The sequence below is a fragment of the Lacerta agilis genome, chromosome 17 (genome assembly GCF_009819535.1).
Source record: "Lacerta agilis isolate rLacAgi1 chromosome 17, rLacAgi1.pri, whole genome shotgun sequence".
NCBI lineage: Eukaryota > Metazoa > Chordata > Lepidosauria > Squamata > Lacertidae > Lacerta > Lacerta agilis.
Window position 1 is genome coordinate 14,729,572 of NC_046328.1, and position 102,609 is coordinate 14,832,180.

General features: G+C 45.2%; 3 protein-coding genes and 1 non-coding gene across 8 annotated transcripts; 3 read left to right on the forward strand and 1 right to left on the reverse strand.

Moving 5' to 3' along the window:
- Window positions 1-3,169: 3,169 nt before the first annotated feature.
- On the forward strand, window positions 3,170-41,577 carry PISD (phosphatidylserine decarboxylase). 5 transcript variants are annotated; one of them, XM_033174426.1, is made up of 8 exons: window positions 3,170-3,280; window positions 9,833-9,930; window positions 14,687-14,862; window positions 37,538-37,774; window positions 38,103-38,241; window positions 38,479-38,616; window positions 39,186-39,346; window positions 40,360-41,577. In XM_033174426.1, the coding sequence occupies exons 1-8, from the start codon at window positions 3,225-3,227 to the stop codon at window positions 40,582-40,584; spliced, it is 1,230 nt and encodes a 409-aa protein (XP_033030317.1). In that variant the 5' UTR covers window positions 3,170-3,224; the 3' UTR covers window positions 40,585-41,577. The 5 variants fall into 5 exon arrangements, with proteins under 5 accessions (XP_033030317.1, XP_033030314.1, XP_033030315.1 ...); XM_033174423.1 differs by lacking the exons at window positions 3,170-3,280; window positions 9,833-9,930 and adding exons at window positions 29,263-29,688; window positions 32,236-32,401 and having other exon boundaries at window positions 14,746-14,862; XM_033174424.1 differs by lacking the exons at window positions 3,170-3,280; window positions 9,833-9,930; window positions 14,687-14,862 and adding exons at window positions 22,141-22,158; window positions 29,263-29,688; window positions 32,236-32,401.
- Window positions 41,578-42,534: 957 nt separating this feature from the next.
- SFI1 (SFI1 centrin binding protein) lies at window positions 42,535-77,170 on the reverse strand. The gene is made up of 34 exons (XM_033136113.1): window positions 76,906-77,170; window positions 73,570-73,641; window positions 70,684-70,836; window positions 70,071-70,142; window positions 69,037-69,147; window positions 67,662-67,756; window positions 65,866-65,983; window positions 64,334-64,436; window positions 63,696-63,852; window positions 61,915-62,076; window positions 61,305-61,375; window positions 60,647-60,739; window positions 59,804-59,901; window positions 57,540-57,606; window positions 56,693-56,823; window positions 56,512-56,593; window positions 55,689-55,867; window positions 54,581-54,656; window positions 53,564-53,659; window positions 52,874-52,950; window positions 52,615-52,717; window positions 52,347-52,443; window positions 51,303-51,463; window positions 51,073-51,147; window positions 50,640-50,714; window positions 49,791-49,967; window positions 48,656-48,918; window positions 47,824-47,919; window positions 46,867-47,217; window positions 46,656-46,695; window positions 46,212-46,350; window positions 45,739-45,871; window positions 44,354-44,456; window positions 42,535-43,042 (listed from the first exon to the last, which is right to left on the reverse strand). The coding sequence occupies exons 2-34, from the start codon at window positions 73,590-73,592 to the stop codon at window positions 42,935-42,937; spliced, it is 3,885 nt and encodes a 1,294-aa protein (XP_032992004.1). The 5' UTR covers window positions 73,593-73,641; window positions 76,906-77,170; the 3' UTR covers window positions 42,535-42,934.
- A 538-nt stretch (window positions 77,171-77,708) lies between these two features.
- EIF4ENIF1 (eukaryotic translation initiation factor 4E nuclear import factor 1) lies at window positions 77,709-101,297 on the forward strand. The gene is given in 23 exon segments (XM_033174164.1): window positions 77,709-77,808; window positions 79,700-79,810; window positions 81,343-81,416; window positions 81,523-81,650; window positions 82,021-82,316; window positions 82,823-83,024; window positions 84,043-84,185; window positions 84,188-84,220; window positions 88,537-88,672; window positions 88,938-89,047; window positions 89,049-89,118; window positions 91,515-91,741; window positions 92,409-92,480; window positions 93,135-93,327; window positions 93,688-93,767; window positions 94,779-94,918; window positions 95,656-95,755; window positions 96,074-96,125; window positions 96,128-96,199; window positions 97,689-98,002; window positions 98,004-98,034; window positions 98,698-98,859; window positions 99,744-101,297. Coding segments are annotated over 22 exon segments (2,946 nt in total). The 5' UTR covers window positions 77,709-77,808; window positions 79,700-79,726; the 3' UTR covers window positions 99,971-101,297.
- Window positions 94,035-94,145, forward strand: LOC117039343. The gene has a single exon (XR_004425761.1). It is a non-coding gene; the product is annotated as a U6 spliceosomal RNA (small nuclear RNA).
- Window positions 101,298-102,609: the final 1,312 nt, after the last annotated feature.

Genomic DNA, 102,609 nt, shown 5'->3' on the forward strand with positions numbered 1-102,609 from the left:
CTGGCAATCTGTCATAGATAGCACTGTGTTGGGCTTTTAAAACCTCATATCACACTCAACAGAAGCAATTGAAGCTTAAATCTCCTTTTGAGCATTCTGAGGATTTTCAAGTGTCTGGAATGGATTTTGAAAAGAGAGAGATAGAATGTGATCTACCCACCTACACACCCTCAGTCCCTCAGTTTTTTTTATAAAGGTTCAGAGCCCTTCACCTGCATTCTCCAGATACATACATACATAACTTTATACGTATGCCACATTCCCACAGCTTGACACATGAAAAAATACGTAACTACAACATAACAAAAGTAGATATAAACAATAAATAAAACATTAAAAATATACCATGAAACTGAACAATTTCCACATAAATCATGTTGTTGTTCAGTCGTTCAGTCATGTCTGACTCTTCGTGACCCCATGGACCAGAGCACGCCAGGCACCCCTATCCTCCACTGCCTTCTGCAGTTTGGCCAAACTCATGCCAGTCACTTCGAGAACACTGTCCAACCATCTCATCCTCTGTTGTCCCCTTCTCCTTGTGCCCTCCATCTTTCCCAACATCAGGATCTTTTCCAGGGAGTCTTCTCTTCTCATGAGGTGGCCAAAGTACTGGAGCCTCAACTTCAGGATCTGCCCTTCCAGTGAGCACCTGGAGAAGGAACTGGCAAGCCACTCCAGTATCCCTGTCAAGAAAACTCCATGGACAAAGACAACAGGCACATAAATCATGAGAATATATTAAATAAAAATACAATAAACAAACAGCACCAACCCCCTCCCAACCAAAAACCTAAACCATGCCCCAGCCCAAGAGTCTGTTTAACAGCCTCAGCTTTTGTAGTTGGAGTCAGTCAGGGCCCTGCCTGCCTAAGCCAGTTGCACACAGGGATCCTCACAATAACCCCCCCCCCCCCGTTCTGGATTGCTGGTGGCTCACCTGAGTTGATAGCACAGATGAGATCTGAACTAAGTAATTAATAAATCAAAATTAAGGCAAAACCTTTATTATTGTTAATATTGTGATGTTTTTACTGTTAGCTTCCCTGAGAGTGTGTGACAGAAAGACTGCTGGTGTGGTGTAGTATAGTGGTTAGAACTTTTGCCACCTTGGTGCTTTGTAGATGTTTTAGAATACAACTCTCATCAGCCCCAGGGACATCACTGGGTTGCTATGTTGACTGGTTCAAAACATCTGGAGGATACCAGATTGGGAGATTTACAATGCAATCCTATATGCATGTATACACACAAGTCCTGCTTTCCAAACACTCATTATACAAAAAATCACTGATCCAAACATGAGGAATTTGTACCCAAACAAAAATACACAACAGAGATTCAGATATCCAAACAGCCAGACCTGCATGCATTACTGAAAACAAATAAGCAGCTTACATTTTTGTGTTTTGTTGTTCCACTGCAGCAGATTCGCATGGTGGGAGGGAGGGAGGGAGGGATGGGGAGAAATCGGACAAATAAGAGAGCATTTGTTTGCCTTTTGCAAAGTTTCAGAGGGTTTTCCTGGTTTCGCCCAACATTTTGGAATCAATGGAAAGTGTTGACATGTTATGCAAACACTTGCCTGACTTCCCAAGAATGCATTGTGTTTGTATAGTGAGACCTGTCTGTATTCAGAAGTGAGCCCCATTGAGTTTATTGTGACTTACTCCCAGGTAACTGTGTACATACCGCTCAACTGATCCCTGGATGTCCCATTTTTGAGTGCAGCCCCCCAAAAAACACATTTTGGAGGGCTGTGCTCCTGTGCAAGTCACCTGACTCGTGTCAAAGCAAGGCCCCGAAAGACACATGCCCCTTTTCCCCCTCTGTGGCTTGTTGGAGGGTATGCAGTGTGTAGACCAGGGGTCAGCAAACTTTTTCAGCAGCGGGTCGGTCCACTGTCCCTCAGACCTTGTGGGGGGCTGGACTATATTTTGAAAAAAAATATGAACAAATTCCTATGCCCCACAAATAACCCAGAGATGCGTTTTAAATAAAAGCACACATTCTACTCATGTAAAAACACGCTGATTCCCGGACCGCCCGCAGGCCGGATTTAGAAGGCAATTGGGCCGCATCCGGCCCCTGGGCCTTAGTTTGGGGACCCCTGGTGTAGACAACTGAACCACGAAGAGGGTTGGACTATGACCAGGGTGGCCCACATTGAAGCCATGCTTGGCCAGAAGTTGACTGTGCCTGAGCTACTCATTGCCTCTCACCATTTCTACTTTACAGGCTTCCGAGGATAAAGGGAGGGTGGAGATGAACCATTTATGCTGACCTGAGCTCCTTGAAGTAAAGCTTTGTTTAAATAAAGTTTAAGAAATGTAAATAAGGCGAGATGTATAAACTCAACAGAATGATCTCCCTAGTGAGGCCTGCCTGCTGCTGGCATTAACACCTGCCACATCCACACACAGCTTCCTCCTCAAAAAATCCTGAGAAATTGAGTTTACCCTCACAGAACTACAATTACCAGCACCCTGAACAAACAAGAGCTCCCAGGATTACTTGGGGGGAAGCCACTACTTTAAATGTATGGTGTGGATCACAGTACAGTAGTGAACCCTTTCTGTGCCATGTCATGATGCATCTCGCCTCCTTGCCATTTGAGTGAATATGGATTATCGTTGCTATTCTCTGTAGGGGTGTGTGGGCTTTTTTTTGTTTTGGTTAAACTTGATGGTTGCTTTTATTTATTTATATTACGAATTATCCTTCCACACAGTAGTTCCCCGTAACTTATGCAGAATGAAGACGAATAAACCGAATATAACTTTCCAACAAAGCAAACGCATCAGTTAACAGCTGCCTGATGCCAGTCGCTCCAGAACTTGAAAAACTATCCGGCATTGATTTATTGATGACTGTTTGCAAATGTGTACGTGAGTCGTCTTGGAGGCGTTTTGCGGCATTATTATTATTATGCTTGTTCCTGCGTGAGATAGAAAACGCAAGGGGCTCCCAGGCTTCCCTCAAGCCCCGCTGAGGCGAGGCGGCGGAAGCACGGCGACCTAACCCAGCGCTTCAGAGAACCGGCGGCTCCTCCTCCTCCTCAGGCCCGAGGCCCGCCTCGCTCGCTCGTGCTTTCCAGCTGCGCCCGCCCAGTCGCTCCCTCCCTCCCTCCCTCAGCCCCGGCGGCGCGGCAAACGAGCAGAGAGCAGCCGCGCGGCGGGTTCACTTCTCCCTCCACCGAACGAAAGCGCAGCAGCAGGGCCAAGATGGCGGCGTCGGCGGCAGGGGCTCTGAGGGTGGCGTGCGCCAGGGCGAGCGGCAGGTACGGCGCGGCAGTCCTAGCGGCGGCGGCGAGGCGTGAGGGAGGGAGGCGGGATGGTTTCGGAGGAAGGGGCTGGCCCTCGAGGGTGAGGGAGGTGGGGGGAGACAGGCAGACATGGCGGGGCGTGAGGCGCAGGGGGCGCAGTGCGTTCTCCGCGCCTGGCCGTGCAGGTGTCGAGTGGCCCTCCTCGGAGGACCCCTGAGGGGGGGTCCTCGGCCCCTCACCTCAGTCCTACTCGTACTGGAGTTAATGGGGGCATCCCATTTTAGCGGGGTCTTCTCCGAGTGGAACTTGCAGTTGCCTTTTTATGTCTCCCTCCAGGGGAATTTGTGTGCACAAGGATGGCAAAGCCGTGTGCAGGCACTTGTCGCCGTCAAATTTATGACCCAGCGGATCTCGGGGGAGAATTAAAACAATTTAAAATTTAAAACAAGTCTAAACGTGAAACAAACCAATGTGCCATTAACGATATTCAGCGTTGCGCCCTACTCGGAGTAGTAGAGCCGCTGAAATTCATAGGCATGGACTTTTGAGTATGATTAAAGGCTAGATAACACTCCTCAGGCCGGGTACACACCACTTGCTTATTCTTATTAATTAACTGATATACGGCCTGATGGTAAAAAAAAAACCACAACCCCCCCAATACATGTATATACTCCCCAAATCCTGGGAACTGTAGGTTGATAAGCGTGCTGGGAATTGGAGTTCTGTGAGGGGTAAACGACCAGGTCCCAGGTTTCTTGCGTCGTGCGAGGGCCTGGGATGAGCTTAAAAGGTGCTTTTAAATGTATAGTGTGTGCACAGCCTCACTATAAAATTTTAATTCTAAGTTGATCTGTGGTACCCTGCTGTGTGAAGGTGGGAGATCACACTTCGGGAAAAGGATTGTGAACAGCAACAGCAAAGCCTTATGAAAGTGCCCAAAGTTTAAAGTTTGGCATTTGCTTTCTCCTGTGGTGAGGGAAATGCACTCTGCTTGTGCTCAGAGGCTTGCTCTAGTCTTAACTGCCTGTATTGCTGCTGTAGTCCTTGTCTTCTCTTATTTGTTTCTAGTGCCATCCATGGTGCTTTCCCAAAATGTGAGAGAAGGGGAGGGGGGTGTCTCTGCCCTGAAGCGCTTACAATGTACTAGTAGAAAACAGAGGGATATGGGAAGCAGGGAACAGAGGAAAATGGAGGCAAGGGAGAGCTGCTCCACTTAGATATTCAAGGCTTTGTTACAGGGACCTTGTGTTCCCCTTCTAAGGTTGACCTCTGGTGTTAAAACACACTGTGCCACAGGCTGGTACTGAGCCCTGGTGCAAAGGAAGCCCTAGCCAAGTGCTCTGCCCCCCTTGCAGTGTGTGCCTGTTGGACCCTAGCTCACTCTGGAGGATTTGGGGGAAATGGCCCCTCCACATTATTATCATTATTGACTTTATTTAGCCACCCATCCACATGGTCTCTCTGGGTGGCTCAGAGAAGCAAAAAATAAAATAGTGTTAAAAACAAAATGTGGGAATTAAAAAACAATGACAGATATGATAAAATAATGCAACACAAAACTTTTCTTCTAGTAGGAAATAAAACTAGAACTCAATAACTCCCTGTGTCAAAATCACCTGGCACTGAGTTTGCATTGGGTAACCATTTAAAAATGTTGCATCAGGAGAAACAGATGCTCTTGAGCAGCTTTTGTAAGGACCTGTTTTGTATTCCTAACCAACTGTACCTGTTTGACTCGCATCAAGAATTTTTACCCATCCTGTTTTAGCTCTGGGCTTTGCATGTTATGCCAGTGCAAACTGATTTTTAAAAGCCCTTAAACTCTGTAATTTACCACTGCAATCCTTAACATGCTGATCCCATCCCTATGTATATTTCACTTTGAGGGCAGCTCCACTGAGTTGAATGGGACTTATTCTGAAGTGGATATAGGACTTCAGCCTCCAGGTGTGTTCATAAGAGTGTTAACTCAGAACTAAGTCCCACTAAATTAAATGGGGATATTGGATTTAACATGGTTAGAATTACACTGTAATAAGAATGAAATTTTGGTGGCAATCCTAGGCTCCTATTCTTGATAGTAAGCCATGTTCAACTCAGTGGGCTTTATTTTTTTGGCAAACACACACAAAATATGAACAAAAAGGGAAAGGATGGCCTTTCTGGTGTTCTTCACAAACTCCTTTAAGCTGGCGAACAGAGTTGTAGTTCTCATTGCCTTGCATGTGCTCCCTCATTCGAGTCATGGAGGACAGAAGAGAATAGCTGGAGTGCATCATTTCCATTTATAGTGCGGAGATTGAACTCTAAATAACCTTACCATTGCTACCATATATACACACAATCAATTAACAGGGAATATATATGTTTGGGCTCTTGAATGTTTCCCTGTCATCCTAGCTGTAGGTCATTGGGAGCACTGAGGGGATAGATATTCTTTGCTCATCTTTCCATCTCCATAAAATCTCAGGAAACTGGGAGCAGAGGTGACTGGGTTCTCTGTCTCCTCTCCAACCTCCATGAACTTCCTCAGGATACTGAATTAGTTACTCCCTCTTCATTTCAACCTTCAGGTAGAACTTACAAGAAAGAGGATCTTGAGCAACATGTGCACATGAGAGAAAGCCAACTGTGCCATGCTTGTACCTAAAGCAGGATTAACACAATGCTAAACCATGGTTTAGCCCTGCATTGATGAGCCTGATGCTCTCTTTCTGCACAGCTGGAAGGAGGAGTTTGGAAGCTTTTTGCTTTTGGTTCTCCACAGTTTGTAATTTTGTCAGAACAGGCAAACTGTGATTAACATAAGTTATGGTTAGTTTAAAACAAGCCATGTTCAAACCATGGTTTCAGAAGGTGCAGCGGCGGCGGCGGCGGCGGGGAGCATTAGTGCATTAATAATTACAGCCATAAAATCCATTTCAGCCTAAATCAAATGACTGTCCTATTTGCATATCATTTTAATTCAACTTGCATACAAAAGTTAAGAATGCTAAATAAATGATATTAAATATTAAAATAATAGCAATAATGATATATTATCATCTATATTATATTTTTCAGAATAATAATAATTTTTATTATTTATACCCTGCCACTCTGGCTTCCAACAAAATATAAAAAATAGAATAAAGCTCATATGACAAAAAATTCAGTGCACATTACTTATTCCACTATCTTTTAGGACAAAGAAAAACAAAAAGGAAAAGGGGGGAAATATACTGAAAACCCTCAAAGAGCTTAAAAGATAAAATACATTAAAGGGTCTAGGAGAACAGGGCAGTCTTTGCCTGGTGCCAAAAGAGTAATGTGACACACTAGGCAAGCCTCTCTAGGCAGAGCACCACAGGTGCAGGTGAGGGTGAGGAGGAAGGTGTTAACACCCAAGGGGCCCTGGCCCTTGTCACCAGTTTATTCTATAAACTCTGGGCTGTCTTGAGTACAGTGTCAGTAGAAAGGTGGGGTATAAATTATAACTAAATGCACAGCTAAGTCATTGCGCTTCATTTGGCACTAAGGACCTGCAATATGAACTGGCTCCTTGGCAGGTGAAGGCAGCCAACACCAGCAAGTCTGGAACATTCTGATCTCCCTCTGTGGAGGTTTTATATGCAGGCCCAACTAGCTATTGGGAAGAGGAAGAGCTCCTATTCAGAGCTTTTCAGTAGTGCTTCAGAGACACCTCTCATTAACAGCTGAAATATATGCAGCTGTTGAAATCCATTGAACTCATGATGGAAGCTTTTGCCTTATATAAATAATAATAATAATAATAATAATAATAATAATAATAATAATAATAATAATATTATTATTATTATTTATTTATACCCCGCCCATCTGGCTGGGTTTCCCCAGCCACTCTGGGCGGCTTTCAACCGAGTATTAAAAACAATACATCATCAAGCATTAAAAACTTCCCTAAACCTTGTGTATGTGGACTTCCAGCAGTTTGACTTTACCCCCAAAAGGCACACTCCTCCATTGTCTCCTGAGACAGATGGATGGATGCCAGCAACAACAAGATGAGAAACAGTTTTAATCAGTCAGTGTAGAGAGCTGTGCTTGGTGCTAAGAGATCTGGGCTCATATCATGGTTCAGCTTTGGACTTTACTGAGTGGTCTTGGGCATTCACAATTTGTAATTGTATTAGTGGCATAGTTTTCAGTGCAGATGAACAAATATCAGGATTCTAAAATGTGACCATGAAGTAGAACCAAAGACTTAGTACCCAGTGACCCCCATTAAATTTTTGTGAGCCAAAGTAAGCAATCTGGGATATGCCTCAAACTCTGGCAGGGTGTGTGTGTGTCACAAATAGGAAGGGTTTGGTTTAGCCCTATCTTAATGGGTCACTGAGGGCATCTTCCCCACCCTAATCACACATACTGTATGTTGTTGTTGTTCAGTCGTTCAGTCGTGTCCAACTCTTCGTGACCCCATGGACCAGAGCACACCAGGCACGCCTATCTTTCACTGCCTCCCGCAGTTTGGCCAAACTCAGTCTAGTCGCTTTGAGAACACTGTCCAACCATCTCATCCTCTGTCGTCCCCTTCTCCTTGTGCCCTCCATCTTTCCCAACATCAGGGTCTTTTCCAGGGAGTCTTCTCTTCTCATGAGGTGGCCAAAGTACTGGAGCCTCAACTTCAGGATCTGTCCTTCCAGTGACCACTCAGGGCTGATTTCTTTTAAGGATGGATAAGTTTGATCTTTTTGCAGTCCATGGGACTCTCAGGAGTCTCCTCTAGCACCATAATTCAAAAGCATGAATTCTTCGGCGATCAGTCTTCTTTATAGTCCAGCTCTCACTTCCATACATTACTACTGGGAAAACCATAGCTTTAACTATATGGACCTTTGTCGGCAAGGTGATGTCTCTGCTTTTTAAGATGCTGTCTAGGTTTGTCATTGCTTTCCTCCCAAGAAGCAGGCGTCTTTTAATTTTGTGACTGCTGTCACCACCTGCAGTGATCATGGAGCCCAAGAAAGTAAAATCTCTCACTGCCTCCATTTCTTCCCCTTCTATTTGCCAGGAGGTGATGGGACCAGTGGCCATGATCTTAGTTTTTTTGATGAGCTTCAGACCATATTTTGTGTGCTCCTCTTTCACCCTCATTAAAAGGTTCTTTAATTCCTCCTCACTTTTCTGCCATCAAGGTTGTGTCATCAGCATATCTGAGGTAGTTGATATTTCTTCCGGCAATCTTAATTCCGGTTTGGGATTCATCCAGTCCAGCCTTATACATACATACTGTATAGTGAATAGTAAATCACTGCACACATTTGTGTACATTTGCAGATTGCCACATGTCTCTGCAGAGATGCATTTCTTCACACAGTGCATCATTAACTGGAATTTGCTGCCACAAGATGGCCACCACATTGGATGGCTTTCAGTGGAAATTAGCCTTATTTTTCACACATTTGTCTATTGACGGATATATACTATATCCAGTGTCAGAAGCAATACGTCTCTGTATCCCAGTTTCTGGGAATTCCAAGTGGGAAGAGTGCTTTAGCCCCTGAGTTCTGCTTGTGGGCTTTTTATTGGTGCATCTGGTTGATCATTGTGAAAACAGGATGCTGGACTACTAGATGGACTTTTCGTCTGATCCAACAGTGCTCCTCCAGTGTTCCTTCTCATCCATAGCAATGTGGTAGTGGAGGATTTCAATGGTGTACCTCTTCTCCTCTCCCCCATGCATTCCCTCATCTGGTATGATGAGAAACATTTTGCTATTCATCATAAAAAAAAAACAAAAAACAGTTCCTGAGTTTCACCTACCTGTCACAACCAAGGAACTGTACCTGGAGCAAGTCTGTAATGACAAGGCTTGATTCTCAACGACTCTTATCCAGTGTTGTGTGACATAGAAAACTTGAAATTAAATTCCATAGGGAGCAAATCTTAATTCATATACTTTAATAAGGAGTAGGCTTAGGCCATTGGCTTGAATTTGCTTTAGTGTGATAGTTTCCAGCTTGTAAGGTCTCATGTTCTCTGATGTGATTACACTGCAGAACCTCTCAGGGTTAACAAGAGGATGTTCACTTGACCACAGTAATGTACTTTCCTCCTCACTACTCTAGATTTCCCATACACATCAAGGTTGATGGGTTTAAAATGCCCATGAACTCTGCTGCTGGCCTCAAGATAGAAGAGGTTGTAAAGGTCAGGGCTTCAGGTGCTGCGTCCTGTATTTCTTTACTGCTAAATTTGTCCTCAGCAAAAGCAGATTTTGGAAAGCCTGCAGAAACAGGAAGAAGTGGGCTAAAAATAATGCAGTGCAGCCCTGAACCTGCCAGCCAAGAAAGATGAAATGAGCTCTCTAAAATACACATTATGTGATTTATTTATTTTAATTCTAAAAAGAATTATTACTCTCCCATCTTCTGGAGTAGGTAAGGTAGAGCAGGAGTAGGTAAATATTACACAGTAATCCAGAGGAAGATAATGATTTGTAGCTCGGTTTATGAATATGTGTATTTAATGTAGATTTTTTATATAGATATGCATGCATAATTATTTGTATTTTCCTGTTTTTATACCCATCACCACCAGTACCCTTTTCCACAGCAGCATTGTAAGACATGATAATCAGTCTATGAAGAAGATGTTGGTACTTTGGAAGCAACCACTTTCCCCATTCCTCCTTACTGGTAAGAATCCTCATATTTTTTCATCTTATTATTTCTCTTACCATTTCAAACTATGATTACAAATTATGGTTTGGAAGCACAGTATTAAAGGTAGTTGGTTTGTTCAGGAAGTGGAAGAGAGAAGCTTTTTGCAAGAGAGGGTTAGGGAGGGTATGGAAGGCTGGTTTCAATACATGGAACAGGACATAACCCTGTTTTGTGATATTTGATACTTATGCAATTTTGCTTTGTTTGAGTCTGTGACACTACATAATAAAGAATTTGTAAACTGCATGTGATGATGATTGTGACATGTCATGTATTGCAACTGCTCTTTGATGTTAAATTTCTGATACCCATCCTTGGGAAATTTTAGGGCTGCGACTATTAGATGAAAATTAAATCTGTTGGTCTTGTAGTTCTTGCTGAATCAAACATGTGAAGGTACTCATCATGTATACACAGTGTGAGTATTCTGGTGGTGATGTAGGCTAGAACTGTTAATTGCGTTTTAATCTTTGAAATTAATTTTGTTTGGTTGTGGCCAATTGGTGCCTTTTTACTTTCTACCCCTGCCCCTGGCCTGCAGACTCCAGTGACCCCTGAAAATCTGCTCTATAGAATTGGGAGACCATCCAGAATAGGGTGGTTTTGTTCTGCCTTGAGCACAGAGGTGTCCTGTCACAAGCAAGATGGGCAGATTTGCCAGTTTTAATCAAATGGATTTGGGAAAGGAGTTGCACAGACCATGAACCACCACAGAGAAGGCCCCGTTTCCTAGTGGGGACACCCAGAGCCAGGCCACTAAAGAAGATCTGAATAATGTCCAGGCAGATTTATATAGGAGGTGTGTAAACAAAGTAATATAGCTGAAAGAAGTGCAAAAGCCTTGGCTTCCTGAACACTTGAAACCATTTTCAGAAATTTAATTAACTACTGTAATTAATTAACTAGTTAATTTTATATGCGACTCTTCATCCAAAGATCACAGGCTGGTTTACAGCATTAAAATACAAAATGAAAATACATAGTACATAACTTAATTACAATAGCAAAAACTATTAATCCCCCACCCACAGAAAAATGTACAGTATACATTCTTTGATTAATACATTCTAATCCAGAAGAAACCGATGCAACTAATGTGGCATATTCTCTCTATTTGTGTCAGTCTCAGGGGTCCCAAAAGAAGGAAGAAAGCTCAGAATAACATAGTCATGGTTATCTTGTTCTCAGTGGCAAGAAGGGAAGGTTGGTGGCTTGCTGATTTACATAAGCGCTAGCCAATCAGTTTTGTGCAAATGCAATTGTTACTGCAAGTTGGAAAAACATGTTTCCTTTCCACTGAATCTGGTCCATGTGTTTAAAATGCAGTGCTTTCACAGCAGGCTCACTGCTGAAACTATTTTTACATTGTTTTAACCAGCCATAGGACCTTATGGTGAAGAAACCTCGTCAGTAAAAAGCATGTGCCTGTATGCAAATGTGTGCCAGTTTGCATCCTAGCTCAAGGTTCTTTTGCTCCCACAAATGATTCCCAGAAGACTTCATTCTAGTACATGCTCCTGTCCAGCAGGTGGCAGTAGGGAAGTGTAAGATGCTTCTTGTGCTATGATAAGAAACACAGATTAATACTGTAATATCAATGCTTGCATAGAGATAGAAAAGGATTAGAATGATATGAGGTTTCTTCCCCCCTTCCTTGTTTTCTTTTATCTTTTGGCTCTCCAATTTGCACTGTTAACTGAGTGGAAGCACCAGGTGTCTCTGTGCAGGACCATAGAGTGCAAGAAGTGCCTGCTGTGTGCAGCAGAGCCCTGGCTTTATGTGTATTCTGCCTTTCACAGATTTGGGTTGTTGTCAGTCCTGGCTTCTTTTTGTCTGTAGCTGTTTGCGGTCTCTTTGAATTTGCAGCTTCCAGACTGCTGTAATGTTGGGAAACAGCCACTTCCCATTATGCCAATTACCAAAGAAACACAATCATGCACTTTAATAACATTTCAGAAATGGTAACAAAGGGAAAAACATTTGAAATATTTTGATGCCAGAATGTAAGAGGTACAAAGGTCAGGAGCACATTTGGTAGTCATTTCCCCATCATATTTTGCCAGCTGTTATTACCGTATATACGTGAGTATAAGCCGACTTTTTCAGCCCATTTTTTGGGCTGAAAAAGCCGCCCTCGGCTTATACTCAAGTGATGCGGGCGGCTGCAAAGGGACAAGCGGCAAGAAAGGGATCCTTTCTTGCTGCTTGTCTCCCCTGCCCTGCCGATCCCCCAACTGTGCCTGCTCTCTGATCCCTCCTCCTGTGCCTGCTCTGCGCGAGGATCGCCTCCTCCTCCTCCTCCTCCCGTCCCTTCTCCCCGAAGGGGAACAGAGGTAGCGACGGGGCAGCGGGAGCAGGAGGAGGACAAGTATTGAGCAGGCGCGCGAGCCGGCTCAGCCCCAGAGAGCCTGTTGCTTTTGCCCCCATCCCAGCTCAGTCCGCCATAGAAACTGCCCACCCTGAAACTACCCACCCCTGAAACCTTCCCAGAAACTTCCCCCCTTAATTCCTCCCTGAATATGCCCCCTCCCCCTGAGCCCTCCCTGTAAAGAGACCTTTCTTTCCAAGCCTTCCCTCTTAACCCCTGCCCATCCCAGCTCTGCCCACTGTAGAAACTGCGCTGAGACTCTATGATCCTGTGCCTGCTCTACCCCTGCCCATCCCAGCTCTGCCCACTGTAGAAACTGCGCTGAGACTCTATGATCCTGTGCCTGCTCTACCCCTGCCCATCTCAGCTCTGCCCACTGTAGAAACTGCGCTGAGACTCTATGATCCTGTGCCTGCTCTACCCCTGCCCATCCCAGCTCTGCCCACTGTAGAAACTGCGCTGAGACTCTATGATCCTGTGCCTGCTCTACCCCTGCCCATCCCAGCTCTGCCCACTGTAGAAACTGCGCTGAGACTCTATGATCCTGTGCCTGCTCTACCCCTGCCCATCCCAGCTCTGCCCACTGTAGAAACTGCGCTGAGACTCTATGATCCTGTGCCTGCTCTGCGGAAGGCATCGGGGAGGGAAAAGTGGGGAGAAAGTGCTCCTCGATGTTTTTCCTCTCCGATGCCTTGCACAGAGCAGTCACTGCTCTGTGCGAGGATCGAGGATCACCTCCTCCTCCTCCTCCCGTCCCTTCTCCCCAAGGGGAACAGAGGTAGCGACAGGGGCAGCGGGAGCAGGAGGAGGACGAGCAGGCGTGCGAGCCGGCTCAGCCCCAGAGAGCCTGTTGCTTTTGCCCCCATCCCATCCCAGCTCAGTCCACCATAGAAACTGCCCACCCTGAAACTATCAACCCCTGAAACCTTACAAGAATCTGCTCCCTTAATTCCTCCCTGAATATGCCCCCTCCCCCTGAGCCCTCCCTGTAAAGAGACCCTTTCTTTCCAAGCCTTCCCTCTTAACCCCTTCCCCCATCCCAGCTCTGCCCACCCTAGAAACTACCCACCCTGAAACTTTCCCAGAATATGCCCCCTTGCCTCTCATGCCCTCCATAAATATGCCCCACCCACCCTGAAACCTTCCCAGAATCTGCCCCCTTCCCCTTTAATCCATTCCAGAATCTCCCCCCTTAATTCCTCCCTGAATATGCCCCCTCCCCCTGAGCCCTCCCTGTAAAGAGACCCTTTCTTTCCAAGCCTTCCCTCTTAACCCCTGCCCATCCCAGCTCTGCCCACTCTAGAAACTGCCCACCCTGAAACTTTCCCAGAATATGCCCCCTTGCCTCTCATGCCCTCCCTAAATATGCCCCACCCACCCTGAAACCTTCCCAGAATCTGCCCCCTTCCCCCTTAATCCATTCCAGAATATTCCCCTTGCCCCCTGAAATGTACCCACAATATGCCCCCTTACCCCCTGAGCCCTCCCTGTAAGAGACCCTTTCTTTCCAAGCCTTTTATTGGTATTTATTTTTATTTTTGAAATTTACCAGTAGCTGCTGCATTTCCCACCCTCGGCTTATACTTAAGTCAATAAGTTTTCCCAGTTTTTTGTGGTCAAATTAGGTGCCTCGGCTTATATTTGCGTCGGCTTATACTCACGTATATACGGTAAGCAAAAAGATGAACGTGGCAGTAGCCCTCCGTTGAAAATCTCCAGCTTCCAAGATAGTTTTCACAGGCAGTGCAACATCCCCAGAAGGGATGAATGAATGCCCATTTTGGTTTCTCTGTTTCTCATTTTATCATTCTTAAGTTAACAGCTCAGGTCCAGGATGCCCCAGGGATCACTTGGTCCCTTATATCTCTGCCCAGTCACTGAGTTCTTTGGAGGAGTTACAGTGCTTTCAATATTGTGGGCCCAATTTTATGGAACTACCTTCCAGTTGAGGTCAGACATGCCCCCTCCCTGTTGAACTTCCAGTAGGCTTTTTAACTGAATTCTGATTTTATAATTTTAACTGATTTTTATTTTCATTGTATTATGTACACTGCTTAGAGTTGATTTAGTGAATCAGTATATAAATTGTCAAAGTAAAATAATTGTTTTACTTGAATTTGGGCTCTCTTCCATAGTGCTCTATGTCTGAGAACTGAAGCTGTGAGTTGGGAATTGATATGTCTAGGAAGTGACCATTGATGGTTTGAAAGAACCCCCAGCCAATCTTTGTAACAATGGTGATGTTTCTCTCTGGGCTGGCTTGGAGATGCCAGGTTCACTGTACAACCTCTGCCTCTGTTACACCGCAGTGTCAATACCTGCCTGCCTGATTTCCTAAAGTACGATTTCCTTTTGTTACAGGTCAGCGGAAACTCTACACTGCACCGGTGAGGAGTGTACTGCGGTTACGCCCACTGCACCTTTTGGTGGCTACAGGCGGAGGTTATGCGGGGTACAAGCAATATGAGAATTATAAGGAGAATCAGCTCAGAAAGTTGGGTGTAGAGCCACCCCCCAAAATCGCAAGTGATTGGGAGGTAAGTTTTTATGCCATGTTCTTAAACGTCTCACCATTCCTTGTTAAAAACAACATGAACTTGCTGAATGTACTGTAAAATGAAACGAATGGTGTGGTGCAGTGGCTCTAAAGTTTTGTGTCTTGGGTGTGAGAAACCCAAGTTGAATTCCCTGCTCAGCTCTGCAGCTTGCTGAATGGCTTTGAACAAGTCATAGAGTGCCAGTCCAGGGCTGCTATGAGGTGTAACCATCATTCTGAGTTTCTTTGAGGAAGGGGAGAACACCAGTATGCATTCATAAGTATTCAGCCTTTTTCTTTTCTTTCTTCTTCTTCTTTTTTTTTTTTTTGGACCCACCTATCACCTTTTATCTTGCTCCCTGGGGGCGTCATGACTAGTGGCATTTTGGTTTAGTTGCCTGTTGTAATAGTGATGATAGCAATGAATTTTTTCTAGAAAAAGAGGTGCTGGAACTCACTCACTTCCCTTGTTCTCTTAAAATTGCAATGGTTTCCAGTTGAGAGGTGGTGGAAATGAGTTCTGGTGAGTTCAGGCTTTTAAAAAAAAATCCTGTGTGATAGTAATAAGGAGGGAGGGCCATATTGCTCCATGGTAGAGCACCAGCTCTGAATGCAGAAGGTCCTAGGTTCAATTCCCTGCTTCTCCGAGTAGGGCCAAGAAAGACAGCAGTCCGAAACCCTGGAGAGCCACTTATAGTCAGGGCCTTTTCTGGACCACAAAAGGAGAGGGGTCTTTGATGAGTGCAAAGGGGGTTCTCTGTGTGGGTCTCTTACCTGGATGAGTGGTAATGCAGTCACTGGTGGTTGTAGTACCTGCAACATGGAGCTTTCCTTCACCAGGGCTCTAGGGTGGCCAATTAAATGGGTGAACTTTGGATGGCTTGATTCCATTAGGAACTAGATAGGGAGGAGTGCAAGTGCATAGTCTTTAGTTCTGATGCTGCTCTGTGTCTGTGTGTATTCAGCCGGTGTCTCTGCAGATTTTGAATACAAGGTCTGAGCTGTGCCAACCCTCTTGTCCCTGCTGGTCTGACTTCTGTGTCCTGTAATTGACTCCTTGAGCAGAACAGCTTGTTCTGTTGGTGCTGAGGAATGTTTCTGGGACTGTTTTCTATTTCTCTCTGTGTTTCTGCAAGTGGTCTCCACAGTGTGTAAATGTGGTATGCCCCTTTTGCTTTACAAACTGCTGGCACCCAACCTGTACACTTTTGCATCTGCCCATTATCTCGCTCTTGTGGGGCGGGTGGGGGATGAACACAGGTCATAGTTAATGCTCCTTTTGTTGATGTTAACATTTCTGTATAGCTTCCTCCTGCCCTGTAAATCAAGTGTCCCACCTCAGTGCCTCAAATCAAGTGCTAAGATGTTGGAATGCAGTGTTTACTGACAAGTCTGCGGTTTGGCTGGCCCCTAATTGCACCCCTGAATTGAATGGTTTGCCAAATGAAAAGTAGAACGGGGGGGGGGGGCTGTCTTGCTGCAAACGGTTTGTTACAACAATGGGAGGCTCAAAAAAATATAAAAGCTTGATTGTTCAAAGTGGAGTCTATTTTTGCTGACTCCCCCCCCCCCCCAATTGCAGGTTTTTTTGTATCCTTGGTCACAAATGACTGAGCTTTTCCCACTTCTGTATGGTTCATGAGTTGTGTAGCTGGCCATCACCAGGACAGGAATGGATTGCTGGGGGGGAGAAAGGGGCTCACTCCTTGATTCAGGCTCCAGTACACCGGGCTGTGTTGGTAGGAGGGTGTTACTTTTTAAATTGCACTTGAGCTTGTTGCAAAGCGGCAAGGGTGCACAGAGTGAGAGTGTATAAAAGAGGCAAATTTCACAGAGAAGCAGTATTGGTCATAGCAGGAAGAAATCAAGGACTGCCATGGCATGCTCATCCAGTTGTTGGAGCCTCCATTGCTGGTCTGGATCAAAACTGCTTTGTGAAATCAACATAAATTTATGGAAAAGTATGTCATAGAATCATAGAATTTGTGGAGTTGGAAGGGATTCCAAGGGTCATCTGGTCCAAACCTCTGCAATGTAGAAAACACAATTAAGATTCTCTGACAGATGGCCATTTGATTCCCAGCAGGTGTCAGCATTAAGTTGTTAAGCACCAACCTTGCTTTAAAACAGGTTTCCTCAAACTCGGCCCTCCAGATGTTTTTGGCCTACAACTCCCATGATCCCTAGCTAGCAGGACCAGTGGTCAGGGATGATGGGAATTGTGTTCTCAAAACATCTGGAGGGCCAAGTTTGAGGAAGCCTGCTTTAAAGATAGTTATGGAGTACAGCCTATGCCCTTCCAAATGTTGCTGCTGGGGCCACTGGGAGTTGCGGAGTCCAGCAACACCTGGAGAAGGGCCACTAGTTCCCCATTCTTGCTTTGACATAGAGCTCTGCTTCCAGCTTTTCCAAAGTTGGATCGCACTGTGAATATGAGAGGGGGATTTACTTCCATTTAATTAAATGAATGCAGATGGCTCAGGTTGCATTGGGTAGACATGTTATCATGTGGTCAGGAGGCTGAGAATCCAAAAAGCATTTCCTGAATGTGTTCACGGGCTGTCTCCAAAGGGGTTAGAGGTCTTTAGGGAGAAGAAGCCTTTCCTCCAAAGAGCTCAGCAATCTTGCCACATCGATTTACACAAGAAAGCCTTGACTAAAGAATGTGCTTGTGTACACTTGGCCGGATGAGAGCAGCTTTTTGCCTTGAGCTGCAGCATGTTCATTTTATATTTTCCTTTAGTGTGTGAAAAAGCTCCCCGCTTTTTTGTTAATGAACAGACTCTTGGCCATTCTAGTGGGCTGCTTTGTGCCTTTGCATTTCAGAATGGCTGTTTCTTTTTGGTGCAAACCTGGGGATTCTGCATAAAAAAAATTCTGCCCCCTCCAGTTGTTTGTTAGCTGCCTTGAGTACCATTTTTTGGAAAGGTAGAACGCAAATTGAGCAACAACAGCAAAAGTAACTTCTCTTACCATTCATTTAATGAAGAGAATTTACAGTGGTACCTTGGTTTAAGAACAGTTTAGTTTATGAACAACTTGGATTAAGAACGCTGCAAACCCGGAAGTAGATGTTTTGGTTTGTGAACTTTGCCTTGGAAGCAGAACATGTTCCACTTCCTGTTGAGTGTGTTCTATTTGTAAATTGAGTCCCCTGCTGCTATGGGAAAGCACACCTTGGTTTAAGAACACTTTGAAGGACGGAGTTCTGGAACAGATTAAGTTTGTAAACCAAGGTACCACTGTATATCCCACTGACTTAGTGGCAAACAATTAAAAACACTAGAAATGTTAGCAACAAATTCATATAAAAGCAGCACAAAACAGCAGTGGGATAACCTTAGCAGCAAGGTATAATGATGAGTAAAATCGAAAGATGGGCAAATGCAAAGACATCTCAGTTTGCCTCAGACCAGCTTCCATGTATAAGTGAACCCCTGTAACTTTGTCTTTCCTGTGTGCATAGGGTGAAATTCTCTGCATGCATGCACTGATCACCATAGGCTCAGATACAGCTACTGAGAGAGGGTTAATTTGCTGAGCTTTTTGTTGTTTTCTCTGCTCCCCACTATTTTATTTTCATTTAAATGTAAACACCAAATACTATTGCACAATTGGGCTCAGAATAGATAATGGGAATGCTGTCCACAACCCAGGTAGAAAAGGTGCTGCCAAGATCCAAGAGAACTCTGTGAACTTTGGAGGAGCCCCAGTTCACAGTGACATCTGACACTGAGCACGCGGCGTGTAACCTGGCCTGTTCATGCAGCTTAGCCGTTCCTAGCTCTGGAGAGGGAACCTTAGTGTGATGGGCCGTACTGTGGCACCTGACCAGCCCTAAGAAACACGAAGCCCCAGTGATGCTTCACTGACATAGGCTTTCCTGGCGGAGGGGAGTGGCGTGCATTGATGAGTGATCCACTCTGATGACATGGCACGCTCTGCTGAAAGGGTACAAATTGCATCTGTGGACTCTGTTGCAATATGATATCTCCTGCTGCTGGAGATCCTGACTCAGAAAATAATCAATGGAAAACCCCAAGCGGGGACTCCTTTCCTGAGCCTAAGTTTGCTGCCGGTACAGAATGAACTGTAATGTGGGTCAGTCTGGCTGCATTGCCAGTACGTATAGTTAAAATGCATGAAAAGTAGCCTCAGCAAGCAGCCTCCTCCATCTGCAGTGTGAATTTAATGGACAGGGTTGTTGTAAGTGTGTTTTGAACACTTGGAAATGCAATCACAAATGTTATTAGTTTTGTTGCCTCGTAGCCCAAAATTTCCAGATGGTGTACATAAAAATAATTTAAAAAGAATAAAAAGTACAGTAAAACAATAGTATAGATAGATCGCTAGATGCAGTGATGTGAGACAGAAAATGTTCCAAAACAATTTCCCCCCCAATGCTTCATTTTTCTGTGGAAAAATAACAGCTATTTGATGTTAGCAACTTTGAGTGGGAGAAAAGCCAGAGATAAATGTATAAATAAGGAAATGGTTGTTCAGGAAACCACATAGCGTTAAATGAAAAAAAAATTACTTCTTTTAAATTCTGCCTGTAGTTATTCCACAGAAGCCATGTGTCTTTGACTCTGTACATTCTAAGTCATTTTTGAGCAAATAAGCAGGTTGAGAGAGAAGAAGAAACCCAAAGGTTTAAAATCTAGGGTCATCTCCTCAGAGATACAGAAGTTAAGCTGTGCTAAAATTATTGGGAAGAATTGTTGTGGTTATTATCCTTTTATTTTCATTTATGAATCACTTCTCATGAGGCATCTCAAAGTGATTTAGTATATAATATGAACATATATAAAACAGTTACACGTATACAACAGTTTGAAACAGTTGCATATATAAAAGCAAATTACACACACATAAACATGTTTGCAACAACAGCACATACACCAAATCAGTTCAGATCCCATGCATGTATTGTACCAGTCCTTTGCCACATGCATGCTGGTATCTGTGATTTTCAGAACCTTGCAACACTGAGGACTAGAAACACTCACTGCTTTTATAATCCACTTTGGAATGAACAAAACTTGTACATCAGTACAGTATTTAGAATGCATGCTGCTTTTCCAAGGCAGCTCACCTAAAGAAAAAATAGTATAAAATCACAAGCTCAAATAAAACATAAAGTAGTTAACCAGCACTAGTTAATGTCCCTCTGCATAAATAAGCTTTACATTCTGTTGAGAAAGTTGTGAGGGAAGAGGAACCTAGAATCCTCAGAAAAGCTCATACACTAAAGACACTGCTCTGTACAGCTGATGACATCACTTGGCATAGCAAAGGGTCTTGGAGCAAGCAAGGGGTCGAACCACTTGGTGCCTTATTGGCAAACATATAATATTCCCAACCCTGTGACACATGGCTTCTGTGGAATAACTACAGGCAGAATTCCCAACCCTCAGTCCTCCAGGGGGTGGAGGACCTACAAGGTAGAATTGGTGGTTGTGGGGGGAGTGCCCTCAAGATCACTTCTTGAATCAAAACCTGGCTGGAGAAGACATTATATCATCTCTCACCATCTGATTCTCCCTGCAAATCATGAAGACAGTACTGACCTAGATGGACCAACTGGTCTGACTCAGTAAAAGGCAGCTTCCTTTGATGGAGAAAGGCTGTAGGTCTATGGCAGAGCCTTGGCTTTGCATGCAGAAGTTATCAGGCACAATCCATGGCAACATTTCCAGGTAGGGCTGGGAATAGCCTGTCTGAAACCCTGGAGAGCTACTAAGGTAGAGGGACCCAATGATATGTCTCTGTGTAAATAGAACTTCCTGTGATCCTTACGAAGAGCAGCATATGGAAAAGAGACATTTCTACAAAGAAAATTTATTGGGGAATGCTACAAAACATTTAGCTATGCCAACATTTTTTCAAATACAGTTTTCCAAAAAGCAGATTGCTAGTACAATAGGAAGCAGGCAGAACAATACAAAGTTGCTAAACAAATGCAGTGGAAACCCCTTCCTGGAAAAGGTGCAGTCGCTGCTATGCTACCATCTGGCTTCTTCTGGTTACTGGGCAGAGGCTTGCACAATCTGCCCACCCCTGAAGGACTGTTTGTGCTTATCAGGAGAGGAAGAGTATATTTGGTGCCTGGCATCAGCAAGTGCTTATGGTTGTGGCTGGCTGATAATTCTGACTGCAAACTTGTGAGTTACTGGTTCAAATATGTTTCCTGGAAGTATGTGGGGATAAGTGGAGGAATGTGTGTTAAGATCTGGGAAGTGTGGTTATTGTTCCTTTTGTCTGGAAGCTGGAGAAGTGCCCCAGTCAACTAAGCTTGGAAACAGTGAGAAAGGGGATTTAGTGGACAGAAGGAGGGGCTTGCCCTCCCCCTCCCTTCCCACAGTGGTTTATAAAAGGAGCTGGAGTAACAACAGTCTGCAGTTGGAGCAGTTGCAGTAACAACAGTCTTCAGTGACAGTACAGCGGAGCCAGGATTTGAGGGAGGCGGTCACCACCCCAGCCTACAGCGCCCAACCCTTTTCCCTTGCAAAGGTGCTTGAGAGCCATCTGAAGATCGGGTAGCTAAATATATTCACATGGTCTATAGACCCTTTTGATTTCTACTGTTTCTCCTCTGTAGAGTCTTTTCATGTGAATAAAATTTTAATTACAGTACTGAGGTAGAAAGATGAGGTAGTTTTGAGTTTCCCCTCTTTAATGGGGTTTCTTTTATGATGGGGTTGTAGCCTTGAAAAGCATCCAAAATAGTTCAGGATAAATTATTGCACTATTCAGAAAGTCCACACAAAAGTGTGATGCTCTTTAATCCACTGTGTGTAGAAAGTACATTGGACTTCCTATAAACCGGTTCAGTGCTTTTCCCAAAGTCGCTCTTTCAGACCAAGAGGGCTTCCTTTTTCAAACTTCCTTTTTCAAGCCTCAGCCTGAAATATTTTGGGTTTGTGAGAGTCCTAATGACTCACCAGCAGCTTCCCATCCCCCTGCTGGTCTCTGTACAGGCTGGGCAGAGCCTGTGAGCAACTGGTGGGAGTCAGAGTGCCTTTGTTATCATGAGATTTATTGCCCCTCCTTCCTCACTCTTAGGCTTTCTGCCTTGCTGCCGCCTCTTAAAGAAGCATGAGGCATATCTGGCCTTTGGGGGGTATCTGTGTTTTATGACAGAGATGGAACAACCTTAAGAGTTCTCATCCCGCAAGTCCAAGTAACTGAAACTTCAGTTGAAACAGGCAGTTTCCACTTTCTGTTGATCTCTTAATGAAAGTACCATACTGAGCCGGTATTCTGAGCCTGCACTCCATGAGAGGATGAGTAAAGGGTATTTTATCCGTTATTGCAAAATTTCAGATTCCGTGTTGAGATGTATATAATTTATCTCTTACTTGTTACAAGCTTCCTCACTGTCTAAATATGAGATAATGATGGTGGTGGTAGTGATTATTATTATTATTAATTGAAATTATATACCACCCTATACCCAGAGGTCTCAGGGCGGTTTTTGCCCTTTTGTGTGTTTTTTAGAAAGAAGTGGGGGTTGTTATTCAGAATTTTTTTTTTGTCTGTCCTAAGTCTACAGCAGTGAGCCTTTACATCTAGTGTGGAAGAGTTTCTACCAACAACAGCTATTTGGGCAAGGTTGCTTTATTTTTGAACCAGGACATCAGCTTCCTGGCAGTCTTGCACGCAAAGATGTGAGTTGCGGAAAGCTTTTTCTTCCTGTGAATATGCTTAAGAATTTAACTGCTTGTTAAATATTTAGTTGACATAATGTAAACTGCTTTCTACAATACACATGCACATTCTCCTGCTGTTACAATAATAATATTAATAGATAGTGCCCCTGTTTATTATAATTGCATCTGCTTAATGTGATTTTAATAAATGGGGTGAGGACTTTGTGAAGGGGTGCTGATGACGCCAGTGAAAGTTATTTCCTAATGTTATTTCTACGGTTTTCACAACTGTATTTTTCGTCTATAAGACGCCCCCCTTTTGGGGGGAACTCCGATTTAAGAAAATGGGGGAAGATCTATCCGTGTATAAGACACCCTCAAATTTTGGACATTATTTTTTAGGAAAAAAACCTAGTCTTATACATGGAAAAGTACTTCCCATTTGAGAAATAAAAACATCATCAGAATAATTGCAGAACTTTAAGTAGCATTTCATTTGCCCTGACTGTGGCATTCCTCTTAAGCAGCCTTTGCCACCCTGGTGCCTTTCAGATGTTGTTGGACTGCAGCCCCAGCAGCAGACAGATAATTCTTTCCCATAACCTGACCCTTCTATAGCTGGAGAGATTGAACCTTGGACTTCCTGTGTGCAAAGCACCTGTTCTGCCACTGACCTATAGTAGTGGTAGAGTACACAGTTCTTTCAGCACTTGTAAACAGTCTCAAATTTTTACAAAGAGTTAATAAAAACAAGAAGTTTGCCTTCAATTGAATGTATACATAATTGCATTGCCATTCTCTGCTACATGGTGAAGGCTGTCTGGAAAATCATGTGACTTCTTTCAATTTGTGTCAGACTCATGATTTATGTTTCCGTTGTTAGGTCAGATTTAGCATGTGCTGTCTCGATAACTGAATGCTGCTTTCTTTGCAGTAGTTCCCTGTACACAGCAAAGTAACATGTCAATTCTTTCTGACATGTAAGCTTTCTGTGTGCAAGGATATTGTTGTTGTTATTATTGTTATTAATAGAGGAGAATTCTGCCACGTGAGTCTCCATCTGCAGCCTGAAGTGTTACATCCAAGAAACACATTCATTAGTCTGCTGTTTATAAATAGGTCTTAGTTGAAGATTGCCAGATCTGCTTGTTTGAGCAATCAGAATCTAAGTTGGTTATAATTCTGCATATCACCTTCTAAATATACATCATTTTTAATGACTAAAGTGTTAATCAAAAGTGAGGAAAAAATAAGACTGTCTACTCTAGCCAGGAGCTTTTACCACAGTTTTGTTTGTATGTGGACTAAAGGTTGGTCATTCTCTTGGGTTTACAGAGGTGTGGTGAGTGTCGTGGAACTGGAATATTTGAGTGAATTTAAAGCCAGGGGTGAAGGAGAAATTCACTTCAGTTTACATTTAAAGGCAAATTTACCAGATTCACACTTTCTGAAATGATATGCAAACACACACAGGGCCTTCCTTTAAAAATTGCACCAGCCTGAATGAATTGCAGTGAAGTTCCCCAGCCAAGTAATTTTTTTTTTAAAGCATACAGTCGTACCTTGGATCTCGAATGCCTTGCAACTCGAACATTTTGGCTCCCAAATGCCACGAACACGGAAGTGAGTGTTCGGGTTTGCGAATGTTTTTTGGAAGCCGAACGTCCTACGCGGCTTCCACGGCTTCCGATTGAGTGCAGGAAGCTCCTGCAGCCAATCGGAAGCCATGCCTTGGTTGTCGAACATTTTCAGAAGTTGAATGGACTTCTGGAACAGATTCTGTTCAACAACCAAGGTACAACTGTATATATGCATAAAGTGTGCATGAAAATGCATATGCAGTATTTGTGAAAACAGCATACAAAAATACATTATATTAGGGGAAATTGCTTTGCAAAAATATGTATATTAGTCAAAATTGAAAGGGTGCTTATTAGGATAAATTTGCCCTAAAATACTGATTAATTTTCATGAGGATTTTTTTTTTAAATTCACAAATTTCCACAGAAACTAAGATTGGAAAAACATGACACCAAGACCCAATACTGACATAGCTATTCTCCATTTAAAACAGTCAGACCCAAGAAAGTGTTCTGATGAGATGGAATGTTGCGGTGTTTCTCTCTGTTGCCCTCTTAGACTGCAATTTTGGGGGGTCAGGTGGATACAAGTACAGTTGTATCTTGGATCCCGAATGCCCTGGAACTGGAGTGTTTTAGCTCCCAAACGCCACAAACCCGAAAGTGATTGTTCTGGTTTGCAAACGTTCTTTTGGAACCCGAATGTCCGACGGGACTTCTGCGGCTTCTGATTGGCTGCAGGAGTCGAACGGACTTCCAGAATGGATTCCGTTTGACTTCCAAGGTATGACTGTAACTTGGCAAACTCTATCCTTTTTCCCAGGTGGCAGCAAAGTTCACAAAGTACGGTACAACCTGATGTTGCAAGTGCGATGCTTAAAATCTGGCTGCAGGACTTTTGTGCTTTTTTTGGCTCCTGAAGTACTTGAGACCAGAGCTCCTTTTAGAGCCACTTGGTATTAGTGCAAGGCCAGGAGGTGCATCAAGATGAAGCTGGAACATCCAGTTGAAAATGTCAGAAGAATTTTCAGTGTTAATAAGAAAACAAAAATATGGACTCTACATTTAATTCTTTAAAAAAGCAATAAAATAAATGTAGCCGTGCAAAACAAAACTTTGCCTTAAGGGCATAATGATGGTTTTTCTTCAGGGATTTGCAAGCTGGTGCTCTCGCCTTGAGAGGGGAGAGTTTCTCTTTTTGAGCATAGCTTTAAGGGGTGAACTGTGCACTTCCTTCTCTCTTGGCCACTTCCTCTGGGGAACTTTCTACTCTATGAAGCCTGCATGTCTCTCTCTTTCTCTTGTGAATCAGGTAGCCATTTTTTTTGCTTTTCTGTTTTTCTTTACTGAAGAAATGGACCCTGCAGCTGCAGGGGTTATGAACAGACAGCACTTGCTTGACCAGGGGTGGGGGGCAGGTAAGGGCTTTGAATGGGTGGCCAGCCCTGCTTAGATGATATTCTTCACTTGCATTCTGAAGCCATGGCTGTCTCTTCTCTTCAAGCAGCATTTGGCAGTGATTTCAGCATTCCACCTCCAAATCAAGGATGCCCAGTATTTGCTCACCCATGGATGAAATGTTTTTTTCAAGGGCCTTAGAAATCAAATAGGGCGGGGGATAATGACCCCTGGGAATGGCAGGTAGTCTCCTACTGGGAGCTCACTGTTGGCTCCTGCTCAGCTGATGCCATGACCTTCGACGGTTGTTTACTTGTGATCTGCATCTACCATTCTTCATAAACAGGTCCATTGGGATGCATCCAGACCAAGTTAGGCCCCATTCAAACCAATGGGTAAAGGTGCTTGATGACTTAATGGTTCTCAGGACTTTAGAAGGTTTTCTCCTACAGTGTTGCTCATATTTTAGTTGGATGGCTAGGACTTGGCCTTATTGATGAGGTGTTGGGAAAGCATTTTACAGTATGTATTTTGTGGTGTTTTTACATTTATTTGTTTTAAATAGCTTTTATGTATTGTATTATATATTGTTAATCTGCTTTGAGACCTTCTCTTTTGTATAAAGTGACTGATGAATGTAATTATTATAAATAATAATAATCCCTAGTCTCATTGATTTCAATGGGAACAAAGTTCAGCTAACTTACTCTGGATCCAGGCCATTGAACTGCATTCTTTGCTTCTCATCCTTGGCTGTTCTCATGACCAATATAAACCTGTTTCTACATACATACTCGAGTTAAGTTAAAAATTCAGTGGAAGGAGTGACTGGCTAGAAAACGCAGGGATACCATAATCATGAAAAAGAGTATTTTATTTAAGACACTGCCCTAGATTGACAGATCAATTCTGCAGAGCAACGTGGAGCTCAGAAGAGAAACCCAGCAGTAAATGCCTGCTTCAGTAAGACCTCTCAGGAAGCAAGGCAGTTGAGTGCAATCCCCAGTTCTGCTTTGCTTCAAAACAGAGGCAGGCCTTCCTAGAGATAGTTGCCTTAAGTGGTAGGTTTTGGGTGTTGCTAAGGGTAGCAGCAGATTGGAAAACAGGTAGGTCTGACCCCTAGAGTGCAACTTAGCAGGAAATACCCCTGTATAAGCCAAATGGAAATGAGCAGGACCTCTGCATTTTAAGGCCAAAGTGAAGGAACCTCCTGTTGGATGTTTGGCTGTAATGCTTTCCAGGAGCCTGGAGTCCTCTAGATGTTTGGGGCTAAAACTTCCATCTGTCCCAGCCAACAAAGCCATATTTTCTACTCCAGCACAACCTTGCTGGCTGGGGCTGCCGGAAGTTGTAGTTTAAAACATCTGGAAGGCATTGAGTTGGGGAAGGCTGTGGTTTCCAGTGTGGCAGAAGAGATGGGGGTTATGGAACGGTCCATAGACTGCCCCACTGATGAGGGGAAAACACTTGGAAATGTCTTCTTAATAGCACAAATTGGAATATGCTGCTTGTAATGATTGCAATCTGCCCTGGCCTTTTCTGCATGGAAGGCAAATACGGAGGACACCTCTGAAGGCAGCATGAAAAACGGTTGCTGAACAAATTCCCGGTGTGGGAGACTCAGGAGAGCAGACTCAGCCTGTCTGGAATGTGAGGGGGAGGGGAGAAAGTCATCCTGCCACCATTATTCAAGCCACTCTTTTGTCCAGTTGGGCTCCCCCCCCAGCACTTTAAGCATTGGCTGTGCTTCTTGGGAGCTTGGTGAAAGAAGTATTGCTTGGCTTAACAGAGAGCCATGGCAACCTGAGCAGGCAGATGACAGAAATTCCCAGAGTATTGGCAAGGAACATTCTTCTGCACCACCCTAGGCATTGAGCCTGAGCAGGCATGGCTGGCTCCCGGAGACTGCAGCCCAGCGGCCTCAAAAGCTACCCCCAGGTCAGCTGCAGTGGCTGCTGGCTAAGGAAGCCTATCACCCCTTGCCAGGCCCGTTGCTACAGCTGTTGCCCCAGACAGAGCAGTGCCAGCAGTTGGATGGCACAAGGCTGTGTGGTCATTGTGTCCTAGGAGTGCCTGGGTGCATTTGCTAGGTGAAAGGAGGCTGGAGAGCTGAGCTGGGGGTGGAACCCTTAGAAGTGCACTCCACCCTGTTTTTTATTTGCAAATATAACGGAAAGAAAGAAGAGGTTAATTGATAGACAGAGATATATTAAACAAACCATTGCCATTTGACCCAGGAAAGCGCTGCTGTATTTGGCAGTTTTGCTGATTTTGAAATGCTGCCTTTGGGTTCCTACTTTGTGGTTGTGCTGCTGGGTCCTTTGCCTGCTTGGATCTCTTTCTTTCTTTGAGCCTTAGCAGGCAGAAGGAGATCATGTTCTAGAGCAGCCTGGTGCCCTTCAAATGTTTTGGACAGCAACTCCCATCAGCCCCACCCAGCACAGCCATTCAAGGATGCTGGGGCTGATGGAACTTGTATTCTAAAACATGTGAAGGGCACCAAATCAGCAAAGGCTGCTCTGGAAACTGGCAGGGTGCAAGGAGGGGGTGGGATACATGTGCATAGAAATATATTCATAATTAATTTAGAATGCAGTCACCACTGTCACTATCTATAAATTTGAAGCAATGGCAAAGGCTGAGAATGGAAAACCAGAAAAAACCCAGTAAGAAATGAATGCTCTTGTGTAACTCACATTCACAACAGTGAGGCTTGTGCAGGAGGAACTGGTGCCATTAGTTTTGTCCGGCAATGATGGCCTTCAAATGTGGTGCTAACTGGTATTGATGTGGAAATAAGCTTCCTGGAAATCATGGGCAGCGTTCAAGTGTACATGTTGGATGAATTTAAGAAATAGGGAATATCTGTGTGGCCATTAGCTAAATAAGGACTTGCTTCTCTATACCAACTTCCTGTCCAAAATAAGCAAATATTTCTGCATTTTGGCTGTGTTGGGGGAGCAGTAACGAAGTTAATAGTTTTCTTGCTAAACATTGTTTCTTGACTAAACAACTCTACATTGCTTGGCTGTTACTTTGAGAGTGAAGTCCAATATAAGCAGGTTTATTCTGGTCTGTGCCTCTGGCCCTCTTAACTTCCATGGTTGGTCTGTCCTCCTCTTACTGCCCAGGTTTACTCTATAATATGACCTGAGTAGTCATAGGCTTGAATCTGCTTAAAGATTTTGCCTCTGCCTATTTCTTGGGGAAGAGATGGCCGATTCCTGTGGCCTCCATCTGTTCCTAGCTGTGCAGAATGCGATAGAGGGCCTCCTGCAGGCTCAGTGGGGGGCATTCCTCTTGACTGCGATTGGAGGCTCCCTCCCTGCTTGGAGTGGTGTGTGCTTTGGCTGGGCAATGTGGGCAGGAGATGTTTCTCTGGCAACATGAGTGCTGCATGCAGACCTGACTGAACAGCAGCCCACAACTGAGGGAGATTGAGTTGCTGCACTGCAGAGTCATAGCTGGGATTGCCTCCCCCTTCCCTTCCCTTCCCTTCCCCTCCCCTTCCCCTCCCCCCTCCCCGCCTGCTCGCTTGCATTCAGCCTGGCTATAGGGAGAGATGTGCAGGGCTGGTGGGCTGCACTTCTGACAATAGTGCATCAGTCCTCGCAGGCAGCTCCAGATTCGTTGGCGCTGGAGCCCGGCTCCAATGGCAGCCCCTGGCTAAAGCAGAGCCTCATAGCGCAGGGCTGGCATGTGGGAAGGGCTTGCTTTTGTCTCTGCAGGAGGATGTCGGACTGTGACACAATGCTTGTTTGTTTGCAATAGCTGAGACCGTCCTAAGAGGGCAAGAGGCAGGGGCAGATCGAAGGAGGGAAGACCAGCAGCCTGCAGCGGCGGCAGGGGAAATTGAGAGCCGTGACATCGCACCTTTCCCTCTTGTGCCCAGAAGTGAGTGAGGGAAAGAGAGGCAGAAGAGAGGAGGAAGGAAGAGAAAGATTGAGAGAAAGAGGACGATGTGTCAGTCAAGCGCCCTGCAGGGACCAGAGCTGCATTCAGGGAAATGGTGAGATGCTGCAAAGCTTTATCTAACCCTCCTCGTTCATGCTGCAACCTCCACAAAGTTAGAATTCATGTCCGGAGGCTGAGCTCAGGGAATGGTGGCAGCAGCGGCAGCTGTGCTGGGGAGCAGCACCCGCAGCTGGAAAATCCGGGCCCAGGTGGGGGCACCCCAAATAGGAGAGCCCGTTTCAGGTACTGTCTAGCATATGTTTTGCTTTGTCAGAAGGTGCTGGAAGGAAGGGGGAGGGGGAAAGGAAGGGGAGGGAGGGAGGGAGGGTGAAAGAGAGGCAGCTGCCTGCAAAGCCTTTGTTTGGCCCAATTTACTCCCAAGCTCTTTATGCGCTTGATTGACAGTCAAAGTGGGTGTTGCACTGGAGTTGGGCATCCTTTCCCCCTTCCAGGCCTTTTTGAGGAGTGGGGCAAGAGTGAAATGGAGCAGCTGGGTGTGTGTGGAAAAGAAGGGCCATGTGGGGGCAAGCAAGGATGCTTTACAGCTAGCTGCGGCTCTGCGGGGATTGGCCCATGATTGTCTGCAGTGAAAGGGGGGAGATGGAGGAAGAAGAAGGAGGCAAGAGAGAGGCATATTTTTCTTTGAGCTCTTTGGAAATCCCCTCTGTGGGTCCAGCCAATGAGAAGAGGCGGAGCAGCATCCATGAGGCCCCATTACAGCCCCCCCCCCCCGGCCCTGCTTCCCTTTGAATATTGGTAAACTTTACCCTCCTTTGGCCCTAAGGAAACTTGGCTGCCCCTTATGTGTGGGGAATTGCTTGAGCCTTCATTGACCTCGTCAGGACCCCAATGCACTCCTATTCCCCACTTTTCACTCTAGGTCCAGATCCTGACCAGAGTGTGTGCTTGGGAGCGTCCCAGAGGCTCTCTTGCTGCTTCCTCCTTAGAGGAAAGTAAAAGGGATGGGTTCTTTTCTCCCTGATATGGGTGGACTGTGTGTGGGCAAGTAACAGGCCTACTAAGCAAGTGATCACTTTTAGGCTCAAAGGAGATTAAAGTGCCAGTGGCTGCAGCCAAGCGGAGGTTTATTCAGTTGTTGTTCCAAAAATGCAGATAATTTAAAACAGAAAAGCAGAGAATTACCTGTCCAGAAAGAATAATCAAAACAGAACTGGTCTCTCCCAGTCGTATCTTTTTTTGCTTTTGTCCAGTGGGAAGTTCCTCTGGCCTCAGTCCCATGGCAAGAGGTGTAGAACCCCTTGATTTTATGAAGGACCAGGGAACTGTTATAAGGGGGGGGGAATAAGGGGATTGGCTTTTGCTGCCGAACTCCCCAAGGGACCAAGCCCCCTAAGTCCATGATCAGTGAGAGATCAATTGATGGGGACAAGATCCATAGAAAGCAAGGCAGATCTTTATTTTTCTGTTGCAACAGAGTTCCCTCCCCTCCTTGCAAGGAGGTAGGAGAGACCCAGAACAATGGTGTACAAGCCCCTATAAAGACTTTTGAAATTGCCCACCCTGTAACCCAAGACCATCCCCCAAAACATCATACATACATCACAGAAGGAGGCGGTCCCCAGCAGAAATTTAAGAGTGTTGCTTCTCTCCAGTCTGCCAGGATACCTGATAATGCCTTACTTGATTGCATTTTCTGGGTAGCCTGGCCATTCCTTTGAGATGATAAACACTTTAGTTCCTGAATCTCTTACACATATTGATAGTTAACAGATACTTGCCAGACTGTATTTGCAGGGAGGTGTAAGCCCCTACAGTCCAAAGACAATTGGAAAGCTTTTCCCATTTCCTTCCTCCTTGCAGAGAAATATTAGAGGTCAATTTGGGAGAGTCAAAATGGCTTCAGGATTGCTCTCCTGTACTATTTCCGACACGTAGTTTATATACTTATGTGTTTGCCTTCTACATTTATGAACATTTATTCTATAATTGAGACCTTAGAATTCTTATAACCACCCTGGAAGTGGAGTGAACTTTTGGTGCTTAGTAGCAGGTGTGTTCTGCTTTAGGCGAGACCTTTTGGTCTCCCTGGATAGCTCAGGATGTAACATTTTCCTGGTTTCAGGCAGCCCTGCTGCTGTAGGATCCTATACCTGGCTCTTTGCAGGACCTGCTACTGACTGGTAACTTCTAGCATTAGCAGCTCCTGTTGTAGCCCTTCACTAGGATTTGCCTGACAAAGTTTCCTCGGGACCCAAAAAGAAAGGCAGGAAGTGCCCTCTGTGTTCTTTTGTACACAGTAGTAATTTGGGTACAATTACTTGAAGGCCCACAGAAGTACGGGTTCTCAAATAGCAGGGAACAAGGCTGGGGCCATGTTGGAGTCATCCTACAGCAGTGTCAGTGGGAAGGTAGCAGACCTTCCATTACAGCTCTTTTGCTGCAGACAATTTCCATGTCCACACTGAGTTATATTATAGAGAGTATTTTGTCTTTTCCAAATGTGTCCTTTCTTTCTTTCTAGTGGATTATGGGTGAAGCCTTTTATTGAGTGGTTCTAAAAAGTACAATGTGGCTTAGGCAGGTCAGCCTAAAGACAGCCTTGCTTCCCTTCTGAAACAACTGCTGAGTTAGCAAGTACACTCTCACACTCGTTCCTGGCCTTTTATTTTTGGGAAAGAGCAAGAGTGGGTGGATGGGCAGGTGGTAGGTAGAGATGTTCCCATGTCCAGAGAGGCGCTTCTGATTGACCAGGTGCTTGACTTTTGAGAGTCATCAGTGCCTGAGCTCAAGTTGGCTGACTGTTTTGTGTGTGTGTGTGTGATCCTACAGGTTGCAATTTCCCCAGCTGGCCCTGAGGCGGAGGTTGGGCCAGCTGAGCTGTATGTCTAGGCCCGCTCTGAAACTCCGTTCTTGGCCTCTGACTATTCTCTATTACCTTCTGCCTTTTGGTGCTCTTAAACCCTTGACCAGAGTGAGATGGAGGCCTATGAGCAGGGTAAGTGATTGCAGGTTTGTACTGCGCTTTCTGATGCCTTATTTGGAGGAGGAGGGTGGCTGTTAGCAGGGAGAAAAGGCTGAAGTAGAGCTGGCGTATGGAGCCCTTCCCCTGCCACCCCTTTCTCAATCACATCACTAGCATCTTACTTCTGTGCTTGGAGAGCATTTCCTTCTAGTGGATAATTTCATCTGCTAGCCTCGTGTGGAAGTTATGTGTGGAGTCAGCTCCTAGAGAGAGAATGAGAGGGAAATGCTGGGTAAGCCAAGGTGCATTTATTATGATGTGAAGATGGATGTTTGCTTACGCCATCCATGGCTGCTGAGAGGGCAGGGACCCTCACTGGGCACTGTGATATTTTGGGAGATTGAGGCTGCACATGTTGCAGGAATGCTTTGTTGCATCCCTTCATGCAAACATGTCCATGCCAGACCGCTGTGGGTGTGCAATATGTGAAAGGACACTGTCAACGTGTATAGTATAGGAGTTTTTAAAACAAGACATTTGTGCCTTAGTCATGCTGGTATTACAAGCATATTGTGCCATTATTTTGAATATAGTTGTGCAGTGCCAGGAAACTGCTGGGCAGGAGTCTACCTTCACAGCCATTTCATTCCCCCCCCCCTTTTTAAATGGGAATAGTGTTGCTGAGAAGAAGAATTAGCTGAAAAATCATTAGCGTGGTCTTCAGAGTGGCTATTGCTCACTTGCTTTTCGGTCCAACTACTCTTATTTTAAAGCTGACTTTCCTCCTTCATCTTAAGTCCATTTCAGGCAGCCACAAGAGAATCTTATGAGCAGGCAGTCATGGCTATAAACCTCACATCCTTTTTTCTCCAGGGAGCTCAGGGTGGTGTATATGGAGGTTCTCTGATTTTATCGTCACAACCAGTGCTTTTTTTCTTACAAAATGTTTAGGGGTACAGTACTCTTATTTTGACTCAAGAAAATCACCATTTTATAGTTCAAATTGGGAAAATACAGTACATGGACAAAAGTACAAAGATTCGCAAAAAAAATTAGGGGTATGCATACCCCTGCGTACCCCCCAGAAAAAAAGCACTGGTCACAACTACCCTGTAAAGTAGGCTAGGCAGGCAGAAGGATTATTTTCTTTCTCCTCTACTGCACAATATTGAATTCTATTAAAGTGATTTTGGCCACTCAACAGTTGCCTCCAACAGCCTTCCCTTCAGAGTGTCTGTTTTCCCTCTATGCATGCAGCACTCTACATTTGAACACCCACCTTCCAAACTGAAGTGGGCCTGTTGCATGCTTCTGAAACAGAACTGTGAATAAAAAGGAGTGGTGGCAGGGAGATGCCTAAAAGAACAGAATCTGCTGACAAGGAGCTGCTGGCTAATGCATAGCCCACCAGCAGTTTTTAATGGGATGCTGTATGTTGCAGTGCGTGGTTTCCCCAAATGTGTAGCTTTTCATTTTTTCCAAATGGTAGAGCAGAAGCTCACCTGAGAAGAACAGGGTGTATGTGTGTAGCAAACTAGTGGCCCTGAGTTAGTCTGGGTCCTTCTAGGCCTGAGGAACTTACCTGGTAAATATCAGAGAACACATGATGAATCAAAATGGATGCCAATAATGGAAAAAGTTCAGCTGATTGAAATGTTTGGTGAATCACAGTGGCAATTAATGTGAGATCTTGGGAGATGATATGGACCTGATGTAAGGTTAAAGAAAGCTTCATTCCTAATAAGATAGTAAAAGGAGCAGTAGCACAAGTGAGTTGTTTTCAAGAGTATGTTGGAATGTGTCAAAGTGACCCCAGTAAAGGCTTGCCAAAAAAATAAAGGGAACATAAGAACATAGCAAACAGCCTATGTTTTGTCTTCACTGATTGGCAGTGGCTCTCCTGGGTTCAAAGCTGAGGACATTCCTAGCCCTACCTGGAGATGCTGCCATTGAGGCTTGAACCTGAGGGCTTCATGATGCAATGCAAGTGCTCTACTACTGAGCTACTGTACTACAGAGCTACAGGTCCCAGTTACACTTTCCCCTACTCAGATTACGGGCACCCATAATCTATTACTTAGGTAGGGTCGCCAACCTAACTGATGAAATTGACATAAAAGCTGGTGTTGCCAATCAGTAAGCTAGGAGGATTCTCCCTCCTGCACTTGCTCAGACCACAAGACTCGTTGGCCCCTGACAACTTTATTCCGAAATACTGTAGGGAACTTGGAAATCATTTTAAAGAATAGTTGCGCTGGAGAAAGTAAGGCTAGGAAATAATAAGTCTTGGATTCTTATTCAAATTACTCTGATTGCTTAGTCAAGGCAAATATAATGCTCTTCTTAATCCATATTATTTTCTAACTGCTATATTGCTATACTAGATTTCTAGTCTTTCTTTGAAGGTCATAATATTATCTTCTGTATGAAGAATAATATTATTTTCTGAATGAAGGATTGTGGATCAGCAAACCAGTTTGTTTGTATCAGTTGCCATCTTGAGTATGTGGTCTTTATCACCAGCTATACTTTGCCCTCTGGCTAACCCACCGGGTTGCTGAAGTGCACATTTGAAACCCAGATGACACCAGCACATTAACACCAAGTGCTTCAGATGGGTTGCACACCCTTTTGATCATAAGGGAGCTTGAAAAATTCCGGAGATATAAAAAGTAGCTTTCTTTCCGCTTCCTGGCTCAGTTTTCAGGGTGTTCTGATGAGTGAAATAAAGTGGCATTTCTTTTAAGGAGAAAGATAAATATTTTCCTATTTTTATGAGGAGCCTCATAATTAGAAATGTTGAAAATTGCTGAACTCATTCTGTCCCCAGTGAAAGGACATGAGTTGTCCTGTATTATCCAGAGTATACAAGCTGCAGTGGCAACAGGCTGGTGTGTCTGTGTGCCATGATCACAGCGCAGTTCCAAGCATTTTCCCTCTGAACTCAGCTGAGCAAATACAACCCTAGACACCTCCCCCACCCGTCCTGTAGGCATTGTTCCTCGCCTGACATGGCTGTGCCAATAGCTAGCCATGTAGGAAACTGCAGATTCAGGAGAATAGGTCTGTGGAAGTGGCTGCTGGGGCACCCTGCTCTTCCTTCCTAAGCCAGAAAGCCATTGAATGGCTTTGCCCAGTGATGATGGCAGCCAGGATGCACCTGTGCACCAGCCAGACCTTTTCATCATACCAGCAGTCTCTGTACTTATCCTAAAGTAATGACCCCTGACCTGAAATATTGGTGCCTAATTATAGACTGTCCTTATATCCACAGGAACTCATACTAGAAGGGCTGGAGTGATCAACCAATGCATTACCTTCTGGGGGTTTTGACTACAGCTCCCATCATCCCTGACCAATGGCCATGCTGACTGGGGTGGATGGGAGTTGTAGTTCAAAATATCGGAAGGGCAGTCAGACCATTGGTCTATCTAGCTCAGTATGAAAGCGTGGTCTTTATCAAGGGGGATAAAGGTAGCTTGGCAAGATTTGCTATTGAAAGATCCATTCTGGCTAGTTTTGTGGTGCTCTGCTTTTTTTCTTTTCTTTTCAGTAAGCAATTTACAGACAGTGGTATGGCTCTTCTAGTCTCTGCCATGTTGAGAGATTTTCTTTTCCCTGCTCTGCATCCCTCAAGAGGAATGCCAGGGGTTTCAGGATTAACCAAGGGGGGATTTGAAGGAATTAGCTACAGCAATTTCCTCAAGCCTTGCTGCCTACAGATAATCCTGCAGTATTTTAACCTGTTCCCACCCTGTTCTGACCTAGATCTTATCCCTGCTTTACAGTTAGCCCCCCCCCCACACAGAATACAAAGCAACCTCCTTCACCTCCTTGCCAGTCACAGCAATTAATCAGGAATATAGCTAAGATGTGTTCCAGTTGCACAGAAGCAGCAGAATGCAGGATTCTCGCATCAAGGTCTGGGTGCTGGTGCAAATGGAACCATGGCCTCCTTGTTCTAGGGGCAAGTCCCACCCCCTGCATCATATCCAGGGTAGCTGCTTGTGCTGCCACAAAGTCCTCACTAGCCAAAAGAGTTATTTAGGGGTAGAAGGGGTACTGGGCCACCACTAGCCCCTTCTACCCTTCCTTGAGAATGTGTATGAGCTCCATGGGTTTGTTTTTCCAGTACAGCAGTCAGGGAACTGTTACTTTGGGGAAGGGCTGCAGTTCAGTGGCAGAGCGTTTGCCTTGCATGGAGAAGGTCCCAGCTTCAGTCTAGAGCAGCATCTCCAGGTTGGACTGGGAGAGATGTCTGAGGTTGAATCCCCAGAGAGCTGTTGCTGCTGGTCAGCGTGGACAGTACTGAGCTAGATGGACTAAGGGCCTGACTGTGTTAGGCAGCTACTGCTGTTCCTATATACTTTTGCCAAGACACGACATCCTCAGAGATGTGAAATTGCTCATGGTGCCCCCCAGCGGATGGGCATCCTGAAGCCACATGAGGCTCTTTCAAAAGTTGTTAGCCGCTGCTGAGTTTCCCCTCCTCCCAACCTTACTGCCTAATCCAGGGGAGAGAACCAGTCATCTATTTGAGGTGCATATGCTATGAGGATATGCTCAACATAGCTCAGTTGGTAGGGCATGAGATTCTTAATCTCAGGGTTGTGGGTTCAAGCACCACACTGGGTGAAATATTCCTGCATTGCAGGGAGTTGGGACTATCATGGTTTCTCCAGCACTTTTTGGACTATACCTCCCATGATCCCATGCTAGCTGGACCAGTGGTCAGCGATGATGGGAATTGTAGTCCAAAAGCTGCTGGAGCCCCAAGTTTGGGAAACCTTGGACTGGATGATCCTTGTAGTCCCTTCCAATTCTGTGATTCTATGAATGGAGCTTTCATGGTTAGACCAAAATGTGGAAGCTGCCATGATCATTATTTGGGTGTTTGTTTGTTTGTTTTGTGTGTGTGTGTGTGTGTGTGTGTGTGTGTAAGAACCCCATGTTAATTAGCCTTTAATTGCCAGCTTTTTTACATCCAGCCTTTCCACCTCTGTAGATCAGTAGAGGGTGCATGGGAAATTACATTCTCCTCCCAACATACTCCCTCACCAGCAGTCTCTGATCTCTTGCATTAAAATTAGCCAAGGGCAGGTTTTCAGTTGTTTTTTTCAGGTGAGCATGTGTCATGAAGTAGCTCCCATCTTTCTCCTCTGTTTTTAGGTTTCCCTGTACAAATCTGTGCCAACGCGACTCCTTTCCCGAGCCTGGGGGCGCCTGAACAGTGTTGAGCTGCCCACCTGGCTCCGGAAGCCGATCCTCAGCCTATACATCTGGACGTTTGGTGTCAACATGAAGGAGGCAGCTGTGGAAGACCTTCACCACTACAGAAACCTTAGTGAGTTCTTCAGGCGTAAGCTAAAGCCCCAAGCCCGACCCGTCTGCGGCATCCACAGTATGGTAAGTGGCAGAGATGTGAGGGGCAGTGGTGTTGAGTTTATGGAGAAGCAGTAGCCTCACTGCTGATGGACACCATCGAGGCTCTCTCCCACCCAACCTTTAGATGAGTTTCTTTGCCAAGTTAACTGCATCAGACCCGATTCACTGGAGCTGGTGAATATGGGCTGTTTGAAAAGGCCTCTTTCAGGTGTTTTGATGCTTAATTCTGATGGCTGCTGTGGTTTTTATGCCAATATTTTGATTTATGCTAATTTTTTTTTAAAATTAAGTGTTTAGAGAAGTGGCAGATGCTAACACAAGAATTTTTGGTGCTGTTTGCTCCCTGTAGATCAGTCCATCCGATGGCAAGATTCTCAGCTTTGGACAAGTGAAGAACTGTGAAGTGGAGCAAGTAAAAGGCATCACTTACTCACTGGAGTCCTTCCTGGGTCCACGTGCTGATAAAGAGAACTGTAAAAGCAAGCCAGGTAAGTGCACACAGCCACACTTTGGAGGTCAACATCATTCCACTGGACTTGGCATATGTAGAGGACCAACCACTGCATGCCATGTAATAGCTGCATTGGGCCCTGACTGGGCAGTCATTGAGCCACCCCTTCCTCTTCCTCCTTGCAGCTGCTTCTGTCTCACCTACAGCTGCCTACGTTCCTGTTTTGTACATTGTGTTGAAGCCTCAAAAGCCATTTTACTCTTTATTCCTCTAGCCTCCTCATTCCAAAAGCGGCTGGTAACAAAGGACTGCAATGAGCTCTATCACTGTGTGATTTACCTGGCGCCTGGAGATTACCACTGCTTCCACTCACCGACCGACTGGAAAGTGTCTCACCGGCGTCACTTCCCAGGTAGGCCAGGTTTCCAGAGATACACAAGCAGTGAAAGGTTTCTGCTAAACACTGCATTTTAATAAATATTTGTCGGTCAAGTCATGTCCCTTCCAACTCTGTGATTCTATGTAAAATCCAGTGGTTCCTGAACCAAGAGTCATTTGATGCTGGTCATCATCCTTCCTTTGAGAAGCACCATGATTTACCAGGAAGTGTTCCCATCTCTAAGTGCTTCTCAAATTATTATTTCTGCAGGATTTTAAGTGGAAAAATGGTTGTGATCACGCTTGTACAATGAGTGATTGGATTCCCTCCCTCCCTTACTGCCCTTACAAAAGTACACCAATGTTTGTTGCTCCTGGGTGTCTAACTTAATTTTAAAACTACCAGGTAATAAATGGCCATACCTTACAATTTGGGGCTTCTCCAGCCCAAAGCCTCACCTGTGTCTTAATGCAGGAAGACTGTCTTACAGAGCTGAAAGCTTCTTCATTCAAGCTGTTTCTAAGAATTTGCTTTCATCCTCAAAACAGTGGCTAGGGAAATAAAAAGGTGCCTCTGCCCATTTTTCTCCTTGCTTCCCATAGGCTCCCTGATGTCTGTGAATCCAGGGGTTGCTCGCTGGATCAAAGAACTCTTCTGCCATAATGAACGCGTTGTACTCAGTGGCTACTGGAAGCATGGTTTTTTCTCTCTGACTGCAGTAGGAGCCCAAAATGTGGGATCAATCCGCATCTATTTTGATCAGGTGAGTCGAGCCTTTCAAACACTTGAGAGGGAGGAGTCATTGTCCCATGTGCCCTCACCATTTAGAATGCAAGTGGAACGGTGACACTTGAACTGTGCTGAGCTGCCCATTGCTGTCCCACCTTCGCAGTTTCCAAAGTAACTCAGGACCCCAGACCTTTTCTGGATAAGGGCCTGCTCTAGACATTACGCAGGAGGGGCCAGAGCTCAATGGTAGGAATGAAAAGGTTCCAGGTTCAATCCTTGGAAGCATCTCTGGCCAAAAAAAAAAAGGACCAGGTGGTAGCAAGTGATGGGAAGGGGCAACCCAATTCCCTGTTGGAGGGAGCTCCCCCCCCTCCCAGGAGCTGCTGCTGCCAGTCAGAGGAAGTGGACAAATAGCCTGAACCTGGTAAAAGGCTGCTTAATATTTTCAGGGGGGGCATGTTGATGGTAGGATCACTTGCCCAGCCTGTGAGCAATCACTTGGGACATATTAAATGACTGTAATAATCCCAGCTCCTGAGGAACTGTAGAACTATAAAACCATTTCTTGTTGTTAATTCCCCAGCGAGTGAGTGCCCCTACCTCCTTTTGCATAGCTGAATTGATTTTCTTTGTTCTGCTCCCAAGTTTCCAACTTGGTTATGGAACTGAGTGCAACTTCAGTCCTGCAAGGCAGCAGGTGGGAGTGGGTGTTCTTGAACATCCTGCGAACAATTCATAGGTTCCTGGAAAGAGGCTAGTGTGGTTTTGGCGGCAACTGTGTCACTGTGAATACATGCAAATTGGGCCTTGAGCGAGGTTTTAAGTAGCCTCTTGCCTCATTGCCCATGGTGAACAAGAACCTTCTTATGGTGACCAGGCAGGCAGGCACCACAAAAATGCCTCCCTCCCTGCGCTTCATCCACAAATGTCTAAAGTAGCCAGTGGTTGAGTAACAAAACGTTACAGGCTTCTTTGCAAGGCACAGAGGCAAATGACTTCCCTCCTGGAGTCCTTATGTAACACCTCTTTTCTTCTCTCCATGTGCAGGATCTGCGTACAAATAGCCCCAGCTACAGCAAAGGCTCATACAATGACTTCAGCTTCGTAAACAACAACAATCATGAGGGCATCCCCATGAGGAAGGGAGAACATTTAGGAGAGTTTAATCTAGGCTCAACCATCGTCCTGATCTTTGAGGCACCGAAGGACTTTAATTTTTATCTGAAGCCTGGCCAGAAAATCCGCTTTGGAGAGGCCTTAGGATCTCTCTAGAGACTCCACTGCCAGGGGGGCTTTTTATATGCAACAGGGACTCAATTCGTAAAAGGAAAAGTTTCTCTAAGGTGGGAGTATTGCTCAGCAGGACCTGAGTGAGGAAACTAAAGCCCCCTTGTTCTTAGAACGAGGGGTGCCAGCAGTGCATTCCCACCATGAGAGCTGCAGACATATCAGGGATTGTGGCCTTTAAGAATGTTGACCAGGGTGGCTTTTCTGCTTCTTCCCTGTGCCTGCAGAAATAGACATTTCTCCCTAAGATGCCATTTTCAGCCTGCTTTTGCACCAAATGATGAAGTCTTGGTTGAAATGCTGCAGGTAGAGGGAGGAAGTAGAGCAGAGATTCCTGCTTTCAAGGGATACTGTCAGATTGACCCATGCTCCATATTTTCTAATTATGTCTCTCACCCAGCCGTATTCTCAATTTATGTTTCACACCAGACTGAACAGTCCAATGCCAAAACCAGGAGACTCAGCAGAGTGGAATATAGAAACATTAAAGAGTTCATCTGGGTGTGCCATTGTTTTAGAAACCTCTCTTATAAATCTGGTACTATCCCTTTAAAGCAGAAGTCTGCACTGTATTTTTAAACCTCAAACACTGTGTCCACATTCCACATTTGACTTGATCTTGTTTTTGTTTTTAGGAAGCCTGTTTTATTTGTAGCTCGAGCTCACTCTAACCCGGCCATTCTGTATTGCTATTCGGGCCTTAATCTTTTTTTGTTTTGTATGGGAAATATCTAGTCTCTTGTTAAGCTGGGGACGTGAAAGAAACCCAATTAATTTTTTTCCTCTGCAAAGGCAGTGGGAAGTCTCTTGCTGTGGGCAGCAGTGAAAGCCTCTTTCCTCTCCCTGCGCAGCTACTGCCAACTTGCCAGAACCCGAGGACTGGGGGAGAAGATCCTGTCAGCCCAGGTCTTCCTAAAAAGCAAAAGGAGTAATCCTCCTTTTCTCATGTGTGTTAACCATTTTTCCCACTCTTTGCTGGACTTGCAAAATACTTAAAAGCCAAATTTGCCATAGCCAGCTTGAGAGTTCCATTCTGAACCTTCATCCCACACATCTAAGGCGGTTCAGTGGCAAAATATTAAGCACTGCTGCGTAGACCAATAATAAGGGGAATCTTAAAACTTACTATGCCTTTTTTTCCTGGGAGGGGATTCATAGAAATTGGTGCCAAAGGGGGGGGGGCAGTTGATTGGTTTATTTATGATGTCTGTGTTTTGTTCTTGACCTCAAGAAACCAAGTTGTGAACATGGCTGAGGCTCACGAGTGTTGAGCTCATTTGGCTTTAAAACTGCATCCCTCCTCCTAAGTCTCCTCCTTATGCTTTCCTTGCTTTAGTCTTACCTTGTACATACACACAACCACAAGAGAGAAGCTGCCCCTTTTAACGAGTACAGCCATAAGAAGCGAAGCCAAGGCACGTTAGAAAAAGGAGCAAGTCTTCGAGGCGTGTGCCATTTGAGGCATGGATTTTTCCAATGATAGTGGCTCCCATCACTGATGCTGATGAAGGGCAGATAAGTGGCCTTGGTGATGATGGCTGGTCATCCATCCTTCCTATCTTTGCACAGTGTGAAGGTGGGTTTTCTAACCAGCTAACTGGCCTGTTTAACCATAGGATAGAATGATGGGTCACAGCTCCTCTATTAGTGCATCATCAGAAAAGGCAAAACTACCGAAAGGGGGTAAACTTTGCTCCATCCATTGCTCTTTCAATTGCTTCCACTTGGCTGCTTTGCCAGTTCCTCTTTGAGCTTTAATTTCTTGTTACTCTGCTTGCGGAGCGGTACTGAAGGTTCTGCTGCTTATTGAGGACAAGGAAATTCTGCTGGATGAACTTCCCGGTCTAGGGGAGGAGATTGTGGTGGGGGCTTGAGGCTGCTGAGAGCCAGAGGAGGTCACATTGATCCTAAGCAAAATGGGAGTGGGTTTCTTAGTGACGCTGTGAATTTCTCCTGCACGGAGAATCCATTTAATTTTTCAACTGTATCAGTAGCACAGTATTTTTGTATGTCAAAATGTACAACTTAAGGACATTAACTCATTAATTGCAAACGTTTTAAAATAAAAACGAATGACTTACCGTGGCTGACTTTTTAAAAGAAAGCATTTGACTGCTGTAGAGAGACATGCTAACTACCTGCAGTACAATCCTGTGCATGTCAATGTTACTTACTCCCAGGTAAATCTGTTATATTGGATTGCAGCCTCCACCAGTGTTTGTTCAGCTAACAGGGTGGAGGCTCCTCTGCCACCCCCCACCCACCTCCCGCATAGCAAAGGGACAACGTCCAGCCATCCCACTGCATATCATGCAAACAAGTGAGTCCAAGATGCTTAAGTGCTAAGAGCCGCTCGAATATCCTGGACACGTGTGACGTAGGACTCCATTAGCTGTCGCTCTTCTCCCAGTATGTGCTTGAGGGAACTGATCTTCACTTTCAGCTGCAAAGAAACGAGCACAAAAAGAGGTGGTTTGGAGAGGCAGCCTGGCTCAGGCCCCAGCTAGTGTGAGAGACAGCCATCTGTGCTCTCGAGAAATTATTCCTAGCCTCCCTCATCCAAAAATCTTGCTTTGAGCTACAACACACAAAACATGCACAAACTGCTAGGGTAGCTCTAGCTCCCAGACCAATCCCAAATGGAGTAGGTCTATGCAATTCTTCTCAAAAGTGGTTTGGGTGGTGGAAACTTCCAACTAACAGAAACTTAACTTACTCACAAGCAGATAGGCCATTTCAAAGCGCTAAGCTGATGCATCTTGATTTATAAGTAAATTTATATTTCCCCTTTTTGTCTGCCACATGCAACCACGTACCGTAAGTAAGAAACAATGTCACTGGGGAGCTTTGCTACAGCAGGGATGCCAACTTGAATAAAATATGGGGGAGGGCATGTGAGCCACACCCCGCTTAATCAATCAAGATGCAGTGCGCGCACACCATTTGAATGGCAATGCCCATCAACTTTGGGGGGTCCAGCCCCCTCACATATTTTATGGAGGGTACCAAAGGGACCTCAGCTCATGGGAGTTTGCTCTAATACTACAGGCCCACCTCCTCCAGATTCTCCAGAGCATGCTGAGCTACCAAGTAGTTTATTTAATCAATACCCTCTAGTTACTGTTACAGGTAGGTAGCCGTGTTGGTCTGCCATAGTCGAAACAAAATAAAAAATTCCTTCCAGTAGCACCTTAGAGACCAACTAAGTTTGGTTTTGGTATGAGCTTTCGTGTGCATGCACACTTCTTCAGATACACTGAAACAGAACTCACCAGACCCTTATATATAGTGAGAGGGTGGGGAGGGGTATTACTCAGAAGAGTGGTAGGAATGGGTCACTGGCTGATAGGTGAGGTAAACCTCTAGTTACTAACCAGCATAGTAATGCCTATTACAAGAAACTAGCATCAGATACTGGGATACGTTCTTTTAAAAGTGCAACCAGCAAAACTTTATGAGAAGCAAATCCTGAAATAGGAAAATTGGGTATTTTGTGGCAATGGGGTGGGCCCCAGAGCAATGCAGAACAGAGAAGACATGGAGGCTCCCTCCAGTCTCACTATAAACACTTTCTTGCTCCAGATTTTCACACCATCTCAGTCCTAGAGCTGAGAGAATAATGGCAGAAATGGTGACAGCAGCAGGGGAATAAAGGTTTTACTCTTCTTTACAATGCCCTTTGGGTAATGTGTGGACTTCTCTGCAGCCATTTAATTTTGCTTCAGTGGCCGCAGGGAGAACTTCTTGTTTGTACCTGATCCAACTCTTCTTGTACTTGACGCACAGCCACCTGTTCTTCATCCCCTGGTCTCATCTCCAGCCACTTAAGCAGAATGCGCTGTTGCCGCTGGCAGGACCTGGAATAAAAAGCCAGAATGTCACCCTGTTCTGGCCAAATGAAAGCAAGGCCGGGGATCCAATCCCCACCACTTTCCTCTATTAGGACCAATGCAACCATCTGCACCTACAGGATTTGCAATGGTTTAAGTGAGCCCTGTGCAAATGTTTCCTCCTCTATAAACCTGTCAGGTTGGTTAACCCAGCCCATCCACTCCAGTTGCTTTGCCTTCACAATAATGCCCTCTGTCATTATCTGCAGTAGGACTGCCTTGAACAAATCCTGCCTGATCCCAGTATCTGTCTACAGAACTACTTAATTACAGAGCACTATTGATGTTTCCTTACTGTGGTTTACTGGGGAAATTGGACCATAAGAACTATTACACTAAGATTACCAGATTTTTTTCAATGAATCTGGGGACACTTTTCAACTTCAATTGATTTTGTATGGGGGCTGATTTGTAAATCTGGGGACTGTCCCCGGGAAACGGGGATGTCTGGTAACCTTATATTACACAGATGGCAAAGAATCTTTTTCCGTCCTTGTGGCCAACCTTCCAGACTTTGCATGCCAGCAATAGGTGGGGACAAAAGGAGTGGGCTGAGCCAAAGTGTACAGGGCCAGGGCTAGTTCACATAAATCTCTCACCCACACATACACTCTTGCTCCCCTCCCCTGCAGTTAGGTTTGTGGGGGAAAGCATTTCAGGAGCAACAGGAATCCTTAAGCACTATGATACCACTTTAAACAGTCATGACTTCCCCAAAATAATTCTGGAAGCTGAAGTTTATTAGGGGTGCCGAGATTGCTAGGAGCCCCTCTTCCTTTCCCAGGGCTACAATTCCCAGAGTTCCCTGGGAAGAGGGATGGATTATTAAAAGACTTTGGGAAGCGTAGCTCTGGGAGGGGAATAAGGGTCTCCTAGAAACTCTTACCAAATCACAGCTCCCAGAATTCCTTGGGGGAAGCTAGCATCATAACGCTTTAAATGTACAGGGTAATTGCGGCCTTGGTTAGGGCATTTTTCACCTTCCCTTTCCTGAATTTGTTAGTGTGCGAAGGGAGCCAGCCCTTGGCTATGCCTACAACTTGCTCTGAAGTCATCAACAGTTAAGAGAGGCATGGAAGAGTATGCTGGAAGGGAATTGTGTCCCTCCCTGCACCCACCAACACAGCACACTACAGCAGTGGCCCCTTCCAGCTAGGATTTCCTGAACTGATCTCTCCTTCCCAGAAGAAACACAGAAGCCCAAACACGCATTGCAAAGTGGGAGAAGTAGTGGTGTTTGGCTACGTACTTCAGCTCCTGCTGATTGTGGTGGTAGAGTTGCATTTTCTTTCCAATAACCTGGAGCTCAGTTCCCAGCTGTTTGTGAACTGCCAGTGCCTCCTTAGTAAAACCCTCTGTTGCCTTTTCTGGTTCTTTGGTTCCTCCTAAAATGAAAAGGAAGACAGTGTGGGTTTTGGAATCCCTCCGAGCAGTTTCTGCTTCCTTCTCTGTAGCCGCCATATTAACTGTGGGTCATCTGGGAGGGATCACATCTCACAAGACACATGCCCCCTTACTCTTGTTGCAGAAGCAGCAAAAATGGGAGGGCACACATTTACACCCAGGTAGGAGGACAAACCTCCTGGAAAGCCACTGCACCCCTGGCCTCAAAACAAGCAGCCCACTTCCTTTAGGAAACAAAATGTCTCCCTGAAGGCAAAAAGAGCCTTTTGCTATTTGGGAGTGAGAAAAATGGGTCACTCATAGGACCATCATCATTACCTGCCCTTCTGCAAGTGGGATGGGGAGGAGGGCTCTCTCTCCTTGCAAAATCTTCAGGCAGGAGGAAATCTGCCCTTGGGTCTGCCAGCACTTTTTCCTTCCCAGTGGTTGGTCCTGGAGGGCTTGTGGAAGGCTCGACCTGAAAGGCAGGAAAACAAGAATGTTATTTAACCCTGTCCAGACACCACTCAGAGCTGTGCTTATGGATTTGGTGTTAAACAAACTACAAGGTACCCTAAGCCCTTTGGATGGAATGTTCTTATGATAAAAGGAACCCCACCGTAGAAACTGATATAGGGATAAGCTCTGTGCTACAGAACTGGGCTAGCAGAGAGACAAACACTTCTGAATCTGGGAACCTTCCAGAGTAATCAAAATCAGCAATCTGCCATGCTAGATGGGGTTTGGATGAAGCAGAAGTGGTGTCCCTCTGTCTAGCCTTGCTGGCAAGTAGTGCTGCAATGTGGTCAACCCAAAACAGGCCCTTTTGAGGGTGAAGAGGGGGTCAGGCCAGGATCCACTGAGCAAGCCCTGCTGCTGAATTTTTTTTCCTTCCACCCTGGTTGGTGCAATTAGCTAGACTGTGGATGTGGCTGATTGCACCACTCCATCAAGTCTGCCACTGCCAGCCAAGGGTTAGGATTGCAGTCTTAACTGGGAATTTGACTCAGGCAGATCAAGTGAGTGTAAGGCCACGGCACTACCACTGCATGAAGCAGCAAACAAGGTGTGAAAACTCACCATTCCTGGCCTCTCTCTTCTCCGTGTCATGAAGGAGGAAGGTGGCAACAGCTCCGGGTTTGGCTTTGGGAGGGCTGTGCTATCTGGCCAAGGGGGCGTGCACAGCACTGGAGCAGCCTGAGGAAGTGGGGGTGCTGAGAAGGGGCAACCGCTGAAGTGGGGTGGAGAAGGGACACTGCTTTGGGCAGATGACAAAAGGGCCGTAGACAGAGCAGGAGGGTGGCTTGGAGTCATTTTCTGCAAAGCCCCAGCAAGGCTTTCTAGTCTAGCAGAGGAAGACAAAGATCAGATTTGTTAGTTGTAGAAGAATCTGAAGCACACCAAGGAAGAATCTGGAAAAATCCCTCTTCCTGTTCCCTTCCAAGCTGCCAGAATCCACCTTTCTAGCTCAGGCACATTTTAAGCTTGCTCTACAAAGTAAAGTGGACTAAGTCCACCCACCCACCCACCCATCTCACCCCCAGCCCTTTCCTTTTTTGAACCAAGCAGAAGTTTTCCAAGAATTGGGAGGCACCCACAAGATTCCATGAGGAATTGTGGCCGTGTAGCTTTATGACTTGCATCAGAGCTTGTTGCAGAAGTCTTATTTTGTGAGTTTGGTACTCTGTTACACTCAGAATTCTCTATGCAATCAAATAAGAAGCATTGCTCCTTATTTCATCAACAGGATGGTTGATGGGCACACAAGTTTATACTAGTTTGAACATCCATTAAGTACCAAGATGGGGTGAGAATGTCATCCTGGATCTTCCCTTTCATTAGAGGTCTTGGGTAAAAGTGACCCTGAACTTGGCTGGTGGGAGTAGCCCCTATGTAGTCTTTGTTGTATTTATTAATTTGTTATGTTGGAAAGTTGAACATTCTTCCCTACCCATTCAAGTCAGGACCAGGCAGCTCTGCTCTCTCCAGAGATTGCAGCAGAAAGTCAGGTTTACGTGGCTGTAACCTGCCTTGGCGGGCCGCCTGCCTGTGGGGAGGATAGGAGGGAGGGTTAGAGGCCTTCTTAATCATAAAGTCCCTTTTTAGAATTAGAGAACACTGAGGTACATACATACCTTTTACACACTGATAATTATGCACAGGAGTGCCTACAAGCATGTTCTCAGCACTAATACTTCATTAAGAAAAGCAGGTTGACAGATGGATTTACTCAAGCAACTGTACCTATCACTTACAGCCTTACAAGTTTAAACAAAACCAAAGAGCCGGCACAGTTACTCTGAGGCTCGCTATTGAGAACTGAGTAATGATTCTAGTACTTCATGCCACTCAATAATCCTAAGGGACACAAGCCTTCTTTGCCTGCCCTTTGGCAAGTAATAAAGATTGGTTAGACTAGTCAATTTCAAGAGGATTTTTATTTTTATTATTATTACAACAGCAAATGACTGTGAGGGAGATGGGCAAACAGAGCCTTAGGGATAGCAGATGGCCCAGGAGAATCCCCAATGTTTCATTAAAAGTTTCCTGTGCATGACACCTTCCCTGCATAGAACAGAGAGAGAGAATAAGATCTGGAGAAGAGCGTCTAACCATCTGCTGCTGAGTGCCTTTTGCACTTTCCCCACTCTTTAAAATTAAAAGAAGCCTTCCTCTGTGCATATGCAGTGGCTTTCAAAATGGAGGCCACCGTGCAATTAATTCAGTTTGGTGGCTCAAGGGGAAGTGAGAGCAAGGAGGTTGCAGCTTTGCCTCTTACTCACAGCTCAGTCAGGATGGAATCTCCAGAAGCCTGGAAAATGTGGGCCTGGTGGTCACTCTGTGCAGGCCTCGGCATGGAACGAAGGCTCGTTCTCCCTCCAAGATCTCTGCTGGCTCTTGAGATTGCAGCAGGCACTGGCACTTGGAATGTCACTCGCTTCTTGAGAGGGCCCCCCGGAATGGACAGGCTGGGTTTCTGGCAGAGGGCCTTTAGTTTCCAGAGCATGGCGCACCGGTAGACAGCCTGGTGACGGTGGCAGGCAATCTGTGAGCACAAGGAAGAAGCACATGGCAGACTGGTGGGAAGGTGGTGCTGCAAAATTGAGGGCTGCGTGTGCCCTTCAGTCTGCTGCAAGGAGGGGCTGGGCAGGGGAAATGGAGAGTAGGAACTTGTTAATTTCTGTACTTCTTGGGGACCCTTCACCAAGCTGCTGTCCTTCCAGATGTTTTGGACTACAAATCTCATCAGTCCCAGCTCACAGAGCCATATAATGCTGGGGCTGATGAAAGTTATAGTCCAGAGTAACTGGAGGGCACCAGGCTGGGGAGCAGCAGTCTCTCCCAAATGCTTCAATCCAACATAGCATGTCAAAAGAGATTAAGAACAGAGCCAAAGGAAGAGCGGGGTAAGGTCTGAGCCAGGCACACCTGTGATGATGTCGCTCTCTGGCTCTGTAGTGCCCCCTAGAGGGAGAAGCAGGGCAGTGAACCTGACAGGACCTGCTTTGCCTATACTTGTCCCAGGAGTACCTGTGAGAGGGAGACGTGTGCTTCTATCTGTTGCTGTGGGGTGGAACCCCATAAGGGATCTGTGCTTCCTGCTTATGTAACAGAGAGGACAAGCCAGCACAGGCAACAAATATTTTCAGAAAACCCCCTATTCTGGAGATTAAAATTTGTTTAAAATTGTTTTTCACATTGTATTTTAAATTATTGTGACATGTCCCAAGACCATGGGGTGAACAGCTGGTAATAGAGCAAATAATTGTTAGTCATCATTGTGGATCTAACATGCAAAAAAGAAACCACTGTGTATGAAGCAGGTATCAACCTGTTGCGAAATAAAATGGGTAATGATGGTAAAGTTGTACAGATGTGAAATGAGAGGGAGCCACAAGAGGGGTCCCGTTCTTTTACCTTCACCTGATGCTGGGCCTGCAAGTGCCCTCGGAATTCCTTCATGCCAGCCGTGTACCTCAGGATGCGGGTCACACCCTCCCGCAGCAAATCAGCCCGGTAAATCTCCACAGCCCTTTCGATCCGACCTTTCTTGCGCTGCTGCTCCAGGACAAATCCCAGCCAAGCATCAAACACCTGCAGGCAAGACACATAGGTGACAGCGGCCGCACAGCCTCTCGTATTCATCAGCGACAAAGGAACCAGTAAAAATTCCCTTCAGAAAAAGCAAACAGGTTCAAGGAACTCAAATACACTTGCCAGTGCTGTTTTTTTTAAAGCTCTCAGAATTTCAAGTATAGATCCAAAACTGTCAGCAGTGTGGGAGGTGGTGCAAAAACATCCACAAGTGAGAGATTGATCTTCCCTATATTCTTGAAAACATTTTTTATCTCTGACATATGTAATGGAAATACATATATTAGCTGCAACTGCTGCGCTCCCTCTCAAGATATGATGCCCTAGGCTGAAGCAGCTCCTCAGCCCTGCCCAGAGGTGGAAGGCCCTTCCATGCAGTGCTGCTAGTAATAGAGATGGCACTGCCCTCCACGGCTGCTGGGAGATGCACAGCTGTAGCTGGAAACAGAGTATCCTGTGTCTCCACACTCCTCCTCCTCTTTCCTTGGTAATATGCACTTAACCAAAATACAGAAAGCCCCCTCCCACTCATGGAACGAGCTGTGTGATTCTTTAGATCCTGGCTTTGTAATCCAGCAAAGCGAGAGAGAAGGCATTCTGCTTTCAAGCAGAGCTGCTCCCTCCCAACAGGACCATGTGAATGCACCTCTTCTCTTGCCTGCCAAGACTGACCTTGCCCTGCAGGGACATGGACCAATGCCAAAGCGCCCGCATCGTCTCCTGCTGCTCCCTCTGCCTGTGAGCCAACTGTTGGGAAAGAAAGAAACAAAAGAAAGAAAGAAAGAAAGAAAGACCAAGTGGGCCAGGTTAAGGAGGGAGGGGGAAATCCCAACCCCAGCATAGATAGAAGCCATGAAGTTCTACTGCGTTTTCAGCATTAACTGAAAAATTATTCCCCTTTGTCCCCTTTCATCTCCTCTGCACCTAGGGCAAGGGTTAGGGGAGATGCTTTAGTTGAACTCTTTTTCTTTTCCCTCACACAATATGGTTTCCCATAATGCCACATGATGGTCACTAGTCAGCAGCCTCACTAATCCATCCCAGCCTTCAGATGGACCCACTGCAGTCAGAGGCTGGAAGGGGGAAAGGATGTGTCTGACCTCACCTGTGTCTTCCAGGTTGAGAAGCAGGTAGAAGAAAGCCTCCGGGCCATCAGCTGATCTCCTTGTCTCTGCAGAAGCTGCAGGGGGGAAAGAGGCACAAGGGTTGCTGCTCTGAGGCACAGAGCTTGGCCCTTTCCTATGAAAGTTATCTGGCTGTCCTAGAAAGCCTTCCACACATGTCTGGTTTACTGCTTCCTACCCTCCAGAGATGGAAATCTGCAAATTTCCTCACCATCTTCCTTATACACTGGAGGTGATACTGCTTCCACCTGGCCATGCACTTGCTAAGCAGCTGTCTCCCATGGTGCTGAGCTGCCAAGACAAACTGCCCTCTCTGCTTAGAGGACTGAACGTAGGACTCCTTCCAGCGAAGAAACATCGCCTGCAGCCTCACTGTTCAAACAGGAAGATCAAAAATTGTGAGCGAGAAGAAGCCCAGCCCTCCTCCCATCCTATTTCTCAGAGCAGCCTTCCCCAACCTGGTGCTCTCCAAGGTATTTTGCCCCACAACTCCCATCTACTCTAACCAGCATTGGGCATATGGTGCTGGGAGTGATGGAAGTTCCAGCACCAAAATATCCAGAAGGTACCAGGTTGGAGGGAGGCTGCTCACTAATAAACAGCACAGCACAGCAAAAAGTAACATTGAGGTTGGAAACCTGGAGAACTGCGCAATTCTGTATTGGAACCCATGTACATAAAAGCTTTGTGGACTTACATTTTACATAGAAGGTTTTTAGCTTAACCTTCACTTAATTTTTTCGGGGTGATTTACAACCATCATATATATTGTACAACCCAGAACTGCACAAAACCACACCCACACACTCTGTCCTTCCCTGGAGGATGGCTTTGAAGCTGCTATGCATCCTGCATCCACTGATGAATGGGAAGAATCACCCATCACAGGCCTTCCTCCTCCTCCACTACATGAGGGTGTGGGTATATGGCTGCCATACAAAGAGGCCCAATCCAGTGACCCAGTGCAGGAGGAGGCAGAAGGCTAGTACAGTGGTACCTCGGGTTATAAACACTTTGGGTTACGAACTCCGTTAACCTGGAAGTAGTACCTTGGGTTAAGAACTTTACCCCAGGATGAGAACAGAAATTGCGCACCGGCAGCAGGAGGCCCCATTAGCAAAAGCGCGCCTCAGGTTAAGAACGATTCAGGGTTAAGAATGGACCTCCAGAACAAATTAAGTTTTTAACCCAAGGTACCCCTGTATTGAGATCACGTGCCATTCAAGCAAGCCATACTGCCAATTGCTACACTCACCTGCATGCAAATGCTTCCTGGCCTCCATCACAGCTGCTGCCTCCTGCTGACGATGGTACGCACACAAGGAGGCTGCATCCCTCCATCTGAGCACAACCTAGGCAGAGAAAACAGGGGCAGCAGCATTAAGGACTCCTAATACTGTGTTGTCTTTTTACTTCCTCAACTGGAGGCTCAAGGGCATCATGTCAGGCCTGAGTCACCCCAACAAGCCCAGGGACAAGGGACCTTTACTGGGAGTTTAGCTTTCCTTCCTGATGGAAGTTACCTTTGAGAGAAATGCTCTTCGGTGATGCTCTTCTGCCAGAGTAGCCTTCTCAGCTTCATGCTTGGAATCTGCAGCATTTTCCTTCCAGGTGCACAGTGCCTGCCTGAGGGCCAACAGAGATGGGGGAAAGCTCTAACAAAGAGCAAATCCTTTCCCTCTGTGAAGCCCAGGATGGGGAAAAGGCAGAGGGCTGAGGGAGAGGGTTCCTCCAAGACTGTCAGACCAGGGTGAGCATCGCCACAGATTTAAGAAGGCTTACCGTAGCAGCCGCTGATTATGCTCCTCCTCCTTTTTGGCTACTTGGGACAGAATGTGCTGGATGTGACTCTGGTAAGCCTGCAAGAGAATAATGTGAAATCATTGTTCCTAATTTTGAGATTTTACCAAAGCAGGTGCCCCAATCAGAGGTATTTACTGTCAGTCCAGGTTCCCCTTTAAGGAAATTAGAGGACTTCTTTGCTGCTGCTAAGGAATGTTTGCTTGGAAGAAACAGGAAATTTCTGCTTCTCTTGGCTCCCCCCACCCAGAGGCAGAGAGCTAAAGTGCCACATTGTCTGATACCCTCTTTGCTGAGGAGGATTCTGGCTGATGTGGACCACAAGGCAGCTTCACTGGTAAGCTGCTCCTCTTCACAGCTCAGTCTCTCTCAGGAAGGAAGGAAGGAAGGAAGGAAGGAAGGAAAGCATTCCTGATGTAAAGGGCTAACACATTTTCTGAGCACTCCCATAACTTGTCCTTGCAGTGCAGAGCCCCTACCTCAAGACAAGCATTGCAAAGCCTTCTGCACATGCCACCAATATGACACAAAAAGGAAAGGTATCCCACATCAATAGGCAAAGGCAACACTGGATTCCATCCCAGCTCAGCCAAACTTGGTGGTTCTTTGGGGCTGCTGTCCTTGGGCCCAGCCAAGCCACCTGGGGTGTCACAAGTAAGAGCTTAGCCATACCTTCCAGGCTGACAAGGCCCTGTGCAGCACAGCCTGCTGGTGGTGCACATCGGCTCTCACCAGCTTTGTCCACTTCTCAGAGCGGTGCCTCAAGAACTGCAAGGGAAAAGGGGAGCGGAACGTCACTGTGTGGGACAAAGTGAAAAAAGGAAAGTGCAGCTTCCTCGGCAGGGTGGGATAGCAACCAAGCAGAGTGTTACAGCTGTTCAGATGAGTTAGATCAGCCTTCTCCAAACTGCTACCCTCCAGATGAGCCTCCCATGAGCCTCCCATGGCACTTGGAAGCGTGTTCCTTTCAGAAAAAAAGAATCAGCTAAAGGTTGGACTAGGAGACACCTCCTACTTCCTTGAGAGAATCATCTTTCTCCTGCCTCCTACAGTGAATGGCTGCAACAACAGTCAAACCATTTTATTAAAATCAGCAGCAACAATTTACACTCTGCCTTCAATTGCTGTAATTCTCTCATGGTCTCAAGTTCTTCACATTTGGAATCTAACAGTGGTCACAGGATTTGGTACCCCAGTAATATTGGATTTCACAATGTTGTTGTTTTAAAGACAACCCTTCTAGCACTTGTAGAGAAAAGCCTGAAACTGTGTGGGCAATGACTACGGGCATCTTCAAAGCCAAAATGTCAGCAAGGTAGTTTGTCAGCATTTGGAGGAGAGGCTGACAATTGTCTCCTCCACCTTCCCCACTAGCTATTCCACAGCCTCCCTGTCTCTCCCTCATCTCTGTGCTCTTCCCTTCTTTTGTTCCTTTTATCCTTACCAACATTTTCAAACTTCTTTGAGAATGTGTGACAGAGTTATGCCACACCAGAGGACAGATGCAGATCTTCCCAATTTATGTTACTTCATTTCATAATGTTGGCTTATTGGGGGAAGAATTTCAAGGTACGCAGAACACACCACATATATCCACACACACACACACACACACCTGCCTACAAGGCTAGGAATGTGAGTCACAACAGGTAGAGGACCAATGTGAAATCCATCAGGTATATCTCTCACCTGTCGCCACTTGCTCCAAGACCATCGCAGGAGCTTGACAGAGTGGAACCTTGAAGCTCTGGCCTCCTTCATCCTCCTAAAGGGAAACACAGCAGACCCTCTCTTCAGGATAGACGTGGGCCTTCTGTGCTACTGTCTTAGGTGGTGAGCCTCAAAGCAGAGCCTGCCATTTTATCTCACGTAAAGTACTTTCTTTCCCAAAGCGGTATTATAAATGGTAATGCTGCTTCAGTGGTATCTCGGTTCTCGAACGTAATCTGTTCTGGAAGACCGTTTGACTTCTGAAACGTTAAAAAACTGAGGGGCAAAGGGCTGGCTGCAAGTTCAATTGGAAAAATTGGAAAACATGCAGCAGAAGCTGTTTGACTTCCGAGGCATGTTCAAAAATGGAAGCAGTTACTTCTGGGTTTTCGGCATTCAAAAACCGAACATTCGGCTTCTGAGACACTTGAAAACCAAGGTACCACTGTATCACTATTCCTGAACTACTTGGCCTGAAGGATGTCTGCTTGGGAATTGCCTGTGTGCCTTGTCCAAGACATGGCCAAAGGAGGGAGCCGCAGCAGAACCAGCAAGTAAGCTTCTGGAACAACAAGAGTCTGAAACAGGTCATATGGGGACTGAGCCCTACAAGTGGATCTGGATCAGGCTTGCTTTCCAATCTGTTGCTTCCCTTTCCTTCCATAGAGGCAATAGCAAGCTAAGGGGAAGCGGCAGGAATTCAGGTTGCAAAGGTTTGGTGGGCTTGATGCAGACCGCAGGTTGAAGGGACAAGGATGTAGGTCTTTTTTGCAGGAACATGGCCACTGCCAGTCAGGTAAAGTCAGCCTAAAGCAGTTATAGCTGCAGGACCTGCTGATATCAGTGGCTACTAACCCTGATGGCTGTGCTCTTACCTCCACTGTTGGAGGCAAGATGCTTCTGAATACCAGGTGCTGGGAATGAAAGATGGGGAAAGTTTCTGTTGCACTTGGGCCCTGCTTGTGGGCTTCCCACTAGGACACATTGCTGGCCATTGGAAGAACAGGATGCTGGGCAAGATGAGCTACTGGCATGATCCAGCAGCCAGGCTCATACTATGCTATTATTGATTCTTCTGTTATCTTACCCTTCCTTTATTTCCTGAACGTTCTCCTTCCAAAGACAGAAAGCAGTCTGCCGGATTTGGTGGCTGTGATGCTCTTTGGCTAAGGACAGTCCTTCATGCTCTTCCAGCTGAACCACAGTTCTCCTGCGCCAGAAGCACCAGGACTGGGACAGCAGCCGTCGCTCAGAGTGCAGAACAGCCTACATAGGGAGAGGGCGCATTTTGAAGCCAGCTCATGCTGTGCGTGCCACATGCCAGGCTTCCTGAAAAGGTAGGTAATTCTTTTGCTAGCAACCTGTCCCCAATGATGGCCACCCAGTTGAGCTCAGGAACCCAAATAAATCTCATACATCAACATCGTCACTCAAATATGAGAGGGGGAGCCAGGAAGGAGAGCTGGAATGAATGGCAGCACAAGTGCCACCAGAGGCAGCTGTGGGTGCAAAAAATACCCTGCTTCCTTCTACTTCCTCTTTCCAAGTGGCCTAATCATGACTTTGAGACCCAGAACGTATTTGGAATTATAGGATTCCTCTCTGGTGCATAAGGAGTAAGAGAGCAATGTGTCTGAAGGCCAGGGCAAGTGCCTCCAAGTAAGCAAAGGTGCCTTAAGGGTGAGGCACTGGTAGACATGTGTTTAAAGATTTACGACTTGGCACAGGCATCTCAGGTACAATAAGCAGGTACAACAAGCAAGGACATTTCAGAATCTTTATCCATCTCACCCCTTGCCAAGGTAAGCATCCACCTGCCTCCTGTCTGAAACCCCTGATATTGTATATTCAAGAACAGCAGCATAGAAATTGTCTACTATCCTGAAACAAAAATAAATTTCTAGATTTACCATTTCCTCTGCCATGTGGTTCTCTTGGTGCTCATGTTTTCTCAGCTGCCACCTTTCAAACCATCGCCTTGTGCATATTTCTCTGGAAAGCAGGGAGAAGAGCACTAGATTTTCACGAGGCACTCAATGCATGCCAAAAGCTGTTCCCCAACATTCTCTGTTTATTGACCCTCCATCGTACCTGTGGAAACACACGGCGATTCCCTTCATCTTTCTCCACCAGCACTGATGATCCCTGAATCGCTTCCAGGCCTCAAAAGTGGCAGGCAAGATCACACCTTCGTAGTGCCTATTGGCTCTGGCATATTGCAGCTGAAGACATATGGCAAAAGCAAAAGCGGCAAAAGCCTCACTCGGAGAAACCAGGAGGGCTTAAGCATCTCAAAGACACATGTACACACACGTGATACAAAGCGACTAGAGTGGCAAGCAGCTACCCATAGAGCAGCTTTCACTTAAAAGTAAGGAACAACTCTCTCCCTTATAGAGCAGTGTTCTTCAACCTTGGCTTCCCAGAAGTATAGCCAATGGTTACAGGTGATGGAAGTTGTAGTCCAGAATCATCTGGGAGCCTAAGGTTGAAAAATGCTGGCTTGGAGGGCCTACCAGTAAGCAGAGAGAGTTTAGCAGGGTCTTGATGAAAGAGCCCACACCACAATGGAACTGCATGAAGCAGAACTTTAATTTGCCCTAGCGACCTTTCTGTTGCTAGGCTGCAGTTCCCATCACCTCTGCCCAATGTTCATGGTGGCTGGGGCTGATGGGAGCTGGCTGGGGAAGGCGGCCTTATAAGACATCAGTCTTTGACTGGTGATACACAACCATGTAGGCCAGCATCAAGTACCATGTGTTTTTTGAAAAGAAAAGAAAATGAGAATGAGAATGATGGAGAGAGACAATTAAAGAGTGGGACTGATACACAATGAGAAAAGGATAAATATGGAGAAGGGAAAGTGTATCACTTAAAAGCAGATCCCACTTGGAAAATTCAGAGCCTAAATAGTCTGAAGATGACTATGCCCCCTTACCTTTCTGTGCCTTTTCCAGTTGGCATGGCATGACCAGGTCTTAAGACACCTGTGCAGCAGCACAGTCCTGAAATGAAAAGTATGCAGTTCTGTCAATAGTTGCCCCTAACGTAGTGGACAGTTCCCTTCAGCTCAGGACCAAGGACAGCTCCCTACAGACACAGAATGAGTGCATAAAAAACACAGGGGTTAACCTGCCACTCATGCTACCCAGTAGAGGTCTCCATGGTTTGGGGGCAATGAGGATGCAACAGTCAGGATTCATTTGTGCTGCTTCATGTGGACTTCAGCCAGCAAAAGCACAAAAGAAAGCAGATGGAGTAAGGCCATCAATGATTTGCTCTTTGTATCATTACAAGCAGTTCTGCCAGTGTCAACTGTACCTCTTGTCACCATCAACAAGTGACAAAGCCACCTATGCCAACACGAGCAATTATTAAGTAGTAAAATTCTGCCAAAGGGAACCAACATTGGGTACCCCTTCCCTGCCCTGTTCCCATGACCCAGAGAGTAACACTTGATCTGCTGCTTGGAAACTGATTAAGTGGTATATGAATAACAGTAGTAACAAAACAAAACAAAAAATCCTTCCAGTAGCACCTTAGAGACCAATTAAGTTTGTTCTTGGTATGAGCTTTCGTGTGCATGCACACTTCTTCAGATACACTGAAACAGAACTCACCAGACCCTTATATATAGTGTGAGAGTGGGGAGGGGTATTACTCAGAAGGGTGGTGGGAATGGGTGATTGGCTGACAGGTGTGGAAAACCTGTTGATGACTGTTAACGACTGCAATTGGTCTTACAGGAAAAGGCAAGGGGTGAGATGGATAAAGATAGTGTTGTCATGTAGAATGAGATAAGAATCCAATGTCTTTGTTCAGACCAGGTCTCTCCATGGTTTTAAGTTTGGTAATGAGTTGCAATTCAGCAACTTCTCTTTCCAGTCTATTTTTGAAATTCCTTTGTAGTAAGACAGCTACTTTGAAATCTTGTATAGAATGTCCTGGGAGACTGAAGTGTTCTCCTATTGGTTTCTCTGTCTTGTGATTCCTGATATCAGATTTATGTCCATTTATCCTTTGGCGTAGGGTTTGGCCTGTTTGTCCAATATAGAGAGCTGAAGGGCACTGTTGGCATTTGATGGCATACACAATGTTAGAAGATGAGCAATTAAATAGTCCTGAGATGGTATGTTTGATGTTGTTGGGGCCAGTAATGGTGTTGTCCGGGTGTATGTGGCAGCAAAGTTGGCATCTGGGTTTATTGCAGGCCCTGGTACCAGTGTCCATGTTAAGTCCTGTTGTTGTATTATTGTGGGTGAGGAGTTGTTTAAGATTGGGTGGCTGTATGTAGGCGATGAAAGGTCTTCCTCCCAGAGCTTGAGAAAGTGAACTGTCATTGTCTAGGAATAGACTGGAAAGAGAAGTTGCTGAATTGCAACTCATTACCAAACTTAAAACCATGGAGAGACCTGGTCTGAACAAAGACATTGGATTCTTATCTCATTATACATGACAAAGCTATCTTTATCCATCTCACCCCTTGCCTTTTCCTGTAAGACCAATTGCAGTTGTTAACAGTCGTCAACAGGTTTTCCACACCTATCAGCCAATCACCCATTCCTACGACCCTTCTGAGTAATACCCCTCCCCACTCTCTCACTATATATAAGGGTCTGGTGACTTCTGTTTCAGTGTATCTGAAGAAGTGTGCATGCACACGAAAGCTCATACCAAAACCAAACTTAGTTGGTCTCTAAGGTGCTACTGGAAGGAATTTTTTTTATTTTGTTTTGACTATGGCAGACCAACACGGCTACCTACCCGTAACTAGTAGTAACAACAACAACAACAACAATAATTACTATCCTGTTTCAAAAGCTAGGCAAGGCTATGTCTGGCTAGTGCTTAAACAGGGGGATTCCCAGGAGCTCAGTCAACACCACTGTGAGCTCTGAGATGGAAAGATGTAATAGTAATAGATGTAAGATTAAAAGGAAACAAAGAAAGAACAAGCAGAATGAGCTCATTCCTAATAACATGGGCCGGAACAGCCTTCCCCCAACCTCGGGCCCGCCAGCTGTTTTGGACAATTCCCATCAGCCCTGGGCAGCATGGCTGCAGGATGCTGGGGTTGATGTGTGTTATTGTCCAAAACCTCTGGAGGAAACCAACTTGGGAACTAGAAGGTTCAAGATATGGGAGCATTCCAGACTTCAAAAAGAATTCAGCTACCAGGTTTTAGCTCTGTTACTGCCTCACCTGTAGTGAGAATGAGCTGACAGTGTCAGGGAGTGGTATTGCTCTTCTTCCTTCTGTTCCAAACGAGACTTCCATCCATTCCAGAACCTGAGCAAGAGCTAAAAGAAAATCAGAAGAGACAGAGTGTGAAGCACCCTAAAGCCTGGTTCCCTTAAACACAGATATGCCAACTGAGAGGGTCTTTTTGAAATAAAAACATCAACAGAGCAGCAAAGGGATGTTTGCTTTCAATGGCAACTGATCAATGTGACAGACAATCCTTTTTCTTCCTCTTTATTATTATTTTAGGTAAATGTCATAATATGTGATCATATAAGTTCAAAAAAGTAAGATACAACTATTATATAAATACCAATAAATTGGATTTAAATATACTTCCGAATGCTGTATATAAATAGACAGGCCACAAATTATTTGGACAACAGCACACATGTAGGTCAACCTATTTATAGTCGACACATGATACCTAATTTTTTGCTACCTGGAAGATTGGTTGCTCTGACACATAACGGTAACTTCCATATCCCTAACTTTTACTTCCCTATCCCTAACATCACCATAAATTCTGAGTCCAGCCCAGTCAGAGTCAGGGTACTCCTGTTGGTCTGTACAGGTACACAAAGAAGATCCTTTCATGATGTTGACACAGTGGTCCATATGTAACTAACTGTTCCTAACTTTACACACAAATACAGACAGAGTTTTCTGTAGCTTGCTACACTGCTTCTACCACAGGAACAACTCAGGAACACAAGATGCTGGTTTTCTTGCCAATGTGACCCAGAAGGCACATTAAATGTTCTGGTATAGTGTAGATGAAGCAGGGAACACAGTCAAACTCACCATGACTTGGTGCTGCTGATGAGCCAAGTTTATCCTCATTTGCTTGACAGAAGCTTCTGTAACATTCTTACGCAAGGCACTCAGCCCACAGTGCTGTGAAAAGCAAAACAGCAAGAAGCATGTTGGAGAAGCAACTCCTACTACAAAGGCAAAGGTGTGTCTTCAACAGCCCATCTTATGATATGGGGTAACTGGCAGCCTCTGACAACAGATTTTGGTATTAAGTGGGATACTGTCTAAGCATAAACCACCAGGATATTCCCTACACAAGCCACATAGAGAGGAACAGTACAAGAGCACTGGCCATGGAGCTGTAGTGCAGGGGTGGGAAACCTTGGCCCTCCAGACATTGCTGAACTTCAGCTCACATCAGTCCCAGCAATCATGGCCAATGACCAGGGATGATTGGAGTTGTAGTTCAGCAACAAATGGAGGATCAAACCTGCTGTAGTGTGTTCATCTCCAGCTCCATCCTTCCTAAAATTATGCAGCAGGAAGCCAAGATTGGCTGTGGCCTCAAGCTGCTTGTATACACACAGTGCTTGCTTGCCACTGTGGAAAGTGGCCCCATAGGAGAATGGAGTAACCGACTTTTCCTGTTCAGGGGTCATTCCAGAGGCGAGGCTTCCTCCCACCAGAGATATGACAAACCTCTTACCAGCAGGTGACATCTATAGTGGCGTTCAGCAAGTTCATAGTGCTTTGCTTTTTGGGCACACAACGTCACATCTGTTATTTAGGTTAAGAAAAAAAGTTTGCTTAACCAGCTAGAATAGATCAACCTTTCAGTAGTTTATTACTGACCTGGATAAAAGTTATGGGGAAGAATCTACATCCTGTGCCTGTGAATTCCACCAAGTTAATCTGCGTTATCCTAACATTCTTCCCTTTGCTTTAAATATACTTTCCAAATGTGTGCCCACTCCTCCTTCCTTTGATTGTTAGGCAAAAGAGAAAATAAGCACCCGGTGATCAACTTCTCTGAATACTTTCATGGGTTTTTTTTTTACACACGTCTTCTTAAAGACTGTGACATAGTGGTCCAACTCTGAGCCATGAGGGCTCACAACATCAAACAGCAGGGCCTTCCCCAGTCTTTGCTCCAGTGCTGCAGACCTGGAACAAACCTATCGGAATACAGAGCCGTTCTTAATGTTCAAAAGGAGTCATTAAAAAAAGAAGAAGTATAATTTTACACATGCACCTCAACTCTTACTACCCATGTCCCCCCAAACCACTGGAAAGAACCACGAGGAGAATATGGATACACTGCTTCCACCGTGTCAAAACTCTTCGCAAGGCGACCCTCGCAGCCAGCTGAACAAGTCGCTCCTGGTGAGCATGCAGTTGCTGTTTGTGTTCCCAAGTCAGACGCCACATTGAGAAGCTCTGAAAGAGGACCCGGGTGCGGTTGTGCTGCAAGGCCAGCTCTGGAACGAAAGAAGCGCAAAATGTCCTATCTATGCTAGGATCAGGGTCATGGGGTGGTGTGTAAGCACTGGGTGTTCAAGCGATACGACATTTTGGCATGAAATAGGAGCTGGAAACTAAAGTAATCTATGGTGCCTGCTTGCGGGCTTCCCACTGGGGCATCTGGCTGGATACTATAAGGATGCTGGACTAGATGGGCATTTGGCCTAATTCAGATCATTGTATTTTGCATGAAAAGCAAATTAGCAATTGCACAGCAGCAGCTGTTCAAGCTTGTAAAGAAAGGTGGAGTGAGGAGAAGTTCTGCCCCGCCCCGCCCCCACTGTGGGTGCTGAAGGGGCTGAGCTAGGGGGGCAATGTAGCAGGCCATTCTAGAGCTCTTGTCCCAGGGTGGCAGCTGGAACACCAGGACTGCAATTCCTGCAAAGCTGGGGGCTAGACTAGATGACACTTGGATACTTTCCAACTCTATAATTCTATGTTTCTGTAATTCTTTAGGAGCACACACACATAATGTGCTGATTACAGGTAGGTAGCCGTGTTGGTCTGCCATAGTCAAAACAAAATAAAAAATAAAAAAATTCCTTCCGGTAGCACCTTAGAGACCAACTAAGTTTGTTCTTGGTATGAGCTTTCGTGTGCATACACACTTTTTCAGATACACTGAAACAGAAGTCACCAGACCCCCTTGCTTTTTCCTGTAAGACCAATTGCAGTCGTTAACAGTCGTCAACAGGTTTTCCACACCTATCAGCCAGTCACCCAATCCCACCACCCTTCTGAGTAATTCCCCTCCCCACTCTCACACTATATATAAGGGTCTGGTGACTTCTGTTTCAGTTTATCTTAAGAAGTGTGCATGCACACGAAAGCTCATACCAAGAACAAACTTGGTTGGTTTCTAAGGTGCTACTGGAAGGATTTTTTTTATTTTGTTTTGATAATGTGCTGAATCACTAATGTTTACTCTACAATTCGGTGTTCTGTGACAGGAGTAAGAGAGTGGAATTATGCTTCTAAGATTATTTTAGAATTGAATTAGGCACAAGAATACAAGGGCAGAAGGAATGAGCTCCACCTGTAGTACCTCTAATTTCACAGCCTTTCCAGAAATCCATGCTGAATTCTACTAAAGTCATCTTCCAGCAATTAAGGAAATGGGATCTCCCCTAAAACCCACCTCTCAGTGGAGCTGCTCCCACTAAATTAACAGCTTTTCTTGAAAACTCAAACTAGAGAGGTTTTTTTGGCTCACATATGTATTTAGCTCTCAAAGGCACCCAGACATGGTTTTCTACTACGCTCCACCCTTATCAAACAAAGCAATAAAGTAATCACATTTGAAATATTGTGCTATACCCTTTTGTACAGGCTTTTACTGGTCTACTGGATTTCTTGGCAGTGGAGATTTTCAGCAGTTCTGGACCAGGCCATCCTATACTGGCAGTACAATCACAGATTCCTGTCTTTGAGTAACAGAAGATGCCTAAGCCCACTTGGAGACAGCCAACACCCCAAGGGAAAAACAAAAACTTCTCTCTTAGAAGAAATGCATCATTCTATGCTGCTGGAAGAGAAATCAACTCTATTTTGTCCCAAAGCATTGTGCGCAACTCACTGTCCTGGTGCTCCTTCTCCCTTCGGAGTTGCACATAGACATGCCAAGATTTCATGGCCCTCCACATCTCCCTGTGCTGCTCATGCATCACTGCCCTGGCCTCCTCCTTTCTCTCATCTTGGATGCACGTATAGCGCTCCTTCCATTTGAGCCAGGCCTGACAACAAGGATGAACAGGAAGAATAAGGCTCCGAAAACAAGGCAGTGAAAGAAGAGGCAAGGCAGATCTTATCTGCAAACGATTCACAGAAATTCCACCCATCATTACAAACAGCAGCAATTAAATAATAATAATTTTATTAGCTAATGGATGAAATTCAGCTGTGTGCTAATTACACTTGCACTAGCAAGAATGGCTTGTACAAGAGAAGTTGAAGGGAGCCAGCACGGTTCACATGGATAGTTGTGCCACAGTTTGCTGTAGCTCCCATACTTCTTGTTTCACAACCAGTTCCACAACAAAACCTCTGCTAGCACAACTTTTGAACTGGATTTCATATTGTGCTTTATTATGCTACTACAACAGCCCTTGCACTGGTTGTCAGAGAACACTGAATCTGGGCCTTTGGCCGGTGTTAGTGTGTGCACACACCACAAAGGCACACAGGGTTTAAAGGGTTGATATTTCCAGCACTCACACGAAACTGTAAGCCTTGGGCCCAATGCTGTAGAGCCTGACCATCCATTTCACAAGCAACTTGATTCTGGGACCATCTCTTTCTCCACAACCTCCATGCAAGACTGTTGAAAATAAAAAGGTTAGGACACATTTTAGACTTTTAACTCTGATGAAAACAAAGAGTTTTATGAATGTATGTGCTGGAGAACAATAGAGCCCCATCTGCTTCTTAGAGCAGCTTTTGTTAACATGATGCTCTCTCAACACCTTTGACTAAAACTCCCATCAGCCCCAGCCACCACAGTCATGTGATGCTAGGTCTGATGGGAGTTGTAATTCAAAACAGTTGAAGGGCACCAGGTTGGTAAAGGCTGCCATAGAGATACCCAATGTTTCTGGTCCCTTTTTGATCCACATGACATAAAAACTTACCATGCCAACCAACTAACTGAATAGCATTCTTTACGTATTACAGTAGTTTTCAAAAACTGTCTTCTTGGAGGTGCGGGAGTTATTGTTTCCTTGGAAATCTATTTATTTATCATTAACATGTATCATCAGCTCTTGTGGCACTAAGTGCTGGTGGCAACATAGAACATGAAAAACATTCCTTTTTATTTTTAAAAAAACCCAACAATTAAAAGCAGGAGCACAAACCAGTGTGGTATAGTGGTTAGAGCATTATACTAGGACCTGGGAGACCAAGGTTCAAATTCCCACCCATGCATGAAGCTCACTGGGTGGTGACCTTGCGCTAGTCACTTCCTCAACTTAACCTACCTCACAAGGTTGTTGTGGGGATTAAATAAGAGAAAACAGTGTATGCCACTTCGAGAAAAAATGTGGGATGTAAATGCAGTAAATAAATAATACGTCTCTGCCAGCCGTCAGATATTGAGGGATCAAATCAAGAGGGGTGCAGATATCTCTTGTGTCCATGTGGAGTAGCCCAGACTAACAACCAGGTTGACTGAGTCTGCACTGAAGTGTGGAATTGAAAGCCAACGAGGTATAATGTTTAGAGTGTCAGACTAAGACCACCATGAGCTCCATGGAGAAAAAGGTGAGATATTGAGATATTAATTAATTGTTTCAGGATTGGAATTTGTAGAAAGATGGAGCTGGGATAATAATAATAATAAATTTTATTTATACCCTCCCCTCCCCAGCCAAGACTGGGCTCAGGGCGGCTAACACCAGGTATAAAAACAATTGATTAAAATACAACTTAAAAACAAGATTAAAATACAACATTAAAGTGCAGCCTCATTTCAATAGAAACTCAAATTAACAAAAATGTTTCGGGAAGAAAGCGTCAAATCTTCACCAAGGCCAACTATCCAGACTGGTCCTACATGGGCCAGAAAAAAGCCAGGGAAGTCCCCAAATAGGAGTTCCATCACAGGAGGGAAAAGGAAAGAAGGGGAGGGATCAAGTTGATTCCAAGCCAAAGGCCAGGCGGAACAACTCTGTCTTACAGGCCCTGCGGAAAGAAATCAGATCCCGCCATGTGCACCATTAACCTTTGTTTGAACCTGAACCAGTTCTCACCGCAAGGCACTATTTCCCCTGAACTTGAAGGCCTCCAAGTGCATTTGGCGCTTCATCCGGCGCAATTCCACATAGCTCAGCCAGCGCTGCCACGTCCAAAGTGTTTTCATTTTTGCCGCTGTGAAAAATGTGAAGCCATGGTTTTAATGGGAGGCACAAGTATTTTAAAGATTCCATATTTTTGTTCAATACACTGAACTTCCCAATCCTTCCTGGCCCATATGGAAAAAGCCTGGCTCCAGTAGAGAGGTATGGCTGGTCAATAGACTGACGGCAGACTGTTTTCAGACACAAAAGGAACTTCCTATCTCATTAGGAGGACTGCAAGGGGAGACCCTAGCAACAAGCAGCTGCAAATAGGGCTACACTGAGGAAAGAGGGAGGATTGGCACCTTAAATGCTTCATAGTTCTGGAACTCACATGAATAGGACTCTGAAGGCCAAATGCAATGTAGCAAGTCCATGATGGGATCTTCAGATTGATTATTTTACTTATTAGCATTTCTAAACCACTCAATACTTAAAAATCTCTTAGCAGTATACAAACATAGCATAAAACTATAAAAAGCAGCATATAAGAAAACAGTAGAACAATCCTTGTTCAATTTCAGGTACTTGAAAAAGACATTTCTATTTCAGCAGGCATTTTGAAAAAGTTTTTTGTTTTTATACTTAAATTTCATTTATCTTATCTGTCATATGCTTTTAATTTCTATGTACCCAGCTTTGAGAATTAAAAGGTCTAGAAATAGCACAAACAAACAAACAAGAAATAATATGGTTCCACCAGGGCCATCACTATCCACTAATAGATGGGCCATCATCATCCACTAATAGATGATGATGCCTCACATATAGTTTTTAAGCTTTAAAACAGCTGCTGGAAGTGTTGCTCCACTTTTGATCAGAGCAGCAACACTGGGGGTAGGGAGAGTAACGCTTTGTCCTACCCTCCACTTTCCTTATCTGAAAACCAGAAGGGTATTTTTTTCTCCAGTGGGAAAAAAATACATAGGTGCTTGCCTCTCTATACTGGGAGAAACAGCAAAGCATGGGGAGGGTGGGAAAGGAAGCTGAAAAGAGTGAGCAATGAGTAAAGATAAGCCAATGCAGTTGCACAATCTTTGGTTCAACTGAGGATACAGAGTACAGGGCTAAAGCTTCTTGAAAAAGACAATTGTTAAGGAAAAGATGTGTGGCGCCGCTTAGGTGTCATTAAATTAGCAATGCAACTTGCTAGCTAAGCAAAATGTCTGCTAAATTACTGGTGCTAATGTAATGTTTATTTAGTAGATATATCAACATAGTTTGCACTGTTGTGCTGTAAGATTCAGGATCTCAGTAGAAATTCATGGATTTTACAGGAAGCAAGGTTTTCAGAGAACTATCCAATAATGTGTTGGCTGCAACAAAACTCTAAATGCAAAATACATGTTGCTGTTCAGAAATACTGCAGAGCAGATGGAGAACATCTTGAGCTTTTGCAAAGGCTTCCTTTGATAGTTGGGATTAATTTAACACACAGTAAAATATGCAGAGAAAAGGCTCAATGCTGGGTTCAAGCAGGCTGCCATCTGCACTGGAACAGCATGGACACAGCAATCCAGGCTCTTCTACTACTGCAGGGCTGAGGAAACTGTGGTCCTCCAGATGTTCCTTGACTCCATCTCCCAAACAGCCCCAGCCAACCTGGCCAAAGTTCAAGGGTGGTGAGAGTTGTAGCCTGACAACAACTGGAGGGATACAAGTTCCCTACTCCATTCTGTATGCTTCCACAACAGATTCTATTCTCTCACCGTGTGAATCTGCAACACAGTAAGTCACCTTCTTCTCTCGCTGCAGGAGTACGTAGGACTTCCAGGCCCGAAAGATCAGGTTGTACAGGAAATACCTGGCCAAAAAAAGTGAATAATACTTTGCAAGGGTCAGAACCCAGCCTACCCATTTGCTATACTGTACAGATGATTCATTCCAAACTACTATTGAGGAATGCTTTCGCACTGTAATTTTTTGCAACACAGGAAGTATTCATTTATTTACACAGGTGGCAAAAACAGGCTGGGAAACAATCACTTGCTGGTTTGCCTAAGGCAAGTAAGAATCCCCTCCAAGTGGAGAAGTTTGTTCCTTTTTTGTTTAAAAATGACTGTACGGTTTATGTGTAGGCAGGCGGCCTAGTAAAAACTTTTGTGGGCTAGTAATTATTACTGTTGTGCTTGTTATTTTTTCATTTATTAATTGCTTCCCACAAGCTTCCCCAAAGCAATTTGCAATATAGTAACAAATATAAAACAGTTAAATATATATTAAAAAGTTCTAAAATCAATTATAAATATAAAAGCAACAGGAGCACATATACACAATCAATTAAAATGCAGGACAGATACCAGTTGGGATAAAGAAGCATATTTCGTAGGTGCCAAAAAGACAATAGAGAGGGTTTCTGTTTGATAGTAGCTTATGTGAATTTATTTGCAAAGCAATTATCCACCAAAATATGTTGATGAGTCCATGTTGTATTTGGATGGGTACCCAAAGCCTAGGAATTGGCAAAGCTACATATAGTGCAGTTCCAGAGAAGAATATTGGTGGCCAAGTGAACTGGCCATGAAACACCGGAATGGAAAAAAACAGCAGGGAATTTCCAGTGCAGGCAGCCTATGAGAAAGTGGTTTGGATGATCAGGGAAAATAAATATAAATGTACAGAACTGCAGGACAATTACCTTCAGCTGTACATATCAAGGAAGAAGAAAAGTAGGGATGCAATGCATCCCTGACCCCCTTCTTTGTCCTGTTTGTAATGATCAAACTGAGGGTGATTTGGGCTCTAAACTATGGTTAGCGGGAGCCACGGATTGGACTAATGCAGGCATAGGCAACCTTCGGCTCTCCAGATGTTTTGGACTACAATTCCCACCATCCCTGACCACTGGTCTTGTTAGCTGGGGATCATGGGAGTTGTAGGCTAAAACATCTGGAGAGCCGAAGGTTGCCTATGCCTGGACTAATGTGTCTTCCTAGTAAGAACATAGAAAGAAATGCATGCACTTAGGAAAACTGAACTGAACTGTAGAAACTCAAACATGCCTGGCTGCTTGCTGGCTAGGATAGCACAGCTTGCTTTTTGACACATTACAAAATGTAGTATTAGAAAGTACATTTAACAGACCTGTAATGGCAGTCAGCCCGGATGGTGAGCTTCCATTCTTTCCAAATAGCCCACCATTCTTCCTTCCACCCTCCAAAGGTTTTCCGCAGTATCTTCTGATCATAATAGCGCCTAGAAATGGAAAGAATACAACACATATAAGACAATGGCAACATACACACAATATTAAATCAATTATTGTAAACCTCCGCCCTTTGTCTGTTCAGTCATCATTTTTTTTCACTTCCAGTCCAGAGATTGGACTGCTCTAGTCCTGCTGAAATCAACAACATTTAAGCATGCTGAACTGTGAGCTAAAACATGCCCTTCATCTGTGAACAAGTGTTCCTAGAGACAATTATAGTTGCAATAATTCTTATGAGTGATTTTCTTCATTTTGTACCAGCAATAAAAGCTCAGAGAAGTACAGTCTCTACCAAAATATCACAGCACAGCAGGTGACACTGCTAACAATGAAAGGCTGTGGATTTCAACATTCTGGCAGGGGCGGAGGAAGGGGGGGTGATGGGAGCGCACCGCCCCCATTGGCGCGATCCCGGTGGGGTTCCATCACGGCTGCCCCCCCCGCCCGTGCTGGGCACCACGCCCCCATGGGCGGCGCACTCCACCCCCAGAACGCGCGCCACACCCCCAGTATGCGTGCCCCACCCCTTTGGGTGGCACGCCCAACCCCGAGACGCATGCCAGCCCCACCCCCGCCTACTCCCCGCCCCCAGTGCCGGAGAATGAAGCTCCGCCACTGCATTCTGGTGCTCCAGTAATTAAGAGGAGACTGTGATGGTTCAGACACAACAATAAAGCATGGTTTGCAAGTTGCCCCCAAATCAGGATATGAAACTACAGGCTGAAGCAGATTTGGCCAAACTGTAGTTTCAAGTTCCATGTAAAATAACACTCTTGCCTGGGACACTGCTCTACAGTGTTTTAGCAAAATAATCACTTTTTACACATGCACAAGCCATAAGTCCACTTGTGTAGACCAGTTTCACAGAAAAATACTTATCATTTTTAAGCAAAGAACTAGCTTTGCTTACCTGGCGCTAGAAGGGAGGACCCTTCCAAATGCCTTCTTCATCCACAAGTAAAGGAATTTCCTAGCCAGGTGTCTGAAAAACATATCTCTCAGTGCTTTTTAGCATATATTTATTATATATAAACTTTCAGCCAAAGATGAACAGAAACTTCACACATAAATGCTAACTCCTCCATTTAAGTCCACCACTAAAAAACACCTTTTACATGACATTTTTATCTCACCCTTCCTCAAAAGTGAGGTTAAAAACTTTCCTTGTTAACAAACTTGTGAATCTGCTGCTGCTTAACGTATCAATTAGGAGTACAGATCTTTGTGTTTTTGTTGCTGTTCATAGTTTGGTAAATCTGTGTTTTAATTATCTGATTACTGTTGCTTTTTTACATTTGCTTTTTATGTGTAACCTGTTTTGAGCAGCTACTTTGTGGAAGGGAAAAGTGGAGGAGGGGGAATCTTTTAAATGAAAATCACTTCCCCTGCTTGATTCGACTGATGAAGCCGAATCAACATTTTAAAATGAATACAATAAAAATATACCTACTGGACATGGCTACCTTTCATATTAGGTTAATAAGCCCTACAAATAAGATATAAAACATAAACATGTCTATTACCTGATACGGAGTTCTTTTAATCTCCCACCTCGGTTCCAAGTGTATGTCACACAGTACAAGATCCTGCGATTCCCAATCAGACGCGGAGAAGCGAACTGGCCACCTGAACCTCCTTTATGACTAGGCTGTTTCTGTGTTTTTATAAACTTTGAACTTAAAATAAATAAAATAAAAAGATAAGCACTTTTTGCCACTAACCTTGCAAGTGCCTAGGTAACAAGACTTTCACAAAGCACAGAAGCAGGATCCAGTGAACACTCTTCCCCTGGGCCCCAGTTCATTCAGAATGATGCTGCAATTGCACTCAGGTCCTGCTTGCTTATGGGTTTCTCATAAAGGCCCATTTCCCACACTGCACATATTAGACCTCTTGATGTGACGTATCTGTAGAAGGCCCTTTCCTACAGAGTGCAGTGACTAATAAAGAACATAAGTAGAGCCCTGAAGCTGGATCAGCCAAAGGTCCATTTAGTCTAGCATCCTTTTCTCACAGTGGCCAACCAGATGCCCATTATGGGAAATCCACTAGCAGGACCTCAGAACAACAGCACCAGATATATAATGGATAAGGTATCATAGTCACCAGCTGTGTGAGGCTTTGTATACCAATACCTACACTTTGAACTTAGCCCAGTTTCTAATTGGCAGCCAGTGCAAGCCTTTCAGGAATGGTGTAACTTGAAGAAGAAGAGTTTGGATTTGATATTCCGCTTTATCACTACCCGAAGGAGTCTCAAAGCGGCTAACATTCTCCTTTCCCTTCCTCCCCCACAACAAACACTCTGTGAGGTGAGTGGGGCTGAGAGACTTCAAAGAAGTGTGACTAGCCCAAGGTCATCCAGCAGCTGCATGTGGAGGAGCGGAGACGCGAACCTGGTTCACCAGATTATGAGTCTACCACTCTTAACCACTACACCACACTGGCTCTCACACTTGATGACAACAGTCAATTCTGTGAGCAACCACATTCTTGAACAAGCCTGTCTGAATTTCTGGTTCTGGGGAACATCAAGGGCTTTGGTGCAAGAAAGAACACGCTAAGACAGGGGAAACTATAAAAGTAATTGTCTGCAGCCTCCATTTGACTTAGTATGAAAGGGCATATGTAACCTAATACATATAGAAAATACTGTTGCTGTTTCTAAAGCTAGAGAGACTAGGAGATAGGCCAGGGCTGGACATTTGACTGGCCAAAAAATAAAATAAAAATGATCAATTGGATGGTCAAACATTGTCAAATAATATCCAAATATTTTTAAAATAACAGCGTTATTAGAACAACAAAACCACACCATACTTTATTTATCAATATGTCTGAAACATCTGCTAAAATTGTTACAAATAACAGTGGTTGTATATTGATCAACTGATGATATATGATAGGTCAATTCCTGTGTGCCAGTCCCAAGAACGCAATGATGTGGGTTTTCCAGAATTCCCCCCCCCCATACAATTTCTTTTTTTAAAAAATCCAATGCATATTACACTATTTGAAAAAAATTCTGATGCCTAGACAGTGTTCTAATTTAGAATGTTTCTTGTACTGTACTTTTATTTAGTAAACAAAGCTAAGTGTTGGAACTACTCAGCTTCCTTAATATTATACTTGCAACTGGCATCTATTCATGGTTACTAATGAATTTATAAAACAGAACATTTTTCATGGAGAAAGCAAGCACTGGAAAAATGTCCATGGAGAATTTTCTACCCTACTTCACTACAAGATTATAGGGTTTTCCCTCCAGAGTAAAAAATGATGTGGAAGAAGGATGTCTGATTGTGGCCTGCAGACTCACCCTCCTTAATGCAGGTTTTGCAGCATTCTGTACTGTTTCAAAACCCACAAAACCTGTTAGTCCAGAAGTGACAGTGGGACACAGTGAGTGCATGCAACCTGTGGGAGGTGATGTTTCTTTCAACTCCAGCTTCTCTACAACCTAGGTTTATCAAACAACTCTTTTATCAATCACTTAAGACAAGCTCAGACTTCATTACTCTTCCAGAACTAAAAATAAACCTACAAAATCAATCTGCAAAGAAATTAGTCGTACCTCTTGTTACGAATGCTTCAGGATGCGTACAACATGGGTTACGAACGCGCTGAACCTGGAAATAGTGGAATGTGTTACTTCCAGGTTCGGTGGTTCACGCATGCACAGACGCGTCAAATGACGTCATGCGCAGAAGTGCCAAAGCACGTCGTGTACATGTGCAGATGCGGCGCTTCAGGTTACGTCACGGGTTATGAACGGGGCTCTGGAATGGATCCCGTTCGTAACCAGAGGTACCACTGTATTGAAGAATTAATGGTCAAGAAAAGAGAAGCTAAGCCTCACAGCATTCAGTGGAAAGGAACAACTCTGGTGTTGTTAAACAATATATTCTAGACCATCTGGCAAAAAAATATTTTGGTGGTTGAATGAAAACTCTCCTCCAGCAAAGGGAGGTCTGAGAATGCACCACATTTCTCTGTAAATTTACCAGAGATAATGTACTGGGCAGAAAGAAGGCTGCTTCTTGTTGAAGTTCAGCCATGATGTTCAGGGGCCAGCTTCAGGACAGTCACTGTCTCTCAGCCTAACTGACCTCACAGGATTGCTGTGAGGATAAAAGGGGAAGGGGGAGAACTGTATACACCACTTTCAGTTCCTTAGAGGAAAGCTAATAAAGTGAGGGGGAAGTCTGACATCCAGGAATCTGTAGCACAGACAGAAGTAATTTGATAAAGCTACTGTGTGCTTCTTGTGTAATACTACAGCTGCTATTTCCACTGCAGTGGTAGCAATCCTTGTTCACAAACTGTTGCCCCCACCAGAGACTATTTAAGCACTAGCAACAACATAGCTGAGTTTTTGGTACAGGCTCTTCTGCTCAGGTGTTTCTTACCTGACTTTGGCCTTCTTTTCCATCACGTTAACAGTCTTGTTTCCTCTACTGTCCAGTCCAGACCAGTGTTTTCTGGTAAGAAAAATTGTTTGTCAAAACATAAGGATTATTTTCTTAAAAATCAGTAAGCATACATGGAAAGTGGCCCTGTACAGAGTCAGACAATTGGTCCATCTAGCTCAATATTGCATACACTGACTGGCAGCAGCTCTCCCAGATTTCAGTCAGAGGACATTCTCAATTCTACCTGGAGCAACTAGCATGCAGAGACACAGAACCTCTTACACTGAAGGTAGTACATAAAAAGAGCCTAGCTGCTGAATCAGGCCATCTAGTCCAGCATCCTACAAGATGCCCCAATAGGAAAGCCACAAGTAGAACATGAACACAACAACACTCTTCCCACTTGTGATTCCCAGCAGCTGGTACCGGTATTCAGAGGCATGCCACCTTCAACATTGGAAGGGGGGCATAGGCATCATGGCTAATTGCCATCAATAGCCTTATCCTCTATGAATTTGTCCAATCCTCTTTTAAAGCCAAGTTGGTGGTCATCACTGCCACCTGAGGGAGGGAGTTCCATTGTTTAACTATGTGCTGCATGAAGGACTTTCTTTTCTGTGTCCCGAGTCTTCCAGAATTCAGTTTCATTGGATCTGCATTCTAGTGCCGTAAGAGAGGGAGAAAAACTTTTTTTCTATCTTCTCTATCCCATGCATACTTTTATATACACTTCTATCATGTTGCCTCGTACTCAACTTTTATCTAAACTAAATAATTTCTGAATGCAGCAACCATTCTTCATAGGGGAGTGGCTCCATCTTCTTGGAACATTTTCTGTACCTTTTCCAACTCTATTGTTTTTGAGGTGAAGCGACCCCAAGTGTGGTAGCATCAGACTTGCATAAGGGTCTTTAGATGCTGGCATTTTTATTTTCTTCTCCTTTCCAAATCTCTCCAGCCCAAGGGCCTGAACTCCTCAATTGTAGTCCTGGGCTGCTCAGAAGACGACCCCCCCACACATCCTCTCCCTCACTGAGGTGGTCCAAGGGAAAGCAGAGGATAATCCTATCTGAGGGGATCCATTGGATAGCAGAATACCTGGTCAGGGTAGCCTGATCTAGAGCCTCCCTTTTGCCACAGCCTACTGCCCCAGAAGCCAACTTTCGGTTTGCAGAGATGTTTTCATTCTCTTGCCTACAAAAAAACGAGCGTTAAAAAAGACATTTCCTGAATCTACTATCTGAAAAGGGCAGAGCCTCTTTCTCCCCTTTTTTCCTCCTCCTGCTACACGTGTAGCAGGCATATCCACGACACTTCTCGCTATGCCGTGTCGGGCAGTCACTGGGAGGGAAGCATCACCGAGAAGGGGCTCCCGCCTCCCCTCAGGAAAAAGCGCGGGAAGGCGGCCCGCGGCCTCCTAAGCTAACGTCTTTCCCCAAGGCGGCGGCGGCCGAAGCCTTCCGCCTTGGCTGAGGCACGGCACACGCCCAGTGGTCGCCAATGGCGGGCCGGCGGCAGGACAGCTGCCTAGTTACACTTGGGAGGGTCCTCTCACTGACTTGGAATAACTAGCTTCCAGGGGTGTGCGGGGAAGACGGGAGCACAAGGAAGCCTGGAGCCGCACTCAGTAGCTCTTCATAGACCCTCAAAACGAACAAACAGACCGACTGAACGACCAACTAACCACCCACCCACAGTGCAAGTTGACGGGTAGCCGAGGCAGGGGTTCTCTAAACATTGCGAGACTTTAACTCCCAGCATCCCTTGCCATTGGCACTGCCCGCTGAGGATGATGGGAGTTGGAGTCCCGCCACACCTGGCTAGCTGAGCTTCCCCTGCCTTTTTGTCCTCCACTTCACGGCGCGCATGGAATGAAAAGTGGAGGGGGCGGGAATGCACAGCCACCCAGCATTTGGTAAACCACGTTTTTCTTTGAGGAGCAGACCACCTAGCTACTTTCAACGGGGCGCGCGCAGTTTAACAGACCCGACTCCCAAGTACTGTAATCCTGTTCAGCGTTATCGACTTAAGAGTAAGCTTCATTGGACGCACTAGGGCTTCTTACTTCTGAGTAAGCGTGCATCGGATTGCATTGTCCTCTGGTTCCATAGGATAATTAATATGGGCTGGCATTCTCATTTCTCCCACAAATATGCAGGGGAGGGGGGACTCCGGTGATTTATCGCTCATCCAGTCATCTTAGGACCTTACAACGAGGAACAAACCTTGCAGCCCTAAGCACATTCCTTCCCAGAAAATGTGAATTGCAAGGAGAGGTACTTTAAAAGCGGAGTATCTTACGTTTAATGAACAAGAGCCCCCTTTATTTAAATTGCGCTTACATAAATATACAGGGACGCAGGTGGCACTGTGGGTTAAACCACAGAGCCTAGGGCTTGCTGATCAGAAGGTCGGCGGTTTGAATCCCGCCACGGGGTGAGCTCCCGTTGCTTGGTCCCTGCTCCTGCCAACCTAGCAGTTCGAAAGCACGTCAAAGTGCAAGTAGATAAATAGGTACTGCTCTGGCGGGAAGGTAAATTGCGTTTCTGTGTGCTGCTCTGTTTTGCCAGAAGCGGCTTAGTTATGCTGGCCACATGACCCAGAAGCTGTACACCCGCTACCGCGGCGAGATGAGCGCAGCAACCCCAGAGTCGTCCACGACTGGACCTAATGGTCACGGGTTACTTTACCTTTAAATATACAGGTGGTGGTGGTGGTGGTGATTGTCAACAGTGGGGCGGAGAAAAGGTTTGTCATATTTGAACATGGTGGTTCTACGGACGTTTACTCAATAGTAAGTCTCATTGTGTCCAATGGCAGAGAGGTTTAGCACCCCGTAAATGTGTTTACGGGTCACGAAGAGTCGGACACGACTGAACGACTGAACAACAACAACAACAACAACAAATGTGTTTAGGATTGCAGCCCAAATGATGCAAGAAACAATTAATTGCTCCTTAACACACTTTAAGCCTTTAAGCACACAGCCAGAGCGGTTAAAAGGCGAGTGTTGCATTCTTATAGACGAAATAAAAGTTTTTATCCGTGTTTCTGAAGCCATAACTAAACCGCATTAACTGATCTTCGTTTGTGTCATTACAAGACGCGTTAAAAATTAACGAGAATCAACTGATCGTGCCGCGGTACAATTCAGGATCTCATGACCTGCCTTATGTCATACATCGGGGCTAAATGATTTAATTGAAGCTAATTCATCATTGCTTTGGGATAGCTAAGTATCCCCCCACCACACACAAGGCATCTCATAGTTTAGAGTGCAATCCTAACTATGCCTACTGAGGAGTAAATCCCACCGAATTTAATGGGTCTTACCAGGTAAATGGGGTTAGGCTTTGCAGCTTAGAGGTACGCGGACGGGAACCATCGCAGTCCTACTCTCCACCGCTCTGCGCGTCTGAGACTGCAATGCTATTGCACACAATTACTTGGAAGCGAGTCCCTTTTTACTTTCAACGGGGCTTAACTTCTGAAAAAGCACGGACAAGACCACCCTGCAACGCTGCACAGGCTCAATCTCTTGGGCTGCAACCCTATGCGCACTAAAGGGAGTAAAGCCCTACCTACGCAGTGAAGAGAGCAACCCAACGCACAGGTGTCATTCAGCGTCTCCTGAGCGGGGGAGTCCCCGCTGCAGGCAACGATCGATAGAAGACGAGGCTGCCCTGCCGAAACGCCTGAAGGACCCTGCCATACCTCTTACCACACTACTCTATCGCCACCTGCTTATTGTGTGCGGGTTTATTTATACAACTATAAATCTCGCCAGAGCTGAGAAATGGGAATTCGAATTTGGAAGTCGCCTGTGAAGTTCCTATACTATGTTTTGTATGTGTGTCTCCCCCCCCCCACCCCCGTTTTGGGCAGGCAATCGCCACCGGCACGCTTTCTGCGGGCCTGCCCGCCGGCATACACTGCGCGTGCGCGAGCCGGAGGAAAGGTGGAAGCGAGAGCTCGGCGAGTAGAGAGTGTGGCGCATGCGCCTTGGCTATTAAAGGGGGAGGGGTGGGCAACGAAGGCCCCGGTTACGGCGGCTGAAGAGAGGAGAGAGAGGCGGGGCTGAGCTTGAGGAGAGGACGGGCCGTGTGCACAGAGGAGGAGGAAGGACGGGAGAAGCGGCGGCGGGGTCTGAGGGAGCGGCGGCGGTCGCCCCCGTCGTCGTCCTCGTCCCTGGCCGGGCTGAGAGGGGGCGGGAAGGCCAGACACCCAGCGAGGGAGGTGAGAAGCTGCCCACGGCCTGGGCCCCCGGTGGGGGTTCCGCTGAGTCACCTGCTAGGCGTGGGGCAGGGGGGCGCCTCTCCTCGGGGCGGCGGGGGCCGAGCAGCCACATTCTCCCTTCCCGCTTCCGCCGGCGCTGTGTGCGGCCTCCCCGGAAAACCGTGCCCCCTTTGCCTGGGCGGGGCGTCTCCGTACTACCACTGCGCCTGCGACGCGTGTAGGCCGGCCTCAACAACAGCCTTGCCAGGTAGTCCGCCGCTGCTACAACCCGCCCGCCCCCCTTCTCTTGGACAGTCAGCGAGGGAGACTGGCTGAGAGCAGAGGAGAAGCGGAGGGCTTCCCGCTTCTGCTCCACCACCCCACTTCCACGGCTTGCAGCTTCTTGTCTCGGCCAGACATTGGTTATCCAAGGGACGAAAGTGAGGAGGGGCGGGGCGGTGTCGGAGGTGATACTGCCCCCAAGGGAGGGGTGGAAGGAAGGAAGGGGTCGCCGCGTGAGGACAGGCGGGGCGGTGGTACCCCCGCCTAGGATTGTAGCTTCCCACGTTATGAGTTAGGATTGGAGGCGGGTTAAGTGTACTTGTGTGCGCGCGCGTGTTTAATATCCACATTTGTCATCTTCTGCCAAATATTATTCCTACCTGTTGAGCACCTTGGCAACCTCCATTGCAGTTTGGCCGGAATGGCTTGTGTCGCTCCTTGTACCGCCTCTTCCAACCAGCCTGGCCGTTGGCCCCACTGGCTTGGGGGCTGATGGGATTTGGAGTCCAACAGCATGAAGGGAAGTGGTGGAGGACTTGCCTTCCATGCAGAAGGTCCCAGGTTCAGTCCTCCCAGTAGGAAGGCCTTAGGTGGACGGTAATTGATTGATTGATTGATTGATTGGGCTGGAATGCCCCTTACCTGAAATCTAGAGCACCATTGTTGCTGGTCACTGTAGATAATATTGAACTATTGAACCAGTGGTCTGACTCAGTATAAGGCAGCTTCCTGTTTAACATTCCTTTATTTGGAACTTTGAGGACTAGAATCTTTATGTTCAGGGGAAAGGCCGTGGCTTAATGATTAGAGCCCCTGCTTTTGATGTAGAAGTTCCCAGGTTTAAGGCTTGACAGCATCCTATTTAGCACCTGGAGACCACCATGCTGGGGAAGTCTTGACTAGTAAAACTCTCTAAGGTCTCAGGCTGTGGGAGGGTCCATTACCTGCTATGCCTGTAGTCCTTTTTTTCTTCTTGAACTAGAGATGCTGAACATTGAACCAGGGACCTTCTGCACTCAGCACATGGGAGCTATGGCCCCTCCCACAAGAGCTTGTTGTGCCCCCTTTGAAGGACTTATTGCCGAATATGGTCTGTCTCCACCCCCAGCTATCTGGAAGTACTGATGTGGCATTCTCCATGTTCTTCTGACCTGTGATAAGGATGCCTGTCTCCTTGAACACAGGGTCTCTCTTATAAACATAGCTATGATTAACTTCAGGGGTCTTGCTGGGAAACTTGCTCAGGGAGGCATCATGGTATCCTGGAATGTCAATATTCTGGTCCTTGACTCTCCTAAAGCAGAAAAGTGAGGCTGCCAATGTTGCTTTATCTCCTTCAGACTCATAGGTTGTTGAAAGAAGCACTACTATTATACGTTGCTGGCCAACAATATGTATGTAAAAATACTATTTAAAGCAGTAACTCTTGACCTGGAGACTTTTGCTTTGAAGGAGTAAAACCAGCAAACAGTTTTGAAAAATCCAAACTACATGCTACCATCAAATGTCCAGGTGCCTGTAATGTGCTCAGAATTGCAAAAGTTGTCATAAGTGCATATGGCAAGGAATGCTTGTAGTGAAACTACGTTGCATGGTTTTGTACATTCTATTTTTTGTGTGTGTTTAACAGGCGCATGTTCAAGGCCTCCAAGCAACTATGGATAAAAAGGGGGGGATGACAGAAGTAGTGAACGGTGATACATTGATTGGTGCAATGAAATTCCCTCATCGCTACACAAAAGTAAGCTTTTATGCTTCTTGTATAAGTGTCAAATTTCTTCTGAAGTGATAGTAGAATCAAGCTGTTAATAGTTGCCATCAGTATGCAAAAACTGCAAAAACTTCTAATTTTCCTGTAAATGAGCATACAGATATAGAACCGTCAGTGAGATTTTTCTTCTTTGGATTTAATTCCTAAACCTTGTTTTTGCAGTAAAGCTAACTGGAACTCATTTAAGGGACAGGTGTGCTTAACAGCCTTCTAGAGAGCTCCAACTTCTCACCACACTAAACAAGCTGGTCTAGTTTACTTAAACATAAAGATTTGCAACACCACCCTTGTAATTTTTGCCACTGAAGTGACTGATAGCAAATTTATTTTACCAAATGGACAATATTAATCTGAAATTCTATTTTGTTTCAGAACATAGGTTGTAGATGTAATTAGGGTTTAAGATCTAATTTAATTTCAAGTCACCTGGTCAAAATGCTTATTGCTGGTTCTCAGATGTTTTACTCCCTTTTTTGAGATTCTTGAGGTTTTAAATGTTGGAGGTTTAGTTTGTTTTAAAATTCATGTATAGGGGATTCACCACTAATGTGAGGGTTCTGGTCCGGTCCACTGCATTCATCACCAGGATATGTGCAAATGGGGAATTCCTCATTCTGCCCCACCTCCTTTTGGCATGCATGTCAGTGGAGAGATTCCTGCATTCACCTACATGGTGAAAAGCAGGATATATATATATATTTAAAATAAATCCTATTTAGTTTTGCACTTTTGCTATGCCAAGTATTTCAGTAGAAGGCCCATGCTTCTAGGCAGGACCACATTATAAAAATGAGCAGTATAAAATAACATTGAAAGCCTTCAGCAAAAATGTACTTCAAAGATGTATAGCTGCTACATATAGTAAATGGACCATTGTGTGATTTCCTGAAAGTAATCTCAGCAGGACAGTTGTCAGTCTGCAGTAACTGCCACCAGACAGCACATTACTGATGTCTCTTGCATGGAACAATCTCCCATGTACAAGGACTTCTTTCAGAAAGCACTTGAGATTCTTATTTACGGGGAATCTTAAATTCTTTCAGCTTCTAAATCCTTTAAACTTCAGCAGAAGGTATAATCCTCCCAAATCTTGGGTAGGCAAACTAAGCCCCGGGTGTCGGATTGGGCCCAGTCGCCTTCTAAATCTGGCCCACGGACGGTACAGGAATCAGCCTATTTTTACATGAGTAGAATGTGTTCTTTTATTTAAAATGCATCTCTGGATTATTTGTGGGGTATAGGAATTCGTTCACCCCCCCCCCAAAAAAAAAATAGTCCGGCCCCTCACAAGGTCTGAGGGCCAGTGGACCGGCCCCCTGCTGAAAAAGTTTGCTGACCCCTGTCCCAAACAGACACTCCTTCAGCTGTTTTCTAAATACTCCTTTTGAGTCAAAACAGATACCAGACAAGCCTTCCTGCTATGTTGCATGAAATCTGGTGTACAATAAATTGTCATGTGGAAATTTGAGAATACCATCATTTTTTCCCTTCCCTTTCTCCAGGAAGAGCTCCTGGACATTAAAGAGCGTCCCCATTCTAAACGGAGGCCATCATGTCTTTCAGAAAAATATGACAGGTATTTCTATTAATCATTAGTCAACTTAAGACTTTCATTGGTTGCAGAAATGTTAAATATATAGGCAGTCAAACATGAGTGATGTGCTTCTTTTGCAACGTTGCAGTGATGGAGTTTGGGATCCTGAAAAATGGCATGCGTCACTATATCCAAATTCTGGAAGGACTTCACCAGTGGAAGGACTTAAAAAGGACTCGGATTCAGATCGGAGTTCACTCATGAGAAGGATAGTGGGTGAGCACTTCACAAAAGCACATAAATCACAAAACTGAAATATAGAGATATCTGTGTGGCTTTGACTATTTCATGGAGCTCAGTATGTGCTTCAGAAAACAGGATAAAACAAGGAAGGAGAATGCAATAAAGTTACTTAAAATTGTAGTGAGGACTGTTTTAGGACAGATTTGAGTAGTGAATTAAACTGCATATAACATAGAATTGTAGGGTTGGACAGGACCCCAAGGGTCCTCTAGTTCAGCTCCTTGCAATCACAGAAAATAAGTAGAATGATTTTGCCATGCTTGTGAATATAGCTTGTAGCACCTACTTTCTTTAACACATAAACACATTCCTGACATGTAACTAAAATCTCTTCAACCTGTAGATCCCAGAGAACGGGTAAAAGAAGATGACTTGGATGTGGTGCTGAGTCCACAGCGGCGAAGCTTTGGAGGGGGCTGCCACGTGACTGCAGCTGTAGGCTCACGAAGAGCAGGAAGCCCACTGGAGAAAGAAAATGACTGTGTCCGTGTCATTGGCGGCCGTAGAATTGGCAGTGGGAGAATAATCTCTGCCCGAAACTTTGATAAAGACCACCGAGGTGGTGAGAAGGACTCACGGGACTCAAGAGATGCAAGGGACAGAGACCGCGACAGGGAGTACAAAGACAAGCGCTTCAGGGTTAGTCCTTAAAACCACACAGGAAGGTATACCTGTGCCTGCTTCATGTTTTTGATAGACTTTCTTGACCACTTGTATAAGCCGCACCAGGGCATCCCAGAGCAAGTTCAGAAAACAACACAGCACTTTCCTGTTATACAGTAAAGTATAAATGCCTTTGCTGTAGGTCTGATAATGGCAGAAACGCCTGCAGCCTGTGGATTGTGTTGAATTGGAAGGCTATTTGGCGGCAAAGAGCGATGGAGAGGAATGTTGCTTTAGAAGTAAAGGGCTGTATCCAGTATTGGTCCTTCTTGGATCAATTGGGCCCATTGGGTGGTAAACTTTGAAATTAATAGACATGGCAAAGCTAGGCCCATTAATTTCAATAGGTCGATGCTGAGTAGGACTTGGTTGGATTCAACACACAAAAAATTAAAAGCTGGATCCCGCTATAGGGATGATTATTATGATTGGCTAGAGAGTACATGTTGAATGTTTTCCATGTCTCTCCCCGTAAACTTTAGAGAGAATATGGGGACAGCAAGCGTGTCTTTGGAGAACGCCGAAGGAATGACTCCTATACTGAGGAGGAGCCGGAATGGTTCTCTGCTGGCCCCACAAGTCAATCGGAAACCATCGAACTTACGGGCTTTGATGATAAAATACTAGAGGAAGAACATAAAGGGCGGAAGCGAACAAGACGGCGTACAACTTCTCTGAAGGAAGGTATTAACATAGAAACTTGGTGTATTGGATAACTGGAGGAAAACTCTATGGCCCAGAAAGAGAGGGGGGTATTTTGTGCATTGAAGTGTCTGCTTCTATCCTTTTCTGTCATTGGCCATTAACTGAACTTTTCTTACTTCATGGTCAGTCTTCTGGCTTGTAGATAGATGCAGGTATAAGATGCATCTTTACTTGAGTTCTTTAGAGCGGTTATAGGGTCTAGGTGTGTGTGACTAGAATATTATTTGCTTAAATGAGTGTAAGCCTCAGATGCCTGTTTAGACCAAGATGTGGGAGGAAAAAATTAGATAAGTAATGCTGGGTGATAGTGAGCAAGGTAACTAGTGTGATGCTAGCAGGTGATGCATGTGGTACGTAGCTGTCATATTGGGGATTGAAGGCCTTAATCTGAGGTCCTTTTGCAGCCTTCCTGAAGGACAGTATCTCATGCACTCTTAATTTGGCATCTGGATAAGATGTTGGAAAGCAATCCTAACTACATTGCTGGGAGTGAGCTCCATTGAATTCAGTGGGACATACTTCTGTGTAGGCATAGTTAATATTGCAGCTGTAGTTTTAACGCATTCTAGGTAAGTAGCAAAGATTTTGCTTGGGAGATTTTGGGAATAGATAGCTAAATTGGCCCCATCTGCCCTTTGTCTGGCTGCATTCTAATGGAACTGGGTATTGGTAGGGCTTAAGACTTCATGCAGTTTTGTAGACTGTAAAAGCGTGATTTTAGCAGCACTGAAATGCAGTTGTTTAGCCTCCTGAAAACTCAACAGTGCATACAATTGGCACCTTTCTGGTATCTGTTTTGAACATTCTCTGGAGCAACTCTCAGATGAAACTTGAGAGTAATGCATATTTAAATGTAACTTAGGGAAACATTATATGAACCTGTAGACCTGTATAACAGTTGAAACAGGCAGCTGTGTCTCTGGGTGTCAAAAGACTGGCACCTGTTGCCTCTCGTAATTATTTTGTGTGCACTGATTTTGGCTTTATCCCTCACAAGGAATAGAATGCAATGGCGGGTTAGCAGAAGAGGTAGAAGTGCAGTCTGTTCTTGGCCAGGAGACAGTAGCAGATCAAGAAGTCCCACGGGAAATGGTCCTGCCAGAACCAGCTCCAGGAGAGTTTGATTTCAATGAGTTTCTTCAAACCTAGATAAGAGTGTTCCAGGCTTGACTTCGGTAAGTATTTAAAATAAAAAACACCCAACTCTGCCATAATAGCAGCGGGGGACTCAATTTACAAATGGAACACACTCAACAGGAAGCGAAACATGTTCTTCTTCCACGGCAAAGTTCACAAACCAAAACACCTACTTCCGGGTTTGCAGCGTTCTTAATCCAAGTTGTTCATAAACTAAGCTGTTCTTCAACCAAGGTACCACTGTATAGGCTTTTTATGGAAGGTGGGGTATAAATATTTTAAATACTACTCCTTGTGACAGGAACTGAGAAAAGGCTAAAGAAATGAGTCAAATAAATGAGGTCAATGACCTTCCGAACTTAGTTATGTCTTCTAAAATTCCTCTGGCTACTGTAAGCAACAGTGTTTGCCTTTTGAATATGTTTAGTAGTAGTATGGGTTATGAGCTGCATTATGGAAAACTCCAGTATAATTTCGGATGGTGAACTTCGGTGGTGGGAGCCATGAAGCTTCTAGTCTAAACAGGAAGTATTGGGGGCAACTTTGAGGTTTGCACAACTACAAAACTTCTGGCTTGATTGAGTGGGAGAGAACTCTCCCAAACCAGCAAGTGAATATGCCTGTTCGTTCATCGGATATATTTAGTTTTAAAACAAGAAGCTTTATTTAAATTGTCTTATTCCAAGGTAGGTATGTTGGGGTTGAAATCTGCTGGATGTGTCCATACAGAACTATACACAGTTGCCCCAGGAGAGAACTATCCAAAAGATTTTGAGGCTTCACACACACACATAATATATTTTGTAGGTATGATGCTCGTACTTGCTTGAATTCACTTTTAATCAAAATATTGAGGGCCCTTCCCAAAAAGAAGACCTAAAATTTTATGTATTTGAATACTCCAGATCAGGCATAGGCAAACTCTGGCCCTCCAGATATTTTGAGACTACAGTTCCAATCTTCCTTGACCACTGGTCCTGTTAGCTAGGGATGATGGGAATTACCGTATGTTTTGCTCCATAAGACACACTTTTTCCTTCCTAAAAAGGAAGGGAAAATGTTGGTGCATCTTATGGAGCGAAGGCTTAGCTCCCGCTGCCTCCCCTGCCCCCACCGCGTTTGGTGGGAGGTGGCGGGCGGCAGCGGAGATGTTGATGGATCCTTCCCACACCTCATGCTTGTTTCTGTGAACGGAGGCTGTGGGAGGATCCAGCAACGTCCGCTTTGCTCCCCGCTGCCTCCCCCCACCCCCCGCTGAGTTCGGCGGGAGGTGGGTGGCAGCAGAGATGTTGCTGGATCCTCTGTGTCTCCCGCTGATCCCAAAAGCAGGCTTTTGGGATCGGCGGCGGGGTGGTGGTGGTGGAGAAAGCAGCGGGGATGCTGCTGCTTTCTCCACCACCCCACGCCCTGTGCTCATCCCGCTTGCTTTGAAGGGAGCTGGGGATGAGGGGTGAATGCTCACCCCTTCTCCCTGGCTCCCCTTAAAAAAAGCGGGGATAAGCCGTTCTGAAGGGGTGCGTGGCGTTCACCTCTTCTCCCTAGCTGTCTTTAAATCTTTAAACCTCCCCCTGACTCCAGCGAAAGTGGGGGGGGGAGAAACATCGCCAATGGGCTTTCCCTTTCTCCACCCCACTTTCACCGGTGTCGGCAGGGTGGGGTGGGGCAGGGGAGGCCCGTAGAATGTTCCTCCTCCAGTCCCTCTGCCGCTGCTGCCTCCTTCGCTCCCCCTCTCAGCCTTTTAGAGGAGGAAAACCAGAAAAAAAATTTTTTGCTGGCTTTCCCCCTTTAAAAAATAGGTGCGTCTTATGGTCCAGAGCGCCTTATGGGCCCAAAAATACGGTATAGTTACAAAACATCTGGACAGCCGGAACTTGCCTATGCTTGCTCCAGATTATTAGTTTGAATCCATGACTCCTTATCCCCCAAAATGGGTTAGGTATATCTGGACTACTCAAAGCTGAAGTTGCATATACATACAGTCCTTAAGATAAACTAATAAGACTAGTTAACCTTCAAAATGGAATACCTGACACCCAAATGCAATCTCTCACAACAAAAGCGTTATTGCCTCACAACAAAGGCGTTATTTTGCAAGAGGAACTCGGGCTTCATAGGAAACATTGGGTGGATGAAGGAATTGATTACCTTGTGTTTAAGGGAGGGAGCACTGCACCAGCAGCCAGGATCATGCCTAGGCTTGCAGAACGCAGGCTTCACTTCTATGCATGTAGGTTCTCCCTCTCAAGCATGGCGTGCAAAAAAATTAAATAGGCTAGTGACTTCCCCTCATAAGAGTAATGAAGAAACACCTTCAAAAGTAGCTTATCAAAGCTCAACCTTGGATGTGTTTGCCAATCAGAAGCAGTGGTGCTGGTTGATAGTGGTACTTTGCAGTGAAGAGCAGAAGGACCCTTGAGTTGCCATGTCTGAAGTTGGGTGACGGTGTTAACTTGACATAGCATAAAAAATGATTTAGTTAATACTTCAGCCAGTTAACTGTGGGTACCTAGCAAGCTTCCAAGTTCCACAGGGCGAGGGGGGGGGGGGTCATCCTGAACTCTGTGCCATTCCTGTCCACTCTTCCTTCAGTAAAGCCAGTAAGAGGTCATCATAGAGGGTCCCATTTTGTCCACAGTCAACATAGCATTTGATACTCTAGTAAAATATAGGATAGCAGATTGATTTGATCTAAATTTGATATACTGCTGTTCAGACCCATATGGGAGCCCTCAAGCAGACTCCCTACATACATTATGGTACCCAAAGAGGTCCCCTCAGCTGCTTCAATCTGCGGAACTGGCACTTCTTCAGGTGCCACATAATACCTGGTCTACATTTGTAAGAAATCATTTTTTGTGTGTGGTAGCATATACAGTTTGCAACGCCTTGCCTATTGAAATCAGGCATGTGCCTTCACTTTGTTTTCAGCATCTGCTGAAAACATTTTTGTTTAGACAAGCCTATGCAGATATATAGAATGCTGATGTTTTTTAGTTTATCGCTGATTTTAATTTATTGAAAGTTTTAATCAATAATTTTGGGTTTTTGTAAACAATTTTGAAGTAGCGTATAAGTTTTATCAAATAAATAAAAGTACAAATACAGTGGTTACCTCAGAAGTCGAACGGAATCCGTTCCGAAAGTCTGTTTTGACTTCCAAAACGTTTGGAAACCAAGGTGTGGCTTCCAATTGGCTGCAGAAGTTCCTGCAGCCAATCGGAAGCCGCATCAGACGTTCAGGTTCCAAAGAACGTTTGCAAACCGGAATGCTCACTTCCGGGTTTCTTATGTTTGGGAGCCAAAACGTTAAACTCACAAGGCGTTCGGGATCCAAGGTGCAACTGTATAGTAACTGAGCCCTTTTTATGTTATGTTTTGCATATACAGTGGTGCCCCGCTAGACGAAAATAATTCGTTCTGCGAATATTTTCGTCTAGCGGGTTTTTCGTCTAGCGAAGCGGCAATGTAACCGCGGTTTCGCTAGACAACAAAAAAAGATGAAAATTTTCGTCTTGCGAGGCAGCCCCATAGACTTTTTCGTCTTGCGGGGCAGCCTCCCACTAGACCAGGCATAGGCAACCTTCGGCTCTCCAGATTTTTTGGACTACAATTCCCATCATCCCTGACCACTGGTCCTGTTAGCTAGGGATCATGGAGTTGTAGGCCAAAACATCTGGATAGCCGAAGGTTGCCTAGGCCTGCACTAGACGAATGCCTTCGTCTAGCGGGGCACCACTGTACAAGAATGACATGGTACATTTGCAACAAAGTCTTGGTCTTTGGATGCAAAAGTGCCACTTTTTGGAAGCTACCTTTTGCAATACAAGTAGCACCTCCTGGGTTGGAATCCTAAGTCCCCTTGGGCACATTAGGATCTTGCTTCCGAGAAAACAAATAAGATTGCTACTCTTGGAGGTTGAACAGCATGAAGTATTGTTGACTATCCTAAAGTAGGTATCGGGAACCTTTGGCCCTCCAGAAGTTGCTGAACTATGACTTACATCATCATCCCTGACTATTGGCTGTGCTTCCTGGGGCTGATGGGAATTGTAGTTCAGCAACATCTGGAGGGCTAAAGGGCCCCCATCATTGATCTAAACCTTTAGGATTAGTAAATTGAGTCCCCTTAATGTACTCCAGGTCATGACACACTTCTGCCATCAGGGCAAAGTGCCAACTGCCAACAGAAGTGGTTTGGGTACTAACCTTCAGAGAACAGGCTTTGTGTGGTTGCTTCTGGAAGAATTCTGGTAACAGTAGGCCTGCTACAGTCAAAGGGATTATGCAGGTATCAGACACCTGTTCTTGGTTATGATTGTCTGCAATATTACCCCTTTTCCTCTTTATTATATAGATGATTGAAGATGTGCTGGGGGAAGGAGCTGTGTCGGCCAGCAGGTTCAGCCGCTGGTTTTCCAATCCCAGCCGTTCTGGAAGCCGTTCGAGCAGCCTTCGATCTACACCCCATGAAGAGTTGGAGAGACTGGCAGGTAATACTGTCTTGTCCTTTCTATGGCCATTTGTATTTATTCTAGAAAGCTGCAGGACCGTGAGCTCTAACCCCCTGGCTGTGGCATTTCCTTCATTCTGATTCTTCAGCTTCTGGAGCAGAACCGTAAACTCCTTGGGTAGGAGTGTGTCTGTTTGTGGAATGCTGTCTCCTCTCAAGAGTATAAACCTCTTTGCTCTGTTCTCCTGAGAGCCGTTTAGCGGAAAAGACTTACAAGGCAGTCGTCCTGGTTTTTACTGTTTCAGGTCTAGAGCAAGGCATTCTGTCCCCTGGTCAGAACTCTGGAAACTACTTTGCTCCCATTCCTTTGGAAGACCATTCTGAAAACAAAGTGGACATCTTAGAGATGCTGCAGAAAAGCCAAAGTGGACTTAAAACCCCTCCTCTCAAGTCTCTCAGCCAACAAGGAGAAGCTTAGAGAGAGCAGTAAGTCTTCCCCCTTCTGCTGTTGTGATGCCTCTGGGTGCCTCCGGCAAAAACGTGTTCAAGTGCCAAGCTTTGGTTCTCAGCCAGGAAGTGCTAAGATTGACTTCAGGGATCCCTATGGATATCTGCATTGTTTTGCTATTGCCTGATCCTTATCCATAGGCTATAACAGCAGGATTAACTGCTGGTGAAAACGAAGCTCCTGGTATCAACCCTTCCTGGCATCTGAATCAATTTCCAAATTGAAAGCTGGTGGCGAAAGCCTCGAGCACTGCGAAGCTTGCCACTTGAGCGGCTTTTGCTCTTCACCCAAGCTTGCACCACAGCATCTCTTGCCTCAATAACGTAAGCAAAGTTTTCTGCAACTAATCTCTCAGCTAGGGAGTCTGCGGCTTCTCTGGATGTCGTATAAACCTGGATATCTTAAAAAGAAATATAATTGGCCCAGTACCCGAGATGGCAGCTTTGCAGTGGATGTGGGGGTGAGGGTTGAAGGTGGGAAAGGAATTCTTGAGCCATAAATTCTCTTGCCGAAATCTTGGCATATCATTCGTCTTGGTTACTGAGGCCCACCTTTTTAAATTGCATGTACCGCAGAAGGCTTGCATGGCTGATCTGCATGTTGCTTGTGCATGTTCAGAAGCTCCCCTGCATGTGCTGCATATGCTGCATAATAATCGGGTTTCAGTTCAGAATCCCAGCTGGTAGGTCTCAGCAGCAGATACTGGCATGCAAACATGCTGAGCATTTTTAAAAATTGTGTCCTTTGATTTGGTGCATCCTAATGACAGTCCGGAGCAGGAGTTGGGATTTTTATCCTGTGAGTATGCACAGTGGGAAACCCAAACTAATGCCAAGCCCTGTGCTCAGACGTCGGTCTCTATCTTCCTGCTACAGTTTGCTGAATGTGCTTGAACATTAAGTGATTTGGGTCCTTTCCTGCATCTGCATGACTGTCAGGGCATCTGAATTGCAGTATTGGGTGCCTGTTTGTTCTGTAATAAATAAAAAGGCAATTCCTGCTATGGAAATACGTTATTTACATTACTTGAGCCAGTAACTCTTAAACAAAACCTAAGACTGCCTATTACATCATGGTGCCTCTGTGTTCCAATATCTGTTCCCTAACTGGAAGCATCTTGCATAAATGGCTAGCTGTTGCTCCACAGAGCACTGTTTTCTTTGTGATGCATATTTTTTGGCTTTGCATGATCTGTGGCTAGAGACTGGACAAGCCATTCTAGTGCAACAAACAATGCACTTTGTGTCTCTATTGACTACTCTTCAGTCTCCATAGTAGATGTAGGTAACTTCTGCTCCATGGAGCTCCTGGAAAACACAAGACTGGAGTGTCACAATTTCATACAGCAGCCTTGAACTTGCTTGGGTGTTAACTGCGTCTGTGAAATGGCAAGTTGCTTCTGCTCAGAGGGGTCTAAATTGATCGTGTTGTGGTTTCTTACCTTGCTGAGGTGCAGTAATGGAAGGTATACATATGCTCTTGTGAATAGAAAATCCGCCTCTATTATAGTCTGAATTCAAACACCAGTGGTTCAGCATTGACTGACACGACATAAGGATCAAATAATTACATGACAGTGCAGCTTCCTGTAAGCAGAATATATGCTTTCAGATGTCAGCTTCTGCATAGAAGTGAAGGCATGCATTCCAAGAGTGCCCTGGTATTGCAAGTAAAAACTTACAACCATGAGAGACCCATAGTTGAGAAGCCCAAGAGATCTTTTATTCTGTTTTAGGCAAACCACTATTTGAAAAATAGTTTTTTTCATTGAAAAATTCTTGAAAGAAATTGCCCATATTCTTAATGGCTCAAAGAAAGCTTGCTCAGGTTGCAGATCATTTGTGCATGTGCCTTGGGGTGTCGTCCACTGGAAAGTGTTGTTGTCCCTGCTCTCTTGCTTTATAGGGACACTTTGTGCTGGAGTGTACCCATTGTCCTAATAACTCTTGTACTGTACAAATATGTGTGGCTGTTTATACTCTTCGACCCTTGTATGTAAGCTAAATTCTGCTAAGCTGTTGGGCTTGCTTCTAAGTTACTCACAGGGCTCAGAGTTATCTCTGACTCATTCATTATTGGAGTCTCATAAGATGTCTGTGTCACCTCTTCGTTTGATTCTTATTTGCTGTTTGGAAGATCTGGAATCTTAATTTTTTATTTAGCTACAGCTTCGGTGTTGGATGTGCATAAGTCCTTGCATGGCCTTGGAATGACTGGCGTTTTAAAGCAGTGACCTGGAACAAAAATGGAGCTAGTGCTGTATCCTTGTGGTCTTCCTTTCTGGCAATCTCGGTGTCATCCCTGAATCTACCCCATCAATGGAACATCTAGTTCTTGATTATCTCTCTCTTCCCCCTTACCCCACCCCTTTCAGCACATTCAGGAGTTGTCCTTTCAGTGGAAGAAGTAGAAGCTGGGCTGAAAACCCTGAAAGTGGACCAGGAGAGGAAACCTGCCGCCTCCTTAACGGCCGAGCAGATGGAAGAGTCACTAAACATGAGAGATTCCCGGCACCTTAAGGATGGTGATATGTCTGCCTTCAACAAACTAGTCAGTACTATGAAGGCAAGTGGGACTCTGCCTTCCCAACCAAAAGTCAATGTAAGTAGAGAAGGAGTGCGTAAATGATAGAAATTCAACTACACCTGGTCTTGGGGCACAAATTGAAACCACTTCCATATACAAACATATACTACTTGTATGACTGTATAGCAGACATACTTCGGATCAATAGTTTAAAACTATATGAGAGGGCCTCCTACTGGATGTATCCCATGACATGGGGAAATGATTTCTTGTAATGGTTCTTATGCACAAAGATTGGAAATCTAAATTTTAGAAATTGTATGAACTTTCGTTACTTTTTATTAGATGTCATTTGTTTCCTATTGAACAGGGAAGCATGAGCAAAAACAGTTCACCAACCATCCAAAACTTAAATATCATATATAAGGGGAGGGGGGCATTCTATAAATGGGGAACTACCACGGAGCAGGCCACCTTTGGTTCAGCTAGTACCAGTTTGTTGGTGACAGTAGTAAGGATTGACGTGTGGAAGACCAGCTCCTCCACCTCTGTCTTTAAAGTGGGTGAGCTGAAGTTGGCATCCTTATAGCCTGCTTATCAAACTACTTATAAAATTGATGCCTCGTTACACTGGTGTATTTGTCTTGATTATTGCATGTGCTGGTGGGCTGCACTGGGAGGATGGGGCAGGCGACGAATGCTTACAAAGTGATACAAAAACTGCATGTCACCTTATTTTCAGCAAACCCTTGAAAGCCACTTGATAACTCCTCCTGAGATGCAAGGTCAATCGGCCACAAAGAATATCTTGCAGGTAGAGTGAATATGATGATGATGTAAGGTGTGTCCTTAATGAAACCTGGACCCAAGTTGCTAAGGGCCTTGTAAGTTAATACACGAACCTTGAACCTGGCTCAATAATGTATGAGCCTCCATGCAAACCTTTGAGCACTGGAATTAAATGCTGGTTGTAGCCTATCCCCATTTTGCACTAGCTGAAGCTTCCAACTGTCATACTCCATGCATGCAAATGGACGTTTGCAGCACTCAGTGGCAGCGAGCTCACTGCAAGAAGCTGCATGCAGCTGCTACAATGACTTAAAGAATATTTGTATAAATAAATAAATAAAGCAGGAGTGTTGCTCTTGTTGACTGGCTCAGCTAGTATGGTTGCAGAAGTGTTGTAATCCAGCCCTGCAGATTTACAGAAAGTTACAGCCTGCCTGCCTGCCCTTCCATGTCTGTTTTAATGAGAATCTGTGCTCCATTTGAGAACCGCCTAAAAGAAACAAGTAGAGTAAGTTCCCATTCTGCTTGCCTGGAGGCAATTCGTTCTGCCACAGGCAGTTTGGAATGTATTGACAGACTTGTTTTCATGGAGCATCTCTTTCTGTTATGTGCTGCTGGGAAGTGACTTCAAGTAGTCATCATAGTTGGAGGATCTGGAATTTCTGTGTTATTTCCAAAGGAGATCCTTGGACCATCCAGTGGCAGACCTGCTTCATCTAATGTCCTCAACAACTTGATGAGTGGCTTAGAACCTGTCTCATCTCTGCTTGGCCAAAGAGCCCCCTCTCCACCGCAGCCTCCGATCTCTCAGATGTTTCCAACTCGAGCTGCTTCTGCCGACTATCTGAGGCATCAGATCTCCTCACCAATTGGTAAGAGCTGGAATGTCTAGAAATACTCCCCATCAGCTTCCTTTGGATACATCCAGTGTCTGTCTATTGGTATTCCTGGGAAGTTCATTGTTTCACACTCCTACCAAACAATCCACTCAAGTTTCTAACCAAAACAAGTTGGACTCAGGCTCTGAATAATAAACTTGGATCAGAATTAATTTGAATTGCAAACTAACAAGTCCAGATGACTTCTCTACAGTCAGTAGCTCTTTTTTATGTGTTCAAAAGAGCTTGCAGCTTTCCTACAACAAAGTGTCTTAAGAGAAATAATCTGCTTCTATAGGAATTTTAGGCCATTGGTTCACTTAATGTTGAAGCTGCTCACTTATCTCATTGCAGGCTTTGGTTCAGGTTCTCAACAGCTGCTTGGTGATCCATTTCAGGGGATCCGGAAGTCGATGAGCCCAGCTGCTGCGCAGGTGAGGGCGGAGGAATGCTTTTCCTACCCTTTGGTGTTTAAGTTGGAATCATGATGGGTATGGAATGTAGCCTAGCCTAGCTGGCTCACTGCTAGGAATGGCGATGATTCTATCTAGCTGAATGAAGGAATTGTATTTTATTCAGTCACACTTATGTTAGGCTACTTGCAGAATTGCATGTCATGTTGAAAAGTTGGGATTTCTACAGTGAGAGTGGCCTATTAATAAGGCAAACATCTTGGTCAATGTTGGGATGTACAGTGCTCGTTTCGGCAGCACATATACTAAAATAAAAGTAAAAATGGAACGATACAGAGAAGATTAGCATGGCCCCTGCACAAGGATGACACGCAAATTCGTGAAGCGTTCCATTAAAAATAATAATGTTGGGATGTACAGGGAATGTAGGAGAGGTAGCTCCTACAACATGCCCAAAGCTCAAAAGGATTTGGGAGATGTGTGGTAAGGTCTAAGAAACCGGAGGGTGGGGTAATAAACTGTTTCCAGTTAACATTCCTTCTCTGTGCCCAGTGTGCAAGGGCACTCCAATGAGAAAATCTAAAATACTTGTGACCTCTACTGACCTTTTTAGAGCCTTGTTACTGTCCTGTTCAGACAGTTTTGAGAAATGACTTCTCACTTAGTTCATAGGTACATTTGGATTCTACCTTTACAATAGGCAAATGTCTTTGGAGATATCTTTAAAATGAGGGTTGACAGATAAGCTATCTCAGGACGGAGTTGGAGGATAATCTGAAGCAGAAGAGGTGAAGTGCTTTCCTTGCAACTGTGCTGTAATTCAGCATCTTGCGTCTAACATCTGGGTTAAATTGTGCAAGCATGAGGTGGTGACCCTCCTATTTAAAAGGGGAACATTGCCTTTTGGTACAGACTTGTTAACACAAATAAAGAAACCTTTTAGTGTTGGCATCTGCAGCTAATTTGTAATAATAATCTAACAGTTTAAAAGCCTTGACTTTAGACATGACTCTGCTGAAATCTTTATTTCAGATGAGTCCACTTGAGCTACAGCAAGCAGCATTAGAAGGCCTCTCACTTCCACATGACTTAACCATGCAGGTGTCAAACTTCTACCAGTCAGGTTTTGGCAAACTACAAATGGACAAAAACCGGGATGGCTTCAGGAACAGGTGAGCATAAACAGTGGGTTGGTAGCTGGGAGTGCGATTTCAGTGCTCCCTTCCTATGTCTATTTGTCCTACCTTATTTTTCAAAGGAGGCTCATCCCAGAGCTCTGGCAAAGATAGTTTGAGGTGTAGGTCTCAAGTTTGCTAGGAAGAAATAGTTTTGCTGTCATAGGACTTGAACTGTAACTTCGTGAGACCCAAACAGTGCCTGTAAGAATTAAATACTTGTAATAGCATATATTATATATTTGTTGGATATTGGTGCAGGCGAAAAGCTGTGGGGACCACTGAATCTGTGAACTGCAGGGATTGGTCTTTAGTACTTAAGGTGAAATTGCTTTTGCCTAGAAAGCACTTGGCACAAGGCAAGTGACCTGCTTTCCCCTCCACGTTGCTCTGCCTGGCCATCCCCAGTTCTGGCTGGAACTCTCCCAGCCTGCTTTCCTGCGGAGAAAGGACTGTGGCTTCTTTACTGGAGTTCTGACCTAGTGATGAAAGGTAGTTTGTCCCGCTGTCTTCCAAATACACAAGGAACCAGATTCAAAGTCCAAGTTTAGTGTTGTGCTAAGCAGTATCTTACATTTCCTCTTAAAAACTAGCCCATTTTTCTCCTGCCTTCAAACTGATTTGTATCAGAGCAGGCCAGACTCCCAGGACAGTTTAGCCAAGGAGCTCTCTTGTTCCCCAGCCAGGCAGAAAGAGGATGGGGCAACAGTTAATGTGTGTTTTCTCTTTCTTAGGCAGCAGCAGCAGCAGCATCTGACGAAATCTCCTGCTCCCATGGGCCACAGAGGGAATGCCTCTTCTCCTCCAGCCCCTGCTGCTTCCATCACTAGCATGGTTAGTGCTATCGAAAGACCCGATTTTGTATGAAAAATGAAGGACAAATGGAGCAGATTTAGTGTAGTAGAAGCCCTCTTTGAATTTCCAAGTAATGGAAGTGTTGTAATACCAGATGAACTTGACGTTATTGTTGTGGTGGCACTTCTCCTTCAAACTCTTCTTTAGCTGTACCTTTCTATAGTATCTCCTTGGGTCCCAGGCACTGCCTGGTGTATCTAGGACTCTGGAACTTGTCTAGCTAGATGAGCTGCCCAATGCACAAATACTATCCCACACAATGGGCTACTAATTTCTGGTCTTTTTTTTCCTTTCTAGCTGTCTCCTTCCTTTACTCCTACCTCAGTGATACGCAAGATGTATGAAAGCAAGACAAAAGTAAAGATGAACCAAATCCTGCAAAGCTGAAATGTGAGAGAGATGAAGGTCTGAGGAACAGTGAAGGTACGGGATGGTGTGGCGGCCATCTGTGTTGTGAAAGGAGAAACGGAGGTCTAAATAAGTCTCTGCCACCATGTGCCATAAATTCTGTCCAGAAAATCTCCGTAAAGCCAGAAGGGAGGGGTCTCTCCTGAAGAGGCTGACTAATAGGCAAGAGAGTATTCTGTGGTTCATGGGTTGCGCAGAGAGACAAGACAGGCAAGCTACTTGGAATTCTCTGCCAAAATTCATTAAATCTTCTCATCTAAATGTGATTGACAAATCAAAATTAGGCAGGCCCGCCTGGCAAATGTACATGGTGTCGTTTCCTCTGCATCCATGGAGTAGAAAATGAAGCACAGGGAGGCAGTAATGGTGAGTAGAGAAGAAACAAACCTTTGGAAGCTATCCCTGTGAAGGAATAGGGCATGGAACATCTCCTGTGAGGGTTAAGTGGCTTATACCAGCTCTGCTGTGCCCTGGGCCACAGCTATGCAGTGTGGTGGCAGTGGAGGGGTTCCAATTTGGACCAGAGAGGCCTGGCCACAAATCCTTGCTTCAGGCATGAAGTTTCATGTGATCATGGGCTATACAATCTTCTCTAGCCTGGTCTTTGAGGAAACAATTTTGTTGAAAAGCAGTGTATAGTTGAACTCTCATTGGAGGCGGTGATAGCCACCAACCTAAATGGATTTAAGGGAGAATTAGACAAATTTATGGAGGAGAGGGCTATTTATTGCTACTAACCATGAGGGCAGGACGCTGGTGGTGCTGTGGGTTAAACCACAGAGCCTAGGGCTTGCCAATCAGAAGGTTGGCAGTTCAAATCCCCGCAACGGGGTGAGCTCCCGTTGCTCGGTCCGTGCTCCTGCCAACCTAGCAGTTCGAAAGCACAAAGTGCAAGTAGATAAATAGGTACTGCTCTGGTGGGAAGGTAAACGGTGCTTCTGTGTGTGGCTCTGGTTCGCCAGAAGCGCCTTAGTCATGCTGGCCACATGACCCAGAAGCTGTACGCCGGCTCCCTCGGCCAGTAAAGCGAGATGAGCACCGCAACCCCAGAGTTGTCCGCAACTGGACCTAATGGTCAGGGGTCCCTTTACCTTTACCTTTAACCATGAGGGCTATGCTCTGCCTCCATGGTCAAACGCAGCAATGCTTCTAAACACCTGTTGCTGGAAGCCACAGGAGAGGAGAGTGCTTTTGTCCTCTGGTCCTGCTTGTGGGTTTTCCATTGGCACCTGGGTGACGACTGTGAGAACAGGATGCTAGAGTACGTGAGGCATTGGCCTGATCCAGCAGGCGGTTCTTAAGTTAAATTGGGCAGGGGCGAGTAAAGGCTAAGCCTAGCCAACCCCAACCACAGGGTTGTTGCGGGAATGTGGGATAAGCTGCTCAATCCAAGAGGCAATTTGGCTGTGGTGGCTTCTTGTCAGCATGGGCAATGAGTGTGCTCTTTCCAAACCCCACCCCAAATTATAGTACACTTAAGTGATTTACTCTTGTCTCTCCACAGAGGGCTTGCTGCCATCTAGGTCCATAGAACACGTAGATCAAGAGAATTCACCTTCCATAGGTACCAAGCTAGCATCGCTACAGCGCTCTGCATGTTCAACGCCACTTTCTCAGACCAATCGTTGCACCAAAGAACAAGACTACAGGCCGAAGTCTACTGGGAGAAAGACCCCTACCATGGCTTCCCCTGTCCCAGGGTCTACTTTCCTCCGTCCCGTCCACCAGGTCCCCCTGGTTCCTCATGTACCAATGGTACGGCCTACTCATCAACTGCCCCCAGGATTAGTCCAGAGGATGCTGCAGCAAGGGGTTCATCCCTCAGCATCTTCCACCTCTGCTGCAAGCAGGTAATCTTTCTTCCCCCCAACATAAGAACAAACTGTTGGGCCATCTTATTAACTGCAAGGTTAGAAAGAATACTTAAGCACAGCAACCTTTATGAATTCTGTTAACTTGTATGTGGAACTTAAATGAGTGATCGGACTGCTGGGATAGCTCAGTGGGTAGAGCATGAGACCCTTAATCTTGCTGTCATGGGTTCAAGCCCCACCTTGGGTAAAAGATTCCTGTACTGCAGGGAGTAGACTAAAAGATCATCTTGTTTCCCTTCTATGATTTGGGCATGATTTCTTTGGGATCTCCTTAAGAACCTGAAACAGGCAGTGTGTGATGGTAAGCCTCCTGATGGGGTGGTAAGGTAACAGTGTAACAATCCTGCAGGGTCTGCACTGGCTTTCAGCAGTCTTTAATTTAGGTACAGTTGAAGGTAGTGGTTTTGCCTTGAAGCCATCAGAAATCCTAGACATGGTGATTGCACCACAGTTATACTGCAACTGCTCCTGGTGGCTTTAAAGCAAATAATCAAATCCATTTAAACAGTGGCTTGTGGTTTTGAGTCAAAGCGGCTGTTAACTTGCCTTGAATTCTTGGGAATGGTTGGGCTAGAAATGCAGATAAGTGTCCAAAACTGAGGAGAGATCATTTGCTTATCGGGGATTTTTTTCTTCCAGGTATGATTCCCCCTGGGGTAGACCTGACTCACTTCCAGGTGTCTGCTCCCATCCTTGGTCAGCCTTGTTACCCGCTACCAACAGCTGGCCATCCTCTCTTGAATCCTCGCTCTGGGACACCTCTGCAGCTGGCAATGATGCAGCAGCAGCTACAGAGATCAGGTAAGGTTTTTTTTCCCCAGGTAGTCAGGGACTGCCAGTGTTCTAAATGGTTCCTTTCTAGCATGAATTGCAGAACTCTCACTTATAAACAGGCAGCTTACAGTGCTTCTCCTTGCTGCTAGAGCAGAGTTAAGCAGATGGTGGGCTGCTGTCCTTCAGTGGACCACCTTACGCCTGCTAAGATTTTGCAAAGAATGCTAAGGTAAGTCGGCCCAGCAAGGCACTACTTGTCTTAAGCAGACTTTCACATTCTGGATCTTTTTAACAGCTATGCTGCAGCTAGTCTGTGTTAATAAATCCTTTATGTTCTTGCTTTGTTTTGTAAAGTTTCACAACACTTTGGTAGCCCACAGGGAATCGCTCAGCAAGACTAATGTAGGGCTATTTCTGCACTAGAAGATGCCAGATGGTGGCTCATGTCACAAGTGGTATTTTGGAGGAGAGCTCAAGTGCTTCTCTCCACCTTGGAGAGCGGAAGCCATCTGGTCTTGTGGAGAGGCCAGACCTTCTTGATGCTTGAGTTCAGGAGGTTGGAGAGCAGAGTTCTTGGAAATGCTGCTGGCCCATGAATACTGCTGCACCAAACAGAACTAGCGACTGAACTGCTTGCACCTACCCTGTAGCATGGTCAAGCTGTACTCTGAATGGTTATATAGAGTTCAGGGATGAAGAAAGCTTTTATTCTCCACTCACTTCAGGAGTTCTATCTATTCTCTCAGAAAAGCTGAAGAAGAGCTTCTGACCCAGAGCCAAACATACAGTCCATTCACCACCAGGACTGAAGCTTCCCATCACACTTTCAAAGCAGCCTTGTGTTTGCTCAAGGCATGTATTTCACTTTTTCTTCTTTTCTCTCTCTCTCTCCCCTGCTCCCCCTTCCCCAGGCTCAAGTGCACAAGGATCTGCTGTTGGTGTACAAACTCCTCCTCTGAATGTGCCATCTCGGACTGGACTGCCTCATGTGCACTCACAGCTTGACCACCGTGCAAACCAGCGAAGTAGCTCCCCCGTTGGTCTTGCAAAATGGTTTGGTTCGGACGTCTTACAGCAACCTCTCCCTTCCATGCCATCCAAAGTAATCAGTGTAGACGAACTGGAGTACCGGCAGTAAGCAGCTGTGTTGGAGAGCAGGTACTTGGCATTCCTGCTGCTGCTGCTGCTGCCTCCATAGACACGGAACTGTGTGCTTCACTGGCATTTTCTTTTGGGAGCTTTGGTTTTAGCACTTTGTGCAAGCTTTTCTTTTCTTTTTTTTTCCTTTTTCTTCAGTTTTCTTCATTCTTTTTTCTTTGAGTGACTGAAAGCACATGGCACCTGTCCAAGCTCCCATGTCTACATCGAGATTAAAAGTATCTCCTGGACTAAACAGTGAACCCTGAAGGAACTTTGATGCAAGACAGGACCAGTTCCAATTCTGAAAGCATCTCCCCTTTTTTTTGCTTTTGGCTTTCTTTGTAAGATATGTGAATGAAGTGCTGAGAATCCTCTTGAGGATAGAGGTAGCAGCTTAAGGGGTTCCTCACAGGAAATTAAATGTATAGACCCTTGTGTACAGACCAATGTATAAACATCTTTTTGTATATATATATATCTCCACCAGATAGCTTTTTTTGAAACCTTATACAGCTGTACATAAGAGTAGCTAGTAAAAAGTTATGCTTTAGTTTGTGTGCCTATGATTTGGGATCTTTTCACTGTACATGTGGGACTTGTTCAAGATTAAAGGTGCTGCATCTGTCAAGTGTGAGTGAACAGGGTGAAGTCGCTTTGCCTGTTACAGTCTCAAGTCTTTCTCCACGGTATCCTTTATTGTCATCCGTAATGTGGCGGGAGCTAAAGTGGGGAAGAGCAGCCACTATGCATCCTGAACTACTCCTGTCCAAGGAAAACTTCAAAGGGCAACCACTTCATTGGAAGCGTCATCCTTCTTCAGCACACTGAAGACATGCTGTATACTGACCTTAGATAATTATCAGTACAACAGTAGTTCCACCTGATTGTTGTCCTTGCTGCTGTGTGGTGTGTCTTTTAAAATTGCCTTCCACTAGCAAAGGTCAAAAGCAGTTTCTCTCAGTGGCCCACCATCACCTCTTCATCACAAGTGTAGCTGTAGTTGCCTGTTCTTTCCTCCCCACTCTTGAAAGTGAAATGACAGCCTGATACAGTCCAAAACAAAGCCAGCTCTTGCACTCTGAAAGCAATGCTGTGGCTAGTATTGATGGCCCAGAATAGGCTTCAGAAATTACCTGTCATATGCTCCAGGCATCTGGAATCCATATGGGCCATCAGTAACTGAACACTTGAATATTTCTGTAAAAAGTGAACTAGTTTAAGTATACTTTGTGGTCATAGACTCTTCCCTGTAAGATTGTTTCATAACTTTTTTTTTTAAGTGACAATTTCCCCCAAACGGTCTGTAAATAAAGTCAATTCTATGAGCTGTTTGTCTTGCTGTGTAAAAGGATGTTGGAAGTGAGTGGGCTTGGCTTCTTTGTATCAGTTGCGTTATGCTACTGTTTCCATCTTTAATTTGGCTTTTAATGTGTGGTCTAAGTCAGATTCGAGGACTGAACTTCAGGTTCTGTCTGAATGTAGCAGCTTTGCTCATACTTCCTCAACAATGGATGAGTGAACTTGTCCTGGCTTTACTGCACAGCTGGCTTATTTTCAGCAGCTTAATTGGGAATTTCGAAAGAAACTAGAAAATGATAAACGTGCAGCTCGGTAAATAGTAAAGGTTTGTAAGATTTCCCACCCTGTTTATTATTTCATTTTGGCCCAACTTTCAGTTTTTGAAAGGGTTTGGAGAGTCTCACAAGCTACTGCATTGTAGGAAAAACTTTCTTAAATGAAAATTTATCTAGTTGCAAGATTTGCCCTTTAGGCTCTCCCTCAACTTGCACAGTATTGGAAACTTGGCATGTGAGTAATGTATTGGGAGTTGAGAGAGTTAGATGTGTGACAGGAATTCCTGTCATGTAAGGTGGCAAAATGTGTGGATTGCAAGATGCTTGTGAATGGGCTTAGCAGCTTTAGAAATTTCTAATGGAGCTTGGGCTTGGACTACTTAATGGGGTGTTAATACACCTGGTGTTAGCTTAATCTTGGCAGACACTTCAAAATTAATACTCTATAATTAATCCTGTTGTGTGCTATAGGCATTGACCCCTTAAACTACATAGAAGTGGCTAGGAGCAAGGGTGCTGCTCCTAACCACCCATGTTAAGATTGTCTCGCATTTCACTTATTATTCAAACTGTTTCACCTGGTGGCAGCAAGGGAATAGAAACAATTTTTTTATTAAAAGGCCCGGCTGAGTTTTTTGGGCACTAAAGTGAGATAAAGGGTAAAAGTAAAGGGACCCCTGACCATTAGGTCCAGTTGGACGACTCTGGGGTTGCGGCGCTCATCTTGCTTTATTGGCTGAGGGAGCCGGCATACAGCTTCATGTGGCCAGCATGACAAAGCCACTTCTGGCAAACCAGAGCAGCGCACGGAAACGCTGTTTACCTTCCCACCAGAGCAGTACCTATTCATCTACTTGCACTTCGACATGCTTTCGAACTGCTAGGTTGGCAGAAGCAGGGACCGAGCAACGGGAGCTCACCCCGTTGTGGGGATTCGAACCGCCAACCTTCTGATCGACAAGCTAGAGGAAGTAGGGGTCATCCAATGATGCTAGTCAGTGAGAAAGCAAGAACTTCACATAATGCACAGATAAATTATGCCATTCACACCTACCAGCTGGGG

What these genes read in the sequence shown, in the direction of transcription:
- SFI1 (XM_033136113.1), bottom strand. Translation starts at nt 73,592, where the DNA reads ATGGAAAAGAAGGCCAAAGTCAG. An exon ending in CAGGAAGCATTTGCATGCAG is followed by an intron (nt 51,464 to 52,346) that starts GTGAGTGTAGCA and finishes CTGTTTGAACAG; the next exon opens with TGAGGCTGCAGGCGATGTTT. An exon ending in CTGCCTGAGTCAAATTCCCA is followed by an intron (nt 46,696 to 46,866) that starts GTTAAGACTGCA and finishes CACCCTCAAAAG; the next exon opens with GGCCTGTTTTGGGTTGACCA.
- PISD (XM_033174423.1), top strand. Translation starts at nt 29,498, where the DNA reads ATGGTGAGATGCTGCAAAGCTTTATCTAACCCTCCTCGTTCATGCTGC. An exon ending in TCTGCGGCATCCACAGTATG is followed by an intron (nt 37,775 to 38,102) that starts GTAAGTGGCAGA and finishes TGCTCCCTGTAG; the next exon opens with ATCAGTCCATCCGATGGCAA. An exon ending in TCACCGGCGTCACTTCCCAG is followed by an intron (nt 38,617 to 39,185) that starts GTAGGCCAGGTT and finishes TGCTTCCCATAG; the next exon opens with GCTCCCTGATGTCTGTGAAT.